Source organism: Ciconia boyciana, chromosome 2, assembly GCF_034638445.1.
Source record: "Ciconia boyciana chromosome 2, ASM3463844v1, whole genome shotgun sequence".
Taxonomy (NCBI): Eukaryota; Metazoa; Chordata; class Aves; order Ciconiiformes; family Ciconiidae; genus Ciconia; species Ciconia boyciana.
Genome location: NC_132935.1, coordinates 135,876,378 through 136,020,556, shown reverse-complemented (window position 1 = coordinate 136,020,556; position 144,179 = coordinate 135,876,378). Strand labels below are relative to the sequence as shown.

Sequence of the window (144,179 nt, the reverse complement as noted above, 5' to 3'; positions counted from 1 at the left end):
TATTCCCCATCTTGAGCATTTGGAAAATCACCCAAAAGGTCCATATGCTGAGAATGCCCCTTTTGATTTTGGCCAAAGCAATAAGCATGTAGCGTCAACTGTGAACACAGCAATGGCAGACTTGTCTTTAAGCAGTCAGAACGGTAAAGCAAATGGTTACAGGTGAGTTCAATTTTGGCAGGAGGAGAGGGAAATGAGAGAGGAGAGAATGTCTGACTTCTAACTTGTACTGTGTTTGCTGGATTTAGTGGCTCTTTTCCTCTCTTTGTGATGCTGGATAGGTTTTGCTTGAGAGGTTCCCTCAAAGTTGTGGCTGGACTCATTGTGCTGCCTGGTGTATCGCTTGCACTTGCAGGCTGTGACCACAGTTATTTTGTAGGTTCTTATACTTCCATCCTGGCACTGAAGCTGGATCCTCTGGGTGCGAGTTTTGTCATTGACACATCTCCACTCTTGCGAGCTCCGCCTGCTCCAGTACTTGGTTCCATAACCTCCTCCAATCCAGTTGGGGAGCAGTGGCAAAGGGAGGCATTCACCAGCACACACCAGCTCCTTCAGTGGGTTGATGCTGGTGCACTGGCCATCTGAAATGTACTTGGTGGATCTCAGTTCCCGGCAGCCAACTTGAACACGATCTGCAGAATGCACAGAATAATAAACACTGAGATTCAGAGTGGAGAGATTTCCTTAACCAGTCATTTTCACATTAACAAGCTATGTTTTGCAGAAGTTAAAGTAGGCTGTAATCTTTACAGGACATCTCTTTACTGTTGTGTCCCCCATCACAAGGGCCTCAAGTGCTGATGGTATCTCTGGGTATTACCACAGCATAAAGAAATCATAATGATATGCACTTCAGCAGCTGTGGTAGAAGAGGCAATTTTATTCTCTATTCTTCTTCTCAGGGACATACCTTTTAGAAGAGAAAAAATGCCCCAAGGGAAGAAATGTTTCCTGCTTGTTCTCAGTCTGGGGAATCTGCTCTGTGATGTTTACAACAATTATGTTGGATCATTAGCAAGGGGGAAAATAGTGCTTTGGAAACTGTTTATATGCTTTTAAATGAATTTGAAATAGTGTGTCTCTTCTCATTCCACGGTTACAGTGGCCTGTCTCTCTCATGAGCACTGCTGCTCTGAACACAGATACTGCAGAAGTGATAACAGCTGAAGTTATCAGGGAATGGTGTTCTGCATGCAAAGTTTGAATGATTAGCAGTAACGATTTCAGAGTGGTCGTTTTGCCCTCAGGGTGACACCATCTTTGCATCTGTAGTAGTCTTTATAGTATATGTAACATAGAGGATCCTGCAAATTCTCTCAGGCAACTGACACAGAATCAACATGCAGAGCTTCTCATACAGGCATGTTTGTACCCGCCTGTATGTGCAGCTCTGCACCCTGCAATAAACACAACTGTTTATTTCAGTAATTACACTTTGAAATAAACGCCCACAGTGCTCTTAATTTTAATAAGCAATCTTTACTGGCTATGCTCTCCCTCTTTCTGAAGGACAATTACGGCGCAGATTCTACACACAATGCAATTAACTAACGCCTTTAAAATAGAAGTAATTACTAGAAACATTTTAGAGTGAATCATAAAAGGCTTTGAAGGTACATCTACATATCACAGCTACAGGCTGCTTCTGTTTCTACTTGGATTTTTGGAAGCAAGTTCTGAAAAGAGACACTGCGTTAAGATTACTTCACCCGGTCCCCCGTGTCTCAGGATGGGCAGTCAGAGGGAGTGTAAATCTGCAGGCTGATCCGAGGGACTGTTTGCAGGGCTGTTCTCCTGCCTACCTTGCAGAAAAGATTCAAGCTTGCCTACCTGCAGCTGCACTCAGGAATGTACCTGGGAGCAGCTGGCCACAGATTTGAGTTTGTCTCTCCTTCTGTTTTTATGTCTTTCCTGGCTCAGCTTTTCTCCAGTGACAGCTCATTGACGATTAATACCTACTGGGCTGCTCCAGTAATCTCATAATGATGAGATGTTTCCTGTGCACTTAAACCCTTAGCATTCATAGAAGCTGACACACCTGGCTTAGCTGGAAGGTATCAGTGTCACTTTTTGCCTTCACTTTCCAGGGATGACGCTATTTTTACCGAATCGTTGTGGGTGGGTTGGTGGGTGTATGTGTCTGTCTGTTTGGATTTCTTTCATTTTAAGGAGGCGGGCAGGGGAGGGAACAGATAAAGTCAGCAAAAGGTTTCCAGATCCCCATGTATCTGACATATATACATAAAACTCAGCAGGAAAAGACTAGATATAAAAAGGCAAGTTAGAGCAGAGATCATAGGTAAATTATGAGCTGATTTGTTTACTTTTGCTGGAGGTGTTAAGCAGGTAAGTGCTACAGCAGGAAGTAAAACTAAAAGCGGGAACAAAATTCAGAGTTTTTTACTGCATTTGAAAAGTAGCCCAGACACCTCCCCTGCCCACAGTGGGAAGGTGAGTCAAGAAAGCGAGCGCTTTGCAAATGCCTCTCGCTCCTTTTCCTTTATCTTGCTGCCTGCCGGATAACCCATAAAACCCGGCGTTCCTGGATGAACCTCCCTCAGGAAGTAACCTGCCCGAGAGAGCCGGTCCGACGGGACTCGCACGGGGGAGGGAGGCGTGCTGGGGGGCCGCCCGGCGAGGCCGATCGCAGCCGGGAACCGGCAGCATCTTCCCTTGGCCCGGCTTCCCCGCGGCGCCGGTTCCCTCCAGCGCCGCGCTGGGGGGGCGAAGCGCGCTGCAGCGGCGCCGCGGCTGCGGCCGGGGCCGCGCTCCCGGGGCCGGGCCGGAGGGGCTGCCGGGCGCGGTGCAAGTGCCGCCGGTGGGATACTCACTGTTACGGTCGGATCCAGTGCCGGTGTAGTGCCTGCCTCCATTCCTGGCTTGATTCAACGTGCTATTGCTGCTTGGGCTCGCTGCAGCAGGTTTAACAACGTGTGAATAAAGTATCTCTGTGGCATCGTTCTTGAAAGCCAAGTAGCTTCTCGTGAAGATGCAAGCTAGGAGAAAGCCGTAGAAGTGAATGGCAGGGAGAAGCATGGTTGGTTCAGTCTCTGTCTGACAGAGCTGGATGAAATCTTTTTCTTCTGCTTCTTCTGGGTAACTCTGAAATTGCTCTTGAAGGTTTCCCTTATATATTCAGAGAGGCTTGGCATTCATTCAGGTGTAAAGTTGTGGATAGCTTCAGAATGAAAACCCACAAAAGGGGTGGGATCCCTACATGAGCCTGTGAGGACCTTTTACCAATAGGAGAGAAGACTGCAGTAAAGGAGGAGTTAGATGCACTAATTGCAGGATTCCTATTTGGGGCTTTTGAGGGTATCAGAAAACTCTTAGGCACCACACAGCAGCATTCTGGCTGAGACGTAGAGGCTGCCGGCTCTGCCCTGCCGTTCCGTGTGGCCCTGCATGCCTGGCATTTTTGTGTGATGTGACTAACAGTGTCAGAATCAGTCTCTCTTGCTCCTGTTATGCAAAGTTACGTCCCCTCTTCTCGAATGTGACTTTCAGAAAACTTGCCACCTCTGTAAGGATGTGAAAGTTTAGAGAACTTACAGAAGACTGCTAGTTAGACAAATGCTGTCCGCTACATACCAAGATCACACACACAAAAAAAATATTGTGAATAATTTAAAGCTGCCTCTAGATGCTTTAAATTATGCAGCTTTGATCAACAAGGAGCACTGCTAGAGAAACTACTTGTTTTAGGGGAATATTCTCTCCCTGGTGTGCGGAGTTACAAGTACGTATTTCTGTATCGCCACGCATAAAAAGCATCTCCTCTAGGCTCCTTAGTAAAAACATATCCATATTCACAGCCTCTCACTATGCTCATTCACCAAACTAGTCTTTTTTAGTTTTGTACATTGCCTAGAGCATTCTTATATTTTTAACATGTTATTTTGTGTGATAAAGAAAACAAAGAGGAAAGAATAGTCCTTATTTTGACACACTGTTTTACTGCGTCACACACTTGTTTGATTTTACATGAAATTACATGGCCCAAATTCAAACGCTAGTGTAAATTGAGATGCTGTCAGTAGGCTAATGCTTGTCTGCATCATGGTGAATGCTCTGTAGACTTTCATTATAAATAAAACAACAGTGATCAACACTGAAAGCTATAGTGTTCTAATTAAAAGGAAACCTTTTTCGTGGGGAAAAAGCACAACCATGCAGGAGGCCACATTATGTAAAGGTTAGACTCCAATCTCACTTACGCTCTTTGTAACTGAGTTGACATCTATAGAGTCATCCTGGACTTTATTTGCTGTAATGAAAGCAGAAGTGGAACGCAGGTCAGCTACCTCTACTGTCAGGGTCAAAATCTCAGTCACTCAGAGAAGACAACTTTGTTTTGTCCTAGTCACAAGCAGATGTTTGTCTGTATCAGCAACACTTTCCTCTTGCATTGCTAAGAAAGTTACCCTGGATTTCAGCAGGAGTAAGGACAGATCCACAGTAAGTGCCAAGTTGATAGCCTTTGCTTAAAAACACAGGAAAACCAGGAGTGTTGCAAGGTGAAGTGAGTTTTACTGGCAGAGCTGTGTGTGGGGAAGTTGAGCTGATTGCCTGCATCTATTATGACTAGCCCAACCCAGTTCTGGAATAACAAGAATGTTGCAAGGCAGAGTGAGATCTTTCAGCAGAGTAATGTATGGAGGAGTGGGATCACTGCTAACCCCTAACAAAGGTCCAAGTTCCACTCTCATGAAACGTCTTATTTAACCACAAAAGCAAAGATGTGCATTTTACCTTCCCTTTAAAAAAAGTAGCAAGTGAAAGTTTCCTTAACCAAGTTATCAAAGAAGATATGTACATTACAGACCATTAATATTTGAGCGTTATTTTTCTTCAATAGCAGCTAACCAAAGGTCTACTTTGTCTATGTTCAAGTCCTACTTCATTTTTTCTCATATTCACAGATCATACAGATCTTCACACATCTCACCTTCCCTGCAGGATAGTGTCTGTGCTGAACTGAGACAATATAATTAAAAGCATGGAACCCATTTTCCAGTTATCCTCAGTACCTGTGGATACCAGTCAGGGCACCTCTTCCTAGTAGAAAGATTTTCCCACATTAGATGAGACTTGGGAAAGTCAGAAGTTTCCCTGAGACTGGTTTTCTTTGAAATAAGGCATATAATCTTCTCACAGGAAAAATATATGGGACATTGGAGTGTCTATAGGACTGGGTCTGCAAGGAGCTTGTTAAACCTCAACATTTTCAGCTTTCAATGAAAGCTAAAAATCATCCTTTCAAATCTGGGCTATATGAAACCATTAAGTTTGTCACATACTTCTCTTGGTCTTGCAACTTAGAGAAGGAAGACCTCAAGACAAGCCTCTTAGAGCCTTTGTAAAGGAAAAGTTTGGCCCTGAATTTGCCACAGGAAAGGTAACACATTACCTCATTTTTCTGTGCACTAGACACAGAGTAAACATTATTTTAATTTCATTTGTATTTTCCGCTTGTTACAAATATTATATGAAAATGTCATGAGTTCAGTTCCTTGGTCAGTACTGTCAGCCTCCCTGCTTTGAAAGGTAAGCAGGCTTCTAAGGAGTTTGTCAGTTAATTTGATTTATGCTTTCTTTTGTCAAACCTAGAGCTTGCAGTCTTTCACTTTTTCTGAGTCTTCCTGAGGGAGATTAGAAGTCACATGAGGGGAAGGGATGCTGGTCAGTCAAATTTGGTTATTCTTCCTGAGTGAACCTCACAATCAAAAGGTGTTTCTTAATGCTTAGCTCAGAATGGGTTCCTAGACTTAAAATATTTTTTGCTATCATTAGTTAGGTGATTGTGATAAGTTCTCAAAGGTAGAGGCTATAAGTTACCTTTGTAGCCTCCAAAATAGACTTATGCAGTGTATAGTCTGTCCTTATTCTAGTCAGATTCGATGGCTTCTGTAGAACATTGCTCTGTGCTCAATCTCTAATATTGGCCATAAGGAATATATTACACAAGGTCTTTGAAGTCTGTACTGGCTTCCTTTTTGCCTCTGGGCATAACTCAGGATGTTCTTATTGATCTATAAAACCCTATATGCTTTGAGTCCTAGGCAATAAATTCTCTCTCCTTTATCTTCCATTATGATGCTTAAGATCAGCCAGGGCATACTGACTATACCTGAGTGTCTGGAGAGGTTGAATGCTCAGCGTGAAGAGTGCAGGAGACTGGATTTCACTGCTCCTAAGGACCCACAAGAGCTCCGTTCTGCTGCTTGGCATTGTTTAGTCAGATCCTTGACAGGTGACTGTGGGGAAGGCGCAGGGAAGAAACCCATTAACCAGATTAATTTAAATGTTTGTACATGTACCCAGGGATAAAGTGCTGCATTTAACTACATGCTTTTTTCAACTTAACTGCTTCTTGCATCTTAACAGCCTTGCTTCACTCTTCAGAGAGAATGGTATCCAGTTATCCGTACTTCAAATCTTGCTTTCTCCATTTTCTGTGATGGAAAAAACCATGCTTCTCTCAATGGATGCAGAATAGTACAAGGCATATGTTCTGAAAAGATCCCAAAAGAGAATTCCCTTCTTCATGGTCATTTATAAGTCTGTCAGGATCCCATCCTCCATGTTTCTTCGACACTATAATGATGTCCAAAGGGCAAAGTTTTGTGCAGAGTGCACACACCTGTCTAGCAGCACAAAACAGCCACAGGGAATAGAAGGGTATGCACTGACAAGTACAGATGACTGCCAGAGAGCTTTGTCTTTGCAGCCCACATGATCACTGAACATGCACAAAATAAGAAGGAATTCCCAATTTTTCATAAAACTTGGGCATGCCCAGTTTTAATAATGACAGGAAAAAGCCAGAATTAGAATTAAGGCTGTGCAGAAAGAAAGGTTCAAAGTTCATTTTTATATTTTTATTGTTAGTCCCAAAGAAGAGACCATTAGAGCATTGCACTTCTGCCTTGTTTCCAAAGGCAGAGACTTTGAGAATAAGTACAGGCTCAGATAAATGACTGCAAAGAAGAAACTGACATTTATTACTTTGCACCTTAAAACAGAAATGACTGTCAGGCTATTTTCTGTTAAGCAAGAAGCATATTAGTAATGTACTTCAAAGCAGCATAAAATGTGATTTGGAGCATGATAAGAGAACTTGTCTGAAAATGAGGTAAAATTGTAATAAATGCAACTGTTGAGAACTTGTAAGCTGTTGTGCAACAAGTTAGCATAGTTTTAAAGCTCATACAGAAAACATGTTAGAGAACCAAGATACCCCCCCGCAGATTATCAAACCAAAGATTTTTTGAATACTGAGGTTTTTCTATACTAAGGGGTACTTTTTAATTTTCTCAGTAAATTACATTTGAGAGGTTCAATGGAAAACATAACATATATTCTCATTAATGAGAATGACTAATTAGTTCTGATTTATGTCTTCTTCATCTCCTTAAGATTTCATATTAGTATTTTATTTTTTTCTACTTGCTCTTATATGTAATGTAGACAGAATAATTTAGGTCAGGCTGCGGCTTCAAAGGAGGCAATTTATCACTTCTATTGAAAAAGACATTAAATAGACTGAAAAGGGGAAAATATATAGTCTATTTTGAAATTCTAGGAAAATTTACAGTAGAGTGAAGAACTGTGTGCACTAATTATAATTGCCACCTCTTCTTGAGCATTTGCAGTAAGATTTTAAGACCAGATTGAAGACAATGTGGCTTATTATAATCCAAAACATGTTTTATGATTTTCTGCATATGTTGAAGAAGAAAGAAAAACAAACCAGGGTTTTACAAGTGAAAAAATATGAGAATAGCAGCTTCTTTATTTGGGGTAATATTTTTGGAAACTCTTAGGTGACACTGAAATGTAACACTTCTATTTTAAAGAGATTTAGGGCAATAAAGCAGGATTTTTTAATATACATAGACACTGAAGTCAACTGGACTTGGGTATCTACATACTTTCTAAAATGTTGCCCTAAGGAGTGAAAGTCCTATTGATTTTCAGTGAGGCAGTCGCTTAAATGCTTTTGAAAATTTTACCCTCAGGTTAAAATTCTGAAACTCCTACTCAATGTTAAGCAGGCAAAGTCCCATCAACATGCCACAGTTGCAAATAAAATAGAAACTGAGTAAAGGTTTTGAAGTCTGTCTTGTTTCTTTACATGTAATTAACTGAACTCTTAATATATCACTATGTTTCAGTAAACTGCTTTGTGTTTCTAATTACGTGGTCTGAAATGATTACAGTGTATTTAAAAAATGCACACTCTACAACAAACCAGCTAAGAAAATCTGGCATAGTTTCAGGATTTCCTAGGCATACACTTGCCAAACCTGTTGTTAGATCCAAAGTCATAATTTAAAAACAAGCCTACAAGGTATCTGGAAGAAGATCCCTCTTTCCTTCCTTCTGCTCCATCTCCCACTCCCTTACAAGGAAATCGCTTTACCTTATCAAAACAGAACAGTTACTGACATTTGTCTCCTGGTAAGAAACCTGCCCCTGCTACGTTCAGATTTTAGATTTGCCTAGTGCGTATTCTTGTTAAAGAAAAAAGTTACCTTCACCAAGAATGTTAGTGTCCAAATTCTTCAATCAGATAAACACGCACAACTCTCTACTGAAATTAAGGAAGTACCTGAGGGCAAAACCTGGCCCCAAATTAGAATTTTAATAATTGTAATACTGTGTAATCCTTTCCCTGCCAAGAGACAGAAATGGCCTATCCTGCACAACAAATTCACAGACTTACCAAGCACTCAGTATCAGGATTTCACTTATAACCCATGAACCAGAATATAATTGAACAAAGTGTATACAGCTTATTTTATTAAAATGAATCCATCCAATATTATGGCGCATGTGTACAGTACTGAAAATCTCTTATTTGCACATGTAGGATCTGCTATAATCCAGCAAATGTTTTCACATTATCACCCCAAACACAGTTTTAAACACTGGGAACCTTAATTAAAATGGAGGTCTGTCTCCTCTCAAAGGATCTATAAGAATATCATTTCATGCATTGGTTTTTACTCTCAGCTACTGATATTTCCTTCCTACCTGAAGTTAGTTTCAGTCACCTAGTTCTCTTTTAAGTCTCAAACTGTTTCATGCAATCAATGAATGAGTCAGGCTGAATGAAGACACAGAACCAAGTATCACCTGCCTACACAGACACTACAGCCCATTCCAGACTTCCTTTCCAGCAATTTTAATTGCTTTGAATTCACATGTAAAAGAAATGTAACAGAAAGAGCTGATAGACCCCTGCCAATTGAAGATCTCCTCACTGGAATGCTCTAGGATCTCTTCTAAAGCAATAAAATTACGTTTTGACTAAACTAAAGCTTAGTAAAACTTACTATGATTACAGTACAGCTGTAACTAATAAAATGGCAAAATGCACACCAAGAGTCAAGTTTCCAAAATCCTAGAGCTAAGTGCTTAACAGTTTTTTAGGCGTTTTTACAGTGAGAACATTTTGTTGTTGCTGTTGACTTACGTACACAAATATAACATAGAGAGAGGAGACAGAGGACCGGGAGGTTATCTCTCCAGAGATTTTTTTGCACAGCTGAAGCTTCAAGAGAGGAGAAGTATTTGAGATACTTATTAAGGCTGCATACTTGCACAACATCATAAAGAGCTAGTAGATCAGGCAGGTCCAGGAGGCAATCTGGGACAAATTTTATAAGATAGGTATTCTGAGGAGAGTCTGTTAACTAGTAAGTGGCAAGGCATTTTGCACCCATTTATGTAAAAAATGAGCGGAAAAGAATTTTAGTAGTTTCTATGACAGATGGAAGTACCTGTTGCTGTAGAGCTCCTTACAATAGTAAAGAACCATATCTGTGAGGGTTTGTTTCCTTTAAAGAAATTACTTAAAGGAAAATTATTTAAAAATTACTTCTATATGTGCAAGAAGTTATAGCATGATTTCTGTTTTATAGTTGTAGAGAATGTCAGTAAATGCTGTTATATCTCAAATGCCTACATGACCTTCTAGGTTGCGCCCACTCTAGCCTATAGCCAGGTTTCCATCTGCTTCTTACATGAACTGTACTGCATTTACATATATAGTATGTTATAAATTGTGCATAGAATAGATATTTTGTGCTCCTTCTAAAAAATAATATGGAGAACGTAAAAGAAGGATATCTTACTCAGAATACAATATTTTTTTCTGGGCAATCCAATACATAATTCTTGTCAACACTCAGTATCATTATAAGGTCTGTTAAAAAAGCACTAAAACTGAACTACTGGAACTAATTTACTCAATAAGACTTTAATTACTTTCTCTGTTCTTAAGTGAAGTGAGGAAAGTGGTTATTTTATTACTATTCATTTAGTCAACAAGTAAAAACAAAAATGAATGGATATGATTGTTACTAAGGACAGAGGTATATATGGCCATGAAATGCTTCATTTTATATTATAGAAAACACTTACTGTCAAGAAAAAAACGTTTAAGATAGATAATTTGTTTTATAAATTGTCAGAAGGAAGAACTATGCATGCTTTTGCTGCAGCATTAACTTTCTTTAAGGGTCCAATTCAAACCTTGTTGAAGTCAACAGAAATCTTTTAATTGTCTTAAAGGGAGTTGGGTTTAGAGCCTCCATGCAGTAAAACAATCACCAAGAGACTAGCTGGCAGTGTTCCGATAATCTGTGTTCATAGCGTGCACATTAAATTAACTTAAAACATCTGTCCAGTAGGTGGCATATGAGATCTCGTAGTCTAAAATGTAAATAAAGCAATGGCATGTCACCACCAACACAGGAAAATGATATTTCACCAGTTAGGTCTAAAAGGCCAATATAAACTGTAACTGTCTATATGCAGCAACCAATGTGGTCTTTTTATTAGCTTTTATTTAATTAGCATTATTAGATTCACATTTCCATGTTAAAAAGAACTCATCATATTTATGAATAGCATAGTTATAAAATATTTGATTTATCCAGCTTGTTAAAAATAGTTTACATTTTTCAGTTTTTCCACTACTTAATGTTTATTACTAATGTCAGCACACTTGTGCTTATAATGCAGTGGCAGTCCTTTCCAAGTCCTCGTTCCAAACATCTGAGGGAGGGCTTTTTCTCATTCTTCCTGACAGAAGTTTAGTCTGCTTAGGGGTCATTAGTGAATGCATCATTCCCTAGAAGCCCCCTTCCCCTCCTATATGCACTGCTTCCTATGGACATTCAGCACTGAGACTCCAATTTCAACCTCATGCCACATGCAGTAATGCCACTGTAAGAAATCTGCAATCATCCTTGAAAGAGAGGCTTGGGAATCCTCCATTCCTGTTCGAGTCCTCTTTGTATCACTAACTGTTCTTTATTTTGGTACCATAGGTAATGTAGCCGTGACTTAATACCACATCACCACATAAGACTAAACACCACTTGGTGAAACTACAATACCTGAAAGAACTTCAAAATATCTTAATTATCCCACACACAAAGATTAAAGGAAGGAAGACAGTCCCAGGAATACAGAGGCTGCTTAATGTAATCATACTTCAGGATTACTCTTGGTTATTAAGGTCCTTTTTGGCTAGGGATGTTGCAGAGGATTGAAGTCGCTCATTGTTTGCCTTATTACCTTCAGCAAAACATCTGAGGAGCAGGAACACTGAGTTTGCTCCCCAAACCTTGCCTTCAGCTTTGTGGCGCACATAATCTTTGCATGGTAAAAGTTCAGGCTGTATCCTGAACCCTAATTGGTTTGGGCTCCAGCATCAAAAGTTGGCGGTGTACTTGAAAATATCTCATTAATCTAATCTTGTGATTTTGGGGGCATTACAATGTTTTTATGTCTAGGATTTGCATCTATACTGTCAAGCATGAGTGGATCTCCGAATATTCTCAAGACCTAACTCTCCCATAATTCACACTACAAACCCTTAAACTAATACCAAGGCGTTATTTTAGCATGAGTGCCAGGAGGTAGAAAAACTCTCGCTATACTCAGAAACACTGATTATACTCAGTGGCTTTGTGTGGGCCAAGCTTTTGTTCAGGCAGTCTGCCTGGCCTGCACCCAGGCAAAATCAATCATAGTAATGGTTCATCAACTAGTACTGGGAGGTTGTTTTTCTTTATAACAGCGTAGATTATTTAAAACCAAGCTGTGAGTGAGCCATGTACAAAAGTATAGATGGAAAATTTGTGGGACATGTGGCTTAGTGTGCGCATGTGTGCAGTCAAAGCCACTTCTCAGTTTGTAGTCTAGACATGGCCTTATGGCTTGGATTTGGAAATACTGAACCTCACAGAGATGAAAGTAGGGTTTAATACCCTAAGGCAGATGGGTTGGAATGTGGAGAAAACCTAATAATGCAGGTTACTTTAAAGTCTGCAGTATAACTGTGGTCAATCCCGCTCTTTTAAATGGGGAGGGGGGAATTTCATCTCATCAAAATTTGGCAGGTACAATTCAAGATAAATAGTTTGAATCTCTAGTGACTGTGGTTTGGAAACAAAATTAAGCTTCTAATAAATTTCTGTAAATTTTCTTTCCGAATGTTCTGCTAAACACAACTTCTCTCTTGGAGGCAGCTGTAATAATACAATATTTTACATTTATAAAGTGCTTTTCATCCTGAAAATTCCCAACAGACTTTGCAAACTGCATTCATTCAAAATCACCTAAATGTGACTAAACTGCATGGGCAGCAACAACCAGACACGGAGGCACAACACATACCTTGGACCACGGAAGTTTTGGCCAAAAACACTAGACTAAAATTCTGTCACTATTGAAAGAATAATACTTTTTTAATCTACTTGCAATGGCCAGGACCCTGGATTTTTCAAAATGCTCAGTTGATTGTAAACTTCACCAGTCCACTAAGTAGCTGGGAAGGTAGAAACAGTTAAATGATTTGGTTGGGACTGGAACAGTAATAGCGAGGGTGTCTTAAAACTAATGCTTAGAGAGTTAGGCTTTCCTTGCCAGATATATCTGGATATTAGTTCCAGTTCCCTATGTTTTGCATGCAGATGAGAGAATTGTTGGGTACAAAGCCTTAATGAGGCTGCAGACAAGCAAGAGCACTTTCCTACAAGAGGGTGGTGAACTGAATGTTACTAGCAATCTGTTAAAAATAGAAAATACTAAATATAGCAGTAACGTAGAAAGAAAAGAAGTACTGCATGCAAACAACTAATGCAAGTAATAGTATTAGGTGAATGTATATGTTAAGATCATGAGCTTTTTTGTTACAGTGGAAATAAAATCGAGGATATAGTGAGTGCTCATTTTGTTAGCTTACAAAACTGTCATATAGCATTATATTTTGGCATCAAGCATGTTGAAAGATCCAAAAATGCTCGATACAAGTTAGAACTCAAATGTCTACTTCTGCAGAAGAAAGAACTCACAGAGTTCAACAGAAATTGTGCATAACTGAGGCAGGATCTAGCTTGCTGCAGAGTAGCTGCACCATTCACTGAAATGCAGTTAGTTAAGACCGGAAAAATAATGGACTTAGTAGGTGACATTAGAAATATTAAATCAAATTGAAACTGTATTTTTGTACATTGAGACAAAAGTCTCAAGAAAATAAAAATGTATTTCACCAGAAGAAACACATTACACTGATTCTTGTTTTATGTACTCCATGCTACCTCACTCCTGCCAAAGGGCCAGTCCTTATCCAAGCATTTTAAGTAAGTTATCAATAGAACACTTATGGACAAAGCACAACTCATACAATACAGACAACAAACATGTATATAAAACATTTTTAAAAGTACATTTTTTTCCCTTTCTCATTGTAAACCATAATCTACATACTTTCCCTTTTTTTGTATGAGTTTTGGGAAGAATTCTCTTAAAATTGGACCATTTCAATTTTAAAAGAAAGTAATGATAACAATTTATGTTGTTTCTTGGGACCTATTGTTCATTAAAATTGTTTTTCCACACACGGTCTACTGGCCAAGTTGTGTGTTGTTCTGTGCCACAGGCTGTAAAGTTTTTTATACAGTATTTCTTTGTTTCAAGGATAACTGTTTAGAAAAACAGAAGGAAAATACTCTCTTTCTTTTTAAATGTATGGAATGCAAATTTTTCTTGTTTCTGAGATTGTATTTGCAGGAGAAGCATAAAAAAAGGAAAACTGATTTTGGCTGAAGTCTTTAAAAGAGCCAAAGAAAATCAGCTGTCCACTTTAGTTGGTTCACGAGGATGGTTTAGTTTCTATCAGCTTTACATTTGTCTGAAAAAGACAGCCACTAAAGCAAGGTGTTATTTTTCATTAGAGCCCAAGAATCTGAGACTGTGGAAGACACAAAAAATTATGCAAATTATTCATTTTAAAGGCTACAGATATGGCAAAATATTTGACGCACACATAAAAAGTATTTAAATGTTATTTGTTACTCTTTTTTTAAATGGAAAAGTAAACAGAGCATGGATCCAATTTTACTGCATTTCCCAAAGCTTTTTTAATATTGGAAGGCCAGGGGAGATTGGTAGATGATTATATACAATACATCTAGGTACTTTTGTGCTGAACTTCATAACCTGTATTTGACTAAAGAATGTGTTTCAGAAAGGCACTGAAATGTGAAGGAAGACTTCAGCAGATGCAGAATCCATCTCTTCTGCTAATTTGGACATCCACCCTTGCTATTAAGAATGTATGTCTTATCTGTAGTCTGGAGGTTTGGGCTTTCATTTTTTGGCTCCAGAAAGATTTCTCATCTATAATACCACCTGGTACTTTCCCTTGTAAAGGTACAGGCACACTAAGTTTCACTAATCTCTAAGTCTTTTATTTCTCTCTCATTTATCACCGTTCAGGCTCTCAGACAGTTACCAAGCTACTCAGCTGAACACAAAGGAGTTATTTTTGTCTCTAAGAATATGGTATGAGGCCTACTATACACGGAGTACAAACATCAAGGCATTCATGACAAAAATCTAATTTAAGAACAGTGCTGTCAAATTCTCAGCAGTATCAAAGTGAAGAATACCTTAATAAAAATTTATATGTGTCCCCACCTTTTACAAGCTTTGCTTCATCATGTAAATAGATACTGCTGGAAAATTAATTAGTTGAGGCGGACCCCCCCTTGCCCCTGTTTTTTTGACATACAAAGATCATGTAACAAGAAATGTGCCTGTTTCAGGCTGGTTGATGAGTTTCCATTGGATGCTGGCCATTTGTACCTCTGCACAGTCCAATTACGCATTCTCTCTAGAAACATCTTACAGGAGAAATTCCAGAATCATTAGACTGATTTCATTGACACGTACTGGTTTATGAATAAGTAATACAGATGTTGTCTTTGATTCTAAAGCCAGACACAAATCAGGAGGTTGATGCTTTAATGGACATGAAACTAATGTGTTCCTAGAACTTGTGGGATGAAGGTTGGTGTCATTTGATGTGAACTAGGGGCAAGGTTACGTGTTCAGGCGAGTACTGTGGTTTCAGACCAAAATTTCCATCCCCTAGAGGTATATTTCTTCTGTATTTCATCAGGGCAAACTCTTGAATCTGCAAAAGGCCTTAGCAATTATACTGATGCCCCACCTACCAGCAGAGTGCTACAGTCCAGCTGCATACCAAGGAATAAAGGCAGTGAATGCTGACATTTTAAATCACTTAAGGGTACATATAGTTGCTCCTCATGTTTCATAAGTGCTGTAGAAGTCACTGAGAAGTAAAAAAAGTAACTTTTACTAATAAACAAGGATTAAATACAAAGATTGGAAACTAATTAGAAAATTGGAGACAGAATATAGTGAATAAAAAGATGGAGCATACTATTAAATAGGGTTCCAAATAGCTGCACATCATTACTAATCACTTTTATATCAAATTATGAGCTCTACCTCAACCACTTCATAGAAATCTATGACTTAAAGCCAAAAGAAACCTGAGTTCTTGGGGTTTTTGCTGTTTGTATAACTGTTACTTATTTGTCATTCTGGGCCAGTTCTCCACATAGGAGGTCACTCCGCACAAATCACGCTGCTTGAGAAGTGGCTAAAAGATGGATGAGGCCAAGGCACAGAGCTGTGCTGAGGGAATGTCTGCTGGGAGAAGGTCTGATATGCACAGGGCAGGAGCAGAGGGAGGCCATGGAGCAGTGAAGCCACCTCCTGAACCATGGTAGCTCCAGAACCTTCCTCCTCATCCAAAGCAGATGCTGGAAAGAACACCAGGAAAAGAAACATTGACACTCTTCAGAGTTAACTGAATCAGTCACAACTGTGAGTGTGGGATCTACATGGTATGGGGTCAACTTTTCTTTACCCATGTTTATGTATCTACTTGTCCAACAGAGAAATTGCCTGTTGGCAACAGTTCTCATACTGCAGAGGAAAGAGAAAACAGCAGCGGAGAATATCTTGGTGAAAGCAGTGGCAAAGGTGAGGGGAAAAGTTTGCAAACCTGTGTAAGTTATATTAAAATGTTGAGCATTGTAGTTCTTACTGACTCAGCAGATATGGTTGGGCACTTGGTACAACTGAGAATCGGACCACTGATTTAAGAACCAGCTTTAGACTCCTAATTTTGAAAAAGTATTGGAAGTGTTGGCTTAAATATCAAGAATTTATGAAGCATTTTGTACAGATGGTAATATAGCCTATTGCCATGAGCTCTTTCAGTTTAGTCAACAGATACATAATGAACAATACACTACAGGAACCATGGATTCTATTTTTGTTTTCTATTTGTTTTTTCCTGTCTTACTATTCTGCTAGTAGAGAATTTAAAGTTATACTGTATACTTTTGTAAACACAGAACCAAATTCCACTGAAATACACACCTGTAGCCCTATTCAGTAAAAAACTTAAATTCTCATCTTCTGGCTTTGTGTGAGATTTTTTTTAGTCAGTCACATTTCCTTTCCCTATTGTTACTACAGACCCCATGGGGTACCATAAGTGAAGATTCACCAGAATTCTCCATTGTAAGATCTTCCTTTTGTGCTGGCTTTTGTCCTGGCAGGAGATAAACCATCTCCTTCACTTTGTCTGGGACACAGATGGGTATGGGCAACATTCTTCCACTACTGAGTCATAAATCAACAGGATCTATTTTGCCACATTTTAGTGGCCTCCCTTTTTCAAAATTTTGTCATTGAGTAGACTGTTGAATATTTTCTATTTATATAAGCCCGACCTTTTCCTAAACCAGCTTGAATTGATTAGTTTAGTGTCAATATTCTCTAAACCATGCAGTTTTTCTACACTTTTAATAAAACACGGACACTTGAGAGCTTCCTGCCTCCATGGCTCATTGAAAGACGAAAATGGGCAACATGCAATGCAGCAATAAAGAGCACTGTTTACCATTATTTTTTCCAGATATGGCATTTTCATAAAATTTAAAATTTATTCTTGAGCATTCAAGTTTTGAAAAATATTTGTGAGTTTCAAAAATCCAGTGTCGGTATCTGTGAAATAGATGTAGAACCATTCCTCATTCTTTCAGGCAGGTCCTAAAGGCTATGTTGTGGGACACCATCTGGTGGATACATGTAGTTAAAACAAATATTTATATTTGCAAACAAGTTCTTTTTTTGTTCTGTGAAGTTCATATTTGCTCAGCTATCTTACAGTCTCCCTAGCCTTCCCTAGTCTCATATTAAAGGAAAGTTAGAAGTACTATTCTGATAAAAATCCTTCACAAGCATGGCCTCTGAGTAACCCAGACCGTGAAAGACCTTTGTGCTTAAAGTACTGAAATGTAACTAATTTTGAATGTTGATGATACCCATGGCTGCATTTCACCATTAGCATTTTGGCATGTGCTTCTGGAGTATTTATCATGCTTTTATTCACATCACTAAGCAATATCAAAGCATAGGAACTAGGTTCCTTTTGGATGAGATTAAACTAGAAGATATGCTCCAAAAGCACACCTAATGCTCTCCAGCCACAGGACCAGGCTAGCAATACCTCTGAGTAAACCTTCCTGAAATGGTGTGGATGTTAAGCTCTCAGCACTAACTCTTTCATGCCACAAATCCTTTCCTATTAGCCTGCATGACTTACTAATGTAGACATCATTCATGTGGCTCACCTGAACCTACCCGCAGAGCAGAGGCTACCTAGATGGGCTTTGTGAATCTGAGTGGAAACTTCAGTCCATCCAGTAAAGTGAACTTTGAAATGGAAACACAGATGGGTCAGACTACTGTGTGTTTGAAAATTTGTTATATGGTTCTAAGGTAAGTAATGTGGTAGCTAAGTAAAAAGCCCTAGATCAAACCTTTTCTCCTTAGTCAAACAGAGTCCAGAACAATTAATTTTCAGAACATGCTTATTTTTTTTCTTGGTGTGATAGGATGAATATTTTGTGAGATTTCCTTAAAAGCAGGGCATTCTACTGAATTTCTTAGCATTTGGAAGATGGCATTACTGATACGTGTGTTATATATTTGCTTGAAAAATGCATTTGGTCTGCTACTTTTATATTTCTCATGAAGCAAGCAAATAGAGAGATAGGGTGTCTTTTATAAAATTTAAAAAAAAAAAGGATACAGAGAAAGAATTGCATCTGTGTATAATTATGGCTGATGTGCTGAAAATTTATTGATCTTTTGTGAGCTCATCCTCAACAAAATCTCACACAATCATTCCCTTTTTATGCCAACAAATGAGTTTTATAGCCTGGACTTTTCTACATCATAAATGTAAAAGTAAAGGAGTGTGTTGGGAAATATTATCGGCACCACTATATTTCTAACGAGCTACAATACACTGCTGTATGCTGGTTTCTAGGTTAAGCCTGGCTGTAAATTTGTAAGCACATACAACCATGTAGTACTTTCACCTTATATGATACAATATAGAATCTTAAAATATACAAGCTGTATATTTAAAACAAAGTAACCACAAATTCTTACAATTCAGAAAGCAGCATTATTCCTGTAAAGAGAGGACATCACTTACTGAAACTGTTTTTACTAGGGATACCCAATTTTGACTTTTATGAGGCCAAGATAAGTAACACTGATTTCTTAAGTTATTTTAACAACACACTTAACTATTCAAGCTTCACATTCACTTTTAGGATTAGTAATGCCTATCAGATTGATGCTTGCATTTAAATAGAGCTCTTAATTTTATTTTAAGAATGTAAGAAAGGCTTTACTGGGTCAGACCAATGGTCTATCCAGCCCAATTTTCTGTCTCCAGCAGTGGCAACAGGAGAGGCTATTCACAGAGAATAACAATCCCAGCTGTTTTCAGAGGTCCATTCCTATTTCACTTCCTATGATACAACGTTGTTGTGTTAGGGATGCCAGAGGTACATCCCTACCCTATGGCGATACTGTCCATCTGTCTAATCCCTTTTTGAACCCGTTGACACAGTTTGCCTCTACAATCTCATGTGATAGCGAGTGCCAGAAATCCACTACCTTGTGTTTAAAGAAATGCTTTGTTTTATCTGTTTTAAGCTGATGTTCTTTTTATTAAGTTCTCATATTACAGGATAGAGTGAACAGAAGTTCTGCCTTCACCTTATCCACTATTTTCATGCCTTTGTAACCCTTCATCACTCTTCTTCCCAGCCTCCTCCTTTCACTGCTGAAGACTCCCAACCTTTTTAGTCTCTCCTCATAAGGTAGCTACTCAATCCCTTATTCATTTAAGTTGCCCTTAGAGCTACATGTTGTTACACAGAATGCCAAGACATTTTTAAATTTTTTTGAGAGCTTCTCAGCAAATTCTGGGATCCAATTGCCATACTGGTGAAAACAAAACTGAAGGTTTCTGTATTATCAATCTGATAGTTGCTTTTCTAGTAAAACAGGTTACTTTACTGCTTATTCCTAAGGGTTCAAAAAAATAATTCTGGAGAATATAGTTTGATTTTCCTCCTTACTAATTTCAACCTACTGTTTTATACATAATGCTATTCATTAACTTCAAATTTAAAATTTTGAGGAGTACCTTATTTTGCTATAGCAGGCTAATATATTTAGCTGTGCTTCAGTAATACTTACACTGTCCTCTAATATGCTATTTGGTTATTCCTTTAATGCATTTATCTATCTACAGCTCTTTTAATTACGTTAGGCTCTTCTGGAATGTCTTTAAAGTTTTCCTCAAAGACTCTGAATCATATATATTCATTGCCTTCTCTGACACTCAGTATTTCTCCTGCTGTAGCAACTTAGGCTGAACGCTCGTTTTGAAAACTTTCCTTTTCACTTTCATTTGAGGGGTGTTTTTTCCACCTCATATGTTAAAGGTTTAATTTTGCATTAGTAACAAGTATTATGTACAAGTACAGAAGCTTATGGCCACAGGTAGCTATCTTCTTTTCTCCCAGGAGAAAAATACAAGCATTGTGCTGACTGTTACTGATTTATAGAACACAAAGGCCTCATTCATTCTCATTTCAAGGTCATCGCTATGTGATCTTCTTGACAAGTTTGAACAACTTGCAGATAAGCATCAAGAAGTCCTCATGAATAACAATGACTAAACTGTCAAGACAGTAATAGTATGATTGAAGAGAGCATCCTCTAAATGCAACATATACTAAAGAATGTGGAGAAAACTTCCATGCCTTACAGTTGTGATAAAATGGGATGTGCCATTTTTAATGTAATGGTGAACTGGATTACTGATTGGCATCAAGTCTTAAACGAATGGCTTATTCAGCCAAGAAGAGAGGGGTTTTGACATTTTGAATAAAGCAGAGTGATGTGCAGGAAGCTCAAAGAATATGATATCTTTCTCTGGCTCCTTTGTTTCTCTGTGGGAGGCCACTGTATAGCATTCAAGGAAATTCCTTGATGCTGCTGAGTTTCATATGAGCAGACTGACAGGATGCACAGTTTGGCACAATTGTCTATTTCTGATCAGGATTACAAACAGCAGGGGTGGCAAAGATCCAAACTGACCTATACTGGCAGTATAATTTGAGTAATTATTCAGGGAACTGTACTGCAAAAAGATTTAGTCCTTTACTTTCATGTGGAGTTCAAAATGCTGCAAAAATCTCATGGCATGCCACACAATTGGGAGTTCCATGCTGCACACCTTGATTAATAATGTGGTGAGGTACCACATGAGACTGAGACAAGAAGATACATACAGCAAGGTTCTAAAGAGTGATAAACTGGGTTTATTTAATTCCTAGATAAATTTCATAGAAGTAGGACACATATGTGAAAATTGGATGGTAAAGATTCCCATGCCTCATATGACTAGGAATGTCATGTATACTAATTAAGCAAACAGAAACAAGAAAATAGTTTGTATGTATTTTTGAGGTGCATACAATTCACAATAGAACAGGTTTCCAGTCTCAGTGCCAGATAAGCCTAGCCAAAAAGGATAATTGATTGGTTTTATGCACCATTGCACAGTGTCTAAAGGCATTCATAATCTATGGTTGATTGCATTTTGAATATTGCCAGAATGAATACAATCCCCTCACTGTTGAACAAGATCATAATATTTATATTGACAATTGAGAACTTTGAATAATACATAGTCCCATCACGTCTTTTCTATAAAATTAAGACTCTTCTATGTCCAAAATAAAAAACAGATTGCACAATCCAAATAGTTAGGATATTGTCAGCATTTTTCAATTAAAATTGCTTATTCGTATAAGTTGTGTCTTTGTCATATAAATATTAAAATACTTTCTCACAGTATGGACTTGGATTCAATTCAACTTCTAGTTTTTCTTGTATGTTTTAATAGTAAGCTATCTGCCCTCTCAAAATGAGATATAAAGGAAGTTCTTAGTTTGTGAGGCTGAGAGGATAAAACAATGCTCCCATTTAAAAATCGTTTGTCTCAAAAGTTAGTATTAAATACGGAGACATCTTTCCAGAAGAGTGACAGACTCACTTTGACAAAGCACAGGCTGAGGGAGGGTGTGTTCTCTCTCTGAAAAACATCCCGCTTTTCAGCCAAAATTTGGAATAAAAAGTTATTTCAAAATTTCTGATGGAACATGAAAACAATCACTATATTCTGTGAGTGTCCCAGTCAAGCAAGAATGTAGGATCAGTTTTAACATACCAGTTTTCAGGCACTTCAAAAAATTATTCTCAGACTCAAACTTCACTGCATGCATTTCAGTATTTTTAAAGTTTAAAAAACTATTTTATTAAAATATCTTTAAATCCACTTTCTTTTTTGTTCTAATTGCCCTCCTATTTGGGCATAGAGTTGAGAGTCAGTAGATCTTAATTTTATTTCCATCACTGCCATTCTGTGCTTTTAGAATTCTGTGCTTTGAATTCTCCATGAGTAAAACATGGGTAAAAATAATTTCCTTGGTATAAAGCTTCAGGATTTATTCGTGAAAGTATCTCTTCACACAAACCAAGGAGATTAATTTTGGTTGCTGGGCTTACAAAAAAGCTGTAAGGTATCTAGATATCCTAGAACAGTTTTGAAACCTAAAATGATTGATCTTTCTTTAAGGGAACAGTTTAACAAGCTTTCACCTGCACGGAAGGCAAACAGGCTATCCCAGGCCAAGGCAAAGACAGCACCAGCCACACTCATCTTTTTTTAAGGGAAGTTTTTGTTGTCAACAAAATTTAAGCAAAAAAAAAAAAAAGGTAAGTGGAATAGCCTCACCATTGTAGTATATCCAGTGGACCAGCAGTTACATTTTGCTCATGGAAGGCTTAGATTGAAATTCCTGCTGCAAATCTGGTAGAGAATTGATTTGGGGCCCTCTGTACTCATTGGATTTGGGGCATAGAAGACCTTCTCAGAAGAAAGTGCATACAGAAAGATTGATGCATCTGGCATGTTGTGCTGATGCTGGACAGTCGTTGGGACAAGGGGAGTCCCTTTGAGTACAGTGCCCTTGCCCAAAAATTACCTCTGAATGTTCTCTTCATTCTTTACAGGCAGAGGAAAAGGGCACTGGGCTGCTTTGGGCAGCTAAGTCCCACAGAAGTCACAGCTGCAAATTGCATTTTCTGTTGGCTAGCTTAGTTTACAATCTGCCCTGCAAACTGATTTCAGTTAATCCCCTTCTACACACCTAATTTTTCCAGGGCATTGAGCATGGCAAGTTCACTCAAAATTCTGAATTTCTCTAAGTGAGAGGGTTTCCAGAAGTCAGAGACAGCAATACTAAGTTTTATAATTCATATGTCTCCCTTTTAAATCTAGATAAAGGTCTTCTGCGTTTGAGTGTTAGATAAAAAGGAGATAATCTTTCCTGTGTGAAGAATGCCACTGAAGCGAGGCATCGCTTTCCTCTAATTTCCACACAGTTACATTTCATAATGGGATTGTTAAGACAGGGGCACTTATTTCTGGTTTTTTGATCTTACCTTTATGTCTCTATGATTCCACAACTTAAATTTTTTCTTTCTTGTTGTCTACCGTTCCTCCACTATCCTTGTTACACAAAATGGCATGGGCTATACAACGTAAGTGATACTGGATTGCTGATGTAAATGCATCTGCTGAGAGTCAAGAGTATAATGAGAAGCTGCACAATTAAGAACTTTAACGACCAACAGTGAAGTGCTGAAGGCAATCAGAGCACTGAGGATAGAGGTGTCGCGCTGTGTTGTCAGGAGGGCTGCAAAGGCACTTGTCCAGACTGGCTGTTCTGCGAGGGCCGTGAGGTCTGACTGCCTTGCCGAGGTGACTGAGAATGCTTTGAGGTTACGGAGCACCATTTTTGAACTTTACTGTGGGATGTCTGAGGTACCAGTTCCAAATACTCATTTGTGTCATTTTGGAGTTCTGCAAGAATTCTGCAGAACTGCTTCCTACCTTTGTTGAAGCTATTTGTAAAACATTAATCGGGACTTCTTTGGTTCTTTTAGGCACTATGGGAGAAGATCAGAGAAAATTGTTCAGGATGTGCTGTTTAATTTTAGCACACACATTGTATGCCAAAGCTGTTTATGTATGTGGTTAGCACAGTAATAGAGAGAGGGGAAAAAAACAAAACAAAAAAACCCCAGAAAGCCAGCTGCAATGAATGGCAGTTTAGCTTGCTCTTATTTGTGGTGGGGTTTTTTGCTAGTGATTATTTGGGAAAAAACAGTATTTAACTACAATCCCATCTACCCAGGAGTTAAAAGCTATTGAGACATCTAGAGTTACAAGCAAGTGTCTAATGTCACCTTCCAAAATGCCTAGCACAAACCAGTTTTCTTAGTCAATCAGATTGCTAAACATTGATTTGTAGGATTTTTTAAAAACTTACTAGAACTACACTTTGTACCAGAGCACCAAAGGGAAACTGCAATACTGGAGAATTTTTTGAGATCCCTAATTTTATCCCAAGCTACTGTATTTTTGCCTTGGGGATGTCAGTTACTAAGATTGAAGAATGAATACAACTTATTGAAACTGGGTTCACAATTTCAGCTTAGAAATGTGACTTTTTTTCTTCCCACTTAGGTATATTTGCAGTTCAGATAAAGGAGTCTGGAACAGGGTGTAAAAACTAAATTCCTGGACATAAAGAATGAATTAGAAAGTAACAAGGACTAGAGGATTTTCAAAGGATGGATGTTTGTTACTTTCTGAAAATCTGAAAAATTAAAGTGCATCAAACTGGGAACCAAAACTGTGTAAATATAGTGATAGATAGTTTGGCATGAATTTCATGGAATATATGTTCTTTGCTTAGATTTTAAAAATTGAGGAAATCAAAGGAAATTAAGGTTATCCTTCTAGATACACTAATTTCTTCTTGATTATGTGGACTAGTTTAACCAGGGTGGTTTTTATATGTCTTACACAGCTAAACTGAATCAATACTAAATATTACAGCATTCCACCTTAAATTTAATCTATGATTTTTTATTGTAACCAGGGAAAAGAATTTTGAGATAGAATAATCTGAAGGCAAATAAACCCCAGCTGTATTCTGAACTGTCTGACAAAATGGTGATGGTCCTGGAAAACAGAATTACAATAAGCAAGATCAAACTTATGTCACTACTAAAAGATGGTAAGGAAACAAAGAAATAACTAGAAGGCATCAACTCCATTTTGCAAAAGTATTTCAAAATTCTGAACTATGTCCTTGTTGAACAGAATATTTTAAACATTTATGTGAAATGCTTTGTTTCAAAGTAGTATTTTTTAAATCCAAAAGTTCAGCTCTTACAATTCTCCTTTCCATTCTGAAGTTACATAAGTTTCCTGGATCACTAGAACTTCCTAAAAATGTTTGGCTTTAAAAAAACAGTATATTTGATGCTATTTTTTAGGTGAAAAGCTTCTTATCACCTTGAATGAGCTAAAATAACAAAAGCCAATGCTATGTATGTATGTGTGTGTGACAAGAACTTTTTTTATCACAGCGGACATACACCTTTTAATGGAAAGTTTCTCCTACTCATCAATAAGCAGACACACAAACAGGGAGCTTCCTTGTATCAATAACCTTTAACTAACAGCAAATCTTCTGTTTCCTCAAGGCAAACAATCAGGTAGCTCTGACACCTGCAACTACTGGAAACATTTGTCTAAGAAGGAATCAAACTAGTGGGAGCCTGGGGAAATATAAATACAGTAAATGGATTGAAAATACTTCAGCTGGTGCTTAGAAATTGTACAGTTATGAAGTACTACTCTTTGCTAATAAAAAACCCCTAGAACTCACCAGAAGTTAGCTTGCTGTGGTGTTGGAGCAATTACCAAATATATTTAGGAGACAGTTGTATTATGGATTAAAGCAGTGTTTATACACCAAACTACATGAAGGTAGAACAGCTCTCTAAGATGACAATTACTTTTAAGGTCTACTGGTACACTTTACAGAACACATCTATCACTTTATTTTAAAAACACAGATATTTCTGTAGAAGTGGAAGTGGGCTCTAACTATATGTGATTTTTAAAAAGAAATCACAAAGTCAGCCTGACAGGCATAAAAGCCAAATTCTCAAAGGTACCAGTGTATCTGGAAGTCCAAGTAGTTATCTAAAGCTCTTTATAATTCACATGGTTTGACTAATTCCTCTGCGTTTGACAGTTCCAAAGAGTCCATATTGGATTCAAATTGTGCTCTGCTACAATGACTGTTACTTGTTCAAGTTCCCTACCACTTTTACAAACATACTCTCAAGTATTTTTCTCCCTGGTACAGTTTTGTGAACTTGAACACATATCTTTATTAGTCATGGGCCTAAATAATGCCAGTACATACTGGTATACATACCATGCCTCTACATATCATTGCAAGATTATAATATGAAAAATGAGACCATGGGCATAAGAAAACTTTAATCTGAATTTACTAAACTGTTCCTGTATGACAGTGAAATCATCATGCCTACCAGCTGTAGAAAAACCTCAGAAGTCAATCACAACGATGTAGTTTGTGAGAATCTTGCAGTTCATGAAGGTGCTCTTCAAGCACCTTCTCCAGCCCTTCATCATTCCATGTTACCTGCTCCCTTCTTCTCAAGCATGAAGGCAAGAAAGAAGAAACAGAATCAGAAACATTTGTGAAACATAATTATGCTATTTTCATTCTGCTGCTAACTGGCAATAACATAACAAATTTATGAATGTGATTATATGAACGTAAGAGGAAAATAGTGGACTTGATCTAGAAGGTCTGTTCCAGGCCTAGATCCTATTTTCTGTGCAGGACAGTATCGTAACGGTGGCTTTTGCCATGTACACAGATTCAAGAGATAACTGAGAATTAATCCATTAATTGCCTTTGATACACTGCTACAGTGTCCAGATGTCATTTGATCCTAACTCTTCCAGTAGCTTTAGCTACTTTCTAGTACCTTTAGCTTAGGTACAGTACTGAGTATATGTTAATCATTAGAGAATAAGAATAGTAGTAGTAACGTAGTGTATAAGTAATTAATTCACAGAGCTTAGGTCAGTAGAGCTTTGATAGACTACACAGGAGTTACAGAATCCCAAAATCTCAAATCAGTGAGACAGATGAGTCAGGGTTTTTCCCAGGGCAGAAGGCATGAAGAAACAATTTCAGTGACAGGTAGCCAGTAAACATAATTTATGCCATATTTAGATTAAGATGCGTGATCAGTATTATATAAATTAAGACTTTTTGTATGATTAAGATAATTTTAAGAGTTCTGGTATTGTCACTGCAATCCTTTTCCCTTGAATCAATGTACATGCAAGTTCCTACATGTATAAACTCAAACTCGTCTTCAGACTTTAGGGTTTTTTTGTATTTGCATATAATAATTTGCATGTATTTCATGTTACAGTATGAATTCACCATAGGACATGTATTTGCCATGTTATATCTTATGGCATTAACTGAACAATTAAGTTATTACACTTTTGTTGTTGTTGTTGTTACTGGGAATGCCTATGCTCTCTGAACACGTCCACTGAACCCTCATGGTTCCACAGATAGTGTTTAGGGGGCAGCAATGGATACAGACCTTTCAATACCCAAGATAATTCATTTAGAACTGCTTTTGTGCATCTCTGCATGGCACAGTCTTGCACCATGTAAACATAGCCTCATTGCCAACATATTAAAAAGACAGAATACCAGAAGTTTACATCTGAAAATTACTTTGGCAGCCATCACAATTAAAAAATTATTTGAAAATTAAAAGTTAAGGGCTTTTTTTAATATCTGTAGGTTATGAAACCAGCCCAGTGACAAAGAATTCTCTGAATTAATAGGCACACAGCCATCAAACATCAGTAAGAACAGTATTGACTTCTACATATAGAGAGCTCAGCAGACATTATCCTTTTAGAAACAGTTATTACTTAAAGGCTAAGGTGGTCAATTTTGGTAGGAAGCAGTATTAAAAGTTTTAAACATGCATAATATGTTTTTATGAAAAATACCAACATTAGTAACTTGATTTCAAGTACTGAATACAGAAGTTTTATTTGCATGACTAACAGCAACACTTTTATAATAGCTTCTCTATTAAAATATCTTCCCATGAAGCCTCAGACGTGGCAAGCTTGCACATTATAGAGGACCAAAAATTCCAGTTATCATGCTCTGGAAAGCGTATGTGATCATAGCAATGGAGATTTTTTTTTTAGTATGTTAGGATAGATACAAACCATTGTGGAAGTGCACATACAACATTTTGAAACATTAGGATGTAAATTTCTGAGACTAGAGTAATAGGATCATTTGACATAATGTTGTTTACATACCCATAAAAGAGCTGCAGCAGACAAGAATTTCTTTTCTGACTGTGGATCAAACTTGGAAGCTGAAGTGCAGGAACACTCCGGCACACAGAATGGCCAGAGAACAAAGTTAAGAGTTGGATATGTTGAAAAGAATGATACATCTAAATTGTGCTGATAGGAAAATAAGGCTGAGCATTTATATATCTGTTGGAACACTCCTCCATCAGGCCTGTCACATTTGTGGTGGTGGTATTCTTTATTCTCCATGGTAGTATTCAGGTGTCAAGTCAGACTGAAGCTGGATTTGAATAAGCTAGTTCATCCATATGGTGCAGTCTGCTGGGACAATTTTGCTATAGGGTGCATGTGGACTATTTTGCCTTCTTCCCTTACACTTACCATTGTGTAACATATATTCATTTATATTACACTTAATACTAGAAAAACTAAATAATTCAAATCTCTTGTTTCCCAGGCAGTAGTCTAACCATTCAAGTTAATCACTGGCTTCAAATTGAAAATAGTCAGAACTGCTTAAATATAGGGTCGAGCTTGTATTATTGACTGGAAAAAAAACATTCTCACAAAATTCTGCTCCTGAGCTTGTTAGGGTCACTGCGATGTCGTCAGTGCCATCAGCAAGATTAATAGTATGAGCAAGACAAGTCATTCAAATGCCTGAATGCTTTAGACAGTGTGGAGTATTTGAAACATCTGCACAGGGCTTGCAGCTACTGGACCTACAGGAGACCTGCATCTTCTGGAGCAATAGCTGGAATGCAGGTGGGATATCCTACTGATCTTTCCTCAGGCTTCTGGGTTTCACCTGATAAACACTGATAAAATATTTCCGGTAACAAGAAGAAAAAAGGAAATATGCATTTATCTACAATATTTTGCATTTACTTCACACCTTTCCAAGTGAAATTTATTTACAACCTCAAAAGCCAGTTAATTTTACTAGTTTCTATGTAGCATTAGTATAGCACAGGCCATTTTAAATTTGTCCCAGATAATTCTCTTATTTCTTGATGGATGTTCTGTAGGTATGCAGAACTGTACAAACATGTGAGATGGAAAATAATTCTGTAGTAGGATCTGCTTTCTTTGGGGGGTCGGACCAGATGACCTCCAGAGTTCCCTTCCAACATAAATTAGTTGATTCAATAAAATGAAGATGCAGTTTTTAAAAATACCTTTCGTGAAAAAGCCATACAGCCCAGTACCTTTGATGATAAGTATTTAATTATAGAAGATAGTAAAGGAAAGAACTGTGCAAGCACCATACTGTAATGGTGTATATTGTATCCATTTCTTCAAGAAAGTGGTGAGTGCAATCTTGCTATTTTATTTTTCATTGCTAATTTTTTTTCTTTTTACACTAAATACATGTGCTGTAAAAATGCAGGCCTTGTCAGGGAGATGCATTGAAACACACTCAACATTAAATCAGGGGTCAGTAAGACTACAAAGGTGAGACTAATGTGCGAGTAGTTTAAATTATCTATATGAAAATGAAAACAGATGTTAGTTAAAATATATGGGACATTGCATGAAACAAAAATCTTACTAGTATAATATGTAGAGAAATGGAGACCTTCAAAATTGTAATTTTTAGAAACTATACAGGACTTGAAAAACAGAAATCGAATATAAACCCTGAAAAATAAAGAACATAGTTCTAATATCGAAGGCAAAGAACAACTGAATTTTGAAGATCATAAACTTTGGTGATTAAAAAAAATCACGTATTAGACATTGGTTTTAGCATGTTGCATATTTCACAGCTATTGAACAACAGGTTAAGTTACAAAGAGCCATTGTGCTATCAATTTTTCAGTAAAGCCCTATCGAAATAATTGGTCAGAAAACAAAATTAAAAATGGTAGAATGATTTAGCCCATCACCTAATTATTGTCCAAGTGTCACTTGCTAGACTGTGATAAAACTCTTCCCACCCTATTTACCCCAGAGAGGATGGAGAATGTGGGAGACTGGACTAGAGAGCATCCAAGCCCATATACAGGGGCTCAGCAATGTGGACAGAGACAGGTTACATTTCAAAACAGGCTGAATCTGAACTTTATTACCCAAAGCAAACCTATGTTTCTATAATGTAGTCTCTAAAGTGATACAGTGACAATCCCCTCTACCCATAGTGCGGGGCTGAAGCATGGACATACTCAAATGCACTAGGAGGCCTCTGAAGTATTTCAGGGAATAAAAGGTGTTTACTCTGTGGGTCAGATGAACTCCTCTAGGCATCTGCAGTCCTGGTGGTTTACAAAATGAATAATCTCCTGTTCTGTCCTACCAGCTTTGCCAGTAAAAACAGATGATCTGTGCTTGCCCCTATATTCGTGTTCTGTTATCACATACAATAAGATCACATTGTCTTGTTGCAACTGCATATCCATGTATAAGCAAACTAAGTATTTTTAGCACAGAAGTATAATGAGAACTTTTTGGAAAAACATGTATAGCAAGTAAGTCATTATTGTGAATATCCCAAAGGAAAAGTGATCATTTATTCATTTATGCACAGCAAAACAGGAATAGGAATAGGTGATAAGTTACATATTTTGGAAAAGGACAACACCCAGTCAGTGTAAAATACAGTGATAATTCAGTCTGAATACACAAATACTAATTTTCTGCCCAAGTTCCTTTAAACTTAGTGGGGATTTAAAGTGTTAGCTTGCAGATGCAGAAAGAGAAAGAAAGTAACTTTATTGAATTTTAAACAGTCTCTGTTTAGGCATCCAGACTAAATCTGTAGCTACCCATTATTAAGAGACAAGCACCTCAAAAAAAACATATCAGAACAAACCTCAACCCATGTATGTCACACCTCTGTGTTGGAATGCAACAGAGTATCTTCTAGAGGTTCCCTCTCTCTCCATACTTTAGATTACTGAATTTGCTTGTCATATCATGTTAACTGGACTACTTGATAAGACAATTTTATCATTAGAGTTGACTTTTTCTTCAATAACCATCTCACCTTTCACAATTCTAAAGCAGTAGCTTTATCTTGTTGGCTGAAAACGCAGAACTCGAATGTAAAATGAAAAAATATGGATCTGTGTACCAGTTTCTTCTCCTCTGGTACATTTCCTCTTTTTGTGCTTTTTAATACCCTAGAGATATTTTTAGAAGTTAAAATAAGTGATTAAAGACATTTCTGTTGTGAGTGTTATACTTCTAAGATGTCTAGTCTTTCTTATTTGAGGGCTTCTATTTGTTTAAAGCTACCTAGCTGAAATGGAAGCCACCCACAGAATTTTTCCATGAAAATTAGATATTTGCAATATAACACTTGAACTGTAGTTCCATTCCTCCATCATACACACTACATCTAGTTTCAGTGGTCTGAACAAGCAAAGGCATGTACATAATTAATTCCATGAGGGACAGCTTATTCATATATTTGCACACACAACGCTTGCTCTTTATGTATCAGTTGCACATAATTTACAATGACTATTTCTGCTAACTTGAGTACTCTGCGTAAATTAAATTCTAAATAAAGCTCCAAGTTTTCAGACATATTTTTGTTGTAGCTTGATCAAACATTTTCTTTTGTCCTACACGCACAGAAGTGTGCGCACACACACTGGAAATGGCTTTTTCTATTTTTCAACTTGTGCTATGCAGTAAAATGGTTATAAAAATAACAACATGGCAACAGTTGCTTGCACATGTGGATGTCATAAACATTTTGTGTTACTTTACAAAAAAATGCACTGTCGCAGCAGCGGGCCCATTCCAGGAGTGCAGATGGAAGGCGTTTTCTCAGGCACCAAGGTGATCTGCAAGTTGCAAATGAGTAATGCATACAGTGTAAATTAGCTGTAAATTAAAGTCACAAGTGTTTTCCTGATAGGTGACATATATACATACATGCAGAGAGGAGCTGTGCTTTAAAAAAACAAAACAAAACAAAAAAACCCCCACAAAAAACCCAAACCCACACAGGAATGTAGCTTAAAAAAAAAAAAAAAAGGCAGCACACTTTTTCAGGATTGTGAGCGAATACGACCCAGGAGACTTCCCAGAGGTAAAGCAGGTCTCTCCCATTCCCCTCAGCCGTCGTCGTCCCGGGGTCTCCCGGAGGGACACCCGGGCCCCTCCCCGAGCCCCGGCTGCCCGCGCTCTCTGGGGAGGCACCCCTCGCTCGCCACCGACCCCCTTCCCCCGACACGAAGCCCTGCCCGGATTAACGCCCAGTTACGGGCTGCCCAGCAGAGGCACGGGCTTCCATTTCGGTCTTAAAGGGAGCGCTGGGGCCGTCACGCCCGGCCAGCCTCTGTCACCCCCCCACGGCTCGCGCTCCTTCCCCCTGGCCGCCTAGGAACGGGACTCTAAAATGGCGGCGGCCGCCAGCGCCGGTGGGCAGGTGAGTGGAGCGGCGGCCTCTCCCCTCACCCGGCCCCGGCGCGCCGCCAGCGCCCGCGCTGCTCCCCCGCTTCCCGCCCGGCGCCCGCCCCTAGCGCGGCCCCTCGCAGCCCGCCCGCCCCCGCAGGGCCCCCGGCCCGGCCCCACAGGCAGGCGGCGCCGGCCTCGCCCCCCCGCTCTGCCGGGCCGGGGCCGCGGAGGAGAGGGGAAAGCTCACTACTACGCCCCACGTGAAGGCCTGCTCGGGCCCTCCCGCGGCGGCGGAAGGAGCTAGCCTCCCCCGCTCGCCCTGGCAGCGCGGGCCGGCCCCGCCAGCCCCCGTCCGCCCTGAGGCGGCAGCGGGCGGCTCGGCTCCTCCGAGGCAGCCAGCTCCAATCCCTGCGCGCCAGCCTGCCCTTCCTGGGAGGGATTTGGCCGGGAGAAGCCGCACACCTGAGCTCCGCGGGAGCGGCTGGGGGCCCTGCCGGGGCCACTGGCCGCGCGGTGGTGTGGTGGAGAGCCGGGGCTGACTGGGAAGGGGGCTCCCGGGGCGGGGAGGGGATGAGATCTGAAATAATGGAGTTCGAGAAATACAAATCTTGGGGCATAGTCTTCTTGAGTGCGACTGTCGAACGCAGTGTCTGGGATTTCTGTTCCTGCAGTAGGTGCGCGTTCCCCATCTGTACGTCTGGAAGCCGCACGCTTTGTGCAGTCCCCGGGGACAGACGTCAACACGCCTGGGGTTGTCGCACAGCTGCTTTTCTCCAAATAGCACCTCGTGTTCCATCTGCAGATTTTGTCTGTGTAGAAAGAAAAATACATCAATTTGTCCCGGATTTTTCCCCTACCTGACAGTTGTGGTCAGGCTCCTGGCCATATCGGGTTCCTGGGCAAATGGCCACTGTCCCAACATCAGCTGTGTGGAGTAAGCAGCTTGTGTGCACTCTTGAGTGCTGCGGACTCCTTGTTTCCTCCGTTCAGAAAGTGCCACAGATCCAGCATATTTGCAAGTGCACCCGCTGTTTGTATTGAACATACATTTTATGTCTTTTACATTTTATGTATATTGAATATACATTGTATGTATACATTGTATGTATATTCAATATGCCCAGAACACGCTGGAGTCATTGTGCAGCCAATATAGGCCGCTCTAGACATGTCCGTCAGTGCTTCCAAGCCATTTTGTATTGTCACAGTTATACTAATTTTCTGTTTTAACCAATAGTGATCTTAATGATGTTGGGCATAATAACTTGTGTAGTAAAACCATTTTTTCCTGATACACATTTTACTTTTTATCAACCACTAGTAACTGAGATCCATAATCCTTATGTTACTAGGATTCATTGCTTTTACCAATTATAGCACATCAGTAATATACTCTGAAAATCAAAATTGTGTCTACATTTTTCAAAATTAAATGCACAAGCAGAGTTTTCTGGATGCGTAATTTAAAAATGTCGTGTGCATAAAGTAAAGTTGCATAAAACAAAGTTGCAGCTGTATTGCAAGGTAAGCAGTTTTCTTGTTGACCACCTATACTGAGTTGGCTGACCTGAGTGGGAAGCCCATTCTCCAGTCAACAGACATTACTTTTTCAAGTAATGAAAAATTACTTGAAAAGAAAATTAGCATAAGTGTAACATAATGGTTGAAGTATTTTTATCAATTTAAAATAGAGGCTGCGAATTTAATATCTCTTTATCTCTCTTGGACTACATTATAGTTTGTGAGGTGCTGTGATGTATATATTAATTTTGGTGTGCATATTAATTTAGACACTGAATATGCATATGTTATAATGTAATGAATCTATAATTATGCAGTATATTATGCTGACAAATGTACTGTATACTGTCAGGCAGTAGAAAAACAGCTGAAGATCTGTGGCTTTAAGAGGAATGTGGATGTCTTAGTATTGTATCTGGCTGGACAGTAAGTAAAATATGTTTCTCTGTTTGGCTTTTACTAGAAGTAGAGCACACAGTAAATAGTAACCTTTCATAGTGCTTTCTGTATCAGATACTCTCTGAACATCATTCATATGTGAAATATCAGTAAATCATATTTATACCTAGCCCGTACATGTTGTGTAGGAAGAAATGGTGAAGATACACTGACGTACTTACAGCAGAGCTATACTCACAGTGAAGTAGTTAACTGCCTCAGCCCTAGATACACAATCCTTCTCCAGCAACCCAGAATTGCTCGAGGGTCTGTAAGTTCACAGAGTTGTGCATGAACTTCTACCACAGGGAGCAGAGGAGTGAGGCTTAATGGGCTGATCTCTGCCTGTTCTAACTGGCTTGTAAGGCTGGGTGGAAAGAGTATCAAGAAGGCAAATGAAAAAAACACAGGACCTGCCCAGTCTAAGAACTGCCAAATTTCTGACCTCCCTGAAGAAATCTGTTATTGCAACAGTAGAACTCAGTGGTAGCACCTTTGAAATTACCTGCATCTCTACTCTTAAGAATTGAAGGGAGGGCAGGGAAACATGAAGTGAGTACAAGTACAGGGACGCTTGTTTGGGGCTGGCAGTACTGATCAGAGAACTGATCTCCTCTGAGAGCTTTATGAAACAGCTTAAGATGTAGGGCAGATGAGGAGAAGAAACCATGCTAAGTGAAGGAAGGCAAAGCTTTCATGAACCTGTGGGTGATCTAGGTTTATAGAGGTGTATGTTGTAGGATGAACATGCTGAGAGGCTATCATAGAAAGATGGATATGTGACAGGGTGTACTTCAAAGTTTTTGGAAAGCATATTTTGCATTTCTGGCCAGGGCATAATTCCAAGTGTTGCATACCTGTCTGCAGCCTCACAACTGCATCTAGTGTTTGTACGGTTGATATCCTATATAAAGAACTAATGTAGTTTAATAAATCAGGGACAAGGTTTTCAAGGTCTCTAAGTCCTATGAATGCAAAAAAAAACCAAACCAAAGGTGTTAAGGGATTTCAGTGTTGTCTAGCTTGTTTTTAGTGGAAATCAGGTAGTCTTGAAAATTTAAATGTGCCCACTGGTATCTTTAAATTCCTTAGCATATCTCCTGATTTACACCAAGAAAGTATTTGATGCTTTATGAAAAGAAAATGTAAAACATATAGTTACTGTCAAAATTATTAAAATATGTATTTTAGAAAGAAGAAAACATACATCAAATCTAAGGGATAAGTTTAAATAATGAGAAAATTACAAGATGCATATATATTTTCTAAACAGTACAAGAAAATTATTATAATGTATATGTGTAAAAGAATTAAGACTGCGTATATAGTCTTAATAGGCACGTTTTCTGATATGAAAAATGTGTGCCCTCACTGGCTTTGAAATATTTTTTGGTGTGGAATAAAAAGAAATGGTCAGATGGCAGATATAGAAGTGATCTGTCTTCCCATGAAACCATTTAGAGAAAGATGATGCAAGCTGGCTTCTTTGATGATTGGAGAGAAGTGAATTCCTTTTATTCTATACCAGTTTATATTAATCTTGAACCTCAGCCAATCTCAGTATCAGATCATGCCTCCTTAACTGTTGGTTTGACGTAATTTTCTGCTGGTTGAAATAAGAAAATGAAAAAATAATAATTAAAGTCAATCAAATAAGAGGGAATAAGTTTATATTTTTAAACCACTACTGTTAAAGGGACATGAAAAACTGTACTTTTGGACACTGAAAGCTGTCATCCTAGGAAAACTGATTAACTTAGCAGTAGGTAGGAAAAGAGTGCTGCAGGCCAAAAAGGATCAGTTTGTAAGAGACATGCAAAGTCTGGAAGGTGTACAGAAAGGGACAGGCTCTTTTAAAATGTTAGAGGAATTAAGGTCTACCTGGGGCAAATTAAATGCCTTAACACCAGAAAAAAAACCCAGATCAATGCTTGGAGATAGCACTGTTACTAGAGAGGGAGTAAAGCTAATTAAAATATAAGCCTGTAAACTAGGTATAAAACAGCAGTGACAAAGAATATGAGGAAATTTTGGCTTTGCTACTTGAAAAATAGTTCAGAGGTGTACAGGTAGAGCTACACAGAAGAATTAGATAGTAGCTCTCTAAGAGCTCTGTGTGTCCTGTCAACACTCATCTGCTTGTCTGTATTTTCTGGTTACTTGTGACAATAGACAGATAAATATGTATTTGTATATGTATAGTGTTCATTTTTATGGATTATTTGAGGAAGCCAAATAGTTTAACAAAGTAGCAGCATGGGATAATCTGATTTTCAGAAATACAGGAGAATAAAAGTACAGCACCTCAACTTTGTAGGGCTTGCTCTTTACAGATTTTTTTTATTTCAAATGCAAGATCAGAAAAGGTGTCCACTCCCCCTTTGTCTGTATCTGGAGGGTTTGTTAAAAAAAAATCCAAACCATGGGAAATTAGAGACTAAGCTTCACAGCTGGAAAACAAGCAGATCATTTTAGTCTGATGATGTGAGGTTAATTTTTATCAGTCCTGTTAGTTCTTTCTGCAACACTGGCCCTAGTCTTGCAACATGTTAAAATCCATGAGGAAGGTTTTAAGTCAATTAAAATTTGTCAGGTAAAGGTCATCTATAATTATTCTAAAGGAAATCAAGAACATTTATTTAAAGCAATGAAAAATAAGGAGGAGCAATTAGTGAAAATTACTTGGCAGCTCATTAATGTTCTGTGGTTAGTAGGTAATTTGTTATTTACAGTACACTATCAAGCTCAAAGTGCTAGATACACAATCAAACAAAAAACCCTACCAGCACATAGGAGATACTTCCAGCCTCAGTGGATGTGCAGTTTGATTTAAAACAAGACTGTTAATGAAGATGAGTAAATACTAAGTTTATATGAGGACAGGAGAGAAGAGGGGTGAAAAAGGGCAAAAGATTTCACAATATGCACTAATATGAAAAATAATAAGAAAGGTACATTGATGTGCTTGGTGTCTGTCTTCTGTTGGCTTCTCTGGCATTGTGGTTGGACAATCCACACTGCACCTTCAAAGCAATTTTCCTTTTAGGTTTGTGTCCCCAGGATGCCAAACTTCTCCTCCTGTGTTCTGAGCAGTTTCTACAAACGGCAAAGTACATGGGACTCATACTCCCTGGGAAAATAAATGCTGTTATGGAAAAAAATTAATGTATCTCTTGGTTTGTTCCTATTTCTTTACCACCTGCTGCTTTGTTGTGCTTTCAGGTGCGTAGAATGCTTACACAGTCTCTACCATCTTGTTCGTTGTGTCTTTCTCTGCTATGATTTGTACAGAATTTTTACAAGCCTTTTTAGTGCTTTTATGATATTATTTATAAAAAATTCAACTGTTTATAAAGTGATTAAGCACCATTAATGTTAAGACATTTGTTACTCTTTTTTTTTTTCCCCCCCCTCCACCAGAGAACTAAGAAGTATCCCAAGTCTATCGCGGTTTCATAGGTTAAGGTATTTGTGGATTACCAACAATAAGGTAATAAGGTATTCCTTTAAAGAGCAGAACAATGCATCTATACTCACTGATTATTATTTCATAATTTTTCTAACTTAAAGTATTTTATAATTGTCAAGCTAATGAATTATTTTTAATTTCCAGGCAAATTTAACTGATTTAAATATGACCGTTTTGAAGAAACAGTATTTTGTTTTACATTACAGAGTATAAGCTGATAATATTTTCCTTTAGATTCACATCACATTTATAAATTTTGTGTATTTTAGAAGCTGAGGTTTTGTGCTAATACCTTAGCAATAAAAAGAAAGATTGAGTATATTTGGAACTAAGTTATTGGCATAATTGCCTGATAGCATGCCGATACCTGAGGTCTGGGATAGCAGTTTCCAGTGTAGCTCATAGCAAGTATACCCTGCCCACCAGAGTGGGCAGCTCTTGGAACAGACCAAGGGGTGATATGGCGGTAACGTATTCTTATAACAACTTCTGGGCTTCCTAGTTTTTCAAGAAAGGAGTGGACTGTAGGAAATGCGTAGCTCTTTTTATGCCCTTGCAGACATGCATAGTTTATTTCCTGGCAGGCTGGTGGTTGAGGTGAGACTCCTTTTTGTCCTCATGCACACAAGAGTGACATATAACTCTTTCAAAAGTGCTTCTCCCTGTGCAGAGGAAGTAGCACTGCAATGCTAGGGCTGATGGGGTATCTTCTGCCATTATGCAGGCTGTTGTCACCTAAACATGTTCAATTTAGGAGAGATTTCCAGGTGAGTGATTGGGCCACATTAATTTCTCTTGTTTCCAATGCACTGTACAGTCCTAAATCGGTTACGCAAACCACGTACCTTACTTTCTCCATCTGTGCAAATCTAGATTATAGTATTTATTATATCCTGTAGGGATTTTAAGACAATGCTCTGTCAAATCTCTGGACACTCAGTTTCCAGCCAAGTGTAAGCACATTGTATCTTACACAAAATCATCTACTTGACAGTAGAATTATCTGATTTAGAAATCTCCGAATACATAGCCAACCATTATTAAATGGTTGAATTGAATCCAAACCTTCACCATTAGCCACTGGTAATTAAAAAGCAAGAAAAGTGATAGAACCCATGAATTTCTAACCTGCTTTTAAATATCTTACTGTACAGTAGTTTACACGACTTTCACCATGGGCTAAAGTTCTTAAAACACCAGAATTGCTTGCTTAGGTAAGTAAGTAGCTCTGTGAGCAGCAGAAAAAATAAATTTACATTCCATGTCACTTAGGAGTGTACATATATCTGCTGCCCCAGGCTAACATCAGTTATATAGCATCTTATGTCGACTTCATTGAAAGACCTGTGGTTATCCAACTATTTTCAAAAAAAGCAAAAATATGGATACATTAAAAGGTTGAACTAAAATCACAGGTATAATAAGGCTTTCCCTTGTATTTCTAAAGGACACTAAAGAATTAGAGGAAATGGCCTGATGACTAAGCAAATCTGATCTTGCTGACCATAAAAGATAAATAAATCTGATTTTTGCACAGATCTCACTTTCCTACCTAAGCAGTAACAAAGAGCATTCTTCTGTTGTTCTATATAACTTGTGTGGAAATACCATTTTCTATATAACTTGTGTGGAGAAGCCACTCAGGCTTTTCTTAGGAGAAGTCTCAGCTAAATGCTCTAATAGGGGAAGCATATTTTTCTGAACTCAGAAGATCTGAGATCTTTTTTTCTTTCCTTAAAAATGAATCACGATAATTTTATCACAAAAAAGTAAATTTCAGATGATCCTAAACAAACCAAACTTGTCAAAGATAGAGAAACACAATAGGTATGTGTGGGCTTTACACTACAGAAGATACAATAATCATTGTGAAGAATAGGATTTTTTTATTTGTAGAATATTGCTGTTTTCACTTAGCCAGCTTTTTCTAAGGTGAAACAAGACTCAGAGAATGGTATTATTTGGTATAATAATGGTATTATTAACTTTAAAGTATCTTTTATCAGGATTTCAGAGAACTTTAGGAAAAGAAAAACCTGTCTTATTCTCCTCCTTCCAGCTTTCAGATACTGTTAATACACAGAGCAAAGCACATTTGTTTTAAAATCAGTAGCACAATTCAAGGACTGAAATCATTCCCCCACTAACAAATGACTTTGCATCACAGAAATCAAAGTAGTGTCAGGAATAAAATTCTGTTTGTTGTTCTTGCATTTAAACTGTAGGATAAATACTTAGGCACCATTAGTACTCCCAGTTCTCCACTGTTATAATGGTCAGCTTGGTATCCCATTGCATATACTTTACCTTGCATTGCAGTCAAGACAATATTAGAACTGAGCTTCTCCAAGCAAGGGGATGAGATTTCATAGGGACTGAAGATAACACTGTGTTGGGAATATACCCATACGTACATTTTTTTTCTGTAATTGTAATTGATTCTGTAAATCTGATTAAATGTCATTTTTTGAATTTCAGAACAAATATGTGCTCTTTGGACCTGCTGATGAAGAAATAATTTTAAAACTAGATGATCAGCTTCTTCCAAGGATATATTTCAGGAGTATTCTTAAATCAACATAGAATTATTACATCCTACAAGGGTGTTCTTACAATAAAAAATATTTCAAATGTGAATAGAAGGAAAAGAAAATGTGAAGACCAGTAATTCAATTAAATCTGTTTCCAAATACAAATATTAAATTTGTAGTTCAAAAAGTTAGGTTAGGCTGTGCTATGTGTATTTGATGTGTAATTAATATTTCTAATGAGCTTTAGCTTTCAAGAGAATCCTTAAACCAAGAGTCTTAAACAGAAATATAAGAAACTACCTATAGGTAAACACTTTTCAAGAGGCTGTGTTTATATTTCTCCAAAGTTAGACTGACATATAACAGTTTTCCTAACTCTAATTTCAGATCCAAGATTTAACCTTCTTGATCAAAAACTATTGCTTGACTGAACTCTATCTCAACAATAATGAACTGACAGATATATCAGGTACCAATATTCCCTTTTTAGATTGTTGAGGAGAGGCCTATACTTTCTTTTCTGTGTATTGGCATTCAAATTTATGAAAGTGGACGACAGCAGGTAACTTAATGGTTGAAAGCTCCTATGTATGCATAACAATACATGTTAATTATTTTCTTAGAGATTTAATTGTTCCAGCATACTTGAGTGGCAATAAGGTGGTACGTTTATCCTTGTCTAAGGGATGAAATGTCATTCACTTTAATGTCAGGCAATTGTAAAATATTTTTGATCTTACGTGACCATATTTCATCTTGAAAATTAACATGCACAGCTCCTTTTACATGGTGATTTGTAGTCCGCTCGCTGACCAGGTACTCCATAAGCTGATAGAAGTACCTTTTGAGAGCCATTTATGTTTATATGATGAAAAACTGATAGCAGTGCTGACAGACTTAACATGAAAATAAAAGGGTAATAAATTAGTAAGTTGTCCCACTGGTAAGGTAGTCACTAAGGTTCTGCAGTTTCTTCATGATACAGTTATATTTATAATCAGAAGTATTTTGCAAAGTTACTGCAAAACTGTTTTATTGTAATATTGCATCTGTCTTACACTTCTATTTCAGTTTTGCTTGCTCTTGTAGATTAAAGTGGCTGTACCAGACTAGTGAATTTGTGAATTAAGAGGCCAAAGCATAATAAATTTTTGTATATTCTTGACATTTTAAATGTTAATATTTTACTTTTCTCTGTCCCTATAAAATGTTGGGATGAGAAATGATGTTTATTAGTTTCTGTGAGATTTTGAGAAAAATGAATGTTTGAAAGAAACAAACATATGGGCATGAGAGACAATACAGAAGATAACAAAATATGGGTAAACAGAAGGGCAAGTATCATTGGTAGAGAAATGTGGATGAGAAATACTGTATAGAATTTGGAAAAGGAGATGTCTACGCCTGATGTGGTGTGAGGATGTGAACGCATAGTGTCAGTCAGCCACAACAACATTTTGTAATAACTTTTTAATACATTAATAATTATTTGAAATGGAACTGTTTTCTAAGGAATTCACTATTGCTTGTGAGGCAAAGGTAGTATTAGGGATATACTATTGTTTGTGAGACAAAGGTATATTAGGTAAGGGTAGAAGGAAGTGAAGACGAATTAATCAAAGATTACTGGGATATAGGAGGAAGGAAGGGAGGAAGGAGCGAGGATGCAGTTGATGTTGATTTGTTGAAGCAAGGGTGATGGGGACAAATGGAAGGAACTGGAATGAAAAAAGTTAGGCATATGTTCAAAGGATGTGACTAGAAAGATGAAAGGGATATTGAAATCTGATAATTTTTTTTTTTTTACTAATCTCATGCAAGGTGTTACCAAAAGGCAGGCATGGATGGATAACTAGAATATCTAATTCAGTGTGCAGCATAACAAAGCAATTATCTAATAAAGGCAATCAGATATGGTGAGAATAATTAATTATTTTTCATTTTATTTCAGGTGCTCTGAAACACTTATGTGCATTGCAGACTCTGTTGCTTCACAACAACCAGTTAAAAAAACTTGGCAAAACAGTGAAGGAATTGAAAGGAATGATAAGCTTGCAGACCCTAAGTAATACCTTATTTTTATTTTGCAGAACAGCAAGTAGTAGGTTTTTTGTGTTTCTTATCAGGATGTTTCTTGTCTGTTTCCGCATCACTTGCCAATAGCCTTTGAAGCTAATTATCAATTTCAACCAAATTTGACAGAAGAAAGAGATCTCTAAGACATGAAAATTCCACAGAGAGTACCTCAACTAAGAAAAAACTGCCAAATGAGTTCAGAAGTTAACTCCTTTTGGCTGCTGGCTAGCTAGTCTCCTGGATGAGTAGCTTGGAGGCAGTCAAAGCAGTTTACTGCTACCTTTTTGTAAGGGAACATGAGAGTCCAGTGAGATTATCACAAAGGTCAAGGGAGTTGAGAAACAGGTGTTACTGCTTTTGAGAGTGTGTGTGATAGGTTATAGAACCCAAATTCCTGCCTCATTAATTCTGTTGCTCAGAGAACTTACTTTCTGCATTTTTTGGCAGGCTCTATGGATTTGTAGAGTCTAAGAATGAATATCCTTTAGATATTAAGTATAGCGATATCTGTTAAGTAGCATACTTTTTGATATACTGGCTGGAAATGAAAGTACCATAGGCTCTGAAATTTCAAATTAAGTTATACAAGACAGTGTTGGCACCACTAAGTTACAATGTAAGAATTAGCCTCCAGGGAAAGTAGGATTATATATATGCTCTTAACCTATTGAAAGTGAAAGTGTAAGCAGTCTTTTTCCATGGTTCCTAAAAGAATGTCATCATAGGTCATGCCAAACGCTCAGTACTTTGAGAAAACAGGAAACAAGTTTCGTGTCTTAGTGACACAATTAATGGAGGTGAATGTCATCAAGCCATACCTCCTTATGCATTCAAAAAATTGAATGTCAGATTGCGGGAAAGGAAAATATGGCTTGAAAAGTACTTAATTGAACTTGACACTGGGACAAAATTAAAAAACAGATCAAGTGTTTAGGAAGCCAACATGCCAGCCAAATTATTGTAATTTTTTTCATTATATGCAAGATTGAAAAAATAGTCCATTTAAGAATGCAGTTGTTGGAAGTGATTAGGCAAAGTCTGGACAGGCATCCTATGTATGAATGGTGCAGTCACTTGAATTTAATGTTATAGCCCTACCAATTAAGAATAGGCTTCAACAAAGCACAGGGAGTTTGTTGTACTTATTGCAACCATCTGTGGGAAATAAAGACAAATAACAGATAGTTAAAGTGCTGCCCAGTTCTTATGAATGGCAGTCACAAAGGCATAGTGAAAATTGGGTGCATATTGGACGAGCCACCACCATAGAAAAGCAAGTGTTTAAGAGAACTATCAAACAATATACAGAATATACCAATCTACCCTAATAAAAAACCTGTTCTTTAGTTCAAAGATATGAGAGTAAATGCTAATCAGTGGAAGAAACTTAATAGCCTTAAAAACCTTAACTTTACAGTAATTCTTTTTTGACCTTTGCAGTCATGAAAAAATTGTCAATTTGTTTGTTTCAAAGAGATTTCATAAGAATGAGTTCTCAAATTAACAGGACTCTATTGGTTTAATAAAATGCACTGTCATATTTGAAGTAAATGACAGCAGTAAATGAACAAAACAAATTTTCAAAGTCATATTCTATATATCATATCATATTACAACATCATTTATTTGCCTACTTGCAATATTCAGAAATGTGAAATAGGTGCAGAATTTGCACTGTGTAGCTTTGAAAAGGCCTGCGCTCATAATTCACCTTTATAAAATAAAAACTGGTTTGGGAATGGGAGAGTTCTCACTGTTGTGAATAGATCTCTTTTATTGCCGGACAATCCGATTAAAAAAAAAACCACTTGCTAGCCTTCAACAGAACTTCTGGATGCATAATAACATTTTATTAGTTTGTAGCTTTTAGGGACATTAGAACTACTAAAATGGAGCAGTCTAATACACTATTATTGTTCACTTCAGAAGTAGCATCCAGCTGCCGAAATGCTGCATTTCTCTTCCTTAAGGCTCTCTTGTGATTTTTAGTGACTGCCCTGCACTGGATTTGTAGTGTAACACCATTCTTCCTCAGGCGTTTAGGGAAGACACTCGGCTTCTAAAGATTTACTGAGTGGATTGTTCACAACTGCAGCCTTTTGGGAGATACGGAGAGTTTCTTTATGGAGTCACCTTGTGCTCACATCTCCCTTTTGGAATCCAAGATTTTTGTTATGTACTCTGTACAAATTGCCTCAACTGATTTATTATCCACAGCTGATAACATCTTGCTGCTAGACCTCAGAAAACTCCTTTTGTTCTTCATTATGTTTGTACCACAGTTGTTCCTTTCTGCCCCATGTGGGTTAGGCACACTGTTTTCCTACACTCCAAATAGAGAAAACAGACAGAACTGTGGAGGAAGAAAGCATTATCCTAATTTGTAGAAGTAAAATTGTATAACCTTGACAAGAAAGTAGATAGCAGAGCCAAGAATTGATCCCAGATGTTTTGTAAAATAAGACGGTCTTGATCCATACAATGGTTGGATTTATTGTAAAAATGAGCAGTAGGAAAATTCATATACTCGAAAACAAACCTACAAATCAGTGTTGATGAGGAGGGATGTGCTCCAAGTAGCATCCAGATTCAGAAGGGCTTAGTATCAAACCCGGTTTGTGCCTTGGAAAAATCTCTCTTCAATGTTCATTCCATTCTACTACCAAATGTACCTGCTTTGAGAGATCTTTCTGAAACATTTTTCTCTCTGGAATGCTATCACTTATTTTCTTGACTCAAGAACAGGCTTATCAGATATATACCTTATATTCTTTATGATTAACACTTTCTAGAAAAAAAAGCTATATACTACTTCGTTTGGTAAAAATGGAACTTTCTTTTGCTGCCACCTTGTGGGTCTCTTACTACTTCTAAGTACAGTGGCAAAGTACTTTAAAATTTGTTAAAGAATTAAAATATTTTAAGTTCTCTGAATACATGAACAGGCGTTTTCTGTGTAGGAGTTACCAAATGCCCATTCCAGCCTTACTGCGTCCTCAAAATAACTGCTAAATCATATCAAACACTGAGCCCTCTTTGGCAGTCATACCTATCCTGAAGAATGTGAAATGGCATCTTGTAGTTTACAAATCTGTGTGGAATATTTCCAGACTTTTTTCTTCTAGTATCTTACTTGCTTCTGTAATACCATCTTTCCCTCCCTAACTGCTAAAATTACTTATAACAGGATTTTTTGCCCTAGAGTAAATATTAGCCACGGCCTCTCCTCAAAAAGACAAAACCAGACCAGTGTAAAGCTTGGTAGAAATTGTCAAAATTATTAATTTAAGATGTTTTTTTCTCTGCTCTGATCTTAAGGTAGCAGCCTCCTGATTATTTTTACTGTCTCAGAAGAACAGCATTTGTATAAGGAGAAAAATAGCATTATTATGTTTTTCATTTAGAAAAAAAAAAAACACCCAACAACACTTGTTTGTTTGTTTGTTAGCTGGTCTGGGAATGAGCCAGTTTCTATTTTAATCAACCTCAGATATCACTCTCATGAAACAAACTGATCTGACATGTCAGCTAGGCAAATGTTCCACATCTGGCAAAGCAGCAACACAGCACTGATACCTGTCTCTGTGTTGCAAAGGTTTGGTTATTCAGGTAATATGAACCTGAATATAAGTATTTTAGTCAAGTTGCTAATGGGCTTTTGGAGCTTAGTCCCTCAAGTCTCAATGAAAGTTAGTGGGACCTAGGTTCTCAGGAACTTAGGCCCTTTTATACATTTTACTCTTTAAGTTTCTTGAGTTTTCAAACTCATCATGTGTCAAAACATCAGAAGACTGGGTATTTACATTTTGTATTGTGTCTATGGGATAAAAACTTTATATCAGCTATGGTAAAGCCTTAGGTGTCCTAAAGCTTGTCTGGTTTTAATAACTCTCTCCCCCTAAATTTTGTGTCTTACCTTTAAGCTGTCACACCTAAAAGACTACTATTCTTTAAAATAGGCATCACCTAATAATACGTAAGAAAATCCAAGGCAAACACTTAGTATTTTTGTCTGTATATCATAAAAAAATTTTAAAAAAAACTTCATAGGTTTGGAGTGCATGATGGCACTGTTACTCAATTCTTGCCTGTGGTATTTTGCATACTCTGCAATAAGCCAATTCTTGCAGTCCGTGTTTAGTGGAGTAATTTTACATGTGTAAAGAGACTGTGCTTTGTTTACCTAGCATAAGAACAATTTTAATTTGATAATATTTTGTACAAAATCTTTGGCTACTAGTGATCTTTAATTTTCCTGCCTTGCTAAGTTGTTTTTTTTTGCTGGGTTTGTTTTTTTGTGATGTTGTTTGTTTTTTCTGTATACTTTTTGCAGACCTATTCCATAACCCTCTGGCACAAGACCCAGACTACCGGCTTTATGTGATATATTTCCTTCCTTCAGTACAGCTCCTTGACAGGAAGTGTAAGGATTGCTTTCCTCTTCTCACAAAGCATTGACAGTTGCTTTTGATTTTAATTAGTTTGGAAAAATAGGTGAATTAATCTTGCCTGTTCTTTTACATGTATGTTTATCTTGTATCTTGGTCTATGTACTTTTGGGTACGAAAGACAGATAAAAGCCTATGCTTAGAAACATGTACCTACATTTGTGCATTCAAACTGGTATATTCACATGGGTGAGCACGTTTACTTAGATATGGATAATATCCTCAGCTATCTACATGTTTCTGTACAGTTTAAATATGTATATGCACATTTCTTGATGAGGTACATGCTGACCAAGCTTTCAGATATAAATCTTCAAAAATCATCAAGAGATCTTTCACAGCTTGTCTGCTCTAAATTCTACAGAAAATAAAATTGTCTTAAGAAGAGCCACATGATAAATCAGTCCATCCATAAACATGCCACAGCAGACCCAGAAAATCAACCTTAGTGATTTTTGTCTCTGGTGTTTGGAGACCTATGTGATTGGTAAGAGGAGTGAAAATTACTGGAGAGCACTGAGAAAGGTGTTGATTCCTACCCCAGCTCTACCTCATAAGAAAGTAGCAAGGAGAAGCAATGTAATCTTGAAAACCTGCTCAGGACTGCTTTAGGAGAATCAGGATGCAGGACTTGAGCAAGGCAGCCACAGGACATCTGCAGGTGCTGGCAGACTGTGTAGCTGTGTCATGAAGGAAAGCTGGGGGATGGGCCAACAGCATGTGGCAGGGGTTGATGAGGAGCTGCTGGATCTATCGCATGGCCATTTGCTTACACATTCATTTTGCATTGGTACCTCCAGTCTCTTGAATATTTGGTCTTGTGTTACATCTGTGCTTAACATGTCTGTCAGGCTGTTTCACTAATGATCATTTTTGACTGGGGAGCTACGACTGAAGCTTAATGTGCTGGAAAATACGTGTTGCATTTACAGCTCTAGAAACACTTTGGTAAAACTTCCTGGACTTAATCTAAATACAGTTATACTGTAATCAGTCCTGGACTAAGACTTGAGGCATTAATTTGTATCAGGCTGTACCCTGGACTTTATATTTAGTGAACTATTTCTCTAGCATTACAAAGCTTCTTCACCATCTGTGGAACATTACCACGGCATAGTCCTGGCTGTCTCCTTTACACAAGACGTGCTCACACTTCTGTTACCTCCGGGCATGACTACTGCAGTTCCTTCCTAATTGGTCCCCTAGACACCATGACTTAAAAACTTCCCTGAATTCAGAATGCTTCTGCCAGAGTTAGTTACTTGTTCTAAACCTTTAGCTCACTTCTGTTGCATAGCTGAAGTACTAGATTAGTATGCAGTTCATATCACTGAAGTTAAAATCCCCCATTTGACTTAACAGTCTCAAACTCTTTATTTAAAATTTAAAGCTATTTTTGAATTAACGTGCAAAACAGGAAAATTTGAAGCTTTTATTTTGATTGCACTCCTACAGTTTTCTCTGTAATTGAGCAATGGGAATTGAACTGGCCTTGAACCAGGATTTGGTTTTGCTATTCATAAAGGAACTTCCAAATGTTTACTGACTTCTGCAGTAGATCTCATTTAAGTGGTATGAAAAGTCTTGCTTTCTAGTTTCTTGGTTTAAAACTTCTGATCCTACTGCACTCAAAAGAAAAAAGTATTTTATTGGACAGGGATTCACCCTAAAGCCTTAGGAAGTATCACTCCATGTTCCCATTTTGAATTGTTGTGAAATTATGCACATTTACACCGCTGTTGTTACAAGACTCTGCACAAAAAAAGTGAATTAAGTTCTGCATGCAGGTAGATAATACCAGCCATTTAAGTTGATAGAAAAAAAAAATTTTTTTATATCCCTTTTCACAGCAGTTACACAAAGAGAAAGGGAGTCAGCGCTTCATCTTTATAACCGCAAAAGGTCCTGTGTCATGCAGTCAATAGCTTTTGGAAAGAGAGTAAATACACCCCTGGGGACTACAGTGGGATCTAGCAGATGCACTCAACCAGCCAGAATACTGATGATGCCCTCAGGTATTTATAATAATGTAAGGAAAAGCATACATTTTTAGGTGATTTGAATTAGAAAAAGTTATTTTCATTAATTTGATAAAAAGTTACTGATTTTAGTAATAAAGTATAAAGGCATCAGGAACTCAACCAAATTGCATCATAAAGTAAGTACTAGTAGCAGCAACAGGTAACAAATGAATCCTTCTACTAAGAGTATTGTGGCAAATAAGTTCTACTTACTCCCTATAGTTACAGAATTGTCTTTAAAGATAGCTGAACAAACAAAATTTCTTTTTTTTCTAATTAATACACTTCTAGACTGAGTCTCAGACAGTGATCAGCGGCATAGAGTTTTGATGCCCTCTAGTGCTTTTATGAAATAATCTCTTGAAGAAAGTACTTCTAAGCAGTGTTTTAAATTTTACATATCTTACCTAGTTTTGTAAGCAGATTCCTTTTTATGCTTTCCAAGCTGAGAATATTTTAATGATGTCTTATAATAGCATATAAAGTAATTTTTAGAGTTCTTAAAACATTCAGATCTGGAAGACAGCATGATCCTGTGTCGCGAATGAGTGATTTAGAGTGCATCCGTCACATCCTGGCACAAGAAAGCAGGTGAATACCACCTGGAACCTTGTGACTTGTACCGTATGACAACCCAGAACAAACCTTGAAATCCCACACAATCTCGTCTGCTTTTTTGATGTTTTAAACATAAGAAAAACAATATTGTGCACAGAAGACTCAAATGGTAGCATTTTAAACAGTAGGTGAAGTTTGGAACAGTTGTAAAATACCTGCAATTTTTTTTGAATGTATATATCACAATAGTAAACCTGAAAGCAATGTATTTAAGAATAATTTTGAAAAGGTTGGGGTAAGAAGGATAGTTTCATCATATTTAATAATTAATTTGTTTTGCTGATAATTATCAAAGTAGGCAAACAATTGTCTTTATCTCTACCATGCAATCATTCACATATATAGATAGTGGCATCACTTTTCTGTGAAAGAAAAAAAAAAATGCATGGATATGTATGTCTGCGGGAAATAAAATACAAGAACTACATAAACTTAACCCCCAACAGATATTTGTTTCCACAGTAATTTAATAAAAGATGATCTTGAACATTTCAAATAATCTGCTAGTTTTCAGTTCATTTGAACAAGTAATTTAGGATCAGGATGGTAATCCTCAGGTAATCAGCCATTAGTCATTGGTTTTTATACTTTTATAACACCAAAATGCTGTACAACCATTAATGTCTTAATCTGAACTTTTTGTTATAGGTTGTGAATTTGGAAATCACACAAATAAGTAAGTAATTTTTTTTCTTTTCTTTTTTTCTTTTGCATCTCTGAAGCATTTGCTTAATTTCCTCTTCTCGTGCCTAAAAAATACCCTAACCAGAGAAAACATCCAGTAAAAATGAGCTTTTGAAAAAATTTCTGGTCTTTGTATTTAACATAGTTGCAACTCCATACTATTCTGATGAGACAACCTACCCACTGCTGTCTGAAATTTAATATTGAAAGGTATTCCACATTTGGAAATGAGTATATAAAAATGCTATTTATTTATAAGATCAAATACTGATCACTAGAAAAAGCACGCTCTAAGTATTAGAGCATCAGAATAGCTGTTCTATGCCAGAAAACTTTCTCCTGACTGACTGTTCAAAAATACATACTCTCTGGAAAATATTATGACTTGTAGAATGAAACTCTTTTAGTCTGTACTTGATGTTACTTTTATTCTCTTGGGTTTCAAAATCACAGAAATAAATATAAAACTTAACCCTGTTATCTCTGTGTCTGGATTGAGGCAGTATAAAGGTTGCATTTTAATGTGACGACATTTTTAGATGCTATCTTTGTAAGAGTAAATTTACAAACTTCATATATCAGGCTTGTTTTTACTTTCTAGCTTTACATGTGAAAATATTTGAAAAATTTATTAAAGGAAATAATAAAAACCTACATATCATGATATCCTTTAACAATTTGATTTTATATAGCTACTTGCTTTGAGTACAGCTCTTTACAATCAAGTTAATTTATGTTTAAAAATGAATTCTTACCTGCTTTCAGTGGAGTTAGCTGTCCTCATTGATACAATGGATACACAGCTTCCTCTCCATCTTATGTAGATGCTTAGGCTTTGCAAGGTACCTTTTCATGACAAAGAAGTGTGTTATACTCAGTGGAAATAGTCACATGGTTTATATTAGGTGTGTGTTGCTACAAGTATATCTTTATGAAGTAAGTAAGTTCTTCTAAGATCAGATTTTAATATTGTATTGGAGTCAAATGGTTTTGGTCTAACATGAAGTCCTTGTCAGTTTTGCACTGATGTTGTGAGTCTGCCACTTTTCTCTCCCAGACTGCAGCTGTGGCAGGATACATGAACAACACAAGCTCACAGTGTTCTGGATTCAGAGCTTGGAGAAGGGATATTTGTGTGGTGGCTAGTTAAAAGATCCATGTTGAAATAAATATGCATTTGCATTAATGGGTATCATAGCATTATGAAATAATAAAATAAGTTTTATGATTTCCATTGAATCAGAGCATTAAAAGTATACAACAATTATAATTTTTGTGGGGGGGGAAAAAGCAGTGAAAACAAAACATTTTAAAGTCTACTATAAATGTATTTTAAATAATTTATGGCATGATTTCTTTTCGTTAGAATCCTGTGATTCTGACTTTTTCTCATTTTGTTTTGCTTTCTTAAATTTGTTAACAGAAGGAAGCCTTCCAAACATTTAAAATTTTCAAATCTTCGCTGTTAGTGTCATTATGACTTCTAACTTCACTTCCTACACAGAGCAACTCTAGTAAATTAGCTCCCAAGTAGTTTGGAAACATTCAGATAATGCGCATTTGCTTTGTTCTTTTTGCAGAGTACCATTTGAGAACCCTGAAGATGCCGTTTTACTACGGGCAATGACAAGATCTCTAATGGAATTTTCCTCTGTTGATTGGAACAAAGTAGCCACCTGCCAAGAAAGACGGCTTGAAAACAAAGCGGAAGAACCCCATGAGAAGTTGACAATCCAATTTAGATGAGTGCTTTCTTCCTTAAGAAAAAAATTATTCCTCTCTCTAGTGTGAAGATAAGCCTCTTAAGTAAGTTAATATCTCTATAAAACAAGTACACTAAAACATGCATCTAATTAAATGAACTTCCAGCAAAAAAAGTGTTAGTGTAACATTCCTTTATCATCAGATATGTAATACGGAGAGTGAAGAAATTAAGAAAAAAAATGATAAATAGTGGCAATATTACAATAAAAGTTGCTTGGAATGCAATTCTTACCATACTTTTGTTATCAGAAATTATTAAAGCTAAACAGCAAGTTAATTTTTAAGAAACTAAGGATAAATAATTTCATTCCTTACAGTTTCTACTGGAGAATTAGACTTACCGTGTTCACTTAGCAGTAATTTGTCTTCCTCCCTCAAAACAAAGATATGAGAAAGCAACCATTAAACTTTTCTCATTTCTGTGAGGGTTAAAATTTCAATTTGCTAATTTGTGTGCTGCATGAATGCACTGAAAACTCTTAGTTTTATGAGGATACTCATTTGGTCTCAATACAGTGGAACCATGAGCTTTTAAGCATGCCGATATCTAGCTCTTGTCTGTGGCTGCTAGTACGCTCCCAGGATGCACGCCTCTGCTAACTGGTCCTTTTGGAGAGACAGGACTTGCCGTACACAATGCACTGCCCCAAGACTGCCGACTGGTTTTAACACACTCTCCTTTATAACCACATGGGTCACACAATGCTGTAGCACTACACCTGACACTTTCGGCTTCTTTAGAAGTTACCTGTTACCACTAAGGAAGCTAGTGGAAGATATGCATATAGATGGAAAATAATACATTTCCTCACACCTTTCTCCCTTCATTCTGCCAAAGGCTTAAAGTAAATGCTATATGACATATCAAAGCCCTTCTTCAGCCTGTGGCTTGTCTTCTGAGTTCCTTCTTTCTCTCCTAAGTTAGCACAGAGCCACAGGAGAGTCTAGGTTGGCAGGAATCTCTGGAGCTTATCTCGTCCCACCTTCCTGTTGAAAGCAGGTTTGAGATTAGTTATCCAGTGCCCTGTCAAGGTGAGTCAAGTATTTCCAGTGAGGGAGGTACCACCATTTCTTGGCAACCTCTTTCAGTGTGTAATTGCACTCCAGAGCATTTTATATTCAGGTGGAATTTCACCTGCAACAACTTGGGCTTGTTGGCTATTGTCCTGTCACTGTGCATCCCCCCATCTTCTCTATAACTACCTCTAGGTATTGTAAGACTGTGATTAGATCTCCCCAAGTCATCTTTCTCTGGGCTGAACAAACCAAATTCCTCCAACCCTCTGATCATCATGGTGGCACCCCTGCTGGACCTCTCTGCTTTTTTAATGTCTCTCTTAAACTGAGTTGACCAAAACTGGAAACAGTATTCCAGGTGCAGCCTAGCAACTGCCAAGTCAAGTGGAATAATTACACTTTTGATCTGCCAGCTGTACTATACTTTTGTCTTCACCAATACATGGCACCTTTACCTTTGGTGCTGCCAGGGTGTACTGCTGGCTCCAGGTGACCTTGCTGCCCACCAGGACCCCCAGGTCCTTTTTGGCAGATACAGACAGATCCCAGTCTGTACTGCTGCTTGGGATTACTGCATCCCAGATACAGGACTTTATCTTTGCTAAATGTCATAATTCCTGTCACCTTTTTGAGGTTAGATTCCTTCCTTTTTGATTTCAACTTCCCTATTTTTTGCTTAAAGTTCCATGCATTTTGTAAATGCCCTTAAATTAGCTGCATCTTTGTGGTTTTAAAAGCTAGATCAACACCTTGGTTTCGATTAGGTTTCAAGAATATTTAATTTATCAAATTGAATCAGTCTACAGAGAAGCTAGACCAAACTAAGCTTTGGCTAACATGTTTTCTTAAAGAGGTCCTCTCTAAGTAACTGTCCATTAGGATTTAGTAAGTGTAATCCCTAGTTTGTCTTGAGTCTTTTGAACTCTGACAGCTGACTATGCTCACGGACACAGTCCATGATGTAATTATTCCATAACAGCCATTTCACAATCCCAGAATCTGTAGGTTTTACATGTCCTAAAAGACATGGAAAAGGCTGAATTTAAGAGATTTTTCTCTGAAAGCAGACTGTATCCCACTTGGAACTTGGAGCTAGACTAAGGTAGTACGCAATGTCATTTCATAGTAAATTTCATTGATTTCAAATTTTTGGATCAAATTAGAGGCACAGTATTTCTGGCCTGGAATATTTTTTTGCCCTGTCTTCTTTTGATTAAAGAAAAATGTAATTTGATTAAAGAAAACTTTAATTTGATTAAAGAAAAGTGAAATGAAGCACTGTTTCAGTTTTCTGCTCAGAGAATGCTGCAATGCAATGTTTCAACATAAAGAATTTTATTACAGAATGGTTTTTAACAACTAATTTAACATTTTCCCCAAACAATATAGATTTTGAAAAGAAAATATGTTTTACAGGAGTAACTGTTAAAGAATTTTAACATGACTTCTTATGATCTTTTTGAGCATATAGGTGGGCTCAGAGAAGACAATGGGTCATTTTGTTTGTTCTACAAAACCTAGGGAAAAACAACAAAAAAACCCCAAGTGATGCAACCGCTCACCACCCACTGACCGATGCCCAGCCAGTCCCTGAGCAGCGATCGTTACCCCCCAGCCAACTCCCCCCAGTTTATATACGAGCATGACGCCATATGGTATGGAATAGCCCTTTGGCCAGTTTGGCTGTGCCCCCTCCCAGCTTCTTGTGCCCCTGGCAGAGCATGGGAAGCTGAAAAGTCCTTGACTGGTGTAAGCACTACTTAGCAACAACTAAAACATCAGTGTGTTATCAACATTATTCTCATACTAAGTCCAAAACACAGCACTATACCAGCTACTAGGAAGAAAATTAACTATCCCAGCCGAAACCAGTATAGCACATACAATCTTTGGTGGTGAAATGTCTGTCAAAACCTCTTAGATTTTTTGGCCCTCCCACTGTTGCACACAAGTGTCCCAGGAATACATAGATTAAACAAAAAAACCCTACCATGGCATCCAGAAGCTCTTCATTGTAATGTTTGCTCCCTGTTCATATTTGTAGTTTGTAAATGTTGGATGCTGTCCAACAAGGCACAAGTCAGTAGGATCACCGACTGCCAACATGTCCGCCATGCTTAAAAGGCAGTGCTTTCCATATACTCAACCATTTGAGCTTTGTCAAAAGGTTTGAGTCTGCTTTAGAGCCGTTAGTGCAAAAGGAGTAGTTATCTATTTATATATGAAGAAATACTCAAATTACAATGGTGATTTCAAATTTTGCTGAGAATTCCCTTTAGTTAGATGAAAACCTTGAAAATCTACCTGCATCAAAAATCTAAACTGATTTGAACATGCAACATTTAATTCACTAGAAGATATGCTCAGATAGTTTCAGCAGCTTTTATATATTCTTAATTCAATCAGATTTCCCAGGGTGAAAAGAGTCGATATTAAAAAACACTTAGCCTGAAAGTAAACTAGGGAGCACGAACTGTGATGAAGCAAGCTAGACAGATTCACAGCTGCTATGTTCTTATATCTGGCAAACAGCTGGAGAAGAAGTGAGAATTCCATTTTTCCTAGTGGAAGGGAGAAAAGTCTTTTGAATCACACACTCCTGAAGGTGCAAGAGTGTGTCTGTTGGCTTTGCACTCCACAGCTGTCTTGTCACTTAAAACCTTGCTTAAGGAATCAGTAAATTGCGTATGAATTTTCATTTTACTTTAAGTTCCTTATAAGTAACGTCACAAGATGTTTCCTCCAATTCATGATTATGCAAGAGCTAGTCATAACCCCAAGTTTATGCAGGACCATGATCTTCCAACAGAAGAGCTGTCACCACTCAAGCTGAGGAAGGCAGAGGTAGCTCTGGAGTGCCAGTGCACACCAGGACCCTAACTTGGATTGCAATTGCTCTCCTCTGAGACTCGCTGCAAAGAGAGGGAAGTGTGGCAGCCTCTGCTCATAATGACTTTGAAGCCTTTTCAAGTTGGAATGAGAACAAATGCAACTCCATAATCTGCGTCAACAATCCCACACTTCACACCTATTTCCAATGTTCATACTTTCTCTTACTGCTTGGGCTTTTCTTCTTTATCAAGAAAAAGCGTTGGCTGGCAGAATGAAAGCTGGATTTGTGCTGTGGATTTCACCATAATTCTAAAATCTTGAATTGTTTGTCCCCAAGGGCTTGCATTCTCAGGGAAACCTTAAAGAGCAATGCATCCCCGCGAGCCCCAAATGCTATGTGTAGAATAGGGAACCAGCAGTGCTTCTGCATTCCCAGATCCAAGAATGGATGGTGACTACATCATGACTGCATATCTAAGTTCCAGGCATGCATCTCTTGCTTGCCAATTGTCATGAAATTAAACTTGTACACCTGAGCTACAGGAGGCCTATGCATGTCAAATGAGAATGTCACTGTGTGTCCCAACAGGCATTAATAGATGCAGTAAACAGAATTGCCACGCAGCTCCCTTCTTTTAAAAAAATTCCCTTTATTCTTCACCATTTACTAATCCTTAAAATTAAAATACAGGTGCATTTATGTATCCTCACTCTTACAGTTTTCAGAATATTAAACAAAAACTTTCAAGATATTAAATAGTAAAAAATTTTTCCTCTGTTTTGAGGATGGTCCTTATTCCTCTAAGTTGAAGGATATTGCCATGTTCAAAACACCAGTTATTCATCCAACAATTAGAGAATCTCAAATTTTGCCATCCTTATGCAGCAAGTGATATTTTCGTTTGTGGCATTCCCATTGATTTAATGAGACACAGTAGTAAATCTGAGTGAAAACAGCATAGTTAAGGGAAGCTATTTTCTAGATAATGTATTTAGTTGAAAGCCTAAGGGAAATCCCAGTTCTATCAATTCACACATGAATTTTCCCATCTAATTCAGTGGGACCAGGTTCAGCATGAACAATATTAAGCATCTTTTATGTTTATGAAATAATTCATAAGCAACATCCCAGTGTGCTCTAAGGCATCTTTACCTGAAAACTGAGATTTAGAAACCATTATTGTTGTCAGTCAAAATATTTTAAGTCATTCTGGTCTTCCCTTCATTAGACTGTGATAAACTTGAAATATTTTTGACCAAACCAACAGTGAAATAATTATGTTGAAACACACATTTCATAGTCAGCTCAAGATATCTGAAGCAGCAGTATAATTTAATAAAACTGCCACAAAATAGACACTATTGTTGTGCACTCACTAGTCAAAAATATTTACAGTAATGTCATGAAAAGTTGAGAATTCAGATGAGTTATCTTCAGAAACTTAACTGCTACTGAATTTCTTCAGATAAAGCTTCAGAAAGCGGTGTAAAAAAGCAATTTAACAGTTGGCTTCCCAATGCTTTTAACTACAGTTCCGCATACTTGCAGAAAAAAATATTTAAATTACAACTAAAATAGATTTTAGGTTCTGAAAACATGAATAATCCAAATCAAATGCTTTTTATTTTTCACTAAGTGGCTCATTAACCACAGATACTCATAGATTTTTATTATGCTTACTGTTGGTAAACATACAGATGGATCTATGCCACTCTAGTTTTTATCAGATAGTAAATACCTATTTTGACAATCTACAACAGAACCTGAAGTATTTAAAGACAAATTAGCCATTATTTCATCTCATAATGAACAGAGACATGCTGTCTTTCCATACAGCCATGCTGTAAGAACTCGGACATGGTCAGCATAAAAAATTCTTTAGGACCCTTGAGGTACAGGAATGTAGCCAGAACTCTTAGTCCCTTCCTACCCTCTTCTTACTCCTCAGAATCTTGAATTTTTTGAAGAGCAATGTCAGCTAAGCCAGTCTCACTTTCCAGTGGACTTTCAGGGTGCAGGGCTAGTGCCTCTGTCTCTTTGGTAAATTCAGGTTCTTCCGTTTGGTCAGTAGCATGATTTGGATCCACTCCTTTGGTAGCACCTGGACCAGGATCTGACTGTTCTTCACTTGTAGAACTACCCTCTACGGGTTGCACTTCATCTAAACAAAAGAGAAATCACATCATCAGTAAACACTGAACTCATCTGCAAGCAAACATTTTTATTACTGAAGAAAAATAAACACTAGGAAATTTTGCATCAATTACAAAAGTGATTAATTTAACCAAACTTCATCAAAAAAGACCTAAGACACTAGAGTTCTGCTTATGTTGGTGTAAGATTACTCTGAAACTAACCCTACACAAAGCTCTCATTAATTTATCTTCAATTTTGCCATACTTCTTTTTTAATATACAGAGGAGCAGAGTAGGACACTACAGTTATTTTAACTTTCAATTCAAACATGCTTTATTGACACTATTCTTATAGTTAGCTTTTCAAAGAATGGCTGCAGGCTGGTTAAACATAGAGTACAGGTGAGTTTTGTTTTTCTTTAAAAATAATAAAAAAGAGGCATGTACTTGATTATGTAGGAGGCATTTTTGCATGTAACAGACTGAAGAAATTATTTGCTAATGAACAGGTGACCACAATGAACTTTGTTTGAAGTGAGTCATCCTAAAATTTATAACCTGACTGCATGGAATGGAATCAGCTATTGCACCTTTACTTTTCAAGCAATGTTTTCAGAGAAAAAAATTGTTAAATAACTTTTTGCCCTGATTCTGCTAAGTAGGGGTTGTATGCCAGCAATTCTGAAGAGAAAGAGGAAAGCCTAGTTGAGGGCCCCGGCACCTTCAAAAGGAGTTCATCTTGGTTTCTTATTCTCTGTTATGATTGACAGCCAGCTGAAAACATTGTCACAGCTAGCCACAACACTGCCAAAGCCCTGCCAAGGTCTCATTTGGCTATGAAGCTAACTGCCTTAAGCAGAGGCTGAAGCACAGACTTCCTTAACACTCACCCTTGTACACTGGAAACTCTTAAACTCTTGGTTTTGCTTGTAGTTGCAGCTGTGGGATTCCGCCCCCCACCCCGATGTATAGGATTTGTAGGGGGTATTATTAGCTTTTTGAAATAAAACTGCTGTTGATAAGAAGAGCTTTGATACAACACCATTCACAAGGTGACTTGAAGCTAGGATGAATTCACTGTCTTGCTAACAGTGCATAATCTGCTAAGGTCTATAGTGTGTTAGCCACGTAGCTGAAGACGTTAGTGAAGATTAACATGTAGATAGTGCAGTAGTAACATGTCAAAAAATGTTAGCTTCCCTTTTTAGGAACGGAGGGAGAAGAACCATCCACCAAGATCCTGTCTCTGCCTCTGAAGAGGACAGCACCTGGCCACTGACTTGTTCAGTTAATACGAACCTGCAAGCGTGTGCATTTGTCACCAGCATGAGACATCACACTGCTCACAGCTCATTATGTTTTGCTGTATTGGTATGCAATATATTCAGGGATTTCTAGTATCCTTGCCTCCAACTTCCATAGTCATCTTGATCCCTTGCAATGGCAACTCTTGTAACAGGATCATCACAGGAAGCTGTTGAAAACTTCAATAATTACTAATTTATTACTAATTTATAGACTGCTATAGTTTTTCACAGTCCAGCTGAAGTGAAGAATACTACCATTATAAGAAAAGTGTGATTTGTCCAGTGCATTTCTTAAAACAAGGGAAGGGGAATCTAATGTTGTAAAAGAGAAAAGGTGAATTTCCTATTATTTCACTTACAGAAACATTGTACCAGAGTAAGTTGAGGGGGGTGCATGTGTGATACAGTGTTTTTTCTGTCATTATGTATTAATCACTTGCTTATTGAAGGGAGAAAACACTATTAACAGTTTAAAGAGTAATGCTTTCTTTCTTCACATTCAAAGTACACAACACAATTTGATACCATGATTATGAAAAAGAAAGTATTACCGGAGAATTAACATCTACATTAACCTTTGCAACTGGAAGGAATGGGCTGCTTTCTTATTATCCAACTTGTCCTAACACTTCCAACAAAAGGTAGAGTAGCATGAAACTTCTGCATGATTTTGATTAAAGATTTGGGTTTTGAAACAGTGCAGTGTAATTCAGAATGCTTTAGTTGCAGAAACCTGTGTAACTCTAGCTTTAAAAAACAGATTTTAGAAAGTACATAGCATTTGTAAATTGAAAGACTAGAATTCCAACAAATACAGGTATGCTGTTATGTTAAAACAAAGATTTTTCTTTCAGCCTCAGCTGTTACAGATTTTAAGACCTGTTACTATTGTTCCTTGTGCAGTTAATGCAGCATTAGTTTCAGCAAGCAAACTATAAATCCTAACCTTCCTTTTGCTTCTTTTCTTGTTTCCTTTTTTCTTTGGCAGCTTCTAGTTCTTGTTTCTCATGAATTTCCTTCAGGGTCTTGCAGACTTTTTTGTGGGTAAACCAGTGCATTTTCTGGCAGTTCTGGTCACAGTACATCACCTGAAAGTTACCAGAGCTATCAATTCATCTCTATGTACTAAAAAAATATACAATGTTCTTGTATTTCTTAGTGTACCAAGTTAAATCTCTCTATGTGTATTACTTAACAGAATTTTTAAGCAATTTGTAAGGTCATATGGAGTGATTCTAACCTATATAAAACTCTATGAAGAATAGTTTGTTTTGTTAACTCTAAACGTACAGAAATTTTACTCTTTCTTAATTCTTAAACATACACACTTGGAAATCCAAGGACTCCTACTTGTGAATTTCAGGCATCTCTCCCAGAAGTAGATGGCTTGCACATTTTCAGTGTAGGCATGCACGCCATTCCTCATAAGGCTACACAGTAAGTAGTCAAGCATTCAAAATCCTCAGCACCTCAGTGGCACTATTTTTTGTGATTCATTATAACTATTTATGGATTCTTACCATTTTACATACTGAACATCTTTTGTCTGCCCCCTTTCCCCCACAAGTTGTACAGAATTCAGCATCCACAAAACCCACTTGGCCAGTAATAGCTTGTGTAAGTACAGAAAAAGCTGTAGGATCAGAACCCTGAAAGGTAAAACAAGAGGTAGTAATGAGATTAAACAACGCTATCATAAAGAGGGACACGCAAGAAAAAACCAAAACAAGCAATGCAGGCTTCCGAGGGGCCAGCTGCAGCCTCACTGAAGATGCCATAGCGGCAAGAACATAAAACTAAATCATAGAACTTCAACTAACGTGCACAACCTAACATTTATACAGGTAGATAAATTTTTGTATATAAAGTTAACTCACTCCTTAGCTTCTGCAGAAGGCATGATAAAAACTATCACTTTTTACTCTGTAAATTATTAATAACAGTATTAACAGACTCAGTGTTCTTTACACACTGTCATCCATCCACTTGTAGATCATATGCAGCAGGTTTTCACAGATTAGTCTCTGTGCTGGCACACAGAAAGATATTTTGCTTGTCACTGAAATACTGTTGTGCTCAGCGTACTCGGATACTACACACCAAATGGTCAGAACGGAATCTTCAAAACAATTATTTGCATATTATTATTGAGATATTATTTGCAGTATCTTTCCCATGCAATACAAGCAGTAAGATTTAGTCTCTTTTACTGGTAACCACAAATTAGGACTATTCTTTTGGGCAATGATGTAAATATTAGAGGAAAAAAAATGCCAAGTTGCTCCAGCTCTAAGTAAATCCTTGAACTGTTAGACTACCATGGAATATGCACAATCATAACTACTATGACAATGCTGAGATGCCCAGACTGAATCCAAGTAATTGTGCATGCCAAAGGTCAAGGCCTTCCAGACAATTAAAAATTTATAGCTTCTCCTCCTTCCCAGTTCTGCATAATGGACAGAAATCCAATGGAACAAACTATTTCTTTAAAGGGAGAAGGCAGAAAAGACTGCAAGCTCTTCTTGCAGGAAGGAAAGGGACAGGAAGGAAAATGTTTACTCTAAAGCAAGTCTTAATGCATCATGATGGCTTATGTTTTCACACTGTGTTTATTTTTCTGGCTTAGACAAACAGTAGGGATTGCATTAAGCCTCAGGACATTTTAGTAGACTGGAGCCACTTCAGATGGAGGCTATTTTAAATTCACTCAGCATAATCCAAACACGTCACAAAATTGTTCCACTTCCCCCGTGTTAGTGCATATAACATGTATCTCTCAGAGACCACAGAGAACATTCTTAAAAAGGAGTAACAACTCTTGTGTAAGATTTATTATGAACTAATTAATAGTACTATAACGAAGAGTGTGTTAGCAAAGATGTATGAGGAAAACGGAAGTTAGGTTTTTTACTTGTAATTTTGATTTCCTAATCTGACACTCTGTATTGTGTCATCTTGCCTCTCCCTGTGATAAAAGGAGCTTCACAGAATGTTTTTCCTTTTTCTGCTGTCATATATTACCAACTTTTTGTGTACACTAGAAACGTATTAAATCTAGGAAATTATTTGATCTTAAATTGCATTTAGACATTGTGAAAAAAAAGCGCAAAATGGGTTTCATCTGTGTCTGAATATACAATTTGTAAATGCAATAGTAAATGCGATAAATGCGAAATTTCTTTGCTTTCTAGCAAAGAAAAACTCAATAGACATCCCAGAGCAAGAAAAGAAAGCTCTGACACAGAAACAAACTGTTCCAATTTTCTTTAAAAGCTGAGGTATTTAAGCATTCATTACAGGAACAGGAAAAAAACTACTAGTTGAACTATTTTAGAGCATTTTCCTGCAATATGTAAAAAAAAATTCCAGTTTGGCAGAGAGTTCAGGGACATTCAAAAACCTTTGCTTAATATAATACATTGCAGAAGCTGAAAAACAGAAAGATGGCTTAGTTTAAACTGAATTTACTATGGAAGTTGCTTAGAAAGTATTTTCTTGATAGGAAAAACTTACTATTTCAACAGGAGCAATACTTCTCACGAGCTGCTGGAGCAATGTAGCTTCACAGTAAGGAAACTTTCGGATACTTTCTCGAATCAGCTTCTCTTGATATACAGGGAAACCATCTTTATCTCTCCCTTTCAAGAGACTAAATTTTTTAAAACCAAAGTCAAATAAGAAATCACATAGTAAATTTTCAAGAACAAATACATAGCATGCTGTACTCTGTCCTCCTGACTCTGTCCTCTTTCAAATTATAGAGAAGAATTATAATTCAAAATAATTCGACAACTTCAAATGCAACAGTATTTAAAATGCAAATGAAATTATTTTTATTCTAATGCACAATCATTATGAAATATAAAATAACTAAATGTATGCTCTGAAACCACTACTTACTAATTCAGCCACACAGAGAAAAATAATCAATTACAGGTAGACTAGTATCTACATCAGACTGAAGTAGCAAAATGCTTTGTTGTGTTTAAAAATGAGCATTGTAAAAATAAACACTGAAGAATACACAATACTTTAAAATACGAATTCTGCTTTACTTACATTTAATAATGTGTTATAGTCCTGATGCTTCTATATTTATCTGGTTGGCTCCTACTTTTTTATATGGATCACTGATGAACTATTTGATTTCAGTATATGAAAGCTGACTTCATAATTTATTTTCTTTATAAATCCATGGAGGTCTAGGGAGAATGTGATCCTTCTAAAAGCCAGGCCATTTACTTTGATACTTAAGATCAGGCAGCTGGTTTTGTAACTCTGAGTAGATTCTGAAGATCTAAGTGATTTAAGAGTCCAAGTCTCATCCAGAGCCAGTGGGATTTGCAGTTCTTGGTTGCTTAAGTGTTTTTGAAAAAAAATCTCACCCCGTATGACTGCTGGAGAGCAAAATGGCAAGAGAAATGTTCCCAGATGATCCATATCAGACATTGAGAAATTATTTTTCAAGCCTATCACTCCCCTTTTTCTCCACCACATGTTGCTCTCTGCTGCTTCACAGTGTACGTGTGATTGCCAAGCTCTAACCAGTTCCAGCAAGGAGCCGAAACTCTAGGAATGTTTCCTTTGTACCCCAGGAAAGGACAATGCCACTTCAGACAGAAAAAAGGGAGTCAGTGCCACCCTGAAGTGACTGCAACTGGGATTATTTCAAAATTTACTTGGCATATCCTTTATCCAAGACCATCCAATCTATTATTACAGTTGTCTTTTTCTGATATCTGTAAAGCTGGTTCATACATATGCCTTCAGACCTTTCTGTAGAAATACGTACCTTTTGATAAATCCATCTAGTTTATCCTCTCGCTCTTTTAAGAATGTAATACATTTCTGGAAGATGCAACTGATGTAGTGCATTTTCATAGCAAGTACTTCATTCATATCTTTCTGCTTCATACATTTCTCACAAATTAGATCCAGAACCCTGTAACATTTCTGCAGTGCTTCTACTTCAGCCAATAGAGGGTTCTCTTTTACCAGCAACACAATCTATGAGAAAGATTGAAGAAAATGTAATCCAATTAGGAACTAATATTTTTAAACTTGTGCATTAGCATTAAAGGTTATATAGCTCATTATGTAGTGGAGTTTCCAATATTCCTCTACTTCTACCTTACGCAGTCTTCCCCTTCTTTTTTCAGTCATTATTTAGTATTACTTTTTAGTACACTGTAATTCACAGTTCCCGTAAAAGAAACATTGAAAATTAAGACTGGTGTTAAAAATAATAAGTATTTTTCCAGAATAAGAGCCTGAAGAATCAAAACCATTTCAAAAGAAAGTTACGGAAACTACCATACACTGTCCTAAAATATCTTTCCTTTTGAACACCTCAAATAAACTGGAGTTGTATGATTTAAGCAGTTTCACAGAACACGTCAGCCTCACATAATCTTGGAGTACTTCAGGTAGACTAGTAAAGCAATGAACTAACCATTTTAAGAGAAAACCGTATACTGACTAAATTAGCTGTCACTGGTGCATTACTGTTTGTATGTACTGCAGATACCTAGTTGGCAACTGTGGACAAATTCCTGACTTTGTATGGCAAGTCCAAAGAACTTGTCTTTGAATTCAGGAGTATTAATTTCCCTGAACTACACTGGAAGAGCAAACCATAAAAGACATTATTTTCAGCAAATATACTGGGAAGTAAAAATAAACTTTCAGAAACAGCAGCAGCAGTAGAGGTTACTATGGTGAACCAGTGATGAAGGTAGGAAGATACATGCTGAGACAAGCATTGAGAGAACAATGAGATTTTAAGATAGGAAATTGTTTTATGTTTCCACTTGAAGTGGAGCTAGGAAAAAAAGAAAGCCAAAAAAGATGGTTATTGATGCAAAAAATAAGAATCTCTCCACTTAAAGGTGTTAGTTCAAGATTCTGGTGTATACACACACTGAAATAGCTTCATTTTTGAGTCATGTCTAAATGCTGAGCCTGATTCTTTCTCATTTTCAGAAGCTTCTGAATTAATGGAAGCTCTCAATTGGACTTCAGAGTTTAATGCTTTCTGACATAAAGAAACAATTCCCATGCCAACAAATATATACAATTTACACATTACTCCACCTTAACAGGATGCATGTTAGTAGTAGTTATAATTTTATGTAGAGGCCCAGCTAATTTTACTGGCAGTTTTGGTTCTTTATCTAAGCCTTGTGGTTTAGTATAGTAGTCCAGCCTTTCACGTGAGAAGAAGTTGTTGATGACAGTCACACAGTCATGTTGACCTAGAGGCACACAAGAAAAAAAAAAACACCAATGAAATTAAATAATAACCAAAACCAAAGACCTAAACCCAAATCTAATCTAAGTAATACAGGTGAGAATTACCCACACAGGAGCTTAGCATGATATGCTTCGCACTGGTAACAGGCAACTCTGGCCATTCTTTTACATTCAGTAAGTGTAACTTACTGACTCCTAGCAGGGAATGACTTCTTGAAATTTCATTTTGAGAGCTCCATCCTGTTCCCACCTCATCTTTCCATGGTAAGCCAAAACTAAGAGAATAGGTATTTCTCCCCAAAGTTATACTATACTAGTAGTGTCATATTGGTGTTAAAATTTCTCAAGAAAAGTTATCTCCACTTTGTACTTTCAAAAATTAATGACATTTGCATTAGGACTTGTAAGTTTTCAGACCTGAAACAGATAGTAGTGTATTAACCTAAAGCAGGAGAAATTATAAGAACAGAACATGCTTAAAATTTACTGGAAAAAGGACTGTGATGAAAGTAACAAGATGAGAGAAGTTACACCCTCTTCTTGTTTTCTACATCTGACAAAACGATGGGTTACATGGCTAAAGGGAAAGTAAAATTTAGCTTCTCTAGTTCAGGATCACATTCTTTAAATTGATTGATTTATCTTGGCACTAATCCTATTAATCAGTAGAAGACAGAGACAACCAAATTCCAGCATTTAAAACCCTTCGCTGTTTTAGAAGAGACTGTTCTAAGCTAACAGAGCACAGTGTAAGACAAATGACAGGGGAGAAGGATCCTCACTTCCCACACACAGACAGATGAATTAATGTTGATTGAACACAGAATAAAAAAGAACAGGAATGGATTCCAACGTTCAGACTTTTACAGAATAGCATATCTCAGTATGCCTGAAAATATTTATTCTATCTTGGTGATGTGATGAGATTTTAAACAAGAATTCTCCAAAATTACATTGGAGATAACGTTCCCCATTCGCTAATAACTCAATTCAGCATCGCACTGGAAAGGACTCTCCAAATCCAAAATATAATTAATAGGAATGGACTTCTCTGACATATTAAGTGAATAGTTAAGGCTTTGCTGCTTGAACCTCAAGTGAGAAATGTCAATCTTTTCCTCTTTAAAAGACCAGAATAAGATATGATTGAAATTGAAACTGCACTAACTCACTATTCAAGGAAGTAAATCGAAATGGCAAGGTAGGCTCTTGAATCCAGAACATCTAATGGACTTGCAAGAGAGTTCTCAGACACTTAAACAATACGAGAAGGTTGTGGTGAAGTGAAAATACAGGTCCTCATTTCTGGTTGTTGGGAAGGTCATCTGGACAGCAATACCTGAGTCATTTTAATGACTCTACTTTGTCTGGTAGTATTTTATCACATGTCCTTGCTAGAAATAGAGAAAAAGTAGTATATTTGGGAACGTTAATCCAGGAATCTCCCAGCACTGTTAAGATAGGTAAAGAAGTAAAAAGAGTTTAGAAAAAAAAGACAAGAAAAAGAAACATAACAACAGGAAAAAGCCTGGTTCCATGTTTTGCCCAGGATCACACAGCATACTGGAATGACAAATCTTTTATCTTCTTCTAGTCAAGTTCAGGTCAGTAAGTACTGACTACCTCAGAACAGGTTCCAAGACTTCTCCCTCTTCCACAGGCAGAGGGAGAAGGGCAGGAGGTGACTCACCGCTAGCACACAGCATGCTCATGGCAAAGCTCAGATGAGAGTTCCTGACTCCTAGCGCTACATTCGTTCCTTCCTACAGAGGAAGCTCCAATTATGCACTTTGTACTACAGAAACACATACCTGCACTTCAGACACCTCAGGTGGTACCAGCTTCCTCTTACTATTTGAAAAGTGATGACATTGCAAAACCTTGCACACCTGGAGAACAGCAGCATCTATTCTTATAGATAAGATCATTTGTACTTTTATGAAACAAAGCATGGGAATAGAACACAAATTGCCTCTGTTATAGGGTGAGATGTGGAAAAAAAGCTGAACAACTGTGTCGGTTCAGAACAGGTCATTAAATAATGTTTCTCCAGTAAAAAGCATCAGAATCTAACATTTTACTTCTTTAGGAATTTAGGAAATGACAATAGACTTTCACCTTACCCACAAAAGCAGCCATCTGAGCTGCTGTCCTTCCCACAGAGTTGACAACATCAGTCTCTGCTCCAGCCTCTAACATCATCCAGGTGATTTCTTTGTTTCCTGAATTTGGGGGGAAGATATGGGGAATGAGAGAGAACAAACCAGAATTTGTAATTCTTTATGTTGTAGAAAAACAAGGAGTGAATTTCTTAAAGACCAGGAATAACACTGAGGGAAATGAATGTTCTTAATGTCATTATTTTAAGAATGGATTAAGAGAAAGGCACAGTGCCTCCTTATTTATGCCTCCTTATTTATTGTTCCAGAGGGTCAAATCAAAGTGAAAACTAAATTCAGACAGGGTATAACTCTGCTCTCTGTAATGCACATTCAGTTCCCCGTGGAGCTTATGGGAGTCATATGCATATAACTACACTAGAGCTTGGTCCCTCTAGATAGCAGTATAGAAGCAAATTCTACTAATCTAGTTTGACAGTTCAACTACAACATTTGCTATTCTAAGAAGAAAAACAAATCCAGTACTATTATGTAGCAGGAGCATAGAGAAAGGAACAGATTGTTCCTTTCTCCACAGCGGGAACTGGGTGTTCAGACTGGGCTAAATACCAAGTAAAATGAAGCTAAAATTTGATGGGAAGATTAGATGACTTAATCGGTGCCCTTCAGAGACTAATAAGGACACTTGTGCCGGTTCTGCGTTCAAAGGTATTCTTACTTTATCAGTTTTTGTGCATATGCTAAGTACAGAAAAGTGAACATAAAAAATGAAGGGGGTGGTGGATGGAAATGAATGTTTCTGATTTAAAAACAAAGGCATTGTGTCAGTAGTGCTCATGTACCTTTTGCACTCACATATAACAGACCTTAAAGACAACATTCAGAAGCATTCAAACCCAGGATGACAGGTTAAAGCTCAGCTGTCAGAAAATGGTAAAAATCCAGCATTTTCCATAAACCTGCAGTCATTTAACAACCTCTAAGAGTTTGTTCCCATCTATCTGCTGCAGCTCTGATATTACTCAATGCCACAGAACGCTGAAATTTACCAAATCTTTTAACCAAAGTTTTAGCAGAAAAGCAATCTGATAATCTAGTTACGTTTCATATACACACATATGCCTTTCTTTTTTTATACTTATGATGAAAGAAGGCAGAGTTTAAAGTCTACCTGCTAAGAAATCTCACTTCCCTAGAATCTCCTTTTTTGGGAAGACGTAAGTGGCCTAGTAAAGAAGTTACTTAAAATAACCTAATATTCCCAAATCTAATCTTTTCCCCAGAAGGAACAATGTTTTTTATGTAATGTCTTTTTCTTACTCAGGGAAATAATTGTTCCTTTCTTCAGGGAAAAAGAATAGCAAGAGGAAAGCTGCAAACCACCACTTGAGACAGGAGAAGATATATACAGCTATAAGCACTCTTATGAAAAAAAAAAAATGTGAGAGGGAAAATTAATGTGAGAAAACATGTTTTTAAAACTTACTAAATACATTTTTAAAAGCCCACAAGATAACTGCAAAAATAACGTAGGAGAAAGGCAAAATGAAAAATACTGGATTGATTTGAGAAGCCTCAAATATTAGTAAAAGCTACTGATTTGTAGTCCTAAAAGAAGGCAGTTTGGTGCAGCATCTTCTTCAGTGTAACAAAATATAATTAAACAGAATGCATCCCACTGCACAAGGAAACAGTCACAGGAGACTGAATTTTGAGATCTGACAAATATGACAAAGTACAGGTAGACTATATGCCTCAAAATACTGAACAAAGTCAATTTTTGTATGAAAAAAGATCCCAACCCTGAACAGTAGCTATCCTATTCCACTGTCCTGATGATTCTGCTGGTCTTGACATATTTGCATGGTTCACTTTAAGTAACAGTAAACCTGAATAATAGAAAGGTGTCAACATTTTCCTTTAAATAATTAATTTATGGCAAATTGTACCCATCAATGTCATAAAAATCAGTGAGATAAGTTTAGTAATAAGTTACCTGAAAGTCCAGCAAACATCAAGGCAGTATATCCATGCTCATGTTCATTGCAGTTAACATCAGCCCCATGTCGCAAGAGCAACCTGCACATGTCTATTTTCCCTTTGTACGCTGCATGCATTAGAGGGGTCATGCCATGCTAACAAAAGAAAGAGGAAGGAAGTAGCATACAGAAAAGAATTAGTTGTATCTCTTGATCTTCATATCATTGAGAATTTTTACTTGTGCATACATACTCAGTATAACTACCAAAGCCTCACGTAATATTTAAGTTAGCAACCACAAAAAAACTCTCAAAATCTTCATGAAAAAATATGGTTACTAACATGCAGTAGATTTTCCAATTCCATGTCACTTTTCTGATTATGCTGTGCTATATATTTGAAAACAGACCAGTGTTGAATAAATGAAAATCATTTACCGCCAATCTGTCAAAAATCATTGGCCTTTTGTATCAGACATTAGTGTCAAAGACAACTAACACTTCTGCTAGCGGGAAAAGCTTGTTTTAGAAAATTTGTTAGGTTCCTAAGTTATTTCTTTTCTCCCCTGCATTATATGATAAGCAACAAGAAATTACGAATAGGCTCTTGTTGTTTTTGCCATCACAAAGATTTGCAGTTTCTGAAATCCGTCTTGCTCATTTTTAGTCATGATTACTGGTAATTGTGCTATCCTCCTCTCTCCCGTTTATCCACCCTTTTGGTATTGTGTCTGTGATCTTACATCAGCCAGAGCTCTGAAGGTCCTTGTAAAGATACACAGCTCTAACTAGACTTTAACAACCACACAGTCTCAAACCTTGCCTTTTGATAAACTGCACCAGTACAAAAAGGATTAGCTTCAGCAAGGGAGGCACTGAGTTTTTACTAGAGTTGCACTGGTGTAATTATAAATGTAAACCTGGGCAAACCCTAGGGGAAATTTTCAGAACTAGGGTGAATTGTTAGTGCCGGCTCTCTCCCTCTCAAAAGGGCAGGGAGAAGCACATTTCTGTTTGAGAAAATTGCATGATGTTCCGTTTAGAATTTGATACGTTTTTTCCAATATGCTGTTTATTTTTACTTAACATCAAGCCAGGATTCATGTTACCAGCCAAGACAGTAATTGCCCAAGAACATTCTCCAACACTGAATACAAGGGAGTGTGCTTTAGTTTGTCCCTGAAGGAAATCAAAATGGCATTTTCTTCCTTTTTTTGCAGGTTAAGGCTATGTGCATGAATACACTCAAGTACACTGTTATTGCAGCTCTGTAAATGCATGGTAATGTGACACTCTGAAATAATGTAATTGTCAGTTTGAACCTTAATATATTTCTTGTTTCAATTTATGATAGAATAAAACTCAATTGAGTTAAATTTATCAGTGTAATTTTAAAAAAATTCCTAAAGGTGAGGGAAATTGGGAAAGTTAAAATTATAATAACATTTTTTAAAGTATTATATTTTCACTATTCCCCATCCTAACTGAAAACAATAAAAAATAATTACTTGATGCATTATATTGTAGTAACCCAAAATATTTTGGTAAACTGCAATATAAACTGCCATTAAAGAAACAAAAGACCTGAAGAGATCACTTCACAAACATGAAACAAATTTGTGATTGTTTTTGCTAGGTTTCATTTGTGGTCCTATAAAGGTAAGTAAAGGCTTTCTATCCTAATATATAAAATATATTATATTACATTATATTATATTACATTACGTTATACTGACAGCAATTTTTATGGGCCAATCCCAGTCTGGAGTCATAGTATAGATTCGCCTCCTTTAGCAGCGCAGAAAAGTACTGCTGTAAGGGGATATGAACACAGTAAGGTTTTTGACTGGAGAAGGAACTTTAACAAAACAATGACTTTAAGTTTGGTTATATCTTGAATGCCAGTTGTTTCATTTAAAAAATCTGCCTGAAGATTATAGGACAAAGGAAAGGGTTGGCTTCTTTTTTTGTCATCCCCTCCTCCTGGGAAACTTTTTTTAAAAGCCTTTGATTAAATTTTGAAAGTGTCAGGCTATGGTGTGGATCAAAAAAACGTATCAAGCAGAAAACATGTGGACAGTTGTTAGAAAATTGGATTTAAAGTCACACTAATATCAGCCTTTCACATTCACAGCAAACAAAAAAGGGACAGCCTAGACACAAGGTTATCTGGAAAAGGTTGGTATCCTGTATTATGCCCTATGCAAAACCTGAAATCGCTGCAAATACTCTTCTCAGGCTGAGTATCAAAGACAGGTCCAGCAACAGTCTGTTTTCTGACAAATGACATTTGGATTGTCAATACAACATACTTAAAGGATTAAACTAGCAGACAGTTTATTAAGCATACAGATGAAACAAATTATTTATTGTTCCAGTACGGAACATAGGATGAAGAATCCATTTTCTAGCAGCTACTATATAACATTCTTCTGACCAAAAATCCAGTCTTTTAACCTCATTCTCTAGGACAAAAATTAATCTTTCCCAGTTTCGTTTACTTTGCAGGGATGTTACATGGTTTACAGGGTGCAAAATTAACATCTCCCATCTTCTGCAGGGCTATAGGTATTCCCTGTATGTCTGACTCTACAAGGGGAATAGTTTGCACTGCCTCTAGAAGTTGCCTGGCACCTCCCTTTACTGGGTTCTTCGGCTCATCAACCAACAAGGACTCCCTGGCACAACGGGGCTATGCCTCATGACACAGCCAGCCAGCCATTACACACCGCCCCTCCCAGTTCCTGATGTTGAAAATATACCAGAAGCAGACTGAGGGATGGGATTCCAAGAGCTAAGTTGACCTAATGCTGCCATGGTGGGGGAGCCACTTGAAGAAAAAAAAAAAAATTACTATGGGGTCAGTGGGCTGAATCAGCTAACAAGGGAAGAAAAGGATGTGTGAGGAGGCAGGAGGGGCAAATGAGTAGCAGAACCAGGGAGAGATTGGACTCCACCGCCAGAAATGGGGGAAGAAGAAAGCAGGTCAGTCTATCTCTCTTCAGCACCTGGGAGAGGTGTGCTTCCACAGGATGAATAAAACCAGATTTCTGAAGATAATGAACTGGAAAAGCAACCTTCTGCCCTCTAGGTACTATGGAGGAAGTTTTCAACAATACTGTTTCTCAATCTTCATTGACCAGAAGAATTGTGGAGTGGAGGGATGGCCAGGGAACAAGAGTTGCGGCAAACAAAAAAAATACGCAGGCCATCTTACATCCCAGTGACCTGTGCATACTTGGCAGAAGAACTATGTTGCGAGCATGTAAATACACACGCTGACTGTGTAAGAACACAGCCATGATACATGTATATTTTTAAAAGCCATTGTTTTGTGGATAACACTCTGATGACTCGCTACTGAAATAGCCACATAGACTTGTGTTACTCAAGAGAAAAGAGGAATCCAAGTGGTCCCAGCATTCCCAGTGTTTTACACTTCTCATGCTCACTTCACCCTTCTTCTCAACCATGGAAATATGGCCAAGATGTGGCACACGTGAGCTGGGTCACACTGGAGCAGCTCCCTCACCAGGGATTGGGGTACACTATGACATTGCATGTGTGAATACTAGCTACGTAACTAGAGTTTAAGTCAGAGGTGATTTGGGTAAATAGAACCAGAAAAGAAAAGAAAAAAAAAGACCATAAAAACCTTAGCTGAAAAATTTTGTAGATACTTATATGCTGACACTGTTAAAGCATCCACCTCTCCCCTTTGCAGCTCATTTTGCAATGAGGAACCCAGCCCCACATTAACATGGAAAAAGTGCCTTATTTTATTCTTTAGATTCAGGCAACTATACCAGTTTGTAAGTCTGAAAATTACAAACTAAACACATAAACTGGAAGTTTGGCTTTTATTTGAGACAGTATTTGGGAAGTTACTAAAAAGGAAACAAATTATGCAAAAAGAGCAGGTGTCACAAGGAGCAGAGAAATACTAGTTGAGGAATGCCTTCAAAATCAACTCTCCTAAATAAAAAGGAAGAGCACTACTGAAATCAGACCAACTCATTAAGACTAGTTCAGGTAGGTATTTGGAACTGCATTGTAAAAATGTCTCCAACTTTGAACAGAAATGGTACTGAATGCTGCTAGTCTAGAAATGCATGACTTGAATTTTCATTGGATGAAAGCCTTTAGAAATTTCACCCTTAAAGCTGTTGAATACGATTGCCCTTACCTGTCTTAAACTTACTGCAAGCTGGATTTGGAAGGTAGTCAACAGACACATGCACAAATAATTTTAGCTATAGCCAAGTATGAACTAATTAGAATATGAAATATGGCTCAGTGAGTGTAGATATGTCGATTATAGCTATAGTTCTCCTCCTTTATAGTCATCCTGCTGAGCTGTTGGTTTCACATGTGTAACACATTAGATTTCTCTGATGATCTTTCTGTTCATCTGCAGTGATGAAAAGTTAAAGTCTACATCAGTCAGCGACCTGAATTGAAACCAGATAATTCTTAATAGCTGTTGAATTTTCTTTGGTTTGTGTATCTTGAAGTACTGTGTAAAAAAAAAATCAAAAGACAGAACTCTTTCTCCTCAATGAAGGCCAAGGATCTGGGCATTTTCTGCTAGCATAGGCAGTTCATACTGGAATAGCAAGATAGATTAACTGAAGAGCCCTCCACTGAACATAATCAGTATGAGTAAAGCTACACATCTCATACACTAATAAGCAGGCTGCTGCTGTAATTCCCAGAAAGTATTCAGTTCTGTAATTAGCATACAGAAGTGGACTGTTTCTAAAAGATGTATTTTTTTACAGAAGTGAACAGCTGAATTGCCAAACTAGAGGAAAAAAGTAATACTGCTAATGCCAAATGATAGTTGTGTATCTAAGAAGATTATGAATGACCTTAAAATTATTTTAAATACAGAAAATCTGTGAAGCCTTTTCAGGTCAAGTCTCTCTGCTTGATCTGCAGAGATCTACAGAAAATATGGAATTGTAGTACTACAGTGCTCCTTTGCAACCTTAACTACCAACATGACTGGAGGAATCTTCCACGGCTAGAAATCCCATGCACTTCCTCTTGACCGCCTTTCTGTAATAATCTGAAAGATCTTAGACACACCCTGCACATGGATGGAGTTAAAGTCAGCAAACTGCCAACATGAAGTCACGACACTATTTACAAGCTCTGTAGTCCCAGGGGAAAGAAAATTCCTGAACACTTTCTTCCATACTACGTTTCCAAATTAGCAACCACCCCATCTAAAATAGGACAAAAAATGACTGAGCAGTGTGCATTTAAATGAAACATGCTTGTGTTTATTTTGCATCCATTTCTATTACCCATCTATTTGTCCTAATATTTTGGGACACCTGAGCTTAAATGCCCCTGAAGTTTTAAAGTTGACAGAGTCAACTGTTAAAGACAAATTTTGTGAGAGAGCTATGTATTTCTTTGTTTTCATAAAGACAGTGATTAAGCCTAAATACCTTTCCTTTCTTCGACTACCTAAATCCACGAAGGAACAACAAAAAAATTGATTTGGTCAGAAAAAACAGGACTGTATCTGCTGGGTATCTACAACATTCTGGAAGATGGACATCTGTGAAACTAACTTGAATAAAGTGATCTTACTCTGCTTTCAAGTGACCTACCGCTCCCAGCAGAGCACTGCAGATAGGAGGAGGTGAAGGGTGAGTGAGTCTTGGCACATGGAAAAGCGAATAGACTTAGAGGAGCCATTTTTTATTTTTTAAATACATGTAACAACAGCAGAAGCAATGCTGAAACACTGTGACCAGCTCATGCCTACGTTTTGGAAGGAAGAAGCTGAAACAACTGGAAAGGATTCCATGATTATAGCTCAGTTACTGAAGAAACATAGCTTTAGGCAAGATACTTAAAAAGTCAACGCATTTGGAAGATGTTAAAATGTGACTTGGTCCGTGTCTAAAGGTACACAGAGAAAAGATTGCTGGTTGTCAGTAGTTCTTAATCTAGAAGAAAGCAGATTTAAGCAGTTAGAATATATGGTCAAACAAAAATTAAAGGGACATCTTATGTGTTTATCTCTTAAAATCAGGAAGTGCAATATGTAACAGCCTGCTTCTGGATGCTGTGGATTCTCTAGCCTGTGGAAATCATTAAATTGTGACTGCATGTTTGCTGTACCACAAACAGAAGAGAGAATTACATTAAACCTGTGCTCATTCTGTGGATTCTCTCATGTAAAAAGGACTTTAAGGAAGGAAATGAGTTCTTAGTTCCCAAGTGAATTGTGCTCCCATTTCAGTATCTAAGCATTCAATTTTCAGGGCGGTTTCCTCATTTCTTAACATTAATAAGTAACAGTAGTAATATAAATAATAATGTGAATTTCAGTATAAACAGCTAAGGCAGCAGCAGAAGAAAATAAGACCTGATGCATTCAAAGCAGTCTTCAGTTGTGGCAACGTTGAGTAACAGATGAAGCTAATGTTTAACTGGGGTTTCACACACTCTATTTATGTGTAGATATTAGAATAACACATTAGAGGGAAAATGCTTTATAATAGAAAAATTCTAAAAGTTGACGTGGGATGACTGATGAAGAATCCTAAACAAATCTGAACCTTTTCCTGTTCAATATGCATCATTACACACCACTCTTGGGGATAAAAAGGAGACTGCAAGAAGTCCATTGCATGTACTTTTTAAGCCTTATGTGCCTTGGGTGTGTTTAGTCAGATGTGAGCATTAGGCAAGGCATTTCTTCTTTAACAGCAGCCTGAGGCATAACTCAGTTATGGTTTCTATTAATAAACCATATCCTCTCAACAGTAATCCTGCATGTTGCACTAGTACTGCATCAAGGGTGCAGTCATTCAGCACTAGTTCAGCAATTAGACTAAAAGAAAATCTTTTAAAGTCCAGACAATAAAGCACCCTTGCAAACATACTTACATTGTATCTTGCGTTCCTAAAGTTTACTGTAAAGCTTAGTTTGAGTAGTTTGTCAGAAACCTGTTGAAATTCATACATTAGAAATTAAGGTTTAAATATTCAACTGTATTTAAGAACAATCAGAAAATGGATCTGTTTGCAGCACAAAAAAGGCTAACAATATTCCAGGAAGATAACCAGTAGATGAAGTGATAATTTTTCTCCATTCAGCATTCACAAGACTACATATATCCTGTCCAATTTTGGGCCTTCCAGTACAACAAAGACATGGATAAACTGCAGCGAGTTCAGTGGAGTACCACCAAGACATGGTGGGAACTTGAGCACTTGTGCAGTGAAGGAGAGGCTGCAGGAACTGGGCTTGGAGAAGAGATGGCTTTGGTAGGACCCAACAGCAGCCTGCCAGTGCCTACAGGAAGATCATTGAAAAGACAGAGCCAAACTCTTCAGTTATGGTGGCAGGAGGGCAAGAGACAATGAGCGTAAACTGAAATAGAGATTCAGACATAAGGGAAAAACATTTTCACCGTAAGCCCAGTAAGGCAGTGGAACAAGTTGCCCAGAAATACTGTGCAGTCTCCATCCTTGGAGGTTTACAAGGCCAGACAGGATAAAGCTCAGAGCAACCTCATCTGACCTGAGCTGAAGCTGCTTTGAGTGGGAGGCTGAACTAGAGACCTTCCAAGGTCCCTTCTAACCTGAATTTCCCAGTGATCCTATGAAATGACAAAGTTGGGAAAAAAACACAAATTGACATTTAAATTGATAAATTACACATTGATCTAACATGCAAGCTGGCCAATTACAGTTTTGCTTCCATGTTACACTTCATATTAATGTTGCACGCTTTAGAAAAACATTTTAAAAAGAAAAAGAGGAGGAAACAGGTATGAACATCACACAAGGTTCCTTTCTGCACAAACTTCCTCCCACCTTCAGGTAGCACTTAAGGATTTTACCTTCTACATATCCATCACATCTGCCTCTGCAAAAGACAGTATGTTTTCCACTTCTGACCTAGCTGCTCACTGAGTATGTTTATGGTTCTGCAGAGAAAAGCCTTTGGGTGATGAGATGCAAGCGTGAGATGGGGACACATATTCTTTATCCACAGTCTGCTGCTCTCTAAGCAGAGGGACTACAGTTTGGTGGAGGTGACAAGAAGTCAGAAGAGCACCCCCATGTGTGTTGCTGCAGTGTTCATCTTACCTTATATACACCAAAGTTCACGCTGGAACTTGAGAGAAAATACAAACCATGTAGTACTTAAAGTAACATTAATCTTTAAGCTTTCTTAAAAAAAAGGGTAAGAGCTCTTCAAAGGTTCATTATTCAGCTGCAGGCTAGAAATATCTTCAGAATAACTCTGATTTCCAGGAGTCTGTATAGCAATGTTATTTAACAACAAGAAGGCCTTCAGACCTAGTATTTTCCTTGCTAAACCCAGCATAATGCTTGTACAGTTTCGCTGTACCTCATCCAAGCAATTGACACGGACATTCTTGCTGCCCAGTAGCCTTCCAGCCTCCTCGGTGTTTCCTTTAATTAAGAAAAAAAAGACACAAAGAGACAGAAAGGGGGGTGAGAAAGGGAATAAATTGAGAATCAAGAGGAAAAAGATCAGTTCCATTCCTGATTAGAATCAAAATCTTTGTTGATTAACCACCAATAAATCAATCGCACTTAGTGAAGAGGCTTAGGAATGAACAGTGTTCTGTTCTAGAAGCTAAAAGCCAAGAAGTCACAACATCAAAGAGTAGTCTGAGAGCATGCACTAGAAGTAAACACCCATTTTTTGTGAAGTAACTGATCTACACACACACAAGAACAGGACACTAATATGTCTCTGCATAAACTGCATCAGAACAATTCTGAATGAATAAAATGATACTGAGCATTTTAACACGTTGTGTACTTTGACCTCTTTTGGAGCATCTTATGTCTAAAAGAGCTATCTAGATTCTCACAGAAGGGAATTATCCCGTTTCAAAGACTATTCTGGTCTGAATGAAACATGCTTTATAATTTACTCACATCTCCTTTCCTGTTTAAATTTGAAATTTGCAACATTCCACCTCCCAGGTCCACAAAAGTGGAAGGAATTTGCTTTTGGTAACAGAGAATAGAGGTGGAAAGGACAAGGACCGAGGTAGCATGATCACTGACATTTCTAAAAATTGCCAAATGTGTAAGTAGACTGAAGTCTGAAAAAAACTGTGCAAGGAAAAATAGGCCATAACTTTGTATTTTTCAATTTGCTAAAAGAATCCTTTCAGTTAAGCCACAGATCTAAGAACCTGATTTAAAGCCCTTCGAAGGCCTATTCAGTAATGTCAATGCAACTTCAAGAGGCATTCAAACAAGTAGAAATTAAGGAACATTCAGTCTAAGTTTGGGGAATTAAATTTATTGCAAATTAACAGAAAATTCTGATCACTGATTCAATCATAAGCAAAGCTCTTTCAGCAGTGATGTGCTTAATAAAAATAAGCATTACATCCCTCATTTTAATGACAGGCTTCATGTTTATCTTCACTGTATCACAAGGAGGTGCTCTTCCAGCAAATTTTCAGCAAAGCAGCTCTTGCAACTTCAGTTTCAGCTCATTTTCTTTCAAAAAACTTTACAAATACTAGAAGTAATTTCTTTTCATAAAGCTTTTGGTGTGGTTTAACTATACTAAACAGGTTTCTTTACCCCCCCTTTTTTTTTAATTAATTATTTCAAGGAAAAAAGCCAGTCACCTGAGTCATCTCACACACTTGATAAAGACCCAGTAAAATACACTGACTGACAAGTCAGGGCACTGTCATGTCAACTAGCCTACTCCCCCAAATATATATATATATATTTTTTTTTTTAACATGTGAGACGCTTCTTCGGACCTGGAATAGTTTTCAGAAGAACATCCCAGCAAAAGAACAAACATCAGAAACAGCAAGTCTTCAAGGGCTGATCTTCAAAGTAAATTTTAATGCAAGTAAAGCAAAGCTGCATTTACAAGTTCAGGTTCTGTATGACAAAACATTGAAGGATTTCCAAATAAGACACTAAACTGATGGAAGTCAGACTTCTAGAATTGGCTAGAGCATAAAGTTGGAGCCAGGCTGTTCACAGTGGTGTATGGTAGGTAGGAGGCCAAGAGACAACAGGCAGAAGTTGAAAAAAAAAGAAGCTTCAGACTGGATATAAGGAAAAACATTTTCACTGTGAGCCCAGTAAGGCAGCAGAACATGTTGCCCAGAGACACTGCGCAGTCTCCACCCTCGGAGGTTTTCAAGGCCTGATCGCATAAAGCCCTGAGCAATCTCACGATTTGACCTCACAGCTGACCTGTTTTGAGCAGGAGGTTGGCCTAGAGACCTCCTGAGGTCCCTTCCAACCTGAATTATCCCATGACCCTAATCATAAGCATCAGGTAAGTTAGATAGAAATGTCTGCAAGACAAAGGCCTGAAACTCTGATTAAAGTGAGTCAAACTGATTCTGATCCACAATAAATTAATTGCTGACTGTCCTATGCTTGTGTCTCCGACCCAGAGGAACATTTTAATATAATTGAGAGTAAAGCCCCTAAACTATAAATAAAATTTCTTATGTGTTCAAATCACCTCAAAACTACATACAGAAACACATGGAGCACATCAGGTGTTTTTACTTTACCTCCAACTAACAAACATGGCTCACAATTTTCAAAATACTGCTTGGAGTATAACTATTTAGACAGGGCTGTGAAATTCATATTGCAGGACCATGAAACCCAACTGTTACAGCAAGTGTGACAGAAAGCCCCCCAGCAATAAGCATACGCACCACATAACATGGTGAAACTGCAATGCTTACATGAAATACAAAATAAAACAGGATAAGAGGTGCACAATACCCTGGACAAGCTCAAGTTCTATTAATTTAAGAACATCTTGTCTGCAAGGACATCCTGATCTGGCAACAGCACATAGGGAAACCTCTAACAGGCTAAAGAACTGGATTATCCCCAAGAAAACATCTTTTTTGCAGAGCACGTTAATACAAGTCATCAGGTAAATGTCAATGTACGTTACTAATACGAATACTCTTAAGAAGGATGCAAGACCCTCACAGCTGGGCTTCCCCAGCCCGAACTGCACAGCAACGCGCACCCCCTCCACGCCTGGCAAGCAGCCCCTTTGCATTCCCAGGATGGCACAGGCCTGCCCCGCGTACGGCCAGCGCGAGAGACGCGCGCTCCCGCTTCCAGGGGAACAGCCATTTTCCCGTTTGGGAAAAGGGGGACGGGGCCCGGAAGGCAGGCAGGCCCGTATCACGGGCCCCCGAGAACGGCGACCCGAGGAGCCCTGCCGTGCCCGCGGCTGAGGGGAGCCCGCGGCCCGCACGAGGCGGCAGCGCGGCCAGTAACGGCTCCAGCGCCCCCGCCGAGGGGCCGCGGCCTGCCCTTCGCCCGCCGCCACTAACGCCGCCGGCGGCGGGCGTGAAAGCAAACCCTCCTCGGGTACAAGCGGCGGGGCCGGTGCGGCGGGGGGCCGCCCCGGCTCTACGAGGCCCGCGGGGCTGCGACGCGGGCCGGCCCGCGGCGGCCGGGCCGAGCAGGGCAGGGCGCTGCGCAGCCTCCGCCGCGAGGGGCGCCGGCGGCAGCCTCACGACGAGGAGGTGAAGGCGCCGGGGCCAGGCCCGCCAGGACGGCACTACCGCCCACCGCCGCGGAGGGGCGAGGGCCGGGCCAGGCTCACCTGTGGCGATCACTCCCAGCAAGTCCTTCTCCTCCGGGCTCAGATCACCTCTCCTGAGGGGAGCCATCACGCCCCCCTGCCTCCCGCAGACGGTAAGGCGGCCTCAGGACAGTGCCGCCCGGCGAGGCGAGCTCAGCCCAGCCGCGGCGACAGCCCGGGCCCGACAGCACCCCCCAACCACCCCCTCCCCGCGGCAGGCCCAGCGGCGTGCGCCCCCGCCCCGCTCCTCATGGCCACTTCCTCCCACAGCTCCGCCTCGCCAGGGGCCGGCCGCGGGGTAAACCATTCCCGCCGACGTGTGGGGGGCAACGGGTGCCGGCTCTCCCCCTCCGCCGACTTCCCAGCTCGGCGCTGCCCGAGAGAAGGAGACTGTTTTCCTCTTACCCTTCGTTTTGAAGTTGAGAATGGGATTCTGCTTTTCTTCTGCCCTCCCTTCTGGCTTCTCTGCGGCTCCTCCTTCTCCGTGCCCCCCCCGGGAGGTGCCGGGAGTGGTGCGGCCGGGCGGAGGGGGCGGCCGCAGAGGCGCCCGTGTGTCAATGTGTCTGTCCTTCACTCCTCCATTGTCTGCCGCCGCCGCCGCGTCTGCCCTCCCCTCCCCGGACCGCGCAACCACTCGACAGGTGCGGCGGGCGGACGGGCGCCCCTCACGGCCGGGCCGCCCCGCCCCGCGGAGAGCGCGGCTGCCGCCGGGCGGGAGCGGCGCCTCAGCCCTGCGGCGGCGCTGCCCGGGCGGGCGGCGGGCGGCGTCCGCGGGCTGCGGGGCAGCGCCGGGCGGGCGAGGCGCGGGGCCTGTGCGCGGCGGCCATCGCGGGTCCGGGCGTGCGCCGGGCGGGGTTGACCGGGTGCCCGCGGGGGAAGCCCGCGCGCGGAAACGCCGCCGTGCGCGGGTTTGCGCGCCCCGGCCGCCCTCGCCTCCCCGGGCGCTGCGAGGGGCGAAGCGCCTGGGCGCCTGCTGCGGGCGCGGGGGGGCCTGCTGGAAGCCCCTAGGCCCCCGGGACGGGCGGCGCTGGGTCTGCTGGCGGGAGAGCGGCGGTGCGGGCTGGCACCCGCGGCTGGCCAGCCCTGGTACCCGGCGGTCCGTCCTTCTGCGGGGGCCGCTTTCTTGCCTTTTTATGGCATCGGTTTGTGGGGTGGTTTTTTTCCAGGCAGGAAAAGGTGCTTATTCGGCTAAAGCGGCCGAATAAAGCCCCGGTTGTGTCACGGCATCGTGTCTCCGAAAGGAAGGAGACTTTGATGAATCGGGAAGGGAAATAACGCGTTCGGGGTGTTCAGAGCGGTGCCTTTTGTTAGCGCCTTTCTAAAATTAAACCGTCGGTGGAAAAATGATCTTTGTTACGGATCCAACTTTCCACTCCTCCAGTTGAAGCTTAGTAGGCAAAGGGATGATCCTGCAGATCCCCAGGAAAGCACAGAGACTGAGGTTTAACATCCATGATTTCTGCATGCGTTTGTACGAGAGAGAAAAGCAGAACCCTAGTACTTGGTGGTGCTTTTTACCCTCCTTTGTCCTACTCTTCAGTGTATAATTTTTATATCCTTTCTTTTAAGCAACGTATTTTTTCCTGTAACTGATTTTTGAAGGCATAGCCTTATCGGCAAGCTAATTTTGTTCTTTCCTTAGTACTTGCAGGTCATCTCATGGCTACTTATTTATTGGAATCTCTCTTAGATGCTAATCTTGTTCTCTGTTTTCACATTTACTAATTGCTTGACTGACTTTCAGAAGTGGTCAAGTCCCGTTGTTTGCTTCCTGGTTCATAGAAGAGCATGCTCTCTGAATCTAGTGTGTCTTCATAACTAAATGTGATACGATTTTATTTTGACAAAACCGTCAAATTCTGTATGTTTTCCTGATTTTAAAACTCGCGGAAATACAGGCATGTATCACTATCTAGTTTTACTTGAATCAACAAGTGTAAATAAGAGAGATTTGGACTTCAGATTATAACAGATTCCCTCGACTTTTTTGTGGGAAACCAAAAATGCCTTGAAGGAAATGTCCTCAAGACAAAAGAGCTTTTTATATTCTGGTCCAGAAAGATATCCCCGTGTAGCGCTAACAGAAGTCTGTCACTGGCTCAAGGGTGAAGGCTGAAATTAGACTTTAAGTAGTCTTTTGTTGGTTCACTGCAGGGTGTGAATTAACACAGTTACTGCTGTGAACAAATTTTGTGATAGTATAGTACGCTGGTAATATCTGTGGCACTATTAAATAACAAGAGCCTGCAAGCTTCCTTTCATATTCCAAAAAAAACCTGTCAGGCATTCAATGTACAAAAGTATGTATATTACATTACTTTTTTCTAATGTGAGAGTGTCAGTACTGTCACTGCACCCTAGTTCACAGAGTAAACAGGCAAACGCAGGTTTTCCTTGGCAGCCTCACTGGAGCTCTTTTGGTGACTTAAGGTTTCAGGAGTGCTCCATCTGTAAGGGTAATAAAGTACTTCAACACTAGTTAATAATGGTTCTTGCTCTTACCCATGGAAGGTTTCTGTATGACCTTCAGTCCAGTAGTTTGCGGACATTTCACAATCTTTGGTTTATCCTTGCGAGATCATGATGAGGTAATGAAGTGGCGCTGCCTCCATTTTATGTGTAGAATTTGAAGTATGGAGGCAGCAAGTGATTTTTCCAAGGCAGTGTAGGGAGTCTGTGTCAGGGCAGGGAACTGGAACATGAAAATGTAGGTTCTGTACCTTTGTATGTTACCCCTTAATGATTTTCTTTTATCTACTGTATCTGTTTGTTTCACATATTTAAGTTGTGTTACAGTGTGGTAATTAATAACTTAAGTTTTGGGTATTACAGAGGGAGAAGGAAACATTAACCTCACTGCAACTCAATATATTGTTTAGATTTCAAATGATAAGTATTACATACAAAAAATTCCCTATTTCTTCATTGGGTGATACATCTCATAATTTTGATTTGTGAAGCAGGTATCAGTGGTGACATTTTTCATCTGCGGTTTGCTGGTTCTAGTGTGTGCAGGTCCGCTCATGGGAATTTATGGCTATTGTAATCAAGGTATAGGTGTTCCTAAACACCTGATGTTTTCTGCATTGTGGAGAGCAAGATTCATGCCAGAAAATAACAAGGATTTCTTTAATTGAGTAATGACTTTTGGTGAATATGCAAAACAATAATCTTTTTCTTGGGTCAAGCTAGGGGAGAAGAGACTGCTTTATGCTTTGGAGAATGCACCATGAAACTCTCAGTCTTTGGACGTGGAAGAGAGGAAAAGGAGGTGCTGAACTGGTTTCACTGGTTTCAAGCTGTTTTCTCACAAATGACTAACCTTTGCTTGTATCTTGGAGGCGTGTTTGAATTATGGCCACGTACTCTGCTGCTCTGCTAGTGGTAGCATGGGTCAAAGATCCTATAGCCTCTTTCTGTGCCAGGGCTTAGCATGATCAGAAACTTGGTCTGACCCACTACACTTTATCTAGGGAAAAATAAAAGAGCAGGTCAAACAAGTACTGATATTCCTATGACACATTCTCCTAGCTCCCATCCCACTGGTTCACAGCTAAAGACTTCCCTTTGTATTGGATCGCCTGCAGTGGGTTTTTTGAATTTAGGTAAACTTTGCATCTGCAGCATCCTGTGGTTATAACTTCCACAGCTGCTTGAAAAAGGACCTCTTTTTTATTTGTTTTTGAACCTGCTACTTCACAGTTTCACTTTGTCATGGTTTAACCCCAGCCGGCAGCTAAGCTCCATACAGCCGCTCGCTCACTCCCCCCCTGGTGGGATGGGGGAGAGAATCAGAAGAGTAAAAGTGAGAAAACTCGTGGGTTGAGATAAAGACAGTTTAATATAGGTAAAGCAAAAGCCAGGCACGCAAGCAAAAGGCAAAACAAGGAATTCATTCACTCCTTCCCGTCGGCAGGCAGGTGTTCAGCCATCTCCAGGAAAGCAGGGCTCTGTCACGCGTAATGGTTACTTGGGAAGACAAACACCATCCCTCCGAACATCTCCCCCTTCCTCCTTCTTTCCCCAGCTTTATATGCTGAGCATGACTTCAGATGGTATGGAATAGCCCTTTGGTCAGTTTGGATCAACTACCTTGGCTGTGTCCTCTCCCAACTTCTTGTGCACCTGGCAGAGCATGGGAAGCTGAAAAGTCCTTGACTAGTGCAGCAACAACTAAAACATCTCTGTGTTATCAACACTGTTTTCAGCACAAATCCAAAACATAGCCCCATACTAGCTACTATGAAGAAAATTAACTCTATCCCAGCCAAAACGAGCACACATTTGATTCCCCACCTCCAACCCCCAGTTCCTGTTTTGAGAGACAATGAAGAATTGTTCCCTGTTCACCCTTGATGTGCAGTCATGGCTTGACAGACCTGTATTATCCCCCACCACTGTCTTTTTCCCAAGCTGAAGTCTTAAATCTATTTAGTCATTCCTATATACAAGCCATTTCATATGGTTCTCAAGTGTGTTTTTATAAAATGGTTCTATCTTCTGCATGGCCTGGGCTATGGGAAATCTCCTCCACGTGGAGCTGAGCCTTTCAGAGAGACCTTCACTGGGTTTTGGTTCTGCTGTCTCTAATCCTGATAGTTATATCCTGGCCAAAGTTGAGGAGTATCTAATAGGATTATTCATTTAGATCAATTCAAGTTCATGCAAATTCAAGGGGTTTTTATTGCTAGAAACATCCTCTGTTTTTTCCCCTCAAATCTCACAGATACTAATCTGTGGATAGGTTACTTTTCCCCCCAGTTGATTGGCATTGTATAACTCTTTGACTTCCTTAAGTATTTTTATTTTATTGTAAGTGGGGTTTTTTTTAGGTTTCGTCTGTTTTTGGGTCTCAGGACAGCCACTGGATCTATGATATGATCTGTCAACATTGCTAAGTCTTGTTTTGTACCAGAAGGTAGATTATAAAAAGACTGCAAAAGAATAATTGAAAGCAGCCAGGAACTGGCAAGCATGATCCATGTTTAAACACAATAGTTGTATCTTTGAATGACAAGGTATTCCTATAGCCAGGGTGCTCATCTGAGACATGGATAGAGATCTCCATCTGATAACAGTTCCCTGTGGGGCCTTGCACAAAGTTAGGCTTTCTCTACGCTTTGAAATTTAGGAGCAAATCCCAACACTTGACTCTAGCTGTATCCAAAGACTGGCAAGGTGAGACCTATGCTCGCTTCATCTTCTCTTAAACCCTGACTTTAAGGATTCTCAAGCATATGGGACGGAAGGACACCAAGGTATCCTCCAAAAGATTGTCTGGTCCAGACTACTGGGTAAGCAGGGTTGAGGTGAGCAATATTCTCCAGAGGCAAATGAGGACAGAGCAGTGCAAAAGTACCCGTTTGGGACTTGAAGGTTCATATAACGTTCATATAAGGTATAGTCCTCCTGACAGGGTTTATTAGTTTGATGTAGGATGAGTGTTGGTTGTTTGCTCCTAGAAGTGATCTGACTGAGCAGAGCCAGCTTTGTTGTTTTTGCACCCAGAATATAGCCAGCATAGCAGCCATCTATAGAGGTTTCTTTAGAGAAAACTGCTCACTTATTAGTATAGGCTGCAAAGTGCATTTTTGTGTATATGCTTTTATTTTTGTGTATATATTTAACTGCTAATCATGCAAGGGCAACCCACATAATCTTCCCACAGATAGTGAGGGTTAACGGTGCAAAGAAGGATTTTTGAGGTGCTCAGGTATTGTGATGATGAAGGCAATATGAGTGCCTTAGATAAACATGCATTTGTACTACCTGGTTAAAACTTCTTAAATGAAAAATCAGCATTACTTTCATAACAAAATGAGACGTGTACCTCTTGCTCCATATAAATGGAGCGATACTCAACATTGGATCTGTATTTTAGGAAAAAAAATAAATTGCTCCTTTGCAGGTTGATTTCATCCTCTCTTAGTTGTTTGTTTTTGATGGTCCTAGTATGAACAACTTACTCAGAAAATACATCTTTTCTGCTTCTCATATGAGACTTTAAGTCATTATGATTCTTTCTGATTAAGAGAAATTCAAGCTTTAAACAGATTGCTTCATGCATATGAATTCCATGTAGGTAGGTACTTTAATTTTTTTGTAACTGTAATAGAAGAAATGGCATACAAGCAGCTTTTTGCTGATAAAGGACTGAGATGTGTTTAGTGACTGCAGAGCAATATGCATCAGAGGGCTGGCTAAGCACCTTTGCAAGACTAAGTTCTCTCCCACTTAAGCTTTTCAAGTGGTGGCAATAACCCAATCATGTATTAGCACGGCTTCTGTAAGAGTTGATTTGCAATGGCTTTTCAGACAGGTGTTGCTAAAATAAATGCAAAACTTCAGAGATGTAAATAAAATTACATAAAGCTGCAAGGGAAATAAATCTCTGTGTAGGTCACTGAAAAACCTTACAGCACGTATAGACCCTGCACCACTTTTTGGGAATCATGAGTGCAATACTGGGAAAAATAAAGACCCTGGGAGTGTCAGTAGCAGTTAGTGACAATTAAACCTTTTATGTGGTGAAAAATGGTGGAAGCAGTTGAGTTAAACATATCTAATTAGATCTAATTTGTGAGTAATTTTTTAACTCAAGACAAGTTTAAATAAACTCTACTTACAGTCATCTAAGATATATGTACCTGTTTGCAGGCTTAAGGTGATTGTTTAGGACAGAGGAATAAGATTATGCATTGAACGGATATGTGCTATTAAGTTCAGATTGCTTTAAGAGACATCACCTTTTACTCCTCAGCTTATTTTCTGTCCTCGTTCCTCCTGTTCAAATTCAAGAATTCTTATGTCTGTGTTGCACATAAGGCAATAGGCTGTCACCTATGTCTGTTTCGCTGCCTGAGCCTACAGGTAAAGTAATTCCATTCTGATATCTCAAGTGCAATAAATTTCACCTGTGAACTGCCATGGTTGCCCATTATACTCTGCATTTGATTTCTGATTCTATTTCTTTTTCCATGTGATCCATTGTTGATTAAATATGAGTTCTCCCCTCAACTGCAGCAGTACTTACTTGTTAATTTAAAATAGTAATTATCTGTTCAAAGATAACTAAAATACTCAAGGATCACTGAGAGCTAATGCTGGTGTGTGAGAGGAGAATTGACAAATGGAAAAAACCTATTGCTTCTCCCTAGAGAGAAGTCTGTGGAGTGCAATAATATTCTGCCATGCCTGAAAACCCTTTTGGACTTGCCATACCATACTTCTTAAATCTAGCTGTAGATCTTGTAAGAGACTGCAAAAGTAAAAATAAAAAGCAAAATAAAGAGAGTCCAGTAACCAAATGGAGGGTACAGTGGTGTGGTGGCCATATTTACAGCACCATAGTGCTCCCGAAGGTTTTTATGTGCTGTAAAGCTGAGAGCAGAACAAAACACTTGAGTTTCAGGGTTTAACAGCTTTGGTCTTCTGTAAGGTGCGGCTGTATAGTGCAAGCACAATAAAGGGAAATCATGTATTTCTAATATTGCTGGTAAACCTTCTGACTTGGATCACAGTTTTGTAGTGGGGTTGGATAGGTGCAAGTGGCAGCTCATGTAGATCAGATTGCAAGACTAGGAAGTGCTTGGTGCAAAGGGAAGGTAGTTAAGAGGTAAGCTGGTCGTGAGTCAGTATGGAAGCTGAAACCTGGGTAATGGCTGATACACGTGGTAAGAGCTTTTCTTCTCCTGTTGTTCATTCTTGTTCCCACTCCATCTTTAGAAATGCTTTTATCACTAAGTATGTTTTAATATAGTAAAAAAACTTCCTCACATGTGCCATATAAAACAAATAATCTTTTGTCAAGTTATGTATTTTGGTTTTTAAATTCCCAGAAGTCAGGAAAATATTTCCAGGAAGTAAATCAGTAGTAATTCCTACCATAATAGGGACTTTGTCTATAAGACTGTGTCTAAGAGCTTTTGAAATTAGAAATGTGGTTTTTCCTGGTGCAGAAACTATAGAATTTTCTGTAGGAATTTTAAAATTCATTGAGTACGTCATACATAGGCATGTTTTGGAGTCCTGTATAAGGATTTACTCTGCAAAATCTGAGTTATTCTTAGGTCAGATGGAGAAGTTTTGTGTGGAGGTTGCTTGCTGTTATTGCAGACTCATAGTAGCGGACAAAGATTATTGCTTTAGTCAGCCTGTAAGAAGGATGGATTACCTCTGGTGAGAATTAGAATTGAGGACAGACAGGTCAGGCAAGGAAAATGCTAGGTGCAGTCTGGGACAGAGAGGTCAGTCAGGGACACAGGAAGGAAGCATCTCCTGTGATGTCTTGAATCCCAACGAGTTACATCCTTCTACAACTCCTTCAACTACTGCAGGCAGAATAACTACGTACGGCTTTGGGGTTGTACTTCATTGTAATAACCACTATTTCATGTGTTTTCCTTAAATGTGTTTTCTTTTCATGCAGAAAAAAAAGTCTAAGCAGTTCAACAGTTTGTAATTTGCAAGCTTAAATGATCCTTTCATTTTAGGTTTTGTTTCTGTAAATAAAATCCTCTACTTCTCTAGAAATGTTTTTAAGAGGGAAAAGTCATTCAGTGCATTCAAGTTATACGTTAGTCATTTTTCTTCTGATAAGGCACAGGGGTGAAATCTTAGGAACGTGTTACTGAGCATTAGCAGATACAGGGCTCATCATTTATTTTCACTACCATTTCATTCCTCAAGCGATAGAAAATTAGAAAAACAAAGTGTTATTTGTTTTAAATGCTCAAGGAGAAGTCAACCCTTTAGAAAGAAGAGGGGATGGTGAGTTTCTTTTCAATCTACAGCTTTCTTTGTATGTGCCAGTATTGATATGAGTTTGGTTAAAGTCTTGTCGCTGGTTTTGTCCTGGATCTCTGCACCTCTCTGAGGTTGCTCCTGAAGCCTGTGCTTTTAAGTCTCTTTTCTGTCTTAGGTCTGCTTTGACTATACTATCTTAATGCATGGTTTCCTGTGACCGAGACCTGAGGATCCCCAAACCGTCAGCCAGTGCTGTGGAAGTCCAGTGTTGTGCTGTTGAATCCCATATACTGTCTGAGATTTTTTTTTCCCTACATTTTGTGGAAAAAGAGGCCCCAGTCAGCGTGTCCCCAGGGCCACCTGAATCCTTGTCTCTGCTCTTGAGATTCATCATCCTGCGCATCAGTCTCAGCTCCCTTCCCAGCACAGGGAAGCTTCTCTTGTGCTCGAGTATGTGGATAAGCTTTTTTGCCAGGTTTTGAGTTTGGCTATCTTGTTTTGCGGAACTTTATTAGAAGGCTTTTCCTTGAATTAGAGAAAGGAAAACATACTCATAATTTACTCCAAAGGAGCCAAGAGAAGGACTTTATATTTTCAATTGTTTTATTGGAACAGGCTGCCCAGGGAAGTGGTTGAGTCACCATTCCTGGAATTATTTAAAAGACGTTTGGATGAGGTGCTTAGGGACATGGTATAGTGGTGGTCTTGGTAGTGTTAGGTTTACGGTTGGACTTGATGATCTTAAAGGTCTTTTCCAACCTATATGATTCTGTGATTCCTGTTAAAATGTTAATTGGCATTTAATGCTGCATTAATGCATTAATGCTGCAAAGTCATGGTGCCTTCTTCCCAATGTGCCTTGCCATCAGTATATCAATTTTTTTGCATTGCTGTTGTGCCTCCAAGATCCTTTGTTATGATAGTGGACTGGTTGTTTAGTGATGTACATTGCTAAATCATCAAGGCATCAGACTATCAGGTCTCTCCTGTGATGAAGTTGTGCGATTCTTGAACTTTCTGTAAGCAGTGGTCCACAGCTCCCTGAAGCCAAATGTGTCAGCCAAAGCATTTCATGGGTAGCCTGTTTGATGCTAGGATTAGATTAGTAGCTTAATGCCCTCCCTGCATTATTTTTGTTTCCTGGGTATAGGAAGACCTGATTCTTTCCTCATTTCCCTTTGCCTTGTCTTGTCAGTCTAAACAGTTGTTGACCTTTTCAGTCTGACCTGGTAGGTATCAGTGCTGCAAAAGCAGTGTTATGGTATGAAGAGACAACACAAAAAAAAAAAAATCTTCTGAAGCTGAGGGAGAGCAAGATGTCGGTGATGGGGAGAAGGGCACTGTCTTCATAGTATAGACCAAAATGTTCCCCATTTATTCTTTTCAGCATCCTTGTTACTTTTTTTTGGTAGTCCCAGTATAAATTACTCAGTTCTTGTTAATAACTAGGTCATTAGATTACTGAATAGCTACCTTAATTAGTGTTCTGAACAATTGGTTAATAAAGGTTCATATCAACATATTCTTAATCTGAATATCAATTCTGTTTTTGCAGCATTATCAAGAATAGAGGAAAATTACCACCTATTGTAAAGCCCTGATTGAGAGTCATGTTGCATATCAGCTTTCTTTTATTTTAGGTTTTTAAAAAAGTAAATTTAAGTTGGCACTTCTGCTACCTTTGCATTTTATCTTCCATTAGCAAAGAACATATGCCAGGTTTTCTAATTTTTCCAGCTCTACAGAGCTTATCAAACTAGGCAGAGCGACATTTGAGGTGGGATGCAAATGCATTGGTCTGCATGGGCTTTAACAGTCAGTTCATTGAGTTTGAGAGTTTGACTGTATCCATGACTGAACAGATCTACATTTTGGGATTTAGCATCAGTTCACTTCTTAAAATTATAGGTTTTTTTTTTTCTGTTTTCCTCATACGACAGACGCAGTACCTGTTAACAATTTTTTGGCTTTTGAAAACCTTCTGTTTCTTTCAAAAGGACAGGAGGTGTAGCAGTGAAAGGTATATGCCCCTTTTTCACTGAAAGTTAATGTGTTTTGTAGAATCCTTTTCTAGATCCACATTCAAGAGCCCTAGGTTAACTGGCATGTCTTTCTGAAGTCCTCAGAGAAACCAGCCAAGTCTTTCATTGTTTGCTCAGTCCAGGAAAAAAAAAATCCTTTAGCTGTCTCATTAATAAACCTTTTAAATTCTTCATATCTTGCATCCTTGTAGGAAGTGAGTTGTAGAAATCTAACGTAGCTTTTATTGGCATTCTTACATTTACATATGTATGCATACACCTAGAGACATATATCCCGTGGAACCTTTATTAGATTATCTGCAAAAGTGGGTTGCTGTTATTGGTCTTTCCAGAGCATGAACAATGATGCTGTAAACAAGAAAATAGATTTCCCTATTAATAGTGTCAAATATCATTGTGCTGAGCTGACATTGATACAGCCTAAACAACCACAAAGCGAATGTATGCTTTCTCTGCCAAAGGAAGCCAGGCTGGCTGGTGTAGTGATGTTTTATGCCCGTTAAAAAAGATATTAAACCTATTCTAGTTAGAAATCTGTAACTTCTGCAGTAACACTTGGCTTCAGAAACTGGGTTGGCTCTGGGTGGGTTGTTGTGGTCTGATGCTGAGCCTATTCTCTCAGCATATTTGTGGTACACTGGATTTTGAAGCTTCCCAGCCAACAATGGAAATTCTGTGAATCATTTCAGAAAGATGAACAAGCAGGTCTACTGATTTAACTATAGAACCGAGTAATATTCTATTAGTAATTGTCCTATTGTTAATTTTGGCTGCCTAATTAAACTCTTAACTCTGTCTGAGGTGTTTTCAGATGTCACTGAGCTATAGACTTTCACACTGATTGCCAATCTGCAGGTATGAATTTGTTGTAGCATTGTAGAAACTGATGGAGAAAGTTTGATCTAGTTCAAATATCTAAAAAGTGCCTAAAGCTGAAGCTATGAAGCTGTTCCCAAGAGAATCCCTTAAGATCTCACCCTAAGATGAGCAAGCAGAATATTTTAGATAAGCTATTTTCTGGAAATGTTTACTCTTCTCCACTGATTGTGAAGAGAAGCAAGGATTGCAGGGTCAGACTTAGGTGTCTGTTGTCATTCATTTTTAGAGTTTAGGTCAAATGTACTCTGTTTTTGGGTTCTGACAGACAGTTGGCTGTTCAGTCAGGAAAAGTGGATATGAGTTTTGGCTTAGTTGATTGCCTCCTGAAATGATCAACAGTGAAATAGGTAGTGGTCCTCACAACTAATAGCATCACTTAAATTGTCAGTTTTTGCACTGAACTGAGCTGACTGACAGCTGTCCATGCTTCCATTTCCAGTGCATGGGCACGAAGCACTTCAGGAACTACTGCAGTGTAAATGGTACTGCCTGCAGGTGGGATTTGCTGCCTCTGTGATGGAGTGGGGTAAAATATTTTATACCTGCTCTGGTCTACATCTGGGTGAGGCAGATGTCTCTCACTCAATAACTTCTACTAGCTTCTTGTAATGTGATTATGCTGTTAGCGCATGATGCTAATACTGGAAAATAGATACAAATTAGTGAAGCAACAGGCTAATTACTCTATTTTTTTCTAGCTCGGGTGGTTTATATTGCTACTTTATTTTGACTTCCTTTCGTGGCAATGTTTCTTAATTCTGAGATTCTGGCCACCTGTGTATATAAATGTATTTTTGAGAACTGAGTTTTCATCTGATTGCAATTATGATTGAAATTGCTTATAAATATATCTTTTTGAGGAGCAAAACTATTGAGATACATTCATAGCATTCATAATAGCCATTGCTTGCAATGCTGTGTTTATAGATAGACTGTGAATTCTTTGGGTTAGTTTGATGGACTTCAAAGTCTTCTGAATCTGGATTACTGACAAAGACATATTCTTGGTTTTATGCATTTATGTTTTCAGATAAGTGTTGCATTTAATGTCATTTATGTCCAGATACAGCATGGAAGAAGATTAAGAAAAGGGGAGCTGAACTGTTGAAACTCAGAGAAGATGTGGTGTTTTGAGCACTTCCGTGACTGTGTCTGTGCATGGTATATCAAAATAGAGGAAACTTTGCCATACGTGATTACTTAGCATTTGAGCTTTTTGGTTACTAAACTGAGACTGATCTCCTAGTTTGTTCTGATGTGTGAATAGTGTTGGAGTCCAGTACTCTCTGACCAGCTTCTTTTAGATATTCCACACATGGAGGGTACAATGTTTAATATCTGCTTTACTTATCTGAAGATAGTTGATGTTACATGGGATTTCTGATTTAGCAGACTGATAGCAAAATATGCTGAAAACACAGATATATATCTAAGTTACACGTAACAAAGTAAAGCAATTGCTATACACAGTTCAATCACAATACCAATGTGATTCCTATTACCAGTCTCTACAATACACTCACTGTCATGATGCTGGGCATCCTCAGTCACTGGGAAGAAATATGTGGGTTAAATCACAATATTCTGTATGGACTGGCTCAAAGCTTTTTGTTTTCATCCCTGAAGACAACTAGTTTGAACGCTTTCCCTCATCTTAAAAGAAGCAACCTAAAGTCCTCCTACAAAATTAGTAATACAACGTGCTGACCCAGGTCAGCCCTCTTGGGACTTTTGTTTACTTCTCCTCCTCACCTGGCCTTACTGAATTGCCACCCAGCTGTCAGTGCTGTTGTCGTAGTACTCCCAAGTGGTGTATGCTGTCATGGGTGAGCAATGCTTGTCTTCTGCATTTGTGGATTTAAGAGATAGCCTTTCTTGAAGTACAGAGTGAGAAGGAGCTACGTGGGATACATGATTCCTATAAGTTACCTGACCTCAGACCAAAGCTTGACTTACTGGGAGACATTGGCCTTTGGTCCAGAGTCTGGTCTTTGACAGTGACCTGTAGAGTTGGGTAGGTGTAAAAAAAAAAAAAAAAAAAGAAGGGGGGTGGAGGGAGGGAAAGGATGTGGTGGTGTATGAATATAGATGGATGGGAGTGCTGCATTTCTTTGTTTTATCCTCTTGTCATACTTAAGCAATTTTCATCTCAGAAGGTTGTGTCATCCCTGTGTTTAATAGCCCTTGATAGACTCTTCTTCCATTAATTCATCTAAGAGCTTTCAGGTTTCCTCACAGAGGTGAAGAAATGCCTTTCTGAAGTAAGGCTGAGAGTGCTGGTATGTGAGCTGCCAAGCAGTGGGTAGCATAGCAAGTGTGTGCCCCCTCTCTGTGTGTCCAGTTTGTAATAACTATTTTTCTGACTCACCTAGATAATATTTGATTGTGTATGCACCCCATGCCATACACTGTTGGGTGGTTTTGGTTTTTTTGTTTGGTTGCTTTTTTCCAACACCCAACTTGTGGATATGAATCGATATCTATTGCCATAGAATTATCTCAGCTTGGTCTGAGAGGAACTGTATCCATCACTACTAGAAAATAACTATTTGCAGGTTGAAGCAATCTGGGCGTTGACTACTTTTATCCCCCACTCCAGGAATTTGTTCACCAAAACTACTGTGTTCTGTCAAAATGTTCAACCTGCTCTGAGGAGGAAACAGCAGCCACAGGGAACATGGGACTGCTTTTGGGATGAAGAGTGATACAAGTCAGTCATGGACTCCTTTTCTGTCCAAGTGAATGCTGCTAACAGCATAATCGGTGTTAGCTGGTATGTTTGGAATAGTTGACATGGTGCAAAGCGTTGTGCATTTCCATGGCTGGGTCTTTGTGCCATCTCTTTTTAGCCAGAAATATCAGAATTCAAGTATCTGGAAGCTGATTCACTGTCCCGCAAGTAAAAAGCCGTGTGTTAACTTGGTGAACTCCTTTCCCTTGCACATGCTTTGAAGAAATAATTAGGGAGTTCTAAGTTAAAACTTGCTTTACTCCTTACAGCAGTTGTCGTTTTATTAAAGCCAAGGCCTTCACTGCTTGCAAGTGTGTAAGAGGTGCTGGCTATTAATACATCCCTCCTCCGATTACTGTATTTAGTTCATGAAATAATAAACTGTTAGCAACTGGGAGGCATTGCTTTCTGGAGAATGCACACTTTGTATTTATTTTTTTGTTTTTAAGCTTAGCCCTTGTAATTTCGAAGACAATTTCTGGGTTTTCAAGTACTGCAGTGCTGTATCCTGGAGACACTGGTGATCTCTTGTGCTTTTGCTGCTGCTCAGAGCTTTGAGGTAGCAAGAAAAATGGAAGCAGCACATCAGTTTATTTTATTGTTGTGATATTTGAACTGTATAAGTAGGGTTGACACTGTAAAAATATAACTTTCAGTGGCCTGATACATTAAAAAAAGAGAAGCAGGGTGGACTTGAGCAGAGGAGTGGTACACTACATGAGAAAGCTGCTCTTCCTGCACTGGCCTTCATTACTGAGCTGTTCTTGTGTTGTCTTGTGTCTGACAAACTTCGTTGCTAGGAATGAAGCCTCTCTGGTAATTTTTTTTAACATGTTTTCTTCTGAATACTTGCATTTATTGGTTTATTGGAGACCTGGTTCAGGGGGACACTATAAAGTAACTCCATTAAGTGTTTCTTCCAAGTGTACCGCGAACAGTGGCTAGTACAACACTATCTGCCAAACATTAATGAAGGATTGAGCTAAATTGCAGCAGTACCTTTATAATGATTTTTGCAGAATTTCAGCTACACTGTTTTTCCTTTAGCAACATCATATCTTACGGCAATTGCTGAGATGGTTATATTTTTTGGGATAAACAGCACATCCAATGTCCCTCCAAATTCAAGAATCCTGTTCTAACATCCACACAGTCCACTGAAAGTGGTGTCTTTCATAAGGAAGAAAACTTAATAGCTTTGGAAAAGTACCATCTTCTGCTTGTTTTCTAAGTTCACCTGACCCTGATCTCTGATGATCCTTTTTATCCCCTTCTTTTTCTAAGAAACTTTCCTGCTGGCAAAGCATGCAAGCTTGGAGTTGGATGACTAGCCATCACCTTAAAATGAATGTTAATTGGGTATGAACTGATCTGTAGCAATACACCATCTCCGTTATTTCAGGGTACTCCAGTTAGGAGCACAGCAGCCTAAGAGAGCTCTCAACAGTCTGAGAAAAGCTCCTAATAATACCTTGTCCTTGAAGAATTATATCTAATTCCTCCTCTTAGTTGCTGAAAGAAACCTTGTTACGGCAAGATAACTTTTTGTGTCAACCCAAGTGTATGATTTCATTTTCTTGACTTGTATTTTCACCTGTCAATGATTAAGAATTTTTTTCCCTGTTTGTTTTTTCACTGGCTGTGCTGTGACTCATGCATATTTCATGTAGTTGTTGATTATGGGACACAGAAGTCCGTTACCTTGGTGGTTCAATTTACAGTTCTCTTGACCTTGTGAAGTGCATCTGGAGTGCTTCGGTCATGGGAGGCTTCTGTCTTGTTTTTACGTTGTTATTCAGCTGAGCTGCTTCTGTAGAAATTCTTGGTTAGTGACCTAAGAAATACCCGCTTTCCTGAAATACGTGCAGTGAGCTGGATCTCTAATGCAGTGTGTGATTGTACATTAATTGGTGGCAGCAGGTTTTTCTGATTGTTTTTCAAGAAACATCTTCCTATGCATCCCAGTTTAGTAGTTAGCTGATGAGATTTATGGTGCAAATTTTGGTGAGTTTGACTTCATATTTTTGTCTGGGCTTACTTATTTCTCAGCTGGATAACTACTCACAGGTTGCATGCACAATTCTTGGCTGGAGAATCTTGCATGAGCACAATTTTTTATTTTAACGTGTGGTAAGTTTCATTCTCTTTTGATATTTGTTTGTACTTGCTGCAGAATGAAACCAATTCCACTTGTTTAATCTCTTTGTTTCCTCTCTCCCACTAGGTGTACTAATAAAGGACAAGTACTTTTATTGGGTGAACACTTATTCTTTACTGTGGAAAAACACTGTCCTGTGATTAAAAAAAAAAAAAAAATAATTAAGTGCCTTAAGAGCTTGTGGAAAGCTCTTTTGGGAAAGACAGGGCATTCAGTGCGTGTTGAAAACCTGCACTATCTTATGATACTACATGATAGCCACTGGTGACTAGGGCATGCTTCCAAGTATGAAATCAAAGGTCGGTATCTAGTTGCTTCATGTACTGTAATGTCATAAGCAAAATTAATCCATAACAGAAGATGTATTTTTCCAGCAATAAACATGTGGATTAGCAGTATCCTGTTTTCATGTAAATATTAAAACATGAGGTTGATAGTATTTACCCTGCACATCATTATGTGACTGCTTAGTCCCTGCATGTTGCCATTGAGGTCATTTGTGCAATAAAAATCAGTGAGGGGATCTTAATGTGGTGAGAGCCTGTCTCTGGCTTTACTACTTGTACTGAGAGGGACCTTTGGGATAAAGGTTTCATAGACATTGTAACTCTACTGGTGGCCCCTGTGGGCAAAATAGCAAGATAAACCTTCTGGCTGCTAGTGCTGCCCTTCCTGATGATTTGAAGTTACAGACCTCCAGGTTATTAATCAATTCTTAAAAAAACTATGTTTTAGGAATGGAGGGCAAGATTCAGAAAAGGGTGGTGAAATAGCACAAGTCAACCTGCATGAAGAAAACCCGGCATATCTCACTAAGTGTAGGGGCTTGGTCTTGCCAGCTCCCCAGATGTGCAATGAAGGAGAGAGGAGAGGTGGCTTCTCAGCACTGCTCTGGTCCCGTCCTCAGCACTTGGGACCCTAGGAGGCAGCAAATAGAGCTCTTTTTATTTCCTTATTTGTCAACAGTATCAAAGTGAGCTTTAGCAGCAGGTAGGGAGTGTCACCGCCATTCTACACGTTGCGGGCTAGCCATCATACTGCCTCGGATGTGTAAATAAAGAGCTTTTCTTTCACACTGACCGAACCTGGGAAATGTCGGCAGCCAAAGTGGATTTTGTAGCCTTATGAGGGTGCTAAAACTGTGTTAAAGCAGAAAATGCTTCACAGCTGTCGCGGCAGTGAACGCTGCAGCAACCATGCAGGCTGCGTGACCGATGTGCATTGCAGTTGCTTGCCTCTCGCCGCACCCGGGTGTTGGGAAGTGCCTGTGGAAAAGGAGGAGCTGTGAGAGTCCTCACAGGGACTCAGTGTCTGGGTGGAAAGTAGGAAGCCTGATGAGGATTTGGCAAGAACCGGCGGCTGCGCTGCATCTGCTCTGTCCTGTCGTCCCCTTACATCTCTCTGTTCCTCTGTACTGGTAATGATTTATGAGTTTTCCACCTACAGATTTTGTTAGCTCATAATCTAGCTGCCTGCTGCCTTCCCAGGGAGCGGAGACAGCTGCTGGCTGTGTGCTGACATGTTTCCTCTCCAGCAGAAGTGCCAGGCCAGCTCTTCCTCCATGCTGCTCAAGTTCGGTAATTTGCTTTTAACATAACTCTTTGGCTTGTTGCTGAAAAAAGAGGAAAACCCTCTTTAGGTTTTCATAAGCCTGGAACTGTAACAGTGAGAGGATGAAAACATCTAGTAATATTGCTGGATGAAAAAGACCCAATAAAGCTTCTGATGTCCTAGATACTCCACTTCTTGGGGGGAAAAAAGATTGACCTTGATATGTGGGTTGGGATTTTTCCTTCATAGAAACTCTCCCCATCCATGCTTTAATTTTATTTGACTTTGTGATGAGTGCTCCTGTCTTGCATGATGTCTGAGCAAGAGAAGGGGATGGAAATAATTCCTGCCAAGCATCTGTTCCTGTGAAAGCTGGTGGTGCTGTGTTGGTGGTGCTCTGGCAGCTCTCTCCAGCACCCTGTCAATCAAATGCCATCAGCGGGAGTCCCCGCAGCAGCATCCCGTGGAGCAGTGCTGCTGGAGCCTGCCCGTGGGCTGCCCAGAGGGTCACCACCTGCCCCTGTGGGCTCCCTGCCGTTGTTACAGTGCCCTGCATACACAGAGTCATTATATCTTGGTAGGGAGTTTTATTAAACAGTTGTTCTTTTTTGATGTTGTCTGGCATTAATTTCCCTCTCTCCATAACTAGGGCAGTGAAGTTTTGCTGCTGTGAAGTAACTGTGCTTGAATTCATTGTGGGCATGTTAATGTTTGAAGAATCTCAGATGATTCTGAGATTTTGGTTAAAAGAAGTGTAAAATGGTGCTTCTAAAAATAGTATTGGTTTGGATAAAGGTTTTCAGTTGTTTTTTTTTTTTCTTCAATTTAAGCAATATGTTTCCAAGAACAAAAGTTTCCAGTACTTTAGCTTGGTAGAAACTTCAGCCTTATCAAGACTTTCAATAATTTAGGAGTTAATCGTCATAAGAATTTCCCTGTGGTATGGATAAAAGACTGCATTTTTCTAACTTAATAAGCAAGTTCGAGCTTGCTGAAGCTCTGAAGTAACTTTTACTTCATTTGTTGCTGGTTTCATATAAATTTTATTAATTCTGTTACAATTTTTAGTAGTTGTGTGAGAAGGATTGGTCGATTATAGAAGCTGCTATATCATATATGTCCAGATGTCTACTACTGTAGATGTCCCTCAGTTTTATTGTAACTGTTTAGGGTGTTTAGCATGTAAATGAGAAGCAAATGTAGAGAAAGCTGAACTTATGGGCTTCAAGCAGTTTCAGGAGAATGTACCAACTCAACAACTTACGTATTTTTTTAAATGTGAATCTGTTTTGTAGAAGCCTGTTAACAAGAGTGGGAGTGGAATTTGGGAAACTGTTTTAAGTCATGCATTTTTAAATTTTTTCTGAATAATTTTGTAGCTGCAAGTTAGTTATCAGCAGGCTTAGACAGTTTGAGGTTTTTATGGGAAATGAGCCCGTTCTGCAGTGTGGGACCTGCTCCGGTACTGCTGTCTGCCATCTCCCGCTTGAGTCATCCCAGCTTCTGACTTACGTGCTTATAGAATAAAAAGTGATTGAGTATGGAATTTGAACACATGAGTTTTCTACAAGAGGTTTTCTGGATCAAGAGTAAAGCATCTATTGCTGAGCCTCTCCCATCTTCTGTAGAAGGGTGGAGTCTGTGAAAGGACTGTGCTAAAGAGCTATCATTTCCACATCTCTTGCTCTCTTTCCTGCTGGCAATTCATATGAATCCTGGAGGATATTGGGCTGCAAGATGTAAGTTTGACTGGTGGTTTGGGTTTTCTTTTTGAGGCTATTTCCTTCCTACCCGTACCCATCCTTAAGATCTTTACTCCTCTGAAAGCTATTAAGACTTCTCTAGCTGGCATTTCAAAATTTGCCTTTGGCTTTGACCTACTCAGATCCTGTACCTTTCAAAATGGAGAATATATGTAATAGTTCAAGGTCTTTTATGATTTCAAGGCTTCATAGCTACATGACACCTGAGAGGCAGGCTGCACTGCGATGCAATGAAATGTATTGTGCAAGTTTATATGCTGCCACCCTGAAGTTACAACCTTCATCCATCACTTCTGTGTTGGTGGTGGTGTGTTCTTGATTTAAAAAAAAAAAAAAAAAGTTTTTGCATTGCATTCACTTTTGTAAATTTTAAACTATCATCCAGGCACCTGTTGTGGTGGCAACAGCACTTTAAAATCTCATTTGCAGTACCTGGTGTCATTTGTAATACAGATAAATCCTGGGATGTCGTATAGATCACTGGGTTGGTTTTGCCCAGACTTGTGCTGCAGTTTCTTGATGAATGTGCCTGTGCTCTCCCTGGGCCAGGGCTTGAGGGAGTGCCTTATAAAGCCTGACCCTCACTCAAGCAGATAAGAGCGCAGTGCATTTTAAGGCTAAATATAGAAGAAGGCAGATCCTGTGTTCCTAGTAATTAACTATTCAAGAGTCTCTTCTTGTTGCACTGAACCTCTAGTCATTAAATCTGCCACAAGTGGTAAGTCTTACTTTAACTGTTTGGTTTTTTTTAATCTTGTTCCCAGCTGTCTTAAAAGGCATATTTTATATTCACAGGGAACAGTTTTAAAATCCGATAGTCAAGCTTCAAATGCGTGCGACTCTTCTCGCAGTTTAAAAAGACACTGCATCAAAGGAAAGGAGAGGTCTAGCGCTAGAAATTTAGCATATGTATTTATATCTTTTATAGCAACTGGGAAACCGTACCAGTATGGCTGAGTTGAAAGTCAGGTGTCATTCATTTCATTGCCCCTAAGGAATTCATTAAGGAAGTAGGCAGTGTCGATCCCAGACCGATGGCATGTTTGTGCTCTGAAAGAGCTGTGACGAGAGGATTAATTCTTACCTGCTGCATGGCTTGCTTGACACCTTCTTTCCAAACCTCATGGGCTCCTCCTGCAATCTATTGAAATGAACATTTTTAGACCCAGAACAAGGCATAAGGTATCGGGGCCAAGCATAAAACCAATCAAAAATAGCTGGGTGAATATTACATTTTATAGATCAGTCTCTTACAAATGACTGAAGGGCGCAAAGACAAAGCAGATAAATATGTCAAATCTAGCCGGTCACTGGCTAGAGGCTGGGCTGTTGCTTATTCCTGTTGACTGCTGGATTATCTGCCTAATTAACTTGTAAAACATGTCCTGTTCCTCTGCCACTGAGACAGCTATGTGAGGAAAGAGACTTCTGAGCTCTGTTGTGAAGGGAGGCTTGGATCCTACAGCACTTTAAAAGATTCTGTAATATCATGGTTTGCTATTTTAACTCTCTTTGCAGATGGGCAAATCATTTTTCCAGAAGGCTATTTAGTGTTGCAGTTGTCTTGAAAAGCTCCTTGGTCTGTTAAAACTGTAGCTTTAAATCTCAGTGATGAATGTGAACCTCTCAGTTTAACTGCTTGTTGCATCTTTGTATTTTTATGACTTGCAGGGAGCAAAACCAGTCTTGATTCTGAACTTTACTGGCTATTGCCAGTGCATGCAGGCAGTTTTTGACTGCAGATAAATGGTAGACCTAGACTGGAAAGCAGTTGTTTGCCAAGTTAAACATTTGAAATGCTGCAGAAGTGGCCAGCTAGTGATGCTGCAACCAGAAGAGGTAGTCTGGTGAATGAGAACATATTGTATAGCTGGAGCATTGTTAACAGAGTCGTTAAATGAACTTTCAGGGGTAGAGAGAACATTACTTGGATAATTGTGATTGATGGCATCTTTCTAGCCACAGAGCTTGAGTTTCTCTTTGCTTATGGTAGGAAGAAGTGTTGGCAAATGTATGTACTTTTAAACTAGACCTGCAGTCCGCAATGAAGAAACAGAAATAATACTAATTTTTGTAAAACTAAACTTATTAGCAGAACATGCCCAAAGGGCAAAGCTTCTTGCATGGTAAGGCTTAATTCTGAACGAGCAAGTCATATGTAACAGTGACCTAATGACCTGTGGGGTATGAAATAGGTGGCCTGTAAGTCCCAGCACTGGCACTTGCTGTTGGCAGGACAGGGGAATGACCCATGATGATTGCCACGTGCTGCAAAGCTTCCTTGGATTCATTGCTGTTTGCATTCAGCTATCGGTTTAGCTGCTGACTGCACAAGCTGCATCTTATGTAATTAAACTAATTATATCCAAAGTGGAAAAATAGTTTTGTTTTCTTTAGGTACAATGGCATTAATATATGATCACTTCCCAAATTTTTTAACATTGCATGTTGAGATTTGCCATTAAGGTCTGAAGTAATATAAGCCCAATATTTTTTTTTTTACTGTTGTTGTTATATGACAAGCCATGTAGGTCCTTAACTATGTATTTATACACAAAATTGATGGGGGGGGAGTTGATTATCTTTTATTATTTTTACAACACATACAGGTTTTTAGGAACTAAAAGTTCCTAAGAGCTTGGAAGAAACTTAAGAGGGATTTGGTTGTTAAAACATTGTCTTGGTGGTTAGACTGCAGTCATTTCTTCAGAAGGACGGCGTGTAGCCCTGGGAGTCTGATTACCTGGTGAACACGCTGGAGGGCAAGACCTGTGTGGCGTGGAGCCCTGCTGGGATCGTTCCCGGTCCTGTGTCCTAGTGGCTTCTGTGCCCCCGAGCATCCCCGTCAGTTGTGTGGGCAGCGCTGCTGTACCCCTGGCCCAGCAGTAAGGGCAGAGGCTCCATCACCTTCCTGCTTGAGTTTGAACCTTCACAGTTTTTCATAGGGATACTAAGAGCCAGGTTTTGAGAGAAGCACATCTCATCAAAGTTATTCTTGGATCATAGTGCTCTTTGTCTTTAAGATAATGTGAATTATTCTTTGAGTATATGTCAAGAACTTTCTTTCCCTTTCACATGTTGGGATTTTACTACACTGAATGTTTTTTTTGCCTTTAGGTTAAGCTGTTGTCTGTAAATGCCATAGTAAAAATCTATTTTTCTCTTTTTTTTCCTCCAGAAATTTTATGAATAAGAATCAGAAGCCGGTGCTAACAGGCCAGCGGTTCAAAACTAGGAAGAGGGGTAGGTTACGTTACATTTTTAATTTTATTTTCCTCTTTGTTAAAATGATTAGAAGCGGGGCAGGTGGGATAACTGAAAGTTCAATAGGATTAAGGTTTTTCTCTCCTTCTCTTCAGCCATGTTAAGAGTGCAGATGTTATTTTTAACTAAGCTCTATGAATTTTATTATTTTCTCTATATATCTTAGGACTTCTGTAAAATTTGGGTTTATTAGCTATTAAGTCTTGTAGAAGCCTCAGTTGAAAAATTAGATTCTAACTGAGTTTATAGTATATTTATATATGAGGAACAAAACTTATTAGATGTTTGTTTCAGGTGTTTCTTAAAATGTCCCTTTCAACTAAGAAAGCAAAATACAAGCTTTTATTTAAAGGTTGCGTAAAGAAAATATGGCTTTTTTGGTTTTGATTTTTGTTTTTATTTCTTTGACTCAAATCAATGCCATCTCTATAAATGAACCTTTCACATCTAAAAAGGAATTCTCTCGCCTTCCTTCTCTATGAGATGGTCAGATCATCTCGTTGTCCTTGCTTTCTGTAACAACAGAGGTCAGAAAGCTCCTGTTTCACAAATATTTATTTCTGCTGTGTTAGTGTAGTTTGATTTTCTTTATTGTTAAAATGAAACAATTACTATTGCCTAAGTCCCCTTTTTACTCATTGTGATTCTGATTTTCTGTAAATGTGACCAACACTTTCTTTACTTATGTACAATATTGCATCAATTTTTAAAGAAAGCTAAGTGGTGCTAATTACACTGATCATACAGGTATTCTGTACAACGAGTGTCATCCTAACATGTTTGCTCATACTATACTCAGAGTTCATTTGTCATGGTTTAGGTGTCTGAGATGAATGCCCAACACTGAGGCAGAGAGCAAAAATATATGTAATAAATGATTTATCTTTTTCAGGAAAAAAAATAAGTCTGGTTTGTGCAAAGAAGGCTTAGATTTTTTGGTGTTGCAATAGCAGATGATTATAGCACACACAGTTGGGGTTCCTGTCTGTCATGTAACAGACTTTTTCCATCTTGACTTGCCTGTTTCTGATCAAAAGCTAACACCTGGTCTTAATGTCTTGTGACAGAAAATGTAAATAAGAGCATTTTCTCAGTGTGGATGAGAGAAACAAAAAGAGTTTGTAACCTTTCTCAGAAAATTACAAATTCTATCACGAGTCTGAAGAGCTGAGTGAGTGTCTTAAGATCTAGGATGATCATGAAGCTTGGATGAGAATTGCAAAATAGTTTGGTTTCAGTCGTGTTAAAAAGCAGTGCCAGCTTTCTCTTGTCTTTTCTCCCTTGTACACGTCACTTCCTCAGTTTGACCAGTGTGGTCTCTTAAATGGAAAATGTCCTTTCAATGATGCACATACAACATTTGTAGGTATAACTAATTTAAAAAAGAAACCTATATTGTTTATAAATAAATGTCACGATGCTCCAGTAATTAGTGGGATTAACTTTCTGTCAGCATGGCCCAGAACATTGTGCAGTAGCTGTACACTGTGTTAACTAGCAACAGCATAGATGTAGCTGGAGGAGTGGAATTAACAATCCCTAAAGAAATACCTGTCAGATCAACCAATAAAACAATCGGATATGCATACTGCTGGATGAATCCAAGGTATTATTCAGTCTAGGTCAGTCAATTATGGTACATATCTTATTTGCTAAAATTGCCTTAGAAAATGTTCTCTCTCTCATAAAGACTTTCTTTTCAGTCCCTGTTTTGCAATGTATTTGGCGTCATGAGTCCTACTATGAATTTGGTCTTTGACACCTATTTAATACAAGTAATAATTAGAATAAATAAAGATTTGTAATTCTGTGCCTATCTCTTGAATTTCTGTTACAGTGATTGGAAGTGGCAATAGATATTTGTTGACTACATGGAAGAAGGAAAAGACTTGGGGGGGAGTCTGGAAGATTGGGAGGGTGGGTTTTTGGGTTTTTTGAGAGATTACTTAAATGGGATTGGGGATATTAAATGGCTTTAATATAGAAATCTTAATATGCAAACACTTCTTTATGTGCTTAAAGCATAAAATCTCTTCTTCAAATATGGTGGGTTCCTCGTTGCCTTAATATTTGAGGATCCTGCTTAGAAAATTGTAGATACCTGTTTTCTTCCTGGAGGCAGAGTGCTCGAGGAAGAGAAATGGCTTCCTAGCATGTTTATTCCCTTCTGTTTGTATATACTTTTTCTTTTTTGTATCATAGCAGTGTCACAGACTGTTATGTCTTAGGCTTAGACTAGAAGATACTATTAGGTTTTTTTCTCCTGACTTTCAGTATATCATGGAGTCATGAAATTACATGCAGGTAGGAGAGAGTGCAGTGGCTGTGGTTGAAGATGGCATTTCAGTCGCGGAGACTATTCCGTTGTTGTGTAACAGGCAGGCAGGGGGGGTCTGAAACGTGCAAATGCTGGGAGGGTGAGCCGGTTGAGAGATGACTGCCGGTTCTTACTGGTTGATTTGTGTCTCATAATACTCTTCTTTACTCTTCTGCAGCTCCCAGGAGCACTGGCATCTGAGGAGACAGTGAGGTGTAATACGGCAGTCAGGCATTTAATAAAAATAATTGTCCTTATGAACTCTTATTACTGCCACTAATCTCTGAATGCAAACAATTTTTGAGCTTTCAGAGAGCAAAAAAGGAAGATGATGGTATTTTTTTTTCTCTAAAGTTTGAAAGTGTGCTTAGCGTCTAAAACATTTTTGAGAGAGGACTATGAAGGAAGAGTCCCACTCCTTCCAGTTCTATTAGTTGACCTAATAAAAGGTATAAACGTTGTCTCCAGCATATATAGTGGCAGGCATTAAAATCAGTTTAAAAAGATTTGAAGGAAGAAAAATGATGTTGTAAAAGGAAGAACGTTCTGAAGGGAGGAGGCATCTCACAATTCCATATCAAGTTTTTAGCAATCTGAGCAAAGAAAATAGTTTGGTTAGTTCTTAGTATAATCTCTGTACCCGTTGAATACTGCTTTTTTGGTGAGGGTCAGCAGTAGTTGGCATCTGGCCGGGATTTGTGCTTATGGTGCAGATACAGGGGATGTGGATTGTATTGACTGCCCTGTACTTGCATGCATGCAAATTAATGTCTTTGTGTCTTCTGAAATGAAACAGGAGGAAATAGGAGTAGCAAAAATTACAGTAGGAAATAAAGAAAATTTATGTATCCAGACAGTTGACAAATGCCTACGGGACAAAAAGCTTCCTGAAGCATTAACAGGATCAAACAGTGTGTATTGTTTAAAGTAAGCTGACAGGCAATACCTGAGACCCAAGTTTGTTCCCATGGTATAGATAACATAGAGTTAATATCTGTTAAAAAAACGGTGCAAAAAGGTAAATGGCAGCATAAAAAGAAGCTGAGCTAAACAACACATTACTTTCAGAATGAAAATTATCTAGTAAAAAGTCAACATTAACACCTTTATGTTAACATGAAGTCAGAAGGGGGGTCAAAGAGGGCATCTCATTTGTATTCCACAGAAATATAGTTGTGGGCCTTCTGTTTAAGAGTTAAGATTAATTCTTAAGGAGGGAGGTATGAGTGTACTCTGTGATTTCCTTAGAAGCAAAGAAAGGAAATAAGGATCTGGGAACATGATGAAAATGAAAAGCTGTGTATAGCACTGCTGCATTGGTTATTGTGTGCATCGCATCTGCAAGCTACACCTGCCTCCGCTAGCCTGTGATTGAAACTGTGCTTGTTTAGTAATTATGTACTTGACAGCTCAACATACTGTCACCACTTCTTGATGATGGCTTCTTACTCACCCTGTTGTGCTACATCAGCATATTCCTCTTCAGTACATTAGCTTGGTAGGAAAATGTTTCAATAAAATTATAAATCATTTTTCATGCAATGAGTTTACCTCCTCTTCCTGTGTAAATTTTTAGATTGTGATAGACAAGAAAATAGTGGGGTACTCCAGAAGACAGGAGGACTTCTGGGGCAGGAGAAGAATCTCCTTAAAATAGCTAAGAAATATTAATCGTGGTGTTTGTGTTTGTACTGAGCACTGTGTACCCATGATACCAAACATATAACACCTTTCAGTTTAGATGTGAACATCTTAAATTTGTAGACAAAATACAGTTGAAAAAGTAAAATAGGATTATTTTTTTAACTCATCTCTTAAGGCAGAACTCTGTCATTTTACTGGTTAATGAGTTATCAGGCTTTTTTTTTTTTTCCCCTGAAAATAATACTTTTTTGGTAAGCTGAAAGAGAATAATTATACTCAGATACTTGTTTATGGGTGGAGCTGGGTTTCTTGTGTGCAAATAAAACTGCCTGAAGTACACATGCTGAACTACTTATGCTTACTTCAGTAAAAGGCTTATTTGTTTGTAGGTTGGTTGGTTTGTTGCTTGTTTCAGGTTTTAGTATTTCAAGTTGGAAGAGAGCTGCAACTGAGTATTTGGTAACGGGTCTGATAGCTCAGATGGGACTCCAGTAGTATGCTTCTCCGTAGGCATTTCCCCAGAACACAGGCACGGTTCTTCAGTTTCCCCAGTCGACCCTCTCTGGTTTGTCCGCCATGGGTATGCCCTGCAGATATGCGAGATGGTTACTCAAATAGCAGACTCCAGATCTTCATCACAGCTGAAAGTCGAGGTAACACAACTGAGCCTGAATATCTCCAAGGTCTGGGGTGAAGTAAAAGCCTGGGAAGAAGTTGCTTGCAGTTCAGAGAAGGGGCATATTGAGTAGTTTATTGGATGACAAGAGGGTGGTAGCGAGGAAGCTAGGTTGGCACTATGATTGTGTGCATCGCTTCAGGACAAGCTGGGGTTGGGAAGAGGTGGTTGCATGAGTGATGCACGCAATCATAGTGCCATATGTATATGGGTATCCATGGAGCTGAGCAATCCTCAGCTTTGGTCTGAGGAGGTCAGCTTTGGGGAATGGGGCAGCACCCCACTTGGAGATAGGTAATAGAGTCAACAAACCACTAAAAGCTAGGCGTAGCAGGGCGTTTCTGGAAAATAAGATGATGCCTCATTTTTCCGGTGCTGCTGAGCACTTGACAGACAGCCCTGGAGCTGCTGTTGGTTGCGCGCTGCCAGGTTCCTTGGAAGGACGGGTTGACTAGACCCCTGAGCTTCCCAGTGGCCTGGGACACTGAGCGGGAGGGACTGCTTGTGCTTTCTGTGTACAATTGTTATGGGGGTAGGGAATGGATTGAAAGAGGGGGAGAATGTGCAAGTAATGCACTGATGATGGTAGATGATGGCGCACCCCAGATACACGTAGGGGAACAAGAAGAGAGAGAAACATTTACTTATTAGAAATACTAAAGCTGATAAAAGTAGGCATTGTTTGTAAGATAGTTATTTAATTGCTGTGAGGCTAATGTGGCTGGAGGAAAGAGATTAGGGGAAGAAAGGCTATTGGAAACCAAGGTCTTTTGGTTAATATTTGGGATAAAAAGCTGCACTATGAGTTGCAGAGAAAGGAAACCTGCAGCCAGAGGATGAGTAACGCCTCTTCTCCCAAAAAGCCTGCAAGGGTTGCAGCTGTCATGTTTCAGACTGCATATGTTTAGACAGGAATTTTACCAATCCTCATTCATCTTAGTAGCTGTAATCCCTGGATTTGTCTCCTGGATATAATATGTGCAGGTTTTTTAAAGAACTTGGATCAGCATTTGTGTCAGCAGGCGATAACAAACTATTTTGGTCTTTTGAGTGTCACAGAACAGCTCACAGTTGCGTTTCTGAAGTTCAGAGTTATTTTGATGGTAACAAGCATTTTGTATGTCCCCTTGTATAAAGTCAGGACTTGCTTTGCTAAGAAGCTTCAAGTGTCTGTGGTAAACTGTTAACAGCCTGCAAGAAAAAGCAGCAGGAGGTATGGGTAAATCTACCTAGCTTTATCTGGAGGTTGCAGTTACATCTGTTGTGGCTAATGACCTTAACATAGGGATGTTGTCTGGGGGTCAGACTGTACCTTAATTGAGTTCAACCAGGGACAGCTGTAGAAAATGTGATGTGAGCGCTGCATTTCTGTGTTCCTAGCGCTGCTTAGGTCTGTGAATATGAAAGATAAATTCTTGGTTATGCCATTTGGCAGGGTCCTAAATGTTTTCACAAAAAGTATTTTTATGAATACCTTGATCTCTTTTCCTGAAGACTTGTCTTTTTGAAAACATTTTAGATATGTGACCATAGTTATTTAAAGAAAAATATCAAGAAATGAAAAATGGAATATTCTTACAGTGAGATTTACAGATAACTGACCTACCCTTTATTCTGCTATTGGATTTAACAATGCAGAATGATATGCGCATTTTATAACATCTTCAACAAGAGAAGCAAGGGTATGAAATTTGAAAGCAATTTCAATAGTTGCTTTTCCTCCCTTTTATTTATTTATTCCTGTGTGTTTGGATATGTTTTGATATTTTGGGGGATGAGGAGGAGAGGGAAGCAAGGGTAAACACTGCAAAATTTCCAGAGGCAATAAAAGCCAAACAAACAAACTTTTGGTGCATTGACCAGAATGGGAAGAATATGTTTAGGTGCCATGGTCATTTCAATTGCTGGCTGATAGAGGGTTTTAAACAGAAAGTTTCAAACTGACTCTCTCTCCTTTTCCTTTATCTCTGTTCCAGATGAAAAGGAGAAATTTGAACCCACAGTCTTCAGGGATACGATTGTCCAAGGCCTCAATGAAGCTGGGAGTGACCTGGAGGCTATAGCCAAGTTTCTGGATGCAACTGGCTCACGGCTTGATTATCGCCGCTATGCTGACACACTCTTTGATATTTTGGTAGCTGGCAGCATGCTAGGTAAACTGCAGTTTAGGATCAGCCTTGCTTCTTTTAAGATGCTGTCTTCCCTTACAAAGTGGAAACTATAAACTACATTACAATTTCACTTATCTAGATACTTTTTGGATCTCGTATCATAGAATTGTTTATTGTTTGGAGTGCAGTAATACTTGGGGACTTGATTGTGTGAGGCATTCTGCAAATACCACAAAAAATGGATACTGCTCTGAGAAGCCTTCAGTCTGAGCTGAAACAGCATATAAATGCAACAGCAAAGAAAATGAGAGAGACGCTAACTAGGGGAAACAGAGGAATTTAGTAGCATGAAAAGGTGTAAGACAGCACTCCAGGTTATTAGCTGTTGCAAAGCTTACTTTGTAGGCGTTGCAACAAAGGCTAGCTAAGAGGAGAAGTGAAGGATAATGAGGAGTGCTTAGTGAATGTTCATGGGGCATTTCTCCCAGGTATCACTGGCAGCATGGGCAAAAACATGCCTTTCACCTTCCTCTGTATTTTGAATAAGTTGGCTCTTTTTACTGGCCATGTTGGTTTGATTCCTGCTTCCTGCTCTTTGGTATGTAAGAAGAAAAGATGTTTTTGTAAGACTTGAGGTAATGCAGGAAACAAAAGCCAGTGGAAAGATCTAGGAAAAAAGCTCTCAACAAAATAAGCCAAGAGAAGACTTTTACAGCAGTGTTTTGAATGCTTACGTGGGCCTGGTAAGCATTAGAGGGGTTAGGGAGATGTTCCAAGTTCTCAAATTAGTAACAGACTTTTCTCTTTGGAAAGGATTTACATTATTGTGGTGTTTAAAGTAGTAGTTAAAATATGCGCAAGGGTTATGCTCCAGCCCATACTTACTGGATCACACTCAGTGCTCTCAAAACCAGCTAAGATTCCTTAGTGTGACCTGAATCTCTCAGGGCTGTGTGATCTAAGGTGCAGCATATCGGCCAGCTGTCCCTTCTGTCAAGTGCCGCCACAGCCTCACAAAGCTCTGTCTCTCTCTGTTCCCCCCTCTCCCCTGCTAGCTCTTACCCTTGCCTTTTGCCTCAGTGATACTAATATAAGACTTATTAGACTTATTAAATCTTATAGAACATTCTCTAAAGTGAGAAATTGTTTCTTGCCTTTTTTTTTTTTGCTTTCTTTTAGCTCCTGGAGGCACACGCATAGATGACAATGACAAGACCAAGATGACCAACCACTGTGTATTTTTTGCAGATGAAGATCATGATGCCATCCGAAATTATGCTCAGGTCAGTAAAGGCATGGTTGATTACTGTTTTCCGTTTATGTATCGAAAGGGATTACAGTGGAACATCTGTAGACTGTCTAGGCTGCAATAGGCAATAGGCTAGTTACAGGGCAATTGAAAATCCAGTTAACCAGTAATCTGCCCTAACCTATAAATTTAGGTAAGAAAATAGAATGTCTAAGATAATCTGATCACAGCTGGCAATGCTTTCTTTTACAGAAAGCAGTCTTACTTGTTTCAGTCTGCTGTTGGTTCAGTATATTTTTAGATACCATCCTTATTATTTTTGTTGACCTTTTCTGTATGCAGCCTGAAAGATTTCTATGAACATATTTTTAGAAACACATGAAGTATATGAATGACAAAAAATATAAAGCTCACGCCTCCAACCTTTAGTTGTATAACTAGTTAGGAATTGGGCATATATTCCAAGAGCTTTCATTTCTCCTATGTGTGTGATATATAATTTCTTTTTGCAGGAATAAGTCTTGCACAAATAGGTCTATGAAATTAACACAAATAAGCAATGAAGCCTAAAACATTACTGAAGAGAAGCTAACGTTGCGTAACTCCTTAATGGAAGATAATAATTGTATGAGAAAATACAGTAAGAATTCTATTGAAAGTTCAAAGCCACTGTGCAATTTTGGATACAAGTAGGATTGCATAAAAATGCAATACCATTGAAACTCCCGTACATCAAAAGTCTATTGTTAATTGAGTAACATATTTATCTTTTGAAATAACTAGTTATTATTGGGATGCTGGAGTCGGTAATTGAAAGCATAAAAGCCACTGTCCCTACTAAGGTTTTGAGGGTGGTAAGTTGCTGAAAAGGTGCATGGTTGATTTAAAGAGTGCTGGGATCAGTATCTGCATCGGTAACAAACGTTTGATAAATAGCAGAAAGCTGCTTTAAAAACACATCTTTGATAACCTGAAGAAGTGAAATATACTTATTTCTGGAAAGGGAGTCAATATATATATCTTGTGTATCAGCTTTATCATCTCTTAAAAACAGGCTATTATACTTAAGGAAAATCTCTGTTATTGGTAAAAGCATTGATTCTGTTGCCTTGACTTCTAATATTTTAACGGTTTAATAATAAAAAATGGCAGTACCCGTCCTCTAAGGAGAAATTTAAATTTAAAATAAAAGGTTGCATGTTGGAGAATGGAAAGGAAGGCTTCAGGATTTGAAGCAGTGGAATTTTCAATGTATTCTCTACATTTCAAACCAAAAGCCACCAAAATAAGTCAACGTTTCGTAGTTAATGCCTGAAGATATGTATCCTTTTATAGACCTTGCCATTTTTTTTTATGCATAATGGGAAATAGAGCTCTTACTGTATTATGAAAAAGTGGAGCTAGGCTAAAATAATGTTTGGAACTTCCTTATCTTCTAGGTAATTTCTTACTCTGACTCTCAAATGAACCAGTAGTGTGGCTATTTTTTGTGGTTTTAGTCACAGAAACAATTCAGAGAGTGAAAAGTCTTCAAGAAAAAATACTAAAGCTAGTGTTGATATTTTAGCATATTATGTGCTTATGAAGTGTACTTCTGTCATTTACAGGGACTTATAAAAATAAACAAAATTTTGTTTGGAAATATGAACAAGATGCTAGCTTACATTTTCATCTTGCACCTTATTTTACACTTTATTAGAATTCTATGTGTCTCTGCTTCTCAGCATGGCTACAACTTGACTTTCACGTGTTCTGAGCCAAAATACTACCATTTAGGATGTTTGGATGTATTTTACATTCTCTGAAAAGTGAATTGAAACTTTCTAAACTCGTTTCTCCCCCCACTACTGTCCAGCCTGACAATAATGTCATTTGTTCCCCATGTAAACCTTTTTACCTGGGACAGCGAGTCATATGTTTTGTGCCCTTTGTACAGTAGTGAGAGCAGTGATTTGTTTATTTAATTTCTTATCTCTCCCTTCTTCCGTCTGAATGCAGCCCGCACCTGTGCTGCTTCTGCTTTCATAATCTGTGGTCGCATGATGGGAAACAAATGGTGGAAACTGGAGAACAAGTGTTTCCAAGAACATACTTGTTGTAAAAGCTTTGTCAAATGTTCTTCCTCTTTCCCTGGCAGTAGTGTGTTTTGTTGTAAGCATTCGCGTTAGTGGATTTGACAAAGATCCCACATCTACTGAAGATGCCCAGCAGTGCTACCTGACTGCCTCACTCCATCGGTTTACATCTGACAGCTTCCCCAGAGAGCTGCATTACTAGGGGAAAGGTGCAGAGTTACCTCCTCCTCCTCCTCCTTGCCTCTGCTTTTGATCTATGGATAGCATGAAAAGTAGAGTAGGAATAAAAATTTGAGAAATACGAAAAAGATTACTCTCAAACTGCAGTAAATTCTCTGATTCAAACATTGCTCTATAAAGCAAGAATTACAAAACTTGTATTTTTCTGCTTGTGAACAAACTAATAGAGAAGGATGTTTCATGATCTGCCATGAGACAGACAACACAGCAGATGACTGCAGAAGTATCATTCTACTGGCTGCTTATTTCTGGAAACAATGTCTAAAGGAAAACCGTGCAGTGGAATGTTAGAGTGTAAGAAGCCAGCAGTGCTTCCTACTTTTTATTTCTTGCTGTAGAGATAATAAAAAGAAAAAATTGTCTTATCGTGGATTAGTCAAAGATACTCTTTACGGATTCAGTAGTGGCAGTCTTGTTGCCCTTTGCCTTTTTTGTAAAGAAGGATGGCTGCAATTGTTACTTTTTTTAAGTTAATCTGTGTTTATCTTTAGGTCTTCAATAAACTTATCAGGAGATACAAATACCTGGAGAAAGCGTTTGAAGATGAAATCAAAAAGGTAATGTTGGTAGCAGTCTCCTCTTGAGCGTTAATATTTTTTACCCTATGCCTGATATAATTGTATATGTACAAATGTGGTGCTGTTATGTATTTTATTTAGCTCTACTGGAAAAGAGGATGGAATCTACAGGTGGCAGCTTTTGTCTGCAAATTTAGCTCTGTGGGAATACTGCTGGCAGCACTTGATGTAGAGTAATTCTGAATTAATGCTTCCTTTAGTTGCTTTGACCAAACTCACCTTCTTATCCCAGGCTTTTCTGTGCAGAACTTTGATATGCTTTGGGGTATAGTTCTTAATGAGAGGTGGTGTTACTGTCCTGCTAATAAACAGCTCTCTGTGTTTTTTTCCGTAGAATAAATGCAAATCTGCTGTGCAGAATGTCACTTGATGTATGAGTATTAAACCACTCCAGCATTGTGGAATGAATCCTAACCACAAGTTTTCGTATGCGAGGCCATAGATATGTGCAAGAGAAAGTCATCACCACTGGCAGAGTGCTCAGGATTTGCCTGTTAGACTGTAGTGGATATTCGTGGATACTGTTTTGTTTTGTGATACTGAATTCTAAGGAGACAGGAGAAACCTGGGTAGAAATTTTTGAAAAACAAAATACAGATTTGTTTTGTCTATTTTGAGTTCCTAGTAACAGATGTAAATATCTTTTTCTAATGGCCTGAATAAATAATAAACACTGTGCTGTAAGTTAACAGGCATGCTGATAATGGCAAAACCTGTCCTATGACTAAAATACCATGTTTGTTAAAAGTAAAAGTGTATTTCCATATTATTTAAACATAAGAAAGATTGCTGCAAGGGTCAAGTGAGGGTAAGTCTGGAGCATGATGCCTCACCACCACCTCTTGTGGCCGAATAAATTTGGCTCTGATTTATACATCCTTGCTCATATAGGAAATTACTTTTGCGCTTGTGGCCAGCATGCCTATTAAGTGATGCTGATTGCTCAATACATCATTCTAAAGACCTAAATTTACCTCTATCCCCACACAAATCTAATGTTCTTGTTGTTAATTACTATAATCATTGACATGAGAAGCGCTGACTCATAGCATTCAAGTTTCAGAGAATGTTCAGCATATTGAGCAAATGCCATGTCAATTCAAGCTGCCTCCTCTCTCTTCTGTAACTTGCTTGGGTTTGAATCCTTCAAGTTTCTAAGAATTCACTTTGCACACTTAGTAACAAGATGAGACTATGGTTAATGTACAATAATTTGACTTTCAGCTGAGGAACAAGTGGCTCTGATCTGAAGATTAGCCATATGCTAGCTTGAGAGAAAGCAATAATTTGAGGTCCAGTGTGACTGGAGTCATGATACTCATTTAAAGCCATTGGAAGCATCCTAGCCATGGCAGCACAGGGTCAGAGTGGGCTTGTTCACCTTGCAGACTGCAAATCTCAATTTTACGTACATGCTTTTTGTATATATTTTCAGTGTCAGATTACAACATGTATAACAGATCACAAGATTAGGTTTGCATAATGGTAGTGGTCGTAGGCTGGGGGGTAACTTTTCCATCTGCCCTTCTATCACCACCCTTAGCTCTGTGCTCTAGTGTGAATCTTGGTGCGGCTCCTGAGGACCTGGCCTTTCAGCGTGGGTGCCAGGTATGCTCTCCTCCTCAGTTAGTGCAGTTTATCTGAGAATTAGAAACCAGGAAGGTGGTTGTGAAGGTTTGGGCCTGTGTATCACACCTGCGCTGTCATTGCCTTAAAAACCTTGAGGACTATTCGTAGATGCCTTTTGCTTACCTTCTCCCTCCCCCTGCTTGTGTGAACCCAAGAAGTGACTGTCTTCTCGCTGATGAGGCAGCTGGGTTTTTAACTATTTAATACTTTAATCACTGTGTGCAGTAACTTGTATGAGAGTAGCTGCTCATAGAGCATCAGAAGATAGATACATTAGTATTTCTAGAAGGTATTTCTGCAAGATCTAGTGGTTCAAAGACTACTGCAATTAGTCGGTGGTTAGAAAAGGAAGAGCGACTCCTTGATGTTGTTTCATGGGTCACTGTCCCAGCAATGAAAGTGATTTTTCTGGCATATTCATTAGGCAGCTAGAGCACTTGAGGGAATATTAGCTCTTCTCACAGAAAAAGTCATGGTAAAAAAAACAAGGCAATACCAGCAATTTCACTCTAAAGAAGCAGATGGTGTCAGTGGGACCTCTCTTTCAAGAGAGATTCTCTTAAGTGGCAGTATTTGTACAAGTATTTGCTTTATGTCTTCTAGTTCATAATTTTGTCTTTAGGACATTATTATTTCCCAGCACCTTTCCCCTTTTTGTCTGCTTCTAGCTCTCAAATGTTTTATTTCTTAACTCTCGCTCCCCCAAAATTTCCAGTTATTCTTTCTTCTAGTGACATAATTTAGATGTAAAAATTTGGTTTGTATGGTTTGCTTATTTTGTGCAAGCAATTTCAACAGAAGACAAAGATTTTTAAGTGCATTGCTCCCTTGCTGTTTTTTTATATAGGCAGCTTAAGTTCATATGAGCACTGCCCAGTGTACTGGCATAGACCTGTGACAACATTTTGCAATAATTTCAGTAAAATTCTCAGTTCCAAATTTATGTTCATCTTTCTTACATATGTATTTCTATTTAGGTCAGTGGATGAAGAATGCAATATTAGCTGTCTATATAGTGTGTTTGCATGTTTAAGGAGCATTCTATATAGGTTTTTTAATTATCAAAATTGGGATAAAGTACAAATGGTACTTTACAGTGGTAAATATTATTGAGTCATATGAGGACATCTGAAGTACTGGGAGATGTTATGAGATCCTTTGTTCATGTTCCTACTTTCCTAATGAAAGAACCCTAAATCAAGCTGGGAATTATGAAATAAGAGGAGACTGATATTCTGAGATCAAATGGGGAGTAAACAGAGATGCTTTAAGTCAGCTACATGAAAGGCAAGAATCAGTCAGCGGGTGTCTGTTGTTAAGTTAGCTGCCTTCTCTGTTGCTGACAATTGACTGCTGTCTACAGACATGACAAACTGTCAGATGCCAAAGCAACAGACCACTTCAGATAATGAAGATATAAAAAGACATCACACTCCCTATGTGGATGAAATTCCTTAATTTTCACTATTAAGGTTTCCAGATTGCAAGAGGAGAGCAGAAGCCCTAGTTTTTCTTGTAGGCTTTTTAATGTTGCATGTGTGTCTTTACTTGGGCATATCTTTTATGCCCAGAATTTGTTCCTAAAAGACTTTTTCTTTAAAGACAAATATAGCATGGAACAGCACATTAGGTCTGGTCTTGTGCTTATTAGGCATTCTGAACTCCCACTTAAATAGGTGGGAGTTCTTATAGCTATGATAAAAATACAAAATTGTGAGCCAGAACTGCGCATTTTATGCCTGGAATCAGGCTGTGTCTGTAACAAAAGCAGTAATGCCAGTGCTTGGCTAACAGCAGGGAAGCATCAGCTTGGAGAACTTTCTGTGGGTGGTTTGGTACTATTCTAAAGTGACTTGGACATTTTGTGACTTCCCTGCTGAGGTTTGTAATCGTGATGGTAAAAGAAGAGCTCTTAAAGTAATCAGCAGTAAAAATGTGAAACAACAGCTTTGAACTGAACATTTTGTTCTTTTTGATGGTTTTTAAGTAGGTTTATTAAAGGTTTTGATTCTTCCTATCATCCAGTCTCCCTTTAAATTAGGCTATGTTTCACAATTGCTTGAAAGTATAGAATAATATCCTTGAACAGCAGAAAATGACATGTATAAGTTTATTTGAGCTGCTTTTCAAAAATATTAGTAAAACAAAAATTATGCTAGTAGCACCAGTAGTACTTTAAGTGGTGAGAGACATGCAGAAGGCGAGGTTCCTGCTCAAAACGTACTGCAGTGGTGTACAGTTCAAGAACACCATAATTGAGATTCATGCTAAGAGACTTGCAAGAAGCATGTTTCAAAGGAAAGGGAGGAGGATGAGGCTGTGAACTTCACAGATACCTGATTTCAGACCTTCCAAAACATTTGAACAAATACAGATTTCTCAAAACTAGAGCTGATAAATGTTTGGATGTTCTTCTCTTAGAATCATCTTCCACTTTGGACTGCATAACTCTGGCTTTGCAGCTGGATTTACTGCCGGTGTTGCTTTCATGACTCAAATCTGAAGTGAATGGGTATAACAGTTCATGGTCTACTCATTACTGACAAAACCCAATGCAGGTTACAGCTCAGAAGTATGTAAAAACCTGGTCTGTCATGTTAAAGTAGTCAGTGTGACCACTTTCTAATCAAAATCCTCATCTGTTGCTTATATGCAAGCAGAGGGAGTAAGAGTTAAGTAGCCTACACAAAAATCTAAAGCCGTTTCCTCTCGAGGCTGTTAACAGTCTCAGTCTCAGTACTTACAGTAAAGAGCAAAAGGTCTAATTCAGATTTTTTCTTGTGCAGATCTCATTTTGGTATAGTATTGCTGATATAGCTTGCATAAAGAAAACTTGAAATCCCCAGGCCTCTATTTTACACTAGACTTATATTGAAATTCTGTTAAAATGTTTTCAGTCTTCCCATTAAATATGGCCCTGGAGTTCCTTTACCTGCACCATTATATATACCAGTTAATTGCTGCATTTGAAAATATAGCACACCACTTGTTTCTCATCCATATATTTAGAAATAATAATTCCATTCATCTGCACCCCAAATTTTTCTTACATTTTTTGGTTGTGAGTCACAGTTTGTTGAAACAAAATTATACCTTGCGATTTTACAGTTTCATAATTTTTCTTTTAAGCTAAAACTGCATGTTGCAATCATTTGGCTGAAGCCCACTAAAAAAACCCAAATGATTTGTCTGTGGCTGAATCATTCAGGCCTGTGTAAGCTACAAATTAAAGCTGATGCTATTTTGTAAGTACTGCTGTATGAATGAAGATTTTTGTTTTGTTTTGTTCACTGATACAGAGCAGAGCTATTCATAAAACACTGCATGAGTTTTAATAACTTACTTCATTAGTTATCTGGATTTTTAAAATATCACTGCATTCAGAAAGGTTTCCAATTAATGATAAGCTGCTTAGATGTCTTAGAGAAGAGCTCTCACTGTCCATGGTAACAAACAAGCTCAGGGACATGACTGATATTCTGTCCCTTTGTATGGGCAGGTTTTGGTAATTAAGAAATACCCTTAAATTGGAAACTGGGTGGGAATTTTCCATCAGAATGAGCTGTTCTGCTTTGATTGCATCTGTTGCTCATTTGGAGAAGGAAAAAGGGTGTCACGACAGCAGAAGGTAGCTGAATAAAGCACTGGTGGCTGAAGAAGGAAATGAGAATTCCTTTTTCACTCCAGAAATGGATATCTGCAGTCTTTTTTTTTTTTTTCTTTTTTTTTTTTGCAGTGGTGGTAAAGCTGTAAGCCAGCTTCTAATGGAGTCAGCAGCTTTTTGCAATGAATGAAGCTGCCCTTTGCTGTCTAGCCTCCTTCTTCCCATCATCCATATTGTGATTGCTAACGTTAAGAAAACATTATCATTAACGGTAATGCTATTGGCAAAATCTCATTTAGCACAACTTTTTTCCTCATGTAAAGGAAAAGAGGTGTAATGTACTTCTTCAGTACGCTTTCAAGTAATTCATTTTAACGTATGAAATTAAGATATTTTAAAAAGACTTAATTGCCATTTTTAGATTTTAAGAGGTAAATATGTAGTTCTGATCTTCTAGTGCTTAAGATGGTGAGATTTGTAATTTTTTTCTCAAGCTAGTTGTTTCCTCTTGTAATTAGTAGTGGGAATGGCAAGGTCTTAAAGCAGCTTTTGTTCCTGTCTGTCCTTTGTCAGCTTTATCAGGAATGTCTGAACTTGAAATATATTTCTTATTTTAGCCAATAGAAAATCTGTTGTAATTGTGCTGTGTTCCCTTCCCAAAAGGAAAACAGGAAACTTTCTCATCCTTTTATTGTTCACATGAGAAATAGTTTTTGTAAGCTAGAAAAGGAACTGCAACGGTGTGGGGCTTAGTCCAAAGTCTGAAGATGTGAATGGGCAGGCTCCTGTCAGCCTGTTGAAATCAGCAAGTCTGCGATCCTGTAATTTCTGTGGGTCTCAAGCCTTTAACACAAGCACTTTTATTTCTACACATATATATGTATATTTGGAGAAGACAGGCCTTGTCTCCCTGAGTAAGGCCATATTCCACATGCTTGCGTCCTTACAGAAAGTGAAATTATAAGTGATCGGTGAAGTGGCACTGCTATGCTTCAGGACAGATTTTGACGTGATTGCTATTAATTATAGTGGGACTTCTTGAGAAATAAGAGATTAAACTGTCTGCTAATATTCATCTCTACCTATTATCATTGCCTATGGCTCAAATATATATATTTTTTTTTTTTTTTCCTTGTCTGACCCACAGCTTCTGCTGTTTCTTAAAGCCTTTACTGAGACAGAACAGACAAAGCTGGCAATGCTTTCTGGCATCCTGTTAGCCAACGGGACTCTTCCTGCTACAATTTTAACAAGCCTCTTCACTGACAATATAGTCAAAGAAGGTAATTTTCTATATGATCTTTTTTCTTACATTAGCTTTAACTGGAGATATATTTTATTGCAACATATTTTATATGTTGGAAGCCTGTAACTGTACAACTGAAATCAGTATTTTAAAGCAGAAGCCTATATAGACAGCAACAGCCAACATACTTTGTGAAATCTAATAAGAGGGCAGTCAAACATAGGAAAAAAGCAATAGAAAGCAAAAATAAACCACAAAGGATTTATGATTTTTGGAAGTTATACGTGTGTGTGCAAAATTGTAGAATATATGTATTATTGTGATACTATAAAAGTGTGAAGTATAATATCTTTTCCTGCAGTATGGCTACTAGCATTTTTGCAAGTGTTGCCAATATCTTGTGCATGTGAGTGTGAGGTGGGACAGAGAGCACATGCAGGCCAACTGGATATTGCAGAAGAAGAAAAAATATTCAAACTCTCATTTTGCCTTCGTACCAGTAGTGATCAGCATTTGACACACTTCCCCATGGACTTGTATTTACCATATGATGAGTAACTGGTCTTTCAATCTTAGGGTATAATGCCTTTGTGAGATGACTTTTTTCTTTTTTTTTTTTTTTGAGAGTTTTTATTTATTTATTTATAGCCATCTACCTTGGAGTCCTGATTTTCCAAATGCTTGCTCAACAATGTCTTTCTCTGCCAGTTACTGACTACCTGGAATAATTGCAAATGCACTGTCAGTGTTGAACAGTTTTCATGAAATCTTTTTGGTTTTATTGAAGAGCTATGTATTAGTTAAAATGTATTCTAACTTTAATTAAAAAAAAAAAAAGTGTTCTAACTTCATGTTCTCATTTGCAGCATGCTAACCATTACATTTGTTTTCTAAATGCTGCAGAAAGAAAAGCCACAGCTGCAGCTTTGCTCTGTCATCACCCACAGCTTTCGGAATCAGAATTAAACTAGGAGAAAATTCAAACAAAAGCACTAATCCATGTCTTAGGGTGATGGCCTGCAATGTTTTTAAATCAAAGTCTGTTCCTAGTTAAGGGAAGACAAGAGGCATCTGAAAACTCAAATTTTTAAAACTCAAGTAATTTGTTATATTTTAAATTTAACATTTTAAGAATACAGTCGTTATGTACAAATCCTAGTACAAATTCTATTTGCATCATGAACTTATGTTTCTAGGAGCCCCAAACTTTTGTTTAGCTTACATATACTTTTGGTTCTTGGTTTATATATACTAAAAATGTATCCGTGTCAGCATTTGAGGAAAAGATTGTTCAATCAGTGTTCTGGAATAGATCTTTTATGGAAGAATAATTAAAGATGTGAAGATAAATGAAAAACAGGAAAAAGATCAAGGCTTAAAACATAGATCATATAAACTTGATACTTTCTTTGATTTACAAAAAACAATGCGGCAGGCAAGTGAGGTTAAAATACATGAGGAAAGAATTATCTGAGGGAGTCGTTGATCAGCATGGCAATTGTAACATGGGCAAAAAAATGGCTGAAAGGGAGAGAGGATAGATTGTGCTAATAGGAGATCTGTCAAGTTTGAGGACAAATATCTAATTCATTTTATTATTACCCTTTTTCAGTGTCATCATTACTTCCACTGTGATGTATAGATGGGAAAAAATGTCTTTTTGGGGGTGGCTGACGTATTTCTAGCAGAGACAGAGAAAGGTCTAGGCAGTGGTGAAACCTCATCAGTGTTAAGTGTACCCTTATTGTCACCCATGCTGAAAAACCACTGCAAATGCAAAGAGCAGCTAACGGGGTTAATCAATGAAATGAATGGCTAAAGTTGCTTTCTGCAAATAGGAAAAAAAAAAAACAGAAAAAGAAAAGAGCTATTTAAAGGAAAAGACAGTGGCAGCACATGAATAGAGTATAGGAACTGGCCAATGATAAATTTGGACTGTAAATTAGAAGTAAGTTTGAAAACATTTGTGGGTAGTGAAGCCCTAGAAGAACCTCCCTCTAGTATTTGTACTGGCATAAAACTTGTTTTGTTTTAAGCTAGAACTTGAAAAAGGGTTTAGGACGTGGGTATTAGGGACAGTGCTTGGCGACAGAGACCAGAGAGTTCCATTCAATGTTGGTATTGAACTCATAAGCACATCAGATACGCTGAACTGTGTTTGCAGGTTCAGAAATTACAGGTGGACGTTACACCTAGGTCCCCTGTTGGTTGACCAGGCTTTGTCAGTTTTGACCAGTCAGCCCACAGACCTTATGGTTGCTGCATCGTGCTGGTTGTACTTGGAACCTGCTGTACAACAGGTAAAACAAGCCCAAAGTAGTATTTGTAGGCCTCTCTTGGTGCGGCATTGTGCATCCATGGTTCCATCCAGGAGCCTTCTCTAAGGATCATGCCTTATGACTAAGCTCTTGAAATAAGGTTGCCACAACTGTTGTAACAGTCAAGATCTGTAATGAATGTTAATGACGTTTACACTGCTCTGGGAATAATCTCTTCTGTTCTTGTTTGATGACTCATTTAGTCAATGTATCCTAGAAATAAAAAGAATGGATATCTATCTAGAAAGTGGCTAAGAATGACGAAGCTACTTCCTACCAGCTAGCTCTTAGAGCTTCAGGACTGTTTGGAGGTGAAACAGAAAACTATAACAATCAGCTGTAGCATAGTATACCATTATCATTATCACCACCCTCAACAGCACTGTAAATGTTGATATGAGTGTAGCACGGAGAAGCATAACTGGCCTACAGGGGACCTTCCTCAAGGGTGAGCTCGGTCTCCATCTCTGAGACCTTTCAGCTTCCTTCAGCTCCCTGCACTTGCCGCTTGCGACCAACAAGCTGGAGCAGAGCTGTGATGGTGCTGCTCTAGGAAATAGGAGGTGTGGGGCTAATGGTTTCTTAGCTCCCCTGGGAAAGCTACAGCTAGCAGAGGTAGAGTTCGTTTGATTTAATGCACAAAATACTAAGTTTTGCCTTGAGGAAGGAATTTTTCCACTTAAAATAGTATTTGTGTCTGGTCCTACCAGCTGCTAAATGCCTCCTAGGAGGACGGGGTACAATTGGTTACCTTGAAGTTGCAAAGTTATTTAATCCCATTCCAGGACTTGCTAAAAAGCCCTTTGAAGATACGTTTTTTTCATTTCTTATTCCTCACTATCCTTTATTATTTTGTGCCTTCATTTCCTAACTGATTTAACGCATAATTTTTCTTTTTGCATTGGACTTGGTCTGTAAATTGGGGAGTTAGTAAAAATAATTGCAAAGAAAATCTTTGAACAATTGAATGGAGATGGGTGATACAGAATGAAAAGATTTTCAAACAATCTAGCATACTTCAGAAAATTAATGCTGCATTAAAGGAAAAAATGAGCATTTCAGCTCCATGTGTTTGGTCCCATTATCATAAATGTATTTTCATTCCATATTCTTGTAACCATTTTGTAACCTTGTAATTCTTATAGCCATCTCTAATTCCTGTTGAAAATTGCTGAAGCATGTTTTGTGTCTTTTCTCAAACAGGGATTGCAGCCTCTTTCGCTGTAAAGCTTTTTAAAGCATGGATGGCAGAGAAAGATGCCAATTCTGTTACCTCTGCTTTAAGAAAAGCCAACCTCGATAAGAGGTTGCTGGTAAGTACAATATATTTTCAATAATCCTTATCTCTCCTTGGGAAAGAGAATGAAATAAAATGCAGATGGTAGTTTGCTGTAAGCATGTTAACTCCCCCTCAGACTCTTAGCATTTTTTAAATATTTTGAATCACAGCAATATTGTTATGGCTGTAGCATTGATACAGGCTCAGGAATATTAAATATCACATGTTTTTACATTCTGTCTCTATTTTTCCTGTAGTTAAATGCTGCCTGAAAGAGTGTATATGTGGGTCTTGGGAATTAATTAATTTTTTTTTCCTAACCACTGCTAACAAAACACACACCACCAGCAACCGTGTGTGACTTCTATTTTATTGAAATATGTTTTACTTTTGTAAATAATAAAGGGTTATGATTAGAATATAAGTTTCCAAAGTGACAGTGTTTAAATAGTATAGCGAAAGCACAGTAAGCTAATTTTCTGCAGCAATAGCCATCTGGGCAGCATAAATGGTCCTGCAGTGATGACAGCAGACCTAATAGGAGCAAAGCAGGAAGGCTTTTCAGCCTTTGGACTCAAAACCTGTGTTCTGGGTTTGTAGCAATGGCCTGAGGTATTTAGAGTATATATGAATATGCAGCAATGTCATGTGCCTTTCTCTCCCAGTGTCTTTCTGAAGATCAATAGTTTTTTGGTTTTTTTTTTTAATCCTCAAAAAGATCACTGCTGCGATAATCCAATCAAATGCGCTACATCCTGTGTAGCACTGCCTGGAGAATTCCAGCAGTATTTCCTGTTTCTACCTCAATAATTTATGATTAGGCAAGAATCTTTGAAAAATGAAGCAACCTCCCACACCCCTTCATCTCTTCCATTTGTATTTGATTTTAAGAGTCCAAGTCATAAATAATTTGCCATAAAGCTGGGAAATGGGCTAACTGCACTTTTTATTAGAGAGGGGGGAAAAAAGCAAACTGCATCTTACTTCTATTTCAAACTTGACTGACTTAAGCTTTCAGCTGTTGGCTCTCATTATGCTGCTGTATTAAGGAACTATAAAGTATCAGGTTATGTTGCCTAGCATAGATGCCTTCATGATAGTTTCTTCTTAATCTCATTTTCAGTAAGTAAACAGATTGAGGATCTCTAGTTTCTTTGTAAAAAAAAAAAAAAAAAAAAAAAAAAAAAAAAGTGCTGTCCATCCCACAAATCATTGTTGGGCACTAAGAACTGGATGGTAAGCAAATGCCGTTGAATCCTTGCCAAGAGCGGGCATTTGCTGTAGCAGTTTTTAAGAATAATTTTAACTTTTCTAAGTAGCTGGACTTTCATAAATCATAGGTTGACAGTGTCTTTGAATTAGAAATGCCTGCAGGAGTTAAATGTTAACAGTACAAAGTGGATTTTGTGATTTTTGTTAAATGATACATCAGTGGTAATCATTGCTCAGCAGAGTAGCGACATCAGGCCAGGGTGCCTGGGCCATATATGTATTGCTAAGTGTGTTTTTCTTAAGAGGTGAATGTGTGGACGCACTGGGAGGGCATGGTAAATGTGCTTTGCATATGATGGCTTTACCATCTATTCCTTTGTACTTTCCCTAAAGACTGTTGGAATCTGGAAGAGGTATAGTTTCTCTCAGGACTGCTTTGAGTGACATCTTAAGCTCACAGCTGTTCATAAGTACATGCACTTCATGTGGAGAGGGTGTTAGGATTTTGCGTAACTGACCATCATTTTTCCCTCCACTATGACAAAACACAACATTATGAATTAAGTGTTGTCTTTTCCAGTGTTAATACAGGCATTGACTTTTTTTAAGTGCACTACCAGGTGATTCCCACTGTTCATTCCTAAAAAATGTTCCTTCTGTTCTGTGAAGAGTCATAGTTGGTTATTTACTTAACGGAGAGCATTCCTGGCTTTTTAGGAACTATTTCCAGCCAACAGGCAAAATGTGGACCATTTTGCCAAGTATTTTACTGAAGCAGGCCTAAAAGAACTCTCAGATTTCCTTAGAGTTCAGCAGTCACTGGGAACTCGCAAAGAACTTCAAAAAGAGCTACAAGAACGTCTCTCTCAGGAATGCCCAATTAAAGAGGTAAGAGTGGTTTTTTACAACGTCTGTTTATATAATAATAGTAAAAGACTTAAATCAACAGTAGGTACAGAGGAACAGATATGAGCACCTCATACATTTCCTCCGCTTTTCTTTAAATTATTTCAATTTATTCATCAGTTCACTCTGTGCTTAAGACTAAAGCAACAAAACATCCTCTGGATTTGCAAATACAGCTGACTGTGGGGTGGGTTTTTTGTTGGTTTGCTATGGTTTTGTTCAGTTATACTTGATGAGAATGTATTTCATTTAACTGCAATAACTGTCAGGTTGGAGGGGAGGGACAAAACTTGTAGTCAAGTAATGGTAATGTTGCTAAATGAAAACATGCTAAATGCTTTCTTTTTATTATTCTTGTTCTAATTTTGTTTCTTATTACTTCTATACCATGGTGTTATTTGTAAATGACTGCAAGTATTTGGTAAGTCAGCATCATTTCTGGTTGATTGGAAATGTTGCTTAAGACAGCAGTTTATTTCCTGCTCTAGGTAGTGCTTTATGTAAAAGAGGAAATGAAAAGAAATGAGCTGCCAGAGCCAGCAGTGATTGGTCTCCTGTGGACCTGTGTCATGAATGCTGTGGAATGGAACAAGAAAGAAGAGCTGGTTGCAGAGCAAGCCCTCAAACATCTAAAGGTGTGTGCATGGGTGAAGAGGGGAAGAGCTGCTGTGAATTAACAGAATACATTCTACAGCTGTCAAGTTTTTACCTGTTTAAATCCAGGAGATTTAGAGTTTTGAGGGCTGACACTGAGCACGCCAAGCATTGTGTATAGTCCCTTCTCCCTTAGTCAAATGAATGTAAAATTGAGTTAGTTCAGGTTATTGAATGCCCTGAGGCATACAGTGCAGAGAACCAGGGCAAATGGAGGTGGTCACAGCCTGAGCACATCTCAGTGCACCGGATCCTGAGAGGCTCCTTGCCTTGGGGACAATGTTAAGCAAATGCTGAGACTCAGCTCTGCTCCAACCTGACTAGTACGCCTGCAGGAAATGCCTTTGCAACGTCTTTGCCAGAAACAAAGAAGTTTTGGGAGCATGGTGAGGCGGCACCTGTGCTGGCTTTGCACAGAGCTGGTTAGATCCAGGCAGGACTGCTGAGCTCAGAATCTGTGAAATGGTTGTTGCTGATGTTGACTGTGGGAGCTGGATACCCAGCGACTTGTCAACTAACAAGCCAGGAGCTGGCTTGAGAGCATGTGCTCTGTATAGTGTGGTTACTCTCTGATCCAGGTACTGTCCTTGTGGATGAGAGAACTGAAGGCATAGAAAGACAGGCTGTAGTTTGCTAAGTGATGACAGATTGCAGTATCACAGTTGCATGTTGGTACAAAAACTTTTAAGACCTTGAAGTGGAAAAAAAAACCCCCAAACCTAAAAACAATGCAGAGGCATCAGAGTCATTGCTATGGTTGGTATTCCTCATCTAAGTCTGAAGGAATTGTGCTGTGCAAGACATTAAACTGAGAACAGAGACAGAGAGGCTTTTTAGCAGAATTAGTCCTTTTAAGATGGTAAACCATGAGCAAGAGAATACTTCCTCATAGCCAGAGCTGCAAAGATTTGCCCTAGGACAGAAGAAATCTGTACTTTATTCTTTATGGTAAAATGGATCTTAAGCTTGATCTGAATTCCTTTCTTCTTCATATTGGATGTCTCTCCATGCTTGGAGTTCCCACGTTGGTTTAGCTCCTACTACTGCTGTCCTTTCATCTGAATTTGGTTTCCCAATCAGTCATACTAGAAATGTAGTCGCTTGGGATCTTGTGTAGTCTTTGATGGTAAAATTGAATGCCTTGAAGTCTTCTTGAGTGACCCAAATAGCAGTAGAAAGATGAGATAGTTTCCAGAAGGAGGAGAGACATTGTTTTTCTTGTCCTTTTGATGTAAAAATTGATCATATCTCTTTGAGTTGTAACAGGGTGTCCATTGAGATTTATTGTCTAGTACTGCAGGGCAAATTAACAAACACTTCTTGGAATATTTGAACATTGGGAAAAGAGAAACATATCTGGCTTTGTACAAATACTGTTGACTGGATGCTTAGTCCTATGCATCTCACTGACCTAAGCCATCAGCTATGTATGTAACACCACTAAATTAGGTAAAGCATCTTGCCTATATAAGATAGGTGTCTTCCTAGCTACATCCACTGTCTAAAAACAGAGGACAAATTTGTATGGGGTATTTACTATTTGCACATATAGGTAAGATTTTAACAGAAGCAATAGAAATAGAAATTTAGACTTTGCTACCTGCTGCTTTACATTTCAGTGTTCAGAAATGAACAGCATTTGTTTCACATCCTTCCTCTATGGATAGGTAGAGACAGATCTTGGATTCCTCTCTTTGGGCTCTCAGCTGACCCAATGTGTGAGCCAACTCCAGAAATCAGATGAATGCTGTTAGTGTGACACAGAGACTGGTTCTTGTGCTCTCCTATGCGTCAACATGCCCTGAAACAATCATGGAGTTGTTTCACCCTGGTGGCGTGAGTCAGGATGCGTATAAATACATACTTGACATGGGACATGCCAGGTAGTGTGATTTATTCTTGTATGGCTGTGCCTGCCAGATAACTTTCACAAAGAACAGTTCCCAAAGCTTTGACATCTGGGTACCAATCTCTTGAATTTATTAGATTTCTTTTAGTAAGCTGTATACGAGGGACTCCTGAAAAGACGTGTCAAGGCACAGAACATTGACCTAGTTTACAGTTCTTAACAAGCTTTACTGGATGGGCGGCTTCCTAATGGAGGTGGCAGGCAGCCACAAACCAGTAAATGCCACGTGTGCCATCTGCATGGCAAGACTGCCAGGAGCTGAACTCAGGAGGAGATGGGACAAGCTGTTAAACCCTGAATCTTACAGGATAAGCTCTTCATTGTCCCAGTAACCTCACTATGACACTGGGGCTTGGCCCCTAGGCCACCTCCAGTGCAGAGAAGAGACATTCCCAGTGGGTGGGGAGAATCCTCCAGGCAATTTACACTGCAGGCAAGGCTGTGGTGTGAGCTTCATGACACTGCAGCTGCTGATCTGCTGCTACCTAACCTGAGGCAAATGGAAAATAATGCTACTGAGCTCAGCTGGCAGTGAGAGGAAGCTAATTTTATGGTTCTTTAGTCAGTTAGACACTTGTGAAACTTATAATTGTACATCTGTACTAGTTGGGGAGTGAGAGAGGAATGTAAAGGGAGTTAGTCAGATGTGGCAAAATGAAGGTATCTTCTAAACTGAAAAGACAGGATTTTTTTAATAAATTACTTCACGCTTATGGACAGCAGCACTTCACAAACCTGTGGATGGGAGTGGGTTCTGCTGATGCTGTTAAATAAATGAACTGCAATGTATATTGCCCTGCCTCCCTGCAACTTGCCTAGATACCAGCTGGGCGCTTCAAGGGCCAAAAGGGGAAAAAGAGGGAGTCTTGTTACCCAAAGCCTGCACAAGTTTTGCACTGCTTTCACCAAAACAGTAACGTTGTTTCTAAAGATGTGGCTATACCTGCCAGAAGTAGAAAAACTCAACCTCTGGTTTAGCTACATCTAGTTACTTTATAAGGAAGTTTCTTCCAAAAGTGATAATACTGTCTGCTTGCCTCGCTGTTCTTGTTACGGTTGCTGTGTGATTTCTTGCTTACTCTCTCTTTAAATTAATAGCAGATATTTATTTTGCAAAAGGCATTCTGGACCAACTTTCCATATTTTAGTCAATTTTCATGTGTTTTAATGGTTTTTTCCATGGATCATGTTGAGTAAAATGCTCATGATTTAGCCCCTTGTAAAGAAGTCCTGAAGCATATGTACTTTTGAACGCGTCCATCAGTGCTGCTGGTGATGGGTGGCTTGTTACCTGACCACATCCATCAGCAGCCCTGGTCACACATACCAGAACTCTGTGATATCAGGACATTGCAAATACAGCTGAAAAATGCCAAACTGACAGTGTTACTGAAAACGATGAAGAAAGGCTGAACTGAGCAGTGCGAGAACAATTTCAACAGTAACCTTAATGTATATTTGGCTGGGTGCTCTGACTATTAAGGGTAATTTGTCTTCCTTCAGCTCTGAAAAATGCTATTAATATTACCTTAAATTTAAGATTGCAGGACTCACTACAAGCTAAGAGGAAAGGAAACTGGAGAGATATGGATATAAACACTGTAGTTTTTAAGGAAAGAGTAAACAGGATATGGTCATTTGACATAATTTTTTATTTTAAGATCTGAAATTAGAGAAAAAAATTCATAACAAAAGTTTTTGCTTTATCTTTTATTAATAAACTCCAGGAAAAGACAATGAAATGTACTGCTACTGTTTGTCAGAATAAAGTTAGCAGTTAATGCTGTGCTTTGAAAACATTGCTGTTTACCAAAGCAAAGGTTGTCATGATACTCTGATGGTGATAATGAGAAAAAATAATGACACTTGATCACAGTTAACCTGGAATAATTTAATGTAATTCAATTTCCTGGGGCTTCTGAAACCCCAGTGAAACTACAGACTTGTATTTCCATGTGCTTCATCTTTGGATGTCTTACGCTATGAACATCAATAAAGCATTACTCCTGAATCAGCAGCATGCTACCTTGTGAAATGTAGGAACAGCAGTACTCCAAGATGTGGACTTTATAAATTGATTTTACAAAATTCAGTATCTATAAGTGGTACTGAATTTTAGCTCACAGCATGCAGCATATCTTACAAAAGTTCATGGATATTTATGTACATGCATTGTATGTGTCTAAGTGCATGCAAATGGCAAGTAAATCTAAGGTTTCAGTGAAACAGATTTTCAGGGATGAAATTCATGATACATATTAAAAAAAATTATTTGTTTATTTTCAGTATACTGACATGCATTTTGTTTTTTACCCTTTCTTCCCTTTCAGCAATATGCTCCCCTGCTTGCTGTGTTCAGCACTCAAGGCCAGTCAGAGTTGATTCTTCTCCAGAAGGTGCAGGAGTACTGTTATGACAACATCCACTTCATGAAAGCCTTTCAGAAGATAGTGGTACTCTTTTATAAAGGTAAAAGTCTATATCCACTGTTGGATACTGTGCATGGATTCTCTATGCCAACCACTCACCTACGTTGTAATAGGAAACAGACGTTCTCCAGGTATTACATGTGAGAAGGTTGTGTTGGAGTTGAACTCTGAAATACCTTATGCTTTGATAGTTCAAAGGAGCGTGTGGCAGCAGGAAAAGCCGAAAAAAGCCCTTCTCTCTCTGTTGTGTTTGTCCCATAGACAAGAAGCATAAGCAGGGTCCGAGCACCGTCCACAGTCTGTTCAAGTGCAGTTCAGTTCTTGTGTAAAATCAGTTCTGGGAAGACATTTCTATAAATTCCTGGCAGATTTAAAAAGTAGATTAGAGCTTGGTTTTAAGAAACCTTGAAAGTGCAAACCCTCTTGGCAGGAAAATTTTTCAGGGTGGTTGGTTGTGGGTTGGGGTTTTTTTTGGTTTGTTTTTTTTTTGGTTACTCCCTCCCTGCCAGAAGGAGCTTTCCTTATTCTTCTTTCCCTTTTCCTTTCCCTGCCAATTCCTTGCAGGAGCTGTAGTTTGAGGGATTTGATTCTTATTGTGAAGTTGACTTCTTTGCAAGTTTATTCTGATCGGGTTGTCATAGAGACTAATGGTCTTGCACTGCGTGTGATGGGTGGGTGCCAAACAGTTTGTTCTGACATTCTTGCTATAAATAGTTGAAGGAGAAAAATCAGCAGGAGTAGAAACCCAGTAATGATCTTTGTTCACCCTGTTGTGTCCAGGTACATGTTCAAGGCAAACAAGTTCAGACTGTTAAAATAATTTTGTGGCTTCAGAAGGCAGAAGTAAGTGAATCATGTGGATTTATTTCCATCCTTGTGTCAATATAGCATGGCCTCAATGATCGAGTGAAAAAGCAATACACCTTGTCCCTCTGCCCTAAAATTCTACCATTTGTAAACACTATTAATGACTGAGGACAAACTTGAAACTGCAAACTGCAGCAAGCGCTTTATTCAGTTTTCTTTGGAAAAGAAAATTCACTTCGGACATGGTGAATGAGCACCGTAACTGCTGTGCACTCAGACCACAAGTGATGGTTAAACCAGAAATAGTCTTATGTAGGATTTCCTTCAAAATTTTTGTAAATTCATTATGGTGTTAGCCTGCAAAGAGCAACCCTGACATTCCAAAGTATTTTTGAAAAGAAAATAAATCACTAAATTGTACATTAAACCTAACATGGTCCAAGAAACCAGTTCCCATCTACTCCGCTCACCCCATATGCTCTTGTTCTGACTCTGGAGAGGTACTTGGGCAGGCTTGTTAGGAAGGATGAGAAGACTTTAGCCTCAGCTCTGCATTTGCCACAACATTGTTTAGGATTCACGTGATGTCTAGAAGAGTGTTTGGAGCTACCGTATGGCCTGTCGGTGGAAGCTGTGAGTTCAGCGTGTCCAGCATGTGCAATGCTTGCTGCGCCCATATTCCTGCTTGGAATATTTCAGGCAGGCGTGCCGGAGCACCTGCCTCTCTGCCATCTGATGCAGTCATGTGGTGGCACAGCTGCCAGCCCTTTCTGGCCCCGTTTAGGCTGAAGCTGGATCGGCCCTGTTTGGCAGACTTACTGCTGCCTACTAGCAACTGCTCACCTGACTTTACAGCCACTAGCCGTAGGGCCCTTCTGAGCACTGGACACAGTAAAGAAGTCATCAGCTCCATCTATGTAAGGCAGCTTTGGAGTTAAACAGTGTCCATTAGGTGAGGACATGCTACTGCGTTAACCGGGGAAGACTCTGGGAGTGCTAGTCCTCCAGTTCCTGTTTCTCCCACATGATGTTATCGAGCTTTAACCGCTCATGCCTTTGGCTTGTCCAGAGCCACGCTACCTGCCTCTGCTTTGTTTCAGTGCTGGTAGATCTCACCCTTTCCTTCTCCCCAGTTCATACCTATACACTAGAAACAAGGCATCAAGTCTTTTTAGAGACATACACTTTATTGTAGATAAGTTGCTGATGACAGCATATGTTCTGTTTCCTAATAGTCAAGGAAAACAGCCCCCAAAAGCTATTACTGTCTATGTCAGTGGTGAAGGAACAGCAGATGCCCATGTTCCCCTTTCTGTTGTGCTTCAAGTGTAACCTGCACAGGATCTGGAGAGGTTTCAGGGTACCTAATGAGCTTTTTCTAGTGACAAATAAAAGCATCTGCAGTATCTGTGGATGGGCAGACAGAAATGCAGCTATCTAACAGCATGAATATGGACAGTTTATTGCTTATTACTCATTATGAGGGAGTGCTTCCTGGGCATGAAGATAGTCATCAGTGATTATAGGCACCAAATACCACTCATGCTTTGACAAATTTAGTTGTATGACTACTCTCATCAGCATGTCCAACGTCTTGCATTTAAATCCTTCCCATATTTCCATCATAAAATAGCCCTTGGATTACTTTCCTCAGAATTACCTGGAAATACCTAAACATACTAACAGTAACAGTGGGGCTTATTAACACCCAGAAGGTCTTGAAAGCCTGTGTTGTTGGGATTTTTTTATTTTGTCTGTAAACAAGGAGGAATATCCACTTTTCCCCCAATGAAAGCCCAAGCACTGTTTTCCATTACGTGGTAGCAGCTTCTTACCAGCTTGTAGGTATAATCTGCAAAAGCAGTTCTGTAGTCAGTTAAAGCTTGTTGACATTATTATTATTATTACATCTTTGTGTTCCTGGTACAGTATAGACAAAAATAAGCTGCCCAGTTCTGTACTGGTCCCTGGCTATGATGTTGGTTCTCTGGTTATCACTTAAAGCCAGTGCAATTGTAAATCTGCCAGCTGCATTTTGACCAATAATCTAAAAGCCAGTTGCAGAATAAGAATTACTGAATTCTCCTGAGTGACACCTAATAAGTTTGCCAGCCTCCTTGCTAGTTATGCTTGCACTGTAAGATGTATGTTGTGTTTTAGTCCATTCTGCATTGCAGTGTGTCCCTTAACTGTGGGTAAAATAAGCATTGTTGTTATTGGATTACATGCTATATATCATATTCACTACCAGAATCTCCTTTCTTTTAGTTTGTGTCCAACCTGGAAATTTCAAAGGTGAAATCTTGATGCTATTGAAATTAATAACTGTTCCTTTCATGAGGATCAGAATTTCACCCTTTGAACAGCAAACACCCTTAGCAGGCACAAAGCCTCTGTGTACTTTTGCATTAGAATTCAAGACGACATTTACAAAATACTGGAAAAAAAAAATAAATCACAAGTATGTGTGAAGTAGTACTCTGGTTTGCGACAGCATAATTAGGCCTCAGAGATACTCTTCTGCAGTACGGAGATGTTGTAACTGAACGATGCAGACTGTCTTCTCAAACGCTGCAGGAATCCTGCGCTTACAAGAAGTGAATGTTCAAGTTCCCCTCGATACACGGGTTTTGTTTTTTCATGGAACACAATTATCTTTTAATATCTTCATTATTCAAGTACTTTCTTGTGGTACTGGATGCAGAATTTTCTCAGCAAAAAAAAAAATATACCATAAAAACCATAACTGTACTGTGGGTGACATTCCTTGTCTTGAAAGAGCCCTTGCCTTTAGGCTCTGTCCTCCCAACTGAGTTAGCTGCAATAGAGTTGAATTTTGCAGATTGATTGACTGTGGTGGCAGCTGACAGGGTGTGCTTTTGCCTTTACTGCCGATGGCTATGCAATTTGAGTTGAAAGCAGAAATTCATTCGAACTGGCTGATTTAGTACAAAGCTGAGACCTGAACTTCAAGTAACTTTCCAGTTAACCCTGCAGTAAAGACACTGGGCTCTTCAGTCTCTCTGCTCTGCAGCTTCTCCCTTTCATGAGGGATGTCCCTGGAGGCTCTGGCCGTGGGTGGTTTGAGTGGCAGTTGGCTGCACCTGCAGGAAAACCAGCTCTCTCGGGCTGACATCACCTGGGACTGCAGTGAAAGTGATGTGCATACGCCCACAAACCAGTGTTCAGCTTCAGCCATTAAGATATATCTATAATCAACTTTAATGAGGAATAACTATATATACACAAAATGAATCATTCCCTTCCTCCTCCCGTCCCCCCAGTGTTCCCATTGCTTCAAAGCAACCTAGAGGTATGATTAACTACACCCTGTCCTGCATGATTGTTTAATTGAGCATCTCTGTGCTGACAGGAGAATATCATCTCTTATGAGCACTGGAGGCATGAATGTATTACAAATAATATTGCTCAGAAATGAAAGGAGAGTTGCAGTTGTCTGTCTTGTAGTTGAATGCATTTTGTTCTTCTCTGTTAGTGTAGGAGGCTTATTGCTATGGAGTTATGTACAGGCAAATTTTTCACCCACCTGACTTGAGAATGTTTTAATCTTCGAGGCACACAGTGAGATTGCATGCTGTTATTATCAGGTTTGGGGTTTTGGGGAGGGAGGGAGAAGTTCCCCCTTCCTCTTTGGCAACAAATCCATTGAGCTTACAGTCTGTAAATCAAAAAACTAAACTTCAATCCTATTACTCTTGGACTGAGATACCTGGAGGCACTTCCTTCTACAGTATTGTAATATGGACTGTAATGCAGCAACGGGCTTCTGCAGCTTCTTCTATACAGCAACTTCGTGTTTTTAAATGTCCACAATGCCCAAGAACTAACTTGAGCTGGGGAGGGGGTTGCTCTACTCCTTTTTTTTGTTTGTTTGTTTGTTTTCCCTCCCGAAGTCTCTCCTGATTTTCTTTGCCTGTCCCTAAGGATCATAATATGTGTCACGCCCTGAATAATTCTGCAGATGTAATTGTGTGAACTTCAGGACTCTGTGGTGAACGTAAGCTTTTTACATGCAGGGATTAAACTGCAGTTTCATGAGAGTCCATGTGAAATATTTTCAGGTTTATTAAATGAAAATCCTGATTTGTTAAGTGCTTAATGCCTTTGAGCTGCTGCTAAAGACTACTTGCAGGTATTTAATGTAACATGTTTGAAACCTCTTTCTTAGCTCCAGTGTTTCTGTTACATTGGAGAAAAAGTTCATTGTGGTAGGTTGTGATTTCAGGAAGATAAGGCTGTATGTGCCACTTGTAGTGTTCACTAAGCGCAACTTTATATGTACTGAAAAAAATCCAGAGCTCGTGTTTTCCCTGCGTTTTTGGCTTACTGTCAGTGGCAGCAAACTGCAGAAGAGGTTTTATTTTGGAAAAGTATCTAAGAGACAAGGTAACTTCCAGTCACCCGCACTTACTAAATTCCAAATTTTCAGGGAGACTTCATATTCAGTTACTGTTAGATGTCTTGGGATAGTTTTGATTAAGTTCAAATGTATCCCTGGTTGCTTCTATCTGTTTATTATTCAACGGCATATGTGAAATGTGTCTACTCTGTCTCATTTGATCAGATGCTTTGGGGTTTTGGTGTCATTTATTTCAGTTTGCCTTCTTCCCTTCCTGCCACATCTGCTGTAACCTTTAGGCTGAAGCAGAAGATGATGGTCAGGGTCGGCACTTCGTCCAGGAAGTACCCAATGGGTGGGACAGCACCAGGGAGCTCAAGGAAGCAGTGAAGAACTCAACATAAATGTGTTGATTTTGCAGAGCAAGGGAGGGTAGTTTGTTCAAAGACAAAAAGAATGGAAATTTTAATGAGATGTAGAAAGCTGTCTTTAGTCTTTTTATAGAACTAATACAGTTGGATTTTTTGTTCTTGCCTCTTGCATTACATAACTGCGAAAATGCCATTGTGGATCCCAGATTTTGCCTCCACAGCCATCAATTACTGGGATATTTGGCTTGGCTGGATCGCAGGAGCTTTGTTCCTGGGGCTAGAGGTCTGTTGCTAGACCTAATTTTGCATCTGTTGGAAACAATAAGTGTCCTTGCTGTTTGTTAGGATTTCTTTATTCTGAATCTCACTCAGCCTTACATTCCCCTGCTGACAGCTATTTTGTTCTTGATGCTTGACAGAAAAATGCTAGCTGTGCTGTCCATCTGAGCTGGTCCCTTAAAATGGGTGGTCTGAATAGCGGCCTTAAAACTTATTAGCTAAAAACAATATAAAACCTTTAGGGAAAAATGATTGCAAAAGATCCCTACTGGCTGCCTTTTAACCGTTCAGTCAGGAGGTGTCTGTCACTTCAGATTTCTAGAACCATGCACAGTTCTGTGATCCAACAGCAAAAAAAAGCATGGTATTTCTTATTGTGGTAACTTCTAAGATGTGCAGACTGATTTTATTTTATTTTTTTTTTATCTAACCAACTTACATGGTGTATTTAAAACAGATGAATAGAGAACTATCCTTTACAGAAGCACAATATTTGGTACTTTATTTTAAGCCCAATACATTACACATTTTATTGCATCTGGAGTCACTTATATGCATCAGATATTCTGTAGTTGTAGCCTAATATAGTTCATGCAAAGCTTGTTCCACTGCAATCATATTAACTTCTTTTATGCTGCCTTTAAAAAAAAAATATCTTTCTTCCCTGACATTCAAAATCTTCTAACCTCTAAAAAATACATTTATGTTTTACAAACACCAATCTGTATTTCAGCTGATGTTCTGAGTGAAGAAGCTATCCTCAAGTGGTATAAAGAAGCGCATGTTGCTAAAGGCAAAAGTGTTTTTCTTGACCAGATGAAGAAATTTGTGGAGTGGCTGCAAAACGCTGAAGAAGGTACAGATTCATTTAAAGAAATATGGTAGTCTCTTGGCAAATCAAATTTATTTTTCCAGATTTTAGTTGTACCAGGCATATGAAGTATACAGACTTAGAATAGAAAACAGCAGGCGTGACTGCTCCAAATTGTTTCCAGTCATGCCCAAGCCTAACAACACTTGCTGCTTTTTAATGTCTGTGGTGTCCTTGTGAAGTCCTTAAGTCATCAGGTACCACTTGTCTGTAGATAATTTCTTCAAGCTTCTGCAGGGAGGAACGCTGCACTGATGACAGCGTGAAGTACCTTGGTGTTAGCATGCGCAACCCAACAGTTTTCTGTATCAGTGCCTTTTCTGCTATTATCATCTGTACTGGCGACGTGAACGTAGCATAAGCCTGCCTGTGCCACTGCACTGGAAATTGCTTTTAGCTGAATGATCAAGCTAAGATATGTGGTCTGTATTTACTGCTTTAAAACAGTTATTGGAGAGGGGAACTAGTTTTTCTAGGGGGAACTAGAGGGGAACTAGGGAACTTAGTCCCTAACTTTGTTTTTCTCATGTTCTGCATAGGAAAATACTTTGGTTTGTACTGAATAAATAAATTATCGTTTTTGCATGGAAAAGGAATTCCACCTCTGTTGGGAAGAGCAATCTATGTGTAATAGATAGGGACATAATTATTACTGTTAATTTGCATTCATGTGATGTAATTGGTTTTAGAAACTTGGAGGGAATTATGTAGTAATGCCAAGGAGCAGATAAGACTGCAGCAATTCACATGTGCAGGTAGCAGTATAAAAATGGTAGCTCCTTTCACACTTGAGACTTTGGACTAGCAATCTTGGTCTAATTAAGCATTTTTTCCCCCTTTTAATCTTCTGCTTGTATGCCTTTCTGTTGCTCTTTATTTTTATCCTTTCCTGCATGTCCCCTCTGCCAGATGTCCTTAATTACAAAGTCCAGTACAAGTGGAGACAAAATGTTACTGTAAGAACATGTAGACTACGTTTGCTCTGAGAAATCTGATCTAATGTGTAATATTTGTTGGCAGCAAGCCCTTTCCTGTCAGGTGAACATAGACAGAAATATAGTATGATGCAAAGTAGCTTTAGGTGACAAAAACAGTGTGTGTGTTCCTACTTCTAAATTACTTCTACTTTTCTTACTTCTACTTCTCCTCCTTCTACTTCTACATTACTTTTATCTTATGCTATTAAATCACAAAAACTTTTGTTTGTACAGATTTCATACCTGCTGTAGGATAACACCACATATGCCTTTCTAGATAGGCTGTATGATGATGATTGATATTTGCAGGGCGAATAGTTTAAAGGGTGCTTTCTGGATGATAGCAGTACAGCCTACTCGGTGATTAGAAGAGCGAGCAAATAATGCTGATCCTTTATTAAACTCAGCTCAGAAACACATTGCATGGCCCTGCAGATGAAGACCAGAATAATTCATAGTGATCTGGTTAAAATTTTAGTGACAGATCTGTAAATGAAGAGCTCCATAGTGGAGGGTAGCAGAGTAGATCTTCGTCTTCTGAAGCTGTGTGTTTCTGGCTTTAATTTGCCAACCTTTCTTAGGAAGTACTTGGTGTGATGAAAATTTTCATTTGAATTTTGGAAGGATATCTTGTTATTTTTATAGAATTATTCACATCACTCTTCTTGTGCAACCTACATGAAGTGTTTTACTTCTCTTCTAGAGTCGGAGTCTGAAGGGGAGGAGAACTGAGATGGTTCAACAAAGCACAATCTCAATCTAGGTTAATGCCAAATGCGCTTGGGAATGCCCTCCTGTTGAAGCAAAGAGGCTTTACTTCAGTGTCATACAGAAAACTATAGGCTAGGCTTTCCTTTTGTTTAGAAGAATAAAGGTTTTTAATGGAGCCCTGAGGCATTAGATGCTTTACTTGGGACTCTACCTCTGGCTCATTGTACACTAACTTAGGCAAAGACATTCAGCAAGGAGCCATATAGAAAAAGTGAAATGAAATACTTATGGACTCCTTTTTATTAACGGTCTTTTTCAGGTACTATGGTATATGAACACTCCAATTTCTGTTTATAGAACTGTTTGGTCTGTGTTTGTAGCTCAATATTGGCTTGTGTATGTGATTTGACACCACCACATTTTTTTGAATAAATGGCTTTTATATCTTAGTTTCGTGGTGTTAGTGTGTATGTTTTCTAAATTTGGTTTGCCAAAGTTTTTATGATTCTTCAAGTGAAAATTACACAAGAATGTCAAGAGACTGTTTTCATACTTCTTAATCACAAAATCAGCATCCGTAGTTAATTGGGATCACTGTCTAATCTTTATTCCCATATATCCATATAACTTTGGACAGATTAACCAGATTCCATAGCAAATGTTGATTCATTCAATTTATTAATTCAAAGAAAATGTACAGGAACAAATCTGCGAAGTCCCAATTTGCATCAATTTTGTACATGCAAAATAAGTAGAATAATATGCTGTTCTCAGTTCAGACCACACTCAGTTATTGGTGATGGCTAAATTTTGCAAGAAAAAACATCTCATTTTAGAAGCATTAGCTTCAAAACATGCATGACTAGAAGTCATTACATGTGAAATCTGAAATTTATTTACAATTAGATATTTGACTGAAATACATAAATGAAAATACAGACTTCTCAAGACCCATCGTACTTTCTTTACTATTCCCCTTGTGCCTTGATGTGATGCCATTTACAATTCCAGTGCCTGGAACCTGGTTAGGATGCTGCATAAATAGAGCCAATGTGCAGGTTTGTACATGCATGCATGTCTCAAAACCCAAGCCCAGAGCTAGAGGTCTGACATTGTGGGAATACTCAGCCAGCAGTCGGGATCAGAGTTCTGGGAATCCTGTGTTGTGCATCGTGGATGTGAACTCAACAGCAAAGGTCCAGTGCAGCACCATCTCCCGGCTTGCACTTTTTTTTCACACAGCAGTTCATCAAGTAACAGTTGCTGCCATTTTATTTCTCGCAGGTCCAGTTACTTTGGAAGTAGTCTTCTCCTGCCCCACTCCCCGCTTTGCTGTCTATGCCTCTGACCACGCTGGTGGCCCAGAATGACTAGGGCAGCAAGTCACCACTCCAGTTCATCTTCTCTTTAAGAACATGTTACTTAAAACACTCTGCATCCTTCCCTTTAAACATAGAGTTAAATCTACAAGAAATATGAGTGATTGGATTAGTAAGGTTTAGAAAAGACAGGCTTGTATTCTTGCAGGGGAAGAGCATGAAAGAGCATAATTAACTAATGAAGTGGTGTATTTTGTCATTAGAGACCAATAAGCTAACAGATAGTACAGATTTTTCTATGGAAAAGTCAACACTTCATGCAAACCACGAATCATATGGTTGTAAATGTCTTGTCTCCATATGTATCTAGCTTTACTGGAAATGGCAAATAGCAAGTGGAAATCAAGTGCTGTGGAATGCCAGCTTTCCATCTAGAACAGCATTTATTTTTGTAACAGGTATTGATCTTTGGAAGGGGAAATATGTCATGTGGATATTTCCAGTAACGTAGAGGAGACAGTAAGATAGTCATACTATCAAGCAGAATTGATGCATTAGCTGCATGCTCTCCATGTCAGTCTCTGTTACTACAGAAAATGAATTTGCCAGGCACTACTGACCTGGGACCCTCTGCTCACAAACTCTGCGAGCTGTGAAGTTGGTAGGAATGAGTCGTCACTGATATGGAGCCGCTATTGCTGGAAACATTTCAAATTCAAAATTGCAGTTTTCTAAGGTACTAATGAATATTCAGTTGGGTGTACGTAAAACTACTTTTCTGTATAAACTCAAACTCAGACTGATTGCAAAGGTGCAGATCTAGAATACCATGCAGAGGACACCATGAAACGAGGTGCTTAGGGACATGGTATAGTGGTGGTCTTGGTAGTGTTAGGTTTACGGTTGGACTCGATGATCTTAAAGGTCTTTTCCAACCTATACGATTCTGTGATTCTGTACCTGCGGTGAGACTGCCAGGGCTGGCCAGACAGGGCTGGCTGCGGGCTGGCTGGGCCATCTGCTGGAGAGAAAAGTCATCGTCAGCAGGAAGCACTTTGTGGAAAAAGGCAGCAAGTCTTGGACGCCTGCTGCGTCTGTGCCCTCAGCGTACAGCAGATACAAGCAAAGCTCTTTCTCATGCTCGGTGGGATCTGCTTCACTGAAGTTCAGGTACCAGCAAGCCAGGCACCCATCGAGTTAGACTCGATGACCTTACGGGTCCCTTCCAACTTGAGATATTCTACAGTTACTGATGCAGTTGTCCCAGGCTCCCTTTATAGTTGTGTTGGAGAGAAATGGGTGTTTTTAGGACAGGGCTGCTGGCCAAGCTGGGAGGGTGAGGGTGAGGAGTTGAGCATTGAGTTGAGCATCTAGCTGAGCTAGAGCAGGGTGAGGAGTTGCATTCTGGGCTGACAGTAGTTGTCCAATTTTCAGGCACGCACTCCCAAAACCTAACATCTTCTGTGTTCGTATCGTGTCTAATGTTTAGTTCCTGGGAACCCCTCTCAGCTTGCCCTCCCCCAGCAAAATGATTTGTTATTTTCTAAGTGTTTCTGAATCTAGTTTTCAGGAATTTTCCCTGCTTAATCTTTGAGATCAGATGGGGTCTTTTCACGCACATGTGTATTTTCATCCAGCATTTCACATATATGCTGGGAACTGAACTAGGCAGGGGCACGAATACAAATAGACCTGGTTTGCATCAGGCTGAATTTCAGTACAAATGCGTGTAATGATTAGGCTTTTCAAGAAACCTGTGGTTTAGAAGTTGCGCAGGGCTTTTGATATGACTCTCTTCAGGCAAAGTACCCTTCCCTGGAAGCCTTCACAGAGTCTGCGTTTCAGTTAAAAATGTCCCCAACCCAAAGCATTTCTTTAACACAACCCTTGAATTAGTATTTCTCTGCTAGAGAAATGAAAGTTACAGTCAACGCTAAATATATTCTTCAAATCTGGAGTCAGTTGTCTTATAAAAATAAAAAGA

The 144,179-nt window shown here is 38.8% G+C and overlaps 4 protein-coding genes across 17 annotated transcripts in view; 2 read left to right on the top strand and 2 right to left on the bottom strand.

The window, feature by feature from the left end:
* The window catches only part of SOSTDC1 (sclerostin domain containing 1), a 3,845-nt gene extending 681 nt beyond the window's left edge, over positions 1-3,164 (bottom strand). Inside the window, exons 1-2 of the mRNA XM_072851469.1 lie at positions 2,835-3,164; positions 1-635 (exon numbers count right to left, since the gene is read on the bottom strand). The exon at positions 1-635 is cut by the window's left edge and continues 681 nt beyond it. Of these exons, the coding sequence (XP_072707570.1) occupies positions 220-635; positions 2,835-3,039 (621 nt within the window). The 5' untranslated portion in view covers positions 3,040-3,164 and the 3' untranslated portion in view covers positions 1-219. The remainder of the gene's footprint in view (positions 636-2,834) is intronic.
* Positions 3,165-32,131: 28,967 nt separating this feature from the next.
* On the top strand, positions 32,132-60,012 carry LRRC72 (leucine rich repeat containing 72). 10 transcript variants are annotated; one of them, XR_012041185.1, is made up of 10 exons: positions 32,194-32,489; positions 34,332-34,405; positions 37,838-37,907; positions 40,805-40,886; positions 42,369-42,482; positions 46,827-46,916; positions 48,792-48,956; positions 50,229-50,256; positions 51,845-52,070; positions 59,209-60,012. XR_012041185.1 is itself a non-coding variant. In XM_072854195.1 (10 exons), exons 3-10 carry the CDS (start codon positions 37,560-37,562, stop codon positions 52,008-52,010), a joined length of 795 nt encoding a protein of 264 aa, XP_072710296.1. In that variant the 5' UTR covers positions 32,475-32,489; positions 34,332-34,405; positions 37,464-37,559; the 3' UTR covers positions 52,011-52,235. The 10 variants fall into 10 exon arrangements, 9 of the variants coding, with proteins under 9 accessions (XP_072710298.1, XP_072710297.1, XP_072710295.1 ...); XM_072854195.1 differs by lacking the exon at positions 59,209-60,012 and adding an exon at positions 37,464-37,639 and having other exon boundaries at positions 32,475-32,489; positions 51,845-52,235; XM_072854197.1 differs by lacking the exons at positions 32,194-32,489; positions 34,332-34,405; positions 59,209-60,012 and adding exons at positions 32,132-32,150; positions 37,464-37,639 and having other exon boundaries at positions 51,845-52,235.
* On the bottom strand, positions 54,397-81,513 carry ANKMY2 (ankyrin repeat and MYND domain containing 2). Of its 5 annotated transcripts, XM_072854190.1 has the most exons (12): positions 81,313-81,326; positions 78,061-78,125; positions 76,587-76,646; positions 75,457-75,640; positions 69,692-69,830; positions 67,699-67,797; positions 65,417-65,577; positions 64,116-64,330; positions 62,837-62,972; positions 60,841-60,969; positions 60,267-60,408; positions 54,397-58,039 (listed from the first exon to the last, which is right to left on the bottom strand). In XM_072854190.1, exons 4-12 carry the CDS (start codon positions 75,496-75,498, stop codon positions 57,816-57,818), a joined length of 1,287 nt encoding a protein of 428 aa, XP_072710291.1. In that variant the 5' UTR covers positions 75,499-75,640; positions 76,587-76,646; positions 78,061-78,125; positions 81,313-81,326; the 3' UTR covers positions 54,397-57,815. The 5 variants fall into 5 exon arrangements, with proteins under 5 accessions (XP_072710291.1, XP_072710288.1, XP_072710292.1 ...); XM_072854187.1 differs by lacking the exon at positions 75,457-75,640 and having other exon boundaries at positions 81,313-81,513; XM_072854188.1 differs by lacking the exons at positions 75,457-75,640; positions 76,587-76,646 and having other exon boundaries at positions 54,398-58,039; positions 81,313-81,512.
* A 294-nt stretch (positions 81,514-81,807) lies between these two features.
* BZW2 (basic leucine zipper and W2 domains 2) lies at positions 81,808-141,319 on the top strand. Its single transcript, XM_072854184.1, has 12 exons — positions 81,808-81,932; positions 104,339-104,403; positions 111,038-111,214; positions 112,352-112,455; positions 115,228-115,293; positions 121,695-121,830; positions 125,315-125,424; positions 127,320-127,490; positions 127,997-128,143; positions 132,402-132,540; positions 139,051-139,173; positions 140,869-141,319. The coding sequence occupies exons 2-12, from the start codon at positions 104,346-104,348 to the stop codon at positions 140,895-140,897; spliced, it is 1,260 nt and encodes a 419-aa protein (XP_072710285.1). The 5' UTR covers positions 81,808-81,932; positions 104,339-104,345; the 3' UTR covers positions 140,898-141,319.
* The last annotated feature ends 2,860 nt before the right edge of the window (positions 141,320-144,179 follow it).

Coding starts and splice junctions, on each gene's coding strand:
- ANKMY2 (XM_072854187.1), bottom strand. CDS start 81,379: ATGGCTCCCCTCAGGAGAGGTGATCTGAGCCCGGAGGAGAAGGACTTG. Junction 76,647..78,060: donor GTGTCAATTGCTTGGATGAG/GTACAGCGAAAC, acceptor GAATTTCAACAG/GTTTCTGACAAACTACTCAA. Junction 60,409..60,840: donor GATGTTCAGTATGTAAAATG/GTAAGAATCCAT, acceptor GGTAACTTTCAG/GTGATGTACTGTGACCAGAA.
- LRRC72 (XM_072854192.1), top strand. CDS start 32,460: ATGGCGGCGGCCGCCAGCGCCGGTGGGCAG. Junction 40,887..42,368: donor TGAACTGACAGATATATCAG/GTACCAATATTC, acceptor ATTTTATTTCAG/GTGCTCTGAAACACTTATGT. Junction 48,957..50,228: donor AATACTGATGATGCCCTCAG/GTATTTATAATA, acceptor TTTTTGTTATAG/GTTGTGAATTTGGAAATCAC.
- BZW2 (XM_072854184.1), top strand. CDS start 104,346: ATGAATAAGAATCAGAAGCCGGTGCTAACAGGCCAGCGGTTCAAAACT. Junction 104,404..111,037: donor GTTCAAAACTAGGAAGAGGG/GTAGGTTACGTT, acceptor TCTCTGTTCCAG/ATGAAAAGGAGAAATTTGAA. Junction 111,215..112,351: donor GGTAGCTGGCAGCATGCTAG/GTAAACTGCAGT, acceptor GCTTTCTTTTAG/CTCCTGGAGGCACACGCATA.